A 140,867-nucleotide genomic window follows, 5' to 3' on the forward strand; every position below is an offset into this window, starting at 1 on the left:
CAAGACTTTCACTATGGAAATTTAGCAATAACAAAGAACTTCGGCCTGCTTTGGGTGAATTCGTGGTACAAGTGTCTATGCGCCCTTACCAGGTCCTTGTAGACATTGTCAAGGTCAAGGTCTTCGTTTCTTTGTCCACATGATTTGCGTAAAAGATTATAGAGTTCGAGTTTATCTTTTGGTACGTTTTCAGATCGTAGAATTATTCTGTCTATTTGCTCAGTCGTGAGGTAGCATATAGTGTCGCCCAATGTGTGATTCAGTGTTGTTGCCAGTCTTAGCGCAGTTTGAAAAACTCCTTTCCTTTTCAGTCGACTTAGACGCAAGTTCACTTCGAGGTCATCATAGTCTATTTTGCTTCTTACTTTCTGGTTCTTCACGGTTTTGTAACTGATTAATTGGGTCGTGGTGCGTATCTCTCGGTGTAGTTTCCGCCTGGGGGGAGGGGTGTGTGAATCGAACGTTGTTAATAACATAGCAGGAAAGTTAAAGAGGGGAGGCACTGTCATGAGTGGTAAAATACCAGTGGTTATAGGGTTCAGAAAAGACCCTTTTTTAGGATAGGGAGGACAGAAAGAAACCAAATTTTATTAGAGGTAAGAACTGAGACAAACCTTCAGTTTGAGAAAGAAACCAAAAAACATAATTCAACCTTATTACATCAGCATAAACAGCTATTGGTTAAGATTTTTCTACAGTCAGCAGATATTTTAACTCTACCCAATTTTAACTCAGTCAGTGTGAAATGTCAGCTATCTTAATGACTGGTTCCTAGCCAATACTTTGTCACTAAACTTTGAAAAAACACACTACATGCAGTTCAGAACTTGTAAAGGGTGTCCCACGAGTATATGCCTACCATACACTGACAAACAGATAGAAGAAGTGGACAGTGTTAAATTCTTGGGATTACAGCTTGATAATAAATTCAACTGGGAGGAGCACACCACAGAACTGCTGAAGCGTCTTAACAAATCTCTATTTGCAATTCGAATTGTGTCAGACATAGGAGATATAAAAATGAAAAAGCTGGCATACTATGCTTACTTTCATTCCATAATGTTGTATGGGATTATTTTTTGGGGTAATTCAGCAAACCAAGCTAAAGTTTTCCGGGCAGAAAAACGTGTAGTAAGAGATATATGTGGTGTGAACTGAAGAACATCCTGCAGAAGCCTGTTTACGGAACTAGGGATACTAACTACTGCTAGGGAATGTATTTATTCTTTAATGAAATTTGTCATTAAAATATATCACTTTTTCAAACCAACAGCTCAATTCATGGGATCAATACTAGAAATAAGAATAATCTTCACAAGGATTTAAAGTCACTTAGTCTTGTACAAAAAGGTGTGCATTATTCAGGAACACACATTTTCAATAACTTGCCAGCAGCCATAAAAAGCTTAACAACCAATGAAATTGAGTTTAATAGAACCGTAAAGGATTTATTGCTGGCCAACTCCTTCTACTCCTTTGATGAATTTCTCAGTAAAACCAACTAATTTGTGTATATAAAAGTACAATATAACTTATACACAATTTCAGTGCAGTAATGTGTTTATTGTAAATATGTGTGTGTGCGTGTGTGTGTGTGTGTAAGTACAACCTAACTTCTGCACCATTTCAGTGCAGTAATGTGTTCATTGTAAATAAGTATTACAGTAGTTGTATTACACGTTTATTACCTTATAAATAATTTAAAAAACTTTTTTTATTTTAAATGCAGTTCATTAGTATTCGTAAAATGTGTTCATTAAAAAATGACGATCATTCCACTTGGGACCTGTGGGATGGTACATTAGCTTATTTGTCTTAGTTGTAAATATTTGTCATGTCATATATTGTTGTTTTTCTGACATGTTCTACATCCTGGAGGACCTCCTCACTACGGAACAATTGGAATGAAAGTGAATCTAATCTAATCTAATCCTGTTGCTGATCGCACTGGCAACTGTGTCGGAGTCAATGGCCCAAGAGATGGGGTTGTTTCATTGACGCCGTTTGTCCCCCCCCCCCCCCCTCCACTCAGGAGGTCGATTCTGAAGGGTGATGTGTCTGAAGTGTTTTCCTCGGCCACCCACAGGAAAATCACGTGACTTCTGCGCTGTGCGTCGCGTTTCTCACCACCACCGCAGAAGCGTCATTAGAAGGGTTTAAATGGTAAGAGGGGTGTGACGACATCCCCATCGTAGTACATGTCCACAGTGGCGCAGGGAAGCACTGTGGCGAAATTTGGTGCCGATGTGACAGCATTAACCCACGTCGCGTGAACTTATGAATTCTAGCATTTTTTCACATGTGTCGACACCTCAGTGTTTGAAACTTCGACCACACCAAGGTTGAGGCCGCAGGGGTCCACGCTTTTGTACCACCACGGAGGAGGATTGTACGCACCTTTGAGCCAAATTTCAAGCTTCTGCGTCGCAATGGCAGGCAATTACGGTGTTGCAGGAAGTGTCCCTTCAGTTGAACTGCAAAGGGTAGTTTTCGCGAAGTCGTCTTCTCAAACCCCGAAGGTAATTACGAATTGCCTCGTATTTTAAATAAATTTGATCATCTGTAAGATTCTATTCTTCTCTGAGTGGCCAAACAATTTTGTGGCTAAATACACTACTGGCCATTAAAATTGCTACACCAAGAAGAAATGCAGATGATAAACGGGTTGGACAAATATATTATACTAGAACCGACATGTGGTTACATTTTCACGCAATTTGGGTGCATAGATCCTGAGAAATCAGTACCCAGAACAACCACCTCTGGCCGTAATTACGGCCTTGATACGCCTGGGCATTGAGTCAAACAGAGCTTGGATGGAGTGTACAGATACAGCTGCCCATGCAGCTTCAACACGATACCACAGTTAATCAAGAGTAGTGACTGACGTACTGAGACGAGCCAGTTGCTCGCCCACCATTGACCAGACGTTCTCAATTGGTGAGAGATCTGGAGAATGTACTGGCCAGGGCAGCAGTCGATCATTTTCTGTATCCAGGAAGGCCCGTACGGGACCTGCAACACGCGGTAGTGCATTATCCTGCTGAAATGTACGGTTTCGCAGGTACCGAATGAAGGGTAGAGCAACGGGTCGTAACACATCTAAAATGTCCACTGTTCAAAGTGCCGTCAATGCGAACAAGAGACGTGTAACCAATGGCACCCCATACCATGACGCCAGGTGATACGCCAGTATGGCGATGACGAATACAAGCTTCCAATGTGCGTTCACCGCGATGTCGCCAAACACGGATGTGATCATCATGATGCAGTAAACAGGACCTGGATTCCTCCGAAAAAATGACGTTTTGCCAATCGTGCACCCAGGTTCGTCGTTGTGTACACCATCGCAGGCGCTCCTGTCTGTGATGCAGCGTCAAGGGTAACCGCAGCCATGGTCTCCGAGCTGATAGTCCATGCTGCTGCAAATGTCGAACTGTTCGTGGACGTGGTTATTGTCTTGCAAAGGTCCCCATCTGTTGATTCAGGGATCGAGACGTGGCTGCACGATCCGCTACAGCCATGAGGATAAGATGCCTGTCATCTCGACTGCTAGTGATACGAGGCCGTTGGGATCCAGGACGGTGTTTCGTATTACCCTCCCGAACCCACCGATTCCATATTCTGCTAACAGTTATTGGATCTCGAGCAACGCGAGGAGCAATGTCGCGATACGATGGACCGCAATCGCGATAGGCTACAGTCCGACCTTTATCAAAGTCGGAAACGTGATGGTACGCATTTCTTCTCCTTACACGAGGCATCACAACAACATTTCACCAGGCAACGCCGGTCAACTGCTGTTTGTGTATGAGAAATCGGTTGGAAATTTTCCTGATGTCAGCACGTTGTAGGTGTCGCCACCGGCGCCAACCTTGTGTGAATGCTCCGAAAAGCTAATCATTTGCACATCACAGCATTTTCTTCCTGTCGGTTAAATTTCGCGTCTGTAGCACGTCATCTTCGTGGTGTAGCAATTTTAATGGCCAGTAGTGTAACTTAGCCCTTACTGCGTCACACCGAAGCTAAATGATGCATAGTTTAAGTCAATTTGCTTACTAGTGTATCAGACAAAAGTTTAGTCATCACCAGAAGACTTCACGCTTACACACCGTCGCTAGGCTCGTTAATGTCCTGAACTCGTCGAGGAAGAGAGCTCACTACTTTCTTCAGGCGTACCACTGTCAGCTGAATCCATTCAATGATGGTAATATTCCGTAGAGCTACGAAATTGCGGGGACGTCGATTGCTGCATTGCTGTTAAGTTGGCAGTGTCCACAGCATATTCTCCGTGAAAGTGCGGAAGACAGAGCAACAGCTGGTCATCGAAGATGGAATCGACAACTTGGTTCATGTTCACAGCAACCTCGACGAGTACGTCACCACAGAAAAAAAACACCACGAAAACAGATTCGTACCATTAACGTTCAGTGGGTTGAACGCTTTTCTGGACCGTCGGTGAGCTCGACACGTCATTTGAACAGAGGGAAAATAGCGACGCATCGGACCGAGGTAGACGCCTGTATTCAGCTCCATCCAATTTAAAATTGAAACAATTACAGCCCTCGCTCCCGAAAATGAAGTGTTTTTGACCTAGTTTTCTGCCACTTCTAAGAAACCTAGATCAAAAAGACTTCATTTTCACGACCGAGGGCTATAATTGTTTCAATTTTACCTTTTAATGGTCGCTGACAAAGCAGCCATGTTTAAAGTTTCATCGAATTTGTTGTTTCTGCTCTCACGACGACGTGCAGTTCGAAGTGCCGCTGTGAATAATGGCCTTTTGCGCGGTACCGTTCTGAAAATGTCCACAGCACGCAGTTTCCTTCACATTGTTCCCACTTAAATTGGGAGGTAGACCTGCATTCACTGACAGCGGCAATTCGTGTACGGTCTGAAACCGATTACCGATGACAGGGCGAGAGCGCCGCTGTCCGTCTCCTTCGGTTAGTGTCTTTTTTTTTTACTGAACTGATTGCACTCAACCGACTGGCAGACACTCAGCACTACACTGTCGTGACCTAGGACTTTGACTTTGTATGCTGAATCTCATAATCGAGAGCGTCAAAAGTTACGTAAAATTATAAATAAATAAATCTTCTGCTGCCAGTCACGATTTTTCTTTATTTTACTATTCGCACGACGCGTTTCTAGGAATAATTCCCAATTTCAAGTGCGTTTTTTTGGTGTGTATTAAGCCATTTCTTTTGATGTTGTCAGTGTGTGTGAGTCTGCTTCATTTTGTTGACTTTAACTGTAATACATAAGAAACGCGATTATTAGTTGGATATCAATCCTTTTTGTGAGGTTAGTAGCTAAAATTTAGAACAATTTGTACTTACACTTTTCTAATGGTCCATTTGTGTAGAGTCTCACATACACTTAACATCACACACAACTTGTTGTACACTTTACGCATCGAAAATATCTTATTTAAACAAAACAGTTACAAAGATCTACTTACAGGTAGTTCACAGAGATAACATTACAGACTCAAAAACCAATTATAATGGATCAAATAAAATTATTTACTCGAATTCTGCTCTTACCCTGTAACGCTATAAGGAAATTGGGACCAAATTATATCTTTGGTTTAGTCTCATTTACTTTCGTAAAAGTCAAGGATGATAATAATGCTATTAACTTTCATTTACTTTAAAACTGCAAAATATGTATGGTCACAGTTATCTGAAACAATTCGTTTGCTAATTTACTGGCCGTCAAATTAAGTGAAGTTTCCTTTCGGAATATCGCACTCAGAAAAGTTATCGGACTTGGAGAAAAATAAGTGATTGCAGCTTCTAATGAATATGATGTGCAAATAGTAACTACGCAGAAACTGGCTTTTGGCATAATCGTGAACTAAATGAAAAATTTCATTATTTAATTATCTCACTTGAATCGAATAAAATTTATCTTTTCTTTTTATCTAAAATGAAAGAGGCTCTTCAGTTTCAGCATTTTGTTGATAGGGAACTAGCAACTTTATTAAATTGTTAACGCATTTACTAACGATTCTGTCAATTGCAGCTTGTATGTTACGTGACTGGTTTCGAACCTTAGAGGTTCATTTTCAATCTAGCCTACTGACAGTGCCTAGTGGCAGTGCCTTATCTTAATAATAAACGTCAAAGTGGCAAGTCATGCATTATAAATGTTTACAGAATGAGTACTACAAACCACACATGCCTCTTAACACCTCAAAATCAAGCTGATTGACTTGATTGTTTTTGACTTGGTAAGAGGCACTTGTGGATTTTGGCGTTCATTCTGCAGATATTTATGAGTCATGTGTTGCCACTTTGATGTTTATTATTAGGATCAGGCGCTGTCTGGACGGCCTCAGTAGGCCAGGCTTGAAAATGAACGAAACTATTCGCCTAATGTAAATACTGCAGCTCTTGATAGAATCGGTAATAAACGCTTTAAGGAAACAGGTCCTTCATAAGACGTGATCTTAACACAACAAAATACCTTTAATGTTTTTAATGACGTTCAGTGTACACACACACACATCAGATTCGCATTTAATAATTCAGCTTAGCTACATCGATCAAGAAACACCTTATTCCAAACAAGATCTAATCGCCTACGGGACTTAGTAGCAAGACAGCTTTTTTTACACCGGTCCATTACATTTCATAGCCATTAACATCTTTGTTCTTACAACAGATAATAATAACAAGTTTCACATATCGCTGTCTTTCACAGATGACAGATTTTCAGAAATTTAAATACTATTTTTACTGCGCATACTTGACGCCGCTACTCATTTGGAGAAAAGGGGGGAACCTTTAATTACGGGAGTGACGTCCAGTGGTGGTTCTACGCCGTCTTCCTCTTTTTTTGGTCATCAGTCTACTGACTGGTTTGATGCGGCCGGCCACGAATTCCTTTCCTGTGCTAACCTCTTCATCTCAGAGTAGCACTTGCAACCTACGTCCTCAATTATTTGCTTGACGTATTCCAATCTCTGTCTTCCTCTACAGTTTTTGCTCTCTACAGCTCCCTCTAGTTCCATGGAAGTCATTCCCTCATGTCTTAGCAGATGTCCTATCATCCCGTCCCTTCTCCTTATCAGTGTTTACCACATATTCCTTTCCTCTCCGATTCTGCGTAGAACCTCCTCATTCGTTACCTTATCAGTCCACCTAATTTTCAACATTCGTCTATAGCACCACATCTCAAATGCTTCGATTCTCTTCTGTTCCGGTTTTCCCACAGTCCATGTTTCACTACCATACAATGCTGTACTCCAGACGTACATCCTCAGAAATTTCTTCCTCAAATTAAGACCGGTATTTGATATTAGTAGACTTCTCTTGGCCAGAAATGCATTTTTTTCCATAGCGAGTCTGGTTTTGAATTCCTCCTTGCTGCGTCCGTCATTGATTATTTTACTGCCTAGGTAGCAGAATACCTTAACTTCATTGACTTCGTGACCATCAATCCTGATGTTAAGTTTCTCGCTGTTCTCATTTCTACTACTTCTCATTACCTTCGTCTTTCTCCGATTTACTCTCAAACCATATTGTGTACTCATTACACTGTTCATTCCGTTCAGCAGATCATTTAATTCTTCTTCACTTTCACTGAGGATAGCAATGTCATCAGCGAATCGTATCATTGATATCCTTTCACCTTGTATTTTAATTCCACTCCTGAACCTTTCTTTTATTTCCATCACTGCTTCCTCGATGTACAGAGTAGGGGCGAAAGGCTACAGCCTTGTCTTACACCCTTCTTAATACGAGCACTTCGTTCTTGATCGTCCACTCTTATTATTCCCTCTTGGTTGTTGTACATATTGTATATGAGCCGTCTCTCCCTATAGCTTACCCCTACTTTTTTCAGAATCTCGAACAGCTTGCACCATTTTATATTGTCGAACGCTTTTTCCAGGTCGACAAATCCTATAAAAAAGTGTCTTGGTTTTTCTTTAGCCTTGCTTCCATTATTAGCCGTAACGTCAGAATAGCCTCTCTCGTCCCTTTACTTTTCCTAAAACTGATCGTCACCTAGTGCATTCTCAATTTTCTTTTCCATTCTTCTGTATATTATTCTTGTAAGCAGCTTCGATGCATGAGCTGTTAAGTTGATTGTGAGATAATTCTCGCACTTGTCAGCTCTTTCCGTCTTCGGAATTGTGTGGATGATTCTTTTCCGAAAGTCAGATGACATATCGCCAGACTCATATATTCTACACACCAACGTGAATAGTCGTTTTGTTGCCACTTCCCCCAATGATTTTAGAAATTCTGATGGAATGTTATCTATCCCTTCTGCCTTATTTGACCGTCAGTCCTCCAAAGCTGTTTTAAATTCCGATTCTAATACTGGATCCCCTATCTCTTCTAAATCGACTCCTGTTTCTTCTTCTATCACATCAGACAAATCTTCACCCTCATAGAGGTTTTCAATGTATACTTTCCACCTATCTGCTCTCTCCTCTGCATTTAACAGTGGAATTCCCGTTGCACTCTTAATGTTACCACCGTTGCTTTTAATGTCACCAAAGGTTGTTTTGACTTTCCTGTGTGCTGAGTCTGTCCTTCCAACAATCATATCTTTTTCGATGTCTTCGCATTTTTCCCTGCAGCCATTTCGTCTTAGCTTCCCTGCACTTCCTATTTATTTCATTCCTCAGCGACTTGTATTTCTGTATTCCTGATTTTCCCGGGACATGTTTGTACTTCCTCCTTTCATCAATCAACTGAAGTATTTCTTCTGTTACCCATGGTTTCTTCGCAGCTACCTTCTTTGTACCTATGTTTTCCTTCCCAACTTCTGTGATGGCCCTTTTTAGAGTTGTCCATTCCTTTTCAACTGTACTGCGTACTGCGCTATTCCTTATTGCTGTATCTATAGCGTTAGAGAAAATCAAACGTATCTCGTCATTCCTTAGTACTTCCGTATCCCACTTCTTTGCGTATTGATTCTTCCTGACTAACGTCTTGAACTTCAGCCTACTCTTCATCACTAATATATTGTGATCTGAGTCTATATCTGCTCCTGGCTACGCCTTACAATCCAGTATCTGATTTCGGAATCGCTGTCTGACCATGATGTAATCTAATTGAAATCTTCCCGTATATGCCAGCCTTTTCCAAGTATACTTCCTCCTCTTGTGATTCTTGAACAGGGTATTCGCTATTACTAGCTGAAACTTGTTACAGAACTCAGTTAGCCTTTCTCCTCTTTCATTCCTTGTCCCAAGCCCATATTCTCCTGTAACCTTTTCTTCTACTCCTTCCTCTACAACTGCATTCCAGTCGCCCATGACTATTAGATTTTCGTCTCCCTTTACATACTGCATTACCCTTTCAATATCCTCATACACTTTCTCTATCGGTTCATCTTCAGCTTGCGACGTCGGTATGTATACCTGAACTATCGTTGTCGGTGTTGGTCTGCTGTCGATTCTGATTAGAACAACCTGGTCACTGAACTGTTCACAGTAACACGCCCTCTGCCCTACCTTCCTATTCATAACGAATCCTACACCTGTTATACCATTTTCTGCTGCTGTTGATATTACCCGATACTCATCTGACCAGAAATCCTTGTCTTCCTTGCACTTCACTTCCCTGACCCCTACTATATCTAGATTGAGCCTTTGCATTTCCGTTTTCAGAATTTCTAGTTTCCCTACCACGTTCAAGCTTTTGACATTCCACGCCCCGACTCGTAGAACGTTATCCTTTCGTTGATTTTTCAATCTTTTTCTCATGGTAACCTCCCCATTGGCAGTCCCCTCCCGGAGATCCGAATGGGGGACTATTCCGGAATCTTTTGCCAATGGAGAGATCATCATGACACTTCTTCAATTACAGGCCACATGTCCTGTGGATACACGTTACCTGTCTTTAATGCAGTGGTTTCCATTGCCTTCTGCATCTTCATGTCGTTGATCATTGCTGATTCTCCCGCCTTTAGGGGCAATTTCCCACCCCTAGGACAAGAGAGTGCCCTGAACCTCTATCTGCTCCTCCGCCCTCTTTGACAAGGCCGTTGGCAGAATGAGGCTGACTTCTTATGCCGGAAGTCTTCGGCTGCCAATGCTGATTATTTATCAAAATTTAGGCAGTGGTGTGGATCAAAACCGGGACCGAAGACGTTTTGATAATGAATCAAAGACGCTACCCCTAGACCACGCCGTCTGTAATGCTCCTGAATTCCTAGTGCGCTCTCTTAAATGCGTGAATAATATTTTGAGTGGTGCGCTTATTTGAACATTGCCTTCGTTTTCTAAGTGACACTGATATGGCAGCAAAAGCGTACTGTGAGGCTGCTGTGAGCACACCCAAATACTTAGTGGACACCACACATTATCCTACTTACACCCTTCTCTGCAACAAATAGTTTATTCGTAACTGAAGGCTTTCCTCCGAATATGGCGTCACAAGTCGTTAGTGATAGAAAATAAAAAAATCAAGTTAACTTTTGATATTTTTGTCTACATCTACATTAACATTTATGCACATACTCCGCAAGCCAGCTTATGGTGCATGACGGGAGGTACCCTGAACCGCTTATTGCGATGATTACCTTTACTGTTGCCGTCGTAAATGGAACGACGGAGTAACGACTGTCTATATGCCTCCGTACTAGTCCTTTTTTCTCTTTTTCCTCACGGACGTTACCTGAAATGTACGCTGGCAGTAGTACAATCGTCCAGCATTCAACCAAATGGTTCAAATGGCTTTGAGCACTATGGGACTTAACTGCTGAGGTCATCAGTCCCCTAGAACTTAGAACTACTTAAACCTAACTAACCTAAGGACATCACAAACATCCATGCCCGAGGCAGGATTGGAACCTGTGACCGTACGGTCGCGCGGTTCCAGACTGTAGCGCTTAGAACCTCTCGGCCACTCCAGCCGGCAGCATTCTACCCCCAGTTTCAAAAACTTTCTCAATAGCGTTTCGCGAGAAAGACGGCATCATTCCTCCAGGTATTCCTATTTTATTTCACGAAGCAAGTTCGAACCTACCGGTAATAAATCTATCGGGAGACCTCTGAACTGATTCAGTGTCTTCCTTCAATCTGAGCTGGTGGGGGTCACAAACACTTGAGCAGTACTGAAGAACGGGTCGCACCAGTGGTGGCGTTTTAGACGAGCTACACTTTCCTGAAAGTCTCCCAATAAACCCAAGTCATACATTCGCTTTCTCTGCTGCCAATATGACGTGCATCTCCCGTTTCATATCTCTTTGCAAAGTTAATCATGACATTTCAGCACAACACTAATACTGTATTCGAACGCTAAAGGATTATTTTTTCTTACTCAACTGCATTAAGACCCGAGAGCGCCTCCGGAAGCCGCGCCGGCCCCAGATTGAATCCGCACAGCGCATTAACGAAGTGGGTCGGTGTGCCGGCCATCCTAGATCTGGTTTTCAGGCGGTTTTCCACAGCCCACTATGTGAATACCGGGCTGGTCCCCACATCCCGCCTCAGTTACACGACTCGCAGATGTCTGCAATGCGTTCACACTATTTCATGGTTTACAGTAGATGCAGACAGCTGGGGTACACAGATTCCGCCCTGGGGTGGTATGGGGTGACGGCAGGAAGGGCATTCGGCCACCCCATGCCAAAAACCGATTGTAACAATGCCGGCCCAGAGAAAACTGCGGGATAAAGGCACCAGTGAGAGAAAGAACTCAACTGATTTAAGTTACAGTTTTCTACAGTTAGAGCAAGATGTCATTAATCTCAACAAACATAAATTGTGTCTGACAATCAGACCCCACTGCGGTCGGATTTTTGTAATTTTTCCTGTTTATGGTACTTCAAGTTCAGGCCTCAAATTTCAATTTCCCTAAGCAGTTTGATACATCTCTCAAAAATTATCGAGAAAATCGACTTTAAAGTTTTGCAAGCGTCTTTAATACCATGAATGAAGCAGAGATTTTCGGCGGGTTCCGTGGATCTGCCGAAGAACGCTCGGCCGTCTTATAAGCGATCTGGGTTCGATACCTTCCCAGTGAATATTTTTAAACAAAGGTGTATGTTCTACGACCACTCTCGGTGAAGCGTAAAATACATAAAGGTAAAAAAAAAAAAAAAAAAAAAAAAAATCGGTAGCACTCGAGACTGGTAAGCACTTAGTCACTGGTTCGAGCCTCGTTTTGTTCATTATTTTTCTCATCTTTTTCCTTTTCAGATTGAATTCGTATACCTACATCACTTAAAGACAAAATTCATCTATTGTATGCTAATGAAGTCATATGTAATTGTAACTTTATTGCAAAATCCACGTCGTCTTATTTACAGTTATTTATCACACACTAAAATACCGTTGTCATTGGAAATATAAATTCTTAATTACCGATCAGTTATAAGATATTGTTAATGTAGGTTTATTTAGATTAAAATAATTACAAATTACATTCTTTGATATTCGTGTATGTTCGCTTTACGGAAATGATAGAACATGTACAATTTCAAGAATGAGATTTTCACTCTGCAGGGGAGTGTGCGCTGATATGAAACTTCCTGGCAGATTAAAACTGTCTGCCGGACTGAGACTCTAACTCGGGACCCTTGCCTTTCGCAGTCAAGTGCTTCTTCTGTGAAGTTTGGAAGGTAGGAGACGAGGTATTGGCAGAATTGAAGCTGTGAGGACGGGTCGTGAGTCGTGCTTGGGTAGCTCAGTCGGTAGAGCACTTGCCCGCGAAAGGCAAAGGTCCCGAGTTAGAGTCTCGGTCCGGCACACAGTTTTAACCTGCCAGGAAGTTTCAACATGTACCATTGTTTGAAGATAAGCATCGACCGGGAAACAAACCAAGCCCGCCCACGGGGCAGGAATGCATTCTACCGCAGAGCCACCTTTCGATAAGTTGAGCTTGATTTAGGGTGTCTACGACGTTCGCAAAACCTCAAAGGCGATTTTCTCGAGAATATTTGAGAGCTGCATCGATCTGGTTTGGGTAATTGATGTCTGAGCTATGAATTTCACGTACCATAAGTACTATTACAAAAATCTAAGTGTCATGTGATCTGCTTGTACGACACCTTCCCGCGTACCACAGAGTCACCAGCAGACAGCCGCAGACTGCCATTCACTCGGCGTGTCACAGTTTCCGGTGGCTCTGCTGACGACCACTCGCCGTTCAGAACGACGTACTGGGTTCTGTTATTACAAGATCTTCAGCCACTCACATATATGGAAGCCTCTTCCTTATGCTCGGACCTTCGTTAACAATTTGCAGTCTGACACCTGTCAGTTGCTTCAAATGGTTCAGATGGCTCTGAGCACTATGGGACTTAACATCTGTGGTCATCAGTCCCCTAGAACTTAGAACTAGTTAAACCCAACTAACCTAAGGACATCACACACATCCATGCCCGAGGCACGATTCGAACCAGCGACCGTAGTGTCAGTTGCTCTCCATCCATAGTTCGCAGTATGCCCTTTGAGAAAAGGGCAAGCTGAGTTTCACACGAGCGACGCTTTCTAAATCCATGCTGATTTCCGGATGAAGAAAATTTCTGTGTGAAGAAAATTTGTTACATCCGAACTTAAGAATATGCTCATTAGCTTTGTTGTTGTTGTTGTGGTCATCAGTCCAGAGATTGGTTTGATGCAGCTCTCCATGCTACTCTATCCTGGGCAAGCTTCTTCATCTCCCAGTAACTACTGCAACTGACATCCTTCTGAATTTGCTTAGTGTATTCATCTCTTTGTCTCTGTCTACGATTATTACCCTTAATGCTGCCCTCCAGTACTAAATTGGTGATCCCTTGATGCCTCAGAACATGTGCTACCAACCGATCCCTTCTTCTAGTCAATTTCTGCAACAAATTTCTCTTCTCTCCAACTCTGTTCACTACTTCCTCATCAGTTACGTGATTTACCCACCTAATCCTCAACATTCTTCTGTAGCATCACATTTCGAAATCTTCTACTATCTTCTTGTCTAGACTGTTTTTGTCCATGTTTCACATCCATACATGACCACGCTCGATACAAATACTTTCAAGAAAGGCTTAGAGAAAGCTTTCGACAATGTTGACTGGAATACTCTCTTTGAATTTCTGAAGGGGAGCAGTGGTTGAGAAAGGAGTGACACCTCCATCTATACTTGATGTTAACAAAATTTTCTTCTTCAAAAATGCTTTCCTTGCCATAGACAGTCTACATTTTGTCTCCTCTCTACTTCGACCATCAGAAGTTATTTTGCTGCCCCAATAGCAAAACATTCTCATTTCCTAATTCCCTCAGCATCACGCGACTTAATTCGACTACATTCCATTATTCTCTCGGTTAAAGGCGCTGCAGTCTGGAACTGCAAGACCGCTACGGTCGCAGGTTCGAATTCTGCCTCGGGCATGGATGTTTGTGATGTCCTTAGGTTAGTTAGGTTTAACTAGTTCTAAGTTCTAGGGGACTAATGACCTCAGCAGTTGAGTCCCATACTGCTCAGAGCCATTTGAGCCATTATTCTCTTTTTGTTGTTGTTGACGTTCATCTTATATCCTACTTTCAAGACAGTGTCTATTCCGTTCAACTGCTCTTGCAAGTCCTTTGCTGTCTCTGACAGAATTACAATGTCATCGGCAAACCTCAATGTTTTTATTTCTTTTCCCTGGATTTTAATTCCAACTCCAAATTTTTCTTTTGTTTCCTTCACTGCTTGCTCAATATACAGATTGAATAACATCGGGGATAGGCTACAACCCTGTCTCACTCCCTTCTCAACCACTGTTCCCCTTCAGAATTCCAAAGATTCCAAAGAGAGTATTACAGTCAACATTGTCAAAAGCTTTCTCTAAACCTACAAATGCTAGAAACGTAGTTTCGCCATTCGTTAATCTGTCTTCTAAGATAACTCATAGGGTCAGTATTGCATCGCGTGTTCCAACATTTCTATGGAATCTAAACTGATCTTCCCCGACGTCGGCTTCTACCAGTCTTTCCATTCTTTTGTAAGGAATTCGTGTTAGTATTTTGCAATCAGACTTGTTAAAGTGATAGTTCGATAATTTTCACACCTGTAAACACCTATTTCTTTGCGATTGGAATTATTATATGTAACCTTACAATAAAGCTGCATGCCCTCGGGAAAAATTACGGCTTCCTCTTGCTTTCAGCCGTTCACAGTACCAGCGCAGCAAGACCGTTTTGGTTAGTGTTACAAGGCCAGATCAGTCAATCATCCAGACTGTTGCCGCTGCAAGTACTGAAAAGGCTGCTGCCCCTCTTCAGGAACCACACGTTTGTCTGGCCTCTCAACAGTTACCCCTCCGTTGTGGTTGCACCTACGGTACGGCTATCTGTATCGCTGAGGTACGCAAGCCTCCCCACCAACGGCAAGGTCCATGGTTCATAGGGAGGTCTTGAACTTTATGTATTATGATCTCATATCAGTAGTCAATTTCTATCAGCTTCTTTTGAGAGAGTTCAGCACAGACCTGAATACCAAAGTAACTGACTGCTGACACTTACATCTACATACGCCACAAGTCAGCGTACGGTGTGTGGCAGAGTGTTCCCTATACCACTACTACTCGATTCCGTTCCTGTTTTCCTACTCGGAGAGACAGTGAGGGAAGACCGGCTGTCTGTATCCTCCGTATGATGCCTAATTTCTGATATCTCATCTTCGTGTTCCCGACGCGACATGTATGATAGCACCAGTAGGATCGCAGCGCAGTCAGCACCAAAAGCCGGTTCCCTAAATTTCTCAATAGTGTTCCTCTGAAAGGACGTCGTGTGTCCTCCAGGGATTCCCATCTGAGTTCCCGAAACATCTTCATAACACCTGAGTGTTGTTCGACCCTACAAATCTGGTAGTCCGCCTCTGAATTGCTTGCATGTCTTCTTCTAATCCGACCTGGTGCTTGTCCCAAACACTGGAGCAGTGCCCAAGAATAGGTCGCACTAGCGTCTTGTATGCGGCCTCCTTTAAAGCTGAACCACTCCTGCCTAAAATTATCCCAATAAATCGAGTTGGACCATTCGCCTTCTGCAGTGCAATCCTCACATGCGTGTTGCATTTGAAATCGCTTTGCAATTTTATGCCCAGATATTTAAACGACGTGGCTGTGTCAAGCGGAACATTACTAATGCATTATCCGGTCATTTCCCGTTAGTTTTTTCCTGCTCATCAGCATCAACTTACAGATTTCTACATTTAGAGCTTCCTGCCATTCATCACACCAACTATACATTTTGTGTAAGTCGTCTCGTATCCTTCTCCAGTCACCGCACACCACAGCAGCATCAGCAAACAAGCGCAGATCGCTGCCCACCCTCTCCGCCATGTGTGTAGAAAATGAACAGCAGTCCTGTCGCACTTCCTTTGGACACCCCTGACGACACCCTCGTCGCTGAAAGCACTGGCCATCGATGACAGCATACTGCGTTCTGTTACTTAAGAAGTCTTCCAGACACTCACATGTCTGGCAACCTATTCTGTATCCTCGTACCTACGTTAACAGTCTGTAGTGGAGTACCGTACCAAATGCTTTTCGGAAATCTAGAAATATGGAATGTGCTTATTTCCCTTCATCCATTGTTCGCAGCATATCATGTGAGAAAAGGACAAGATGTTCACGCAAGCGATGCTTTCTAAATCTTTGGTGATTCGTGAACATGAGCTTTTCCGTCTCTAGGAAATTTATCATATTCTAAATCAGAATATTTTTTCTGGTCTGTTCTTTTACGGCTGGCCTTTGTGCCCGTGCGGTTCTAGGCACTTCAGTCAGGAACCGCGCAACCACTACGGTCGCAGGTTCGAATCCTGCCTCGGGCATGGATGTGTGTGATGTCCTTAGGTTAGTTCCAGGGGAGTGATGACATCAGATGTCAAGTCCCATAGTCCTCAGAGCCATTTGAACCATTGTTCTTTTACGCTTCGTATACACAGCAGAGTCACCTGCAATTTTTTTTTTCATTCGCTCGGGACATCGCGCTCGGTGAGAGATTTGCGATAAGTGCAAGCTAAGTAAGCGGCCAGGGCAACAGAGTTCTCTTCGTAAAATCGAACTGGGAATCCGTCTTGACATGACGGCTTATTTGTTTTCAACTCTTTCAGTTATCAGTTGTATCTCTGCGCCAGGGATGCTTACTACTATGTTGTCCAGACGGGAGTCTTTGCGATGGTCAAACGATGATATGTACGTTTGTACGATTCTCCTGCGCGTACGATCTCTTAAATGGGGTACGTTAAACTTCGACTTTGGTTTTGCTGTCTTCAACTGCCACTCCAGACTGGTCAACGAATGACTGTAAGCACAATAGCTACTTGGTGAGAAAATAATGCAGTGCGTCTAGACCCGCCAGGGGTAAAATGTTAGTAAGTGACCTTGACGTGGCTATTTTTGTGTGGAAAGGAGTCAGTATTACTTCAATGTGCACGTGCCTCGGTTACCGGCTAAACACAGCGGACTTTTCCTGAAGAGGCAATACTGCGGCCTAACAGAAAGCTATAAAACCGTCCTGCGGATGCGGTTGGAGTGATAAACTAAGAGCGGCCCCTCCTCCGCTTGTCCAGAGGTGGGTGGAGGAGGGCACTCACGGCCCGGCCAGCGCTACACCGGACCCCTCTCTGTTGACACAGCAGCGCGGCGTCTGGCACCAGGCAGGGACGGGATGTCGGCCTGCAGCGCCCAATCAGACAGATGGACCGCGCGTGCCGCGGCCGTTTACTTTGCCGTAATAGCGCCAACCGCTCGCGGGAGGGTATATAGGCCGCTGTGTGCGCCAGATGCCGCGTAGTCTGCCCGCAGCCATGGCACCCTCGACTGCATCACTGGCCGTGGTCGCGCTCCTAGCTCTCTCCGCCTCTGCGAGCGACTCTCACTCGTCCCACAGGTACAATCTCTCTCGATCCTGATTACAGCGCAAGGCTTGAAACTCTAAGTCCAGCTTAGCGAAAGGTGGTGGACATCTAAACTTCTACTAAACTCCTCCCGGATGGGCCATGAAGGCCGAAAGGCACCGACCGACCACCGTGTCATCCTCAGCCCACATATGATGCGGATATGGAGGGGCATGTGTGGAGCACACCGCTCTCCCGGAGTCGCTAATTCTCCATCAGGTAGCTCCTCAGTTTGCCTCACAAGGGCTGAGTGCACCCGACTTGCAAACAGCGCTCGGCAGAAAAAAATGGCTCTGAGCGCTATGGGACTTAACATCTGACGTGATCCGTCCCCTAGAACTTAGAACTAGTTAAACCTAACTAACCTAAGGACATCACAAACATCCATGCCCGAGGCAGGATTCGAACCTGCGACGGTAGTGGTCTCGCGGTTCCAGACTGTAGCGCCTAGAACCGCTCGGCCATCCTGGCCGGCGCTCGGCAGACCGGACGGTCACCCACCCAACTGATAACCCAGACCGACAGCGCTTAACTTGGGCTGATCTGACTAGAACCGGTGTTACAACTGTGGCAAGGTCGTTGACATCTAAACTTCTACTTATTTTTAATATTTTTTGTGCCTGTCAATTACAAGACCTGTCCCCTGCGTACGTGTACCTCATCCTTTTACACTTACACCTCCTGCAGTGACACTGCATATTTCCTTATGTTGATCTATTTTGGAGTCAGAAAATGACTGGCTCAAATGATGAAATATGATTTTAACTAAAAAAATACACTGAGTCGACAAAAGCCATGTGTTGTTGTTGTTGTGGTCTTCAGTCCTGGGACTGGTGTGATGCAGCTTTCCATGCTACTCTATCCTGTGATAGCTTCTTCATCTTCCAGTATCTACTGCAGCCTACATCCTTCTGAATCTGCTTAGTGTATTCATCTCTTGGTCTCCCTCTACGATTTTTACCTTCCACGCTGCCCTCCATTACTAAATTGGTGATCCCTTGATGCCTCAGAACATGTCCTACCAACCGATCCCTTCTTCTAGTCAAGTTGTGCCACAAATATCTCTTCTCCCCAATTCTATTCAATACCTCCTCATTAGTTATGTAGTCTACCCATCTAATCTTTAGCATTCTTCTGTAGCACCACATTCCGAAAGCTTCTATTCTCTTCTTGTCTAAACTATTTATCGTCCATGTTTCACTTCCATACATGGGCACACTCCATACAGATACTTTCAGAAACGACTTCCTCACATTTAATTCAATACTCGATGTTAACAAATCTCTCTTCTTCAGAAACGCTTTCCTTGCCATTGCCAGTCTACATTTTATATCCTCTCTACTTCGACCATCATAAGTTATTTTGCTCCCCAAATTGCAAAACTCCTTTACTACTTTGTCTCATTTCCTAATCTAATTCCTCAGCATCACCCGGCTTAATTCGACTACATTCCATTATCCTCGTTTTGCTTTTGTTGATGTTCATCTTATACCGTCCTTTCAAGACACTGTCCATTCCGTTCAACTGCTCTTCCAAGTCCTTTGCTGTCTCTGACAGAATTACAATGTCATCGGCGAACCTCGAAGTTTTTATTTCTTCTCCATGGATTTTAATGCCTACTCCGAACTTTTCTTTTGTTTCCTTTACTGCTTGCTCAATATACAGATTGAATGGCATCGAGGAGAGGTTACAGTCTCACTCCCTTCCCAACGACTGCTTCCCTTTCATGTCCCTCGACTCTGATAACTGCCATCTGGTTTCTGTACAAATTGTAAACAGCCTTTCGCTCCCTGTATTTTACCCCTGCCACCTTCAGAATTTGAAAGAGAGTATTCCAGTCAACATTGTCATATGATTTCTCTAAGTCTAAAAATGCTAGAAACGTTGGTTTGCCTTTCCTTAATCTTTCTTCTAAGATAAGTCGTATGGTCAGTATTGCCTCACGTGTTCCAACATTTCTACGGATTCCAAACTGATCTTCCCCGAGGTTGGCTTCTACCAGTTTTTCCATTCGTCTGTAAAGAATTCAAGTTAGTGTTTTGCAGCTGTGACTTATTAATATGGTAGTTCGGTAATTTTCTCATCTGTCAACACCTGCTTTCTTTGAGATTGGAATTATTATCTTCTTCTTGAAGTCTGAGGGAATTTCGCCTGTCTCATACATCTTGCTCACTGAATTTTCCTTCCTTTTCCCACCTTTTTGCAGCCATTAGATCCTCCTAATATGGTGTCGGAGCTCCTCTTGCACGACGTAGTGCAGGGGCTCAACAAGTCGTTGAAAGTCCCCTGCAGAAGTACTGAACCATGTTGCCACTACAGCCGTCAATCATTACGAAAGTGTAGCAGGTGCAGGATTTTGTGCACAAACTGACCTTTCGATTATGTCTCATAAATGTTTCATGGGGTTCATGTCGAACGATCAGGGTGGCCAAGTCACTCGCTCGAATTTTCCAGAATGTTCTTCAAACCACTCGGAACCAGTTGTTGCCTGGTGACATGGCGCATTGCCAGCCATAAAAAATCCATCGTTATTTGGAAACATGAAGTCCATGAAAGGCTGCTAGGGGCCTCCAATTAGCCGAACATAACCATTTCCAGTCAATAATCGGTTCACCCCACAGGACACAATTATCCAGCCATAAACAGCTTGCACAGTGCCTTGTTGTGTATGGCTTCGTGGGACCTCCACTACACTCGAACTCTACCATCAGCTCTTACTAAGTGAAATCGGCGCTTATCTGACCAAGCCTCTATGTTCCAGTCGTCTACGGCTCCAAGAAAGGGGCTGCAGGCGATGTTAGCAAAGGAATTCGCGCCATAAGCCAATAACACCAAATTTCACCATACCTTTCATATTGATTTGTGCGGTTATTTCACGCAGTGTTGCTTGTCTGTTAGCACTGACAAGTCTACGCAAACGCCTCTGCTCTTGGTCGTTTAGTGAAGGCCAACGGACTCTATGTCGTGAGACCTAGCGCCTGAAATTTGGTTTTCTCGGCACACTCTTCGACACTGTGCATCTCGGAATATTGACTTCCCTAACGATATCAGAAATGGAATGTCCGATGCATCTAGCTCCAACTACCATTTAGCGCACATGGTCTGTTCATTCCTCTCATGCGGGCATGACTACATGAGTACAAATGGCAGGTCTGCCAATAGACAGCCGTTTTTACCTTGTGTGTGCGATGCTACTGCCATCTTTTTTGTGACGCCTCCCTAACCCGATGTCCTCGGCGGTACTTTTGGGGCAGCCACCATAAATTGTATAAAGCGTGGGTAGTGACCAGGATGTAGCTATGTCTGTTGGCTGAAAAATAATTAACGACAAGAATTGCGCCAGCTAGAATGAAGAGATAACTTATCCTTATTTCTGACGAAACGTGCACCAGCAATACAAGTCCAAGTAATATCCAGGAGTAATCCGTGTAATGAGTCTAGTCGAATACAATAGCAAATACCACACTGCAATGGCTCCGCTATAAACTCCACGGAAGGTTGACTATAGACTATAAGCAATAGACTGTCCGCCTCGGGGCCAGCGCTCCTCCTTATACGCAAAAGGCAGAGGGCGCTGCGGACCCGAGCTCAGCCATGGCGCGACCTCTTCCGTCGGCGGTAACGCCCTGAGACGCCGACGGCCGCGACAGGAACTGTGGCCAGCGATGTCACGGTCTGGGCGCGCGTGCGCGAGTTGGTTGGTTGGTTGGTTGGGTCCGTGGATACAGGTCCTTTATATGTACATATTGCTATTTCATGACTTTTGTCATCTCAGTGAAGAATGCAACAAGCATTATGAAACAAAACTCAAATTTCTTCCAAATAGGCCTTGACGACCCAACGCTATTGACCGATCGCCGGTTTATCCACTGGATGCGCATGTGGTCAGTGCCTCTCTCTCCCGGAGCCGTTGTCAGCTTCTGTGAGCAGTCGCTAATTCTCAGTCAGGTAGCTCCTCAATTGACCTCGCAAGGTCTGAGTACACCCCACTTGCGAACAGCACCTGGCAGACACAGTCAGATGCTAGCCAAACCCGACAACGCTTAACTTTGATGGGAATCATTGTGACCACTGCGGCAAGGCGTATAAAAGTACATCCAGACTATTGCTGCGAGTTGCTACCACGAAATTATTACAGCAGAGAGAAGCTACATTTATCTCCTGACAGGGGTGTCGCTCACAAGGAGGCGGCGCATTTGTCCTCTTTAACTGCTGTGCTTCCTGACAGGCATTGTTGGCGTCAGGGATAAACTTTGTGTTCTAGGGTATAATGCACACTGTCAGAGACAGCAAAGGACCTAGAAGAGCAGCTGAACGGAATGGACAGTGTCTTGAAAGGGGGATACAGGATAGACACCAACAAAAGCAAAACAAAGATAATGGAACGTACTCGAATTAAAAGGGGTGATGCTCCGGGAATTAGATTAGGAAATGAGACGCTTAAAGTAGTAAATGAGTTTTGCTATTTGGGGAGCAAAATAACTGATGATGGTCGAAGTAGGGAGGATATAAAATGTAGACTGGCAATGGGAAGGAAAGCGTTTCTGAAGAAGAGAAATTTGTTAACATCGAGTATAGATTTAAGTGTCAGGAAGTCGTTTCAGAAAGTATTTGTATGGAGTGTAGCCATGTATGGAAGTGAAACGTGGACGATAAATAGTTTGGACAAGAAGAGAATAGAAGCTTTCGAAATGTGATGCTACAGAAGAATGCTGAAGATTAGATGGGTAGATCACATAACTAATGAGGAGGTATTGAGTAGAATTGGGGAGAAGAGGAGTTTGTGGCACAACTTGACTAGAAGAAGGCATCGGCTGGTGGGGCATGTTCTGAGACATCAAGGGATCACCAATTTAGCATTGGAGGGCAGCGTGGATGGTACAAATCGTGGAGGGAGACCAAGAGATGAATACACTAAGCAGATTCAGAAGGATGTAGGCTACAGTAGGTACTGGGAGATGAAGAAGCTTGCACAGGATGCAGTAGCATGGAGAGCTGCATCAAAGCAGTCTCTGTACTGAAATCACAACAACTACTATGCACTCGCATCCTGTACAATCATAATGTGTGAGGGTACTGTACCCTCACGTCTAGCTGCCAACAGGTCATACCTCATCACTCTTTTTGAAGATTCCTACTTGGAGTAATAAAAAATAGAGAAAAGTTAAAATGGTTGTTTTTGAGTACAGTGCAAGGAACGTTCGTTTATACATATGAACAGTCCGGTTCCAGATGTTGTTCAACTTACGCATGAATATCGACCTTGGTTCGGTCCTGGCGAACCACCAGAGACGTTTTCTGCAGTTTCTCGTTTCGTGGTAGATTCGTAGTTATACCACCAAGTCCTGCCTTCGGCGATGATATTTTCCGGGAAAGATTTTCCGCATCTTTCATTTCAGGCGTCCACGTCTCGTCGTTTCTGTTGAGGAATCACCGTGTACGGGACGCACTTGGCGCAAACACAAATTTTCTCTTCTTGAAAATGTTCTTAGCAATATCTTCAACGGATAATTTATAAACGTTCAGATCGTTGCTACACTGCGATTTGTGACACAACAACGTCAACATACTTCGGCCGCCCGTTCACTACTGAACGCTGCCTGATAGTAGCTGAGTGGTCGAATGGGTATGGGTATCCGTTGTTTACTGTTGTCAGTTCAAGCTGCCATCGTTGTTACTGTGCTGACTACACTTACGTCTCTGCACAGCGCGATCCTCGCGTGTTTCGCTTTGCGGGGCGCGTGAGGTTGCCAGCACGTTCAAATCTCGCCTGCTCGTGTTCCGTGGACCCGCAGTAGTAGGTTGGAGATAGTAGTGTTACGCGGTCACTGCTGCTGTTAGTCGTGTTATTGTCTACTTCTTGTATGACCTGAGTCTAGTCCGAATGCCTTCTGTTGCAGAGAGAGCGGTTTTAATGGAAGGGGTTTTCCGTACAGGAGGTATATTTACGGTGCGGCGGCAATTTAGATTGCGTTTTCCTGCTTCGAGACGTTCACATCGTGACACTATATGTGATTTAATTTGCAAATTTCAGACAAAAGGTTCAGTTCATGATGCACCACGAACTGGTAGGTTCATAAGTTCAACAGAACGGAGGTTTTACGATATTTCGAACGTAACGTTGCAGAGTCCATCAAAATTCGTGAGAAGATTATCGCAAAAGCCTAAAGGCTGCCGTACGGTAGCTCTGAATGCCGTAATCAAAGAGCTAGGGCTGTGTCCGTATAAAATTACTGCTGTGCAAAAGTCACGCTGTATGGACCATGCGAAGCGAATAGGGTGTCGTTCATGGTTTCAGGGACTTATAAACCGACATGGTGTTTTAGATCGAACCTTTTTGACTTATGAGGCTTGGTTTCACCTATCTGGCTACATTAATTCCCAAAATCCACAAATATTGTCATCAGAAAATCCACATGCCTTAAGATAAACGCCATTGCATGGAATGTCGCAGAGAAATGTAGCCGCGTCGGGTTGGCGGCAACCCGCCGGGCAGTGCTGCCTCGCGTGTTGCAGAGTCATCAGGCGCTCACCATACACTGTGTACGCAGGGTGGTGGGAAACTATCTAAAAAGCTGAGTGCTGAGTAATAATAAGAAAAAAATCGATAAGTCACACCGTTATCGAGTTATTTAGCATCGAAGTCAGCGAATCAGGTCGCCGTACGTGCAAGTTGCTGCAGCCTGCCGGAAACAGTGTCGTTCGCTTTCCGCAAATCGAACAAACGTATCTTTCGCTCAACTAGCTTAAATTTATCATTTTCAAAAAAAGGCATATTTTAGCTGGTAATGTGAATTGTGGTAACTCACAGACCACTAGATGTGTTACGCGCACGTGCGAGTGTATGAATTTGTGCACGCAACGACCTTATTGCCTAATTTCAATGCTAAATAAGTCGGAAACGGCGCATAAAAGAAACCTGTTTGCACGATATCACAGGTCTGGCAGCGCCTTCAGTTTTGTATTTACTGCAGGCAGGGAATCAGTCTGCGACATGTCGGTTAGAACAGGGTCTTCTACAATGGAGACCAGAGCTTTCAATGTGAATAACTACACACAGCATAATAGTAGACGCAGAAACGTATCTAGCAAAGCATATCTGAAAAAGTACGGGTACACTTCGAAGCAGGTGGTTACACATCGAAGTGGTGTTATAGCCTTTCACGCCTTTTACAGCTCAATAAAACACTGAAAGACAAGAGATGAAAGTAAAAACATCTGGCAATGCCATACGTGGATCCGTCTTAACTTACTTGAGAGTGCACAGCCAACGAAAAGTGATCACGATATCGGCACAGAAAAGAAGTATCTACATCTATATTTATACTCAGCAAGCCACCCAACGGTGTGTGGCGGAGGGCACTTTACGTGCCACTGTCATTACCTCCCTTTTCTGTTGCAGTCGCGTATGGTTCGCGGGAAGAACGACTGTCTGAAAGCCTCCGTGCGCGCTCTAATCTCTCTAATTTTACATTCGTGATCTCCTCTGGAGGTATAAGTAGGGGTAAGCAATATATTCGATACCTCATCCAGAAACGCATCCTCTCGAAACCTGGCCATCAAGCTACACCGCGATGCAGAGCGCCTCTCTTGCAGAGTCTGCCAATTGAGTTTGCTAAACATCTCCGTTACGCTATCACTGTTACCAAATAACCCTGTGACGAAACGCGCCGCTCTTCTTTGGATCTTCTCTGTTTCCTCCGTCAACCCGATCTGGTACGGATCCCACACTGATGAGCAATACTCAAGTATAGGTCGAACGAGTGTTTTGTAAGCCACCTCCTTTGTTGATGGACTACATTTTCTAAGAACTCTCCCAATGAATCTCAACGTGGTACCCGCCTTACCAACAATTAATTTTATATGATCATTCCACTTCAAATCGTTCCGCACGCATACTCCCAGATATTTTACAGAAGTAACTACTACCAGTGTTTGTTCCGCTATCATATAATCATACAATAAAGGATCCTTCTTTCTATGTATTCGCAATACATTACATTTGCAGCTAACTTTGAAAGTTGAATACAGGAAGTTCACTTTAATTGAAGACACAGAAATATCTCAAAAGCCACACAGCGGATTAAAAGAAGTTATAATTCCAATATGTTTAAACTCGGAGGCGGACAGCCAATGATACCACTCTCGACCCCCGCCGCCCTCATCCCATCCCGTGTATCCGAGGCTCGGGGAAACTTTGAAATATACAATGGGACCCTCGTTTTTTATTGCAGATTACGATTCTACTGCAGAATCTACATACGTTTTGTCTCAAGCATTTTCTTCGTTTCGTCACAGATGGCACTGTAATCGGAGGAACAGAAATGGGCACTCAATCGTAATTTACAACATGCTACTCAATGGCCCTTGAATATCCAATGGGACATGAGACTTTATCTCCATCCTACGAAGGTAGAAAAGGCCATTATTTCTTAACCGGAAAGCCCATTCGCAACGCTGTATTCCTCAGACATATCGAACAGGGGACTACTCGACGTAGCACTGTGGTCATGGCTCGGGGCGAAAGCTACTCTGCTTTTCCAATTACAGTAATTGTTCAAACATAGCGCCGCCAACTTCAGTGTACTTAGTGATCCGCTTTTCAAATGACCATCACAGGAGAGAAGCATATCTACGGAAATGTCAGCACACGTGTTTCTGATGTCCTGCAGTGGTACCGGTGGTTCCATTCCAAAAAGTCGATATCTGCGTCTATTCAACGTGCCGTCTATAAAAGACGGACCATTAAGTTTGTTCCGCATGATGACATACCATACATTAACCCACCGAAGACGTTGATGGTCAACTTGCCGTAAGCAGTGGGGATTGTCCACACTCCAGTAATGCACCTTATGCTGGTTAACGCTACCATGGTTTGTGAATGTAGACTCATTGGAAAATAGTACCTCAGCAAAGAAAGTGGGGCTCGTTTGCACTTGTAGACGTGCTCATTCACGAAACACTACCCAGTTATGGAAATCGGCGTCATGTATTTCTTTATGCAGTAACACGTGGGTTGGATGATACTTATGACGAAGCAGTATTGTGACAACACTACCTACGAACATACCGGAATCACGGTGTAGTAGCCGGGCGTTTATCCGTGGGTTCTGCTACACTGCCGCTAGTACAGCTATTTCATTAGCTTCTCCTGTAGACCGTTTGCTTCGTTTCCTTTTGCAGGTGTGTACGCTGCCATCAGTCATAAAGGCGTTCACTTAAAAAAACCAACGAGAGAGAGCTTTCTCTGGAAAGCACTCGGCATACGAGGCAACAACAGTCTCAACATTTCTCCTACATCCTCCATAAATCAGCATTATTTCAATTTTTTCTTCTGTGATTGTAACATTTAACATCCACTTGCACGTCTGTTCTCAAAATGATAAGTAGGTGTGGAGGCAATAAAAACTGGGCAAGTACTGTAATGTTTAGAGTCGCTACGTCTGCATGATACGTGAGCTCCGGCCGCAGTGTACTGCTTGTTATGATACTCGTAGTTGTCTACACGGCCACCGTGGCGTGACGAGTGGTCCCCTGTTCGATATATTGGAGTAATACAGAATTGCGAATGGGGTTTGCAGTTGCAAGATATGAAAAACTGGTCTGTCCTACCCTCGCAGCATAGAGGTGGTGTCCCACGTGCCACTGGATATTCAGTGGTCATTGAGTAGCATGTCGGAAATTACGATTGTGTACCCATTTCTACTCCTCCGATTACAGCGCCAACTGCGGCGAAACGAAGGAAATGCTTCAGACAAAACGGATGCAGATTTTCATGTAGAATCGTAATAATAAACGGGGGTTTCCAGTGAAGATTTCAAAGTAGGGCACCATCACCCACGCACAGGTCGAGTGTGGTATCGTTGCATATCGCATCCGAGACCAACAAATTGGAATTATAACTTTTTTAATCCGATGTGTAGTTTTCGATATATTTCAAAGTATTCAGTTTGTTAGGTATGTTTGCCACTGTTAGCATCTTTGCACACCCGAATTCATGAGTGATGCGTATTCTTTCGCTGTCATAGTTGTTTAACAGTATCTACTACTTGGTATCCAGGGTGAATTATCAGTCATGTGTTCAGCATTCAAATTACCTTTCTACTTCCACTGTTAGTCAAAAATATTTCCATTAGGAAAGCAAAGAGTAAATCTTGCGTTATTTAATATCGTGCTTAAAAATAATTTTTGTGGCGTATAGCAGTGTTGAGAAAAGATTATAGGGCATGTTTGTACAAGTTACTTGTGCGGCATTAAAAGGATTACGCACTTAATACTTTTGCAATACGCAAATAGAGTAGAGCCCAACTATCCGTTGCGAGGTAGCAAACAGCTGTAGGGTCTAAACGAATATTTGGGAGAAAATTAGAAACAGTTTCCATCTACAAAAGTTTCATATAAATTCAGTAGAGCCGTTTTCTAACGTCGTTTAGTTTTCGATATGCAACAGTTAGCCAATGTGTGATTATGACAAAGCCAGTCTGAGTATTATTGACAATTATTCTCTACATTTAATTTAATTTGCAGATAGCCAGATTAACTTTAGATTAAATTGGGAAGCGTGATAGCTAAGACTATTCTAGATAAAAATACATTGATCAGCCAGAACATTATGGCCTCCGACATACTATTGACATAAAACCGTCCAGACATTAGCAGCTTCACCTGTCGAGCAATGACTGCTAGTCAGACACACCTACGATATATGCAGTGTCAGTGGGCGTGCTGTCCGTGTGTACAGGATGAAAAGTATTTAAACCGACAAACTCTGGGAGATTGTAGGGGACATCAAAACAAATATTTTTCCCTGATGTCATTTTTTCCTATGAGGATTATTTAAACCGGTGGAGGTCGTGTTACGCTCTTCAGTTGTTAGAGTTCGTATTACGATCTTCAGTTGTTAGAGGGCGTATTAGGCTCTTCAGTTGTAGGCAACTGCTGTCCACCAGTATAGTAGTGCATTCTCTCTGTTTACTAATGGAGCGATACACCTGGTTCGTGCGTACTACGTAGCGCACCACAACGGACGAGCTGCACAGCGGGTTTGTCAACAATAATATCCTAATCGCCGTATCCCGCATCATACGACATTTGCTGCTATGTACCAACGTCTGAGTGAGACCGGGTCATTTAGCAGATTACCTGGACAGGGACGCCGTCGCTCGGTAAGAACGCTGCTTGCAGCATGTGGAGCGGGATCCTTCAATCAGCACTCGTGCAATTGCACGTAACATGGGGACGAATCAGACGAATGTAAGAACAGTCCTTCGAGAGCAATTGTTACGTCCACTTCACTTACAGTGTGTCCACAACCTGAAACCAGTTGATTATCCACCCAGAGCACAGTTTTCGCAATGGTACCTGGAGCAGTGTGAAATGCATCCTACATTTACATCCTCTGCGTTGTTTGCCGATGAAGCAACGTTCGGGCGTGATGGAGCCTTCAACATGCACAATTCGCATGTTTGGAGTGAGGATAACCCACATGCCACAATTACTAGCCCTCAAGTGCGGTTCTTCGTTAATGTGTGGATCGGTGTTGTTGGGGACTGTTTAATTGGGCCGTATCTGCTACCTAGACCATTAAATGGCGGACACTATTACAATTGCATTGCCAGAGTTGCTGGAAGACGTCCCGCTCTTTACAAGACAACGCATGTGGTTCCAACATGACATTCCTGGACCGACGGTTCCCAGAAACATGGATTGGCAGAGGTGGTCCTGTACCATGGACTGCTCGATCCCCATATATGTCCCCTCTGGACTTTTTTGTGTGGGGAGAGATGCACAACCTTGTTTACGCAACTCCTGTTGCATCAGAAGATGATCTTGTTGCCCGGATAGTAGCAGCAGCAGGAACAATTCAGTATTACTCCTGGGGTTTTTGCCCGTGTCAGACACAACATGATCCGACGGTGTAACCTTTGTTTACGTGTCAACGGAGATATTTTTGAAAATCTACTGTAATTGAAATTGGGTTGTGTTAATGTGTTGTCTCTTGGTGATAAAAAAATGGAAAAGTGTTTGTTGGTTTAATTAATTTGCCGCCAGAGAAATCTTCCTCTACCGGTTTAAATACACCTCATAGGAAAAAATGACATCAGGGAAAAGTATTTGTTTTGATGTCCCCTACAACCTCCCAGTCGGTTTAAATACTTTTCACCCTGTAGAATGTGGAAGGAGCGTGATCCGTCTGAATTCAACCGAGGGCAGATGGGCCGGAGGCTCGGCACGAGCATTTGGGAAACTGCACGTGTTGTCGGGTGTTCGAGGAGTGCTGTGGTCAGTGTCTTCAACACGTGGCGAAACCAGGGTGAAACCCCGTACAGATGTCGTGGGCTGGACGGCCACCCCTCATTACAGATGTCGGACGTCGGAGGCTGGGCAGACTGGTTAAATAGGGCAGGCGGCGAGCTGTACGCAGCTAATAATAGAGTTTAATGGTGCACAGAGTACAAATGTGTCTGAACACAAAGTGTACCGAAGGCTACGAATGATGGGCCTCCGCAGCCGATGACCCATTCACGTGCCAATGTTAATACTACGACATCGGCAGTTACGACTGCCACGGGCACGTGACCATCGGCAGTATAAGTTGGCGCAGCGGCAGAGCGTTGGATGGTCTGATGAATCTAGATACCTTCTTCATCATGCCGACGGGAGACCGCGATCCCGTCATCTTCCAGGGGAACAGCTCCTTGATACCTGTACTACAGGACGGAGACAAGCTGGCGGCGACTCCATTATGATCTGAGAAAAATTCACGTGGGCATCCATGTCTGCAGTGGAGCTCGTGCAAGACACCATGACGGCCAAGGGGTATCGTACACTGGTTGAAGAGTGTGATGGTGTGGTCCGAGAAACACAGTGCGAGTTGTTCCAGTTGATATGGTACCTCCCCCCCCCCCCCTCCCCCGAGAAGGTGCTCACCGTTCCCCTCCCAGAAATTCATGAGAATTAGCAGACTTGTGTTTGTGTAGATGGAGCGCCAACTCCCTCCACAGACCTACCAAGGCCTCACTGCTTCCAAGCCACGACGTTCAAATGGTTCAAATGGCTCTGAGCACTATGCGACTTAACTTCTGAGGTCATCAGTCCCCTAGAACTTAGAACTACTTAAACCTAAATAACCTAAGGACATCACACACATCCATGTCCGAGGCAGGATTCGAACCTGCGACCGTAGTGGTCGCTCGGTTCCAGACTGTAGCGCCTAGAACCTCACGGCCACTCCGGCCGGCAAGCCACGATGTGTCGCGGCTTGAATCCGAGTCAAAGGTGGAGATATGGGCTATTAGGTAGGAGGTGCTCATAATGTTCTGGCTGATTAGTGTACACTAACGACATTGTAGTCGGAATTTAAAAGTACTTGCTTTGCCATTGCCAGCGAGAGACTTTGTCACACGAAGTTTTAAGTTAACAAGTAAAATCATGTAAGTTTCAACCTTTATGTGCAAATCATACGTAACATGTTTATGAAAAAAGAAGATGACTTCGTTAACAAAACTCTAGAAAACGGGAAGAAACTTTCTTATAAATATTTATGACTCTTTGCAATGTAAACTACGTCCTTGCTTTTGATAAATCTGTGAAGGATGCCTGTGTAACATGCGAGGAACTGAATTTAAAAAGTGGAAGTCTCTTTCCGGATGAGAATGTGAAAAGAGTGGCGTCGCCGAACTTCTGGTGCATAAGCGCAGAGCCAAAAAGTTTTAGACTTCCATTAACGATATCATTGCCAAACCTGTGTTGGAGCCTAAACAAAATGTTGGAAGTCTAAAACTTTTTGGCGCTGCGCTTATGCACTAGAAGTTCGGCGACGATCACTCTTTTCACATTCTCATCCGGAAAGAGACTTCCACTTTTTAAATTGATGGCATGGTTAACATCTCTTTACCTCACATTCCTGTTGAAGACACCTACTATTTCAGACAATTTACGTGGAAGTTTCTGCTGTGCTTAACCACACATCAGGGGATGGCGGGATGACGGTAAGAGAGGAAAGAGTTCAAACAATGTGTGTGCGATTTTGAACTGGTGCATCAAAAATATGATAGGCAAGAATGTAAAAATATTATACAGAACAAAAATTAATACTCTGGTTAGGATGATGACGGCACTGTGTGAGATCATATGATTCAATGAAATTAAAGTCTTTTCCAATTACTCGTTGATGCCGAATGACAGGAATCTCGGGATTGTTAGAAGGAAGCTAAAGAAGGAGCAAAGATAGTATACAGTGGCAGACGTAGCTGAACTGGTGAAGCATTCCTAAAAAAATGATAAGTTTTCTTCAAATGCAAGTGGATTAATTTACCGACTACGGTTCCTGATGGCCCACATTGCGTTGATTTGTACGGTAAAATCGTTCATAGACACCTGAAAAGGGTTCTAAAATACCATGAGCTGTACAAACTTTGGAACTCCCTTCAGAGAAAGTCAACATATCTTTACTGCCTACATATAACAACAAAAGGGATGACATTGCGAAATATTTAGACTGTATCCCTCAAGACTAGATATAGTTTTAGAGTTCAGTCGCATCATGGCGAACAACAACGGCATCTCGTGATGTAGATGAAAATGATTGAGTAATGCAACCTTGTAAAACGTCTAGTATTATTCAGAAAAAAAACTCCGTCCGAACAGGCCTTCGAAGGCCCAACGGTACCGACCGGCCGCCGAGGCTTCTCCAGACTACAGGCGGATATGGAGAGGCAAGTGGTCAGCACACCGCTCTCCTGGCCATATGTCAGTTTACGAGACCGGAGCCGCTACTTGTCAAGTATAAGGCTGACCCTGGCTGTTGAGACACCAGTCCCACTGTGACACAGCCGGCCGGAGTGGCCGAGCGGTTCTGGGCGCTACACTCTGGAACCGCGCCACCGCTACGGTCGTAGGTTCGAATCCCGCCTCGGGCATGGATGTGTGTGATGTCCTTAGGTTAGTTAGGTTTAAGTAGTTCTAAGTTCTACAGGACTGATGACCTCAGCAGTGAAGCCCCATAGTGCTCAGAGCCATTTGAACCCACTGTGACACAAGGCGGTGAATGGCTGTCTCATAAAATTTCCGGGGCTGCGATGTTAACCAGCTCCGCATGCGAAGCTGGACATCGTCGTCCAAGGAGAATCGTTTGCCCCTCAGAGCCTTTTTAAGGAGACCAAAAATGTCGTAATCACAGACAGAGAGGTCCGAACTAAACGGAGGGTGCCCGTCAACATCCCTTTCGAATTTCTGCAGGAGTGCCGCGGCTGTGTTGGCCGCATCAGCCTTTGCACTGTCGTGGAGCAGAATGACCCCACGGGTGAGTTTGCGTGGTCGTTTTGATTTAATAGCTTGGCGAAGGGTGGTCAAGGATTGCGAGTGACGCTGGACGTTCACTGTTGTCCCATGCTGCAGGAAGTGAATGAGAAGGGGGCCATTTTAGGTCCCCTTAAAAAGGCTCTGAGGGGCCAACGATTCACCTCAGACGACGACGTCCAGCTGTACTTGCGGAACTAGTTAACATCACATTTTATGAGGCAGCCATTCACCGCCTTGTGTCAAATTAGGATAGCGTCTCAACAGCCAGGGTCAATACAGGTAGTGATTTCTGTAACTACACCTCCGGCTCGTTTCTTTTTGAACGCCCCTTATAGCTCTCAGTTTGCCTCACAGGGGCTGAGTGGATCCCGCTTGCCAACAGCACACGGCAAACAGGATGGGCACCCAACCAAGTGCTAGCCCAGCCCGACAACGTTTAACTTCGGTGATCTGACGGGAACAGGTGTTACCACTGCGGCAAGGCCGTATTATTCAGAAATTAGTGCCAAAAATCTGTCTTACAGTAAAAGATGATTATATTAACGATTCTACTGTAAAACAATTAACTCAGTCTTAAAATTAATTTGAACACCCAGTGTACTGCAGAAAGGAAACATGTCCAATCAACAGATTCGTCTCTCTCTTTCGCCTTATGCCACTGATGACATTTACATGTATATACACTACTGGCCATTATAATTTCTACACTACGAAGATGACGTGCTACAGACGCAAAATTTCACGGACAGGAAGAAGATGATGTGATATGCAAATGATCAGTTTTTCATAGCATTCACACAAGGTTGGCGCCGGTGCCGACACCTACAACGTGCTGACACGAGGAAAGTTTTCAACCGATTACTCATATACAAACAGCAGTTGACAGGCGTTGCCTGGTGAAACGTTGTTGTGATGCCTCGTGTAAGGAGGAGAAATGCGTACCATCACGTTTCCGACTATGATAAATGTCCGATTGTAGCCTATCGCGATTGCGGTTTATCGCATCTCGACATTGCTGCTCACGTTGGTCGAGATCCAATGACTGTTAGCAGAATATGGAATCGGTGGGTTCAAGAGGGTAATACGGAACGCCGTGCTGAATCTCAAGGCGCTCATATCACTGGCAGTCGAGATGATAGGCGTCTTACCCGTATGGCTGTAACGGATCGTGCAGCCACGTCTAGATCCCTGAGTCAATAGAACGAGACGTTTGCAGGAAATCAACCATCTGTACAGTTCGACGACGTTTGCAGCAGCATGGACTATCAGCTTGTAGACCATGACTGCCGTTACCCTTGACGCTGCATCAGGAGCGCCTGCGATGGTGTACTGAACGATGAACCTGGGTGCACGAATGGCAAAACGTCATTTGTTCGGATAATCCATGTTCTGTTTACAGTGTCATGATTGTCGCATCCGTGTTTGGCGACATCGCGATGAATGCACATTCGTCATCGCCGCACTGGCGTATCATCCGGCGTGATGGTATGGGATGCCATTGGTTACACGTCTCAGTCTACTCTTGTTCGCATTGACGGCACTTTGAACAGTGGACGTTACATTTCAGATGTGTTACGACCCGTGGCTCTACCCTTCATCCGAATCCCTGCGAAACCCTACATTTCGGCAGGATAATGCACGACCGCATGTTGCAGGTCCTGTACGGGTCTTCCTGGATACAGAAAATGTTCGATTGCTGTCCTGGCCAGCACAATCTCCAGATCTCTCACCAATTGAAAATGTCTGGTCAATGGTGGCTGAGCAACTGGCTCGTCACAATACGCCAGTCACTACTCTTGATGAACTGTGGTATCGTGTTGAAGCTGCATGGGCAGCTGTACCTGCAGACGCCATCCAAGCTCTGTTTGACTCAATGCCCAGGCCGTTATTACGGCCAGAGGTGGTTGTTCTGAGTACTGATTTCTCAGGATCCATGCACCCAAATTGCGTAAAAATGTAATCACATGTCAGTTCTAGTATAATATATTTGTCCAATGAATATCCGTTTATCATCTGCATTTCTTCTTGGTGTAGCCTTTTTAATGGCCAGTAGTGTATATAATAAGGAAAATTACCTACATAAAGAAATCAGAAAAGCATGTCAGGATATAAATTACATTAAATGGGTTTTATTTAGTTTTTTTTGTCTGTAATTGATAGTAGGATATGTGGACACGTTGCCCTTCTGCAGTAAGCGGTCGCTACAGGCGGGCAGCTAGCTATGTAACGCTGGCGTCTGTTTGTGTGCTCAGGTGGAAGCGGCTGTCGGACCAGCGGCTGGCGGAGCTGGAGACTCTGGTGGCGCTGGAGGCGATGGGCCACACCGTGCCCGTGGGCGCGGGCGTCGTGGACCCCAGGGCCGTGTGAGTGACGCGCCGATATTTTCAACGTTTCACGAGGAATAGTAAGCATCTTAGGAGGTTGTAGTACAGACTAATAAAAGAAAACATTCCATATAACATGTGTTCGACTGTTACTGGTTACAGAGGTATAGCCGTCAGAATATAGCCCAAAGGAATACTCACAGTCTGCGCTGATATGAAACTTCCTGGCAGATTACAACTGTGGGCCGGACTGGGACTCGAACTCGGGACCTTTGCTTTTCGCGGGCAAGTGCTCTACCAACTGAGCTACCCGAGCACGACTCACGCCCCCTCCTCACACCTTTAGTTCCACCAGTACCTCGTCTCCTACTTTCCAAACTTCACAGAAGCTCTCCTGTGAACCTTGCAGAACTAGCACTCCTGTGAAGTTTGGAGGACGGGGCGTGAGTCGTGCTTGGGTAGCTCAGATGGTAGAGCACTTGCCCGCGAAAGGCAAAGGTTCCAAGTTCGAATCTCGGTCCGGCCCACAGTTTTGATCTGCCAGGAACTTTCGAATACTCATAGTGTCGTAGAGTTGTGTACGACTTCCTACACAACGGTAAGCATTGGTGGCCTACAAAGTTGTGTGGCAACCGTCGTAGTACAAAAGCTGGACAGGAGCAGAATAATTGTAACACACCACCCGTTGGTTGTCCGACTTTTACGTGTGTTCGCCCCTGACAAACAACTTACAGAGAAATTGGGAGTGGAACTATACGCAAAAATGGATATCGCTGGATTTAAATGTGGCCCTGTCACCCCTAATTAATCTGCGGTGGTAGTGTCGACGATAAATCACACCTATTTTTACTTCCGAACATGAACGATGACGAACACTTAGGGTGTTCAATGACATCAAACACATACACAAAATAAAATAAAGCAAAAGGGTGAATTCAGGATCAACTACTGAAAGTAAAGGCTCTACTGAATTTATTATAACCTTAAGATCAATGCTGAATAAAACATAATGAACAATTTACAAATTATCCTCCTAACTGGCATTGGCACTAACTGTGTTAAAATCTGTCTAAAACGCGATCTCTTATAACACTCCAAAGTACTGTGAAACCTCTGTGGAAACAGCAACAATGTTTCCGCCAATGCGACAATGTTTCCGCCAGCAACGAGCTGGCGCGGCTAACGTCCTTTCAGAACGAAAGACCAAGAGGGGAGACGACTTGGCTAACGTCCTTTCAGTAGGAGAGCCCAGAACGCAAGATCTCTACCGAGAGTTCAGCAAGATCGCTCTTCATCCTTATTTTCCCACCTCAACTTTTACTGAGCGAATCACATCACTAGAAGCTTTCAAAATACCCAGTTTGCCAGTGCCGACCAATGTACGGTCTGGGAATATAACTCTTTGCCACAATTCTTTTATTTCTACAAAATTTTACAAGTAAACTCCGCCCTCGTCGGCTGGGAAGAACCAAAGCTGTGGGTAATAACACGTTTACTGGAAGTTTCCTCCCAAGAGACCACTCGAGATTCCCCATCGTAGCGAACACAGATTCTTGCATTGAAAGTTTGTTATTCGCAACTCCTGGCCTGCTCCACTTGAGTCACTCGAAGGTGTAAAATTAGTGGGACATAGGCGAGAGCACGCACAGGAGAGCCCTTCCAGCTATCCACCGCTCTGTTTTGGTAACCACTTGAAGACCTGCCGCCGCACGTCCCTCAGAGGCCGACCGCTGTGGCCTCTGTAACGGATTACAGAAATCCCCCAGTTCACCATTCATACCGCCAGGCTGTGGACTTCGGCGGTTAGGCGGGGATGTAGCCGAGCTCTGTCTCGCGTACTGCCTTTCCGCAAAATCTTATAATTACAAAATCGCGGAATTCTTGCGTGCCGATGTCTTTCCACATAGATTTCCTACACCGTAGTTTAAAGTATTACTCCAACAAAACCTAGCGTCACGGTAAATGGACTCATGTAAGGTGCAAGGCCGTTGCCATCTTAGATAATCATTAAACGAGCTAACACAGTAAATATGAGATTTACTTAACTTGTCTATCTCCGAGTGTGCAAAGACTCAATACAAATAATGCAGCACAAAATAGAGTCCAGCTCTCAATGTCAACAAGTAAGAGGTACTACCAACCAAAGCACAAAAGGTGGGGCCGGCCGGGGTGGCCGAGCGGTTCTAGGCGCTATTGTCTGGAACCACGCGACCGCTACGGTCGCAGGTTCGAATCCTGACTCGGACATGGATGTGTGTATGTCCTTAGGTTAGTTAGGTTTAAGTGGTTCTAAGTTCTAGGGGACTGATGACCTCAGCAGTTAAGTCCCAAAGTGCTCAGGACATTTTTGAACAAAAGGTGGTGTCGGAGTCGCGACTAGGCCGCGTCTGTCTAGCGTCAAGTAGCAAAGTGGCTCCGAGTGTGAGTGGGCTGTGTGGCTGCTGCTGGCCATTTTATATTTGGGGGCGCGTATCGTACGGAGCCATTGGAGGAGTGGTTCAGTGTGCGTGCACCATTGGGTCCACCAGTTACTGCATGATCCCTAGCGGCATCTGACGTAAACTTGCGTTGCCCTTGCCAACTTTGAGACTCCAGTAGGATGGTATCAACACGTAATATCACATACAGAAGGTGTTATGCAAATGATTAAGCTGCAAGTTGACTTTTGTAAATTCAATCTTCCAACTTCAATGAACTACTGCATTCTCTTGTCAATGTGTAGCTCTTCTGGCGTCGCCTGACGTCTTTTATCAGGGAGCAGTATTCATAATCCGAATCATAAGTTCGTTTGTCGCCTTTAAATTTTCTTCGCAAACTTCCCCTTTCAATCATCCTAACAGACACTGATATGAAAGGGTAAGGTCCGAGGACCTTGGCATTAAGAAACGTTACCATTTTTTCAAATACATCTTATGAGGAATGTTGGATTTATTCATTACCTGACAACAAAAACGTGTAGAGGCCTGTTAGGCTGCAAGAACATGCCGATTCTTGTAGCCAGAAACGCCTGCCCCGATAAACATGAGAACTGGTTTTTGAGGACTTCCGGATTACGGCGCCCTGTAAGACGACACGGTAACACAGCAGGCCGAATTAACCGATTGCCTGTCATATCACACAACAAACTTAAAGCAAAGTGTTCTCTATAGTACACTGGTGTCCAAAATTAAAGTAACAAACCGAAATTTAGCTAGGTTGCCACAAACAGTAAATCAGGTGAAATTAAAGCAGAAAGAATATAAAAAATGCATAACGGACAACTGGTTAATGCGCTCAGTATGGTGTGGGACCGCTTCCGGCAGCAGTGCAGACAGGGCATTCTGTGACTGATGTGATGTCTCTTGTTGAGACAATAATTCGGCTTCTTTTTGTGTAGCTGCTCGCAAGTCTTGGAGAGTGGTTGGTGGATGCTGACGTGCTGCAACCCGTGCTCTGTGGGATTCAAATCATGGGAGCGTGCAGGCTAAGCCCCGTGTGCAATATCTTCCGTTTTCAAGAAAACATCGATCACCCGTGCTCTATGAGGTTCAACATTATCCTTGATCAATACGAAGTCTGGGTCTACAGCACCCCACAATAACAGTACATGAGGTCCCAAATCTCGTCACGATATCTGACAGCAGTTAAACCTTGTCGATTTAAACATAGAGTTTCATGAAGAGGAGGGTAAGTGGTCAACATAATCCCTGGCCACACAATTAAGGATCATCCTCGATATCGGTCTCTTTCCATAATGATTGATTCCAGAAATCCTGCTCCACGTTCCCTCCACCGTCGAGAATCACTGTCCAGACGAATTCGGCATTCATTTGTGAGAAGAACGTTGGCCCCTGTCCGACAGTCCAGGTGGCGTAGTGACGGCTCCACTCTAGACGTTCCCTTCTGTGAAGACGCGTCAGAGGTACACATACAGCAGGTCTCTGAGAATAAAGGCCACTGCCGAAGCCTTCTGTACACCGTTTGCTTCGCTTCAGCATGTCCAGTCGATGCTGTGAGCTCAGATGCCTGTTGCCGTGCAGTACTAAGGCAGTACTGTCGTACCTTTACAACCAAATAACGGTTCTTTCTCTCTGATGTTACTCGTGGTCGGCCCCGCTCGGTCTTCGGGATACAGTTTCGATCTCTAAAAACTGTCGCCACATCCGGGGTCTTCGTCACCCTTGAACCCAGCCGTCATCTCTCACCAGCTGAAATCGCGACTCAATAGACCAGGCCACGATTTTCCAGTCGTCTCGGGTCCAACTGTGTAGTCACCAGCCCAGGAGAAGCGCTACAGGCGATGTCGTTCTGTTAGCATAGGCACTCCTAACGCACACGTATGTCGTACGTTGCACACTGACTTCTGCGGTTACCCCAGGCCGCGTTGCTCGTCTGTTAGCACTGACAACTCTATGCAAACGCCGCCGCTCCGGATCGTTAAGGCCGTCGGCCATTGTGCTGGGAGTGGTGTGGGACAGTGCTTGAAATTTGGTATTCTCAGTATACACTTGACGCTGTGGATCTCGGAATATTTAATTCCTAACGATTCCCGAAATGCAATGTCCCATGCGTCTAGCTGCAACTACCACTCAGCGTTCAAAGTCTATTAATACCCGTCGTGCGACCACAATCGCGCCGGAAATCTTTCCCCATGAATCACCTGAGTTCAAATGACAGCTCCGCCAATGCACTGCCCTTTCGTACCTTGTATATGCTGTACTACCAGCTTCTATAAATGAGTATATCACTATCCTGTGACTTTTGCCATCTCAGTGTACATCAAACTATCTAAGTGAGTTACGGGTGTTATTGATAGAGTCAGGAGTGAAACTAGCTGTTGTGTACATAGTTCCGCATAGTCAGCACATACACAACTTTCCCACTAGAGCGCGCCCCGCTAAGCACAACAGCGCAGGCGCAGCGCTCGTCCGTCTCCGCACTACGAGATGGCGGTGCCATAAAGACGGACCAAATTCTGCTTCCGCCGATCTGCGTATTAATACGTAACGCAGCCAGTGAGATTGCTGCTAACATAGAATGTTTTTTCCTCGCGGATCACACTCACGCAGTAATACATGAACGCACGAGGTATTATAACGAGTGTACAGACCTCTGATTGGCCAGTCTGCATTTGTCTGCACCAACCTGTACGAGTCTGCATTAGTCTGTACCAGTCTATAGTAAAGTTTTAGTCTGCGCCTAGTAAGATTATCATATTCCTGTACATCGCCATGAAGATAAATGTATCGACACTTTGTCAAGTTCAAAAAATGGTTCAAATGGCTCTGAGCACTATGGGACTTAACACCTATGGTCATCAGTCTCCTAGAACTATTTAAATTTAACTAACCTAAGGACATCACGCAACACCCAGTCATCACGAGGCAGACACTTTATCAAGTATCAGAGATATGTGAGAATAAGATTAGCGTACCAAGACCAAAGGAACTTCAGATTGTCAATTGTAAACAGCATCCAGAATCAAGTTACGTAATGTCTATGCTTTTTATTATTTTAATAAATGTGTGTGAAAATTAATCAAGTTTAAAGTTGGTCACCGTCAATCTGCTACTCTAAGCGTGCAAGTGGCATTTCTATCGTCTGACCTAAAGGCAGAAGATAAACACGCCACGATAGGACCACGATACATGTTGCTGACACTCGCCTACTTCGTTAGAGCGACAAGTCAAATAATCTGATGGTGTGTGTACCGAAGGTTTTACAGTATACACACCACACTAGCCTCATTAGTTAGCAGTATTCATGAGACTCCTCAATGATTTACAACTAGGCACTGACAGAATCCTAATCGTCTACCTTTTAAGTTCCTCTCTAAAGATGTATGCGGAACACTGGTATGTCAAGCAGTACTGTGTGTGCTTGTTGAAGGACTACGAGTACGTTCACCCAGTTGAATAACGTCGTCTACTTCACGCACACCACGTTCAGGTGAGATACGACTGTAGGGCAGTGCACCAACCTCACTCTAATTATCAAACTACGAGAAATCTGGTAGTCTGCCGTAAGGAAATCATCTGTTGTATTCTCTAAAAGCAGCGTTTTCACTGGCAAACTCGCACACGTGTAACAGGTATTGTGTTACATCAGCGAACAAGTAATTCTAAAGACGCGTGATATGCTTAAATGATACAGCAGAAGTGGCCAACAGGTCACAGTCGCACATGAAAAATCCTCTACTTGAAACTTCGAAACAAAATCGCCATTCCATAAATAAACCCATAACAACAAACTTTCCTGTGTAACCAGCTGTAAACTCTGTAACCAATAACAAATGCATCACATGTTACATGTAATCTTTCATTTTTATTAGTGTATAGTACCATTTCCTAAAATATTTACTCGTGAAACGCTCTGTATAGGCATCATTGTTCTAAGAGTTAAGGAACATTAAAAGAAATAATTCTTCCACTTTGTTTCATACTGTCCTGAATCTTTTCTTTATCTTGCTAAGCTTTTAGTCCGTATTTAACTACTACTCCCAATATCTTCTAACAGTAATACGTTTTGAACGTTTTACTCTCTACTCTACTTTTGTTATGTTGTGCTAATCTTTCCTCTCTACTTTTTTACTACCCGTCCCTGAAGCAGTGACTCATGAAACCATTACCCAAGAAGAAATCTGCCAAACAACTTTCCGACTCCAGACCCATTTACATTCTACCTGCATTATCCAAGGTTTTAGAATATACAGTCTACCAACAGGTTTAACATCAAATAACCTTGTAAGGCGTATACCAGTCGAGTTTCCGGAAAAATCGCAACATTACGACCACTCCTATAATAGTGACTGACGGACTGAAACAAGCAATGAACGAACAACAGCTACAATTATGCACTTTTTTGGATTTCAGCGATGCTTCCACCACTGTCGATTTTGACGCTCATATTGCTCAGTTCAGTATTTTTATTCTAGTGCTGTGCAATGGTTCCACTCGCACCTTACATATATACAGTATATAATGATTGGAATTAAAAGGTTGCAATATAGGGATGTCATATCAGAGGTTCCACAAGGATCAGTATTGGGACCATAACTTTTCTCATTATATGTTAATGACGTGTCAACCATTCTCTCCTACTGCAGAATCACCTACACTCTCACGACCTACATTTATATCTAAATGGGTCCAACAAGTTCAATACAGCCATCCATCTTGTAAACGCTGATTTACTTGCCTTACCTACATGAGCGCGGAAAAAGCAAACTTAGTCGCATACAAAAGACTTATTACCAGTTCAGAATGTTCTCCACCCTCACTTCTGAACAGCACAGAAATAACCTTTTGCTCTTCTGCAAAGAACTTCAGGTTAATCCTGGACAATCACTTAGACTGCATTGATAACACAACTTTAATTTGTATGAAGACTCAAAATCACTTCGTTCACTACAGAAATATAAAAAAGTATTTTCTTTAGAAGTTAAAAAGAAGATGGGTGAGTCGCTAATACCCGTCAGACTATGACGACGCTATTGTGCAAGGAGTTCCGTACGAAAGCTGACGCAGCCTAGAATGGCGATTAATGCTTGTGTACAATATAGTTGTGATGTACGCTATTTCGACCTTATCACCCCTGCCTATGAACCGTTACCATGGTTTCATGCCGATAAGCGTAGAGACTATCATACGGTACGTTTGCTCTATCGTCTTCTCAACCACTGCCCTCGCTCATATTTAGCTTCAGCTCCTCTCTGTACCACCACATAACACTGCCATGATTTTCTGTGTCAGGAACCCGACTTCGGAACAATATTCCTCAAAAAATAGGAGAAATTAAATTCCTTCAAAAATTCAAAACACAGTTAATGACAACCTTCTGCTACAATAGCTATCTCTCAAATATACTGGTCTGCTGCTTAGACTTGTCAGTCCCCCCTCCCCTACAGATCTTCCCTCACACATGTTGACATAGTTCTTTATATAAATTCTGTTCTCTCCTAATAGCCGCTGTCACTGTCATTCGAATCTTCTTCTCTTTCTTTCTCCCTTTTTCTTCTATAATACTAAGCATTCAGAGGTGTTAAACCAATCTGTATCATTCTTAATGCCTACTGCTGTTGTTATCATGGTTACTATTAGTGTTATCTATTATTTTTATTATCGTTATTATTGTCACTTATTATTTTTATTACTACTACTACTACTACTAGTACTACTATTATTATTTCTGTGAATGTGCAATATCTTTTGTATATGTTGTTCCTGGCCAGATGTAATGTAGCTGGGCCAAATAAGCCATAAATAAATCACTAAATAATACTTTGATACCAACAAAAGCCATAGGTCAGGGCGGCCAAAATTTCAACTCGCAGCCAGCCAGTGCCTTGGCACTTATACCCGCTGCACATTTCCACCACTATCATGCCACGTTGCCTGAGCGATTGTAGGGCGGAGAAGGGAAAACTGCGAACGTGACGAATGTAAATGGCAGTGCAGTCTCACTACATAAGACTTGGTTTCACATTTCACATTTCGGAACGACATAGAAGACAGTGAAAGAAATTTTCAATGTTATTTAATTATTTTTGGCGCGTAGAAGACATAATATAATTTTTATCTGGTTCAAACCGTCGGCATAGGACAGATGCAGACAATTCCGCAGACTATGGCACTTTAGTTGCCACGTAGTCATCACTTATTTAATTTCATAGTTGATAAAAGATCTTTCTCATATATATGTCGATCGAAATAGTGCAGCACGTTTGCAGCCTCATTATGGAGACGTGGAAACTCTAAAAGGTATGCAGAAGTCCTGGCAATTTTTAATGTAAAAGAGTTTGACATTAAAACGGGAATTACCTTCCAGGTCAATCAGTTCCATCTGCACATGCGTGGCGCTCTTTCACGTGAAACGGCGAACGGTTTCGAAAATAGACTGAAAACAGATGTAAGACTGATAATATCTTCGTAACGTTTAGGGAACCACCGTTGTAATTAGGACAGGGTCACAAGGAATTCTTTAAACGTAGTGTTTTGTTTTAACTGTAGTGAGATTAGGGAACTGGATTTGTTCATCAGAATGCGTCGCTTCTATAATGCGATTTCTCAAGACGAAGACATGTACAAGGTGCTGTTTGTGTAGAAAGGATTGTTGGATTTCCTTCTTCAGCAGGATGTTGTTTTCAAAGGTTGAACGATACCTCCGAAATCCACACTGGGAGCGACTAAGTAGGTTCAGCGTTTCTAGGACCCAAATCAGTTGACCGTGTGTTCTCGTGCCTTTCCTATACAACTAGTAGGGGCCAACATGTGGCCTTTCCCTAGTTTTAGAAGGGACACTATCCTCCACGAGTCATGAAAGTCCCTGGTTAACCGAGTCGCATTAAAAAGGGACAAGAGTATTCCGTTTGTGTCCTGGTGCTGTAACATGCTGTATGGGATTCGATCCTTACCTGGGGCAGTATCCTTGACCCGAGACAGGGTACACTAAATCTGTCACAAGGAGAAAGGGCAATTGTAATCTTCAGTGTCGGTAGAATTAAAATTTCAACCAGCTCTTTCCACCAATGCTCGATGGCAGCGGAAATCTGAATGTCGATTTCCATTGGCAGTGACTGACCCACAATTATCCGCTATGGCATTCGCTGTTTCCACGTGTAGATTGTAGATACCCTTGCCGAAATACAGCAGTTACAGGTCGTCTGGAACATTTGCCAGATATCCTCTGTATGGCTTCCCATACCTTTGAAGAGTTAGCGGAACGATTGATCGAGCCCAGAAACACTTGCCTTGTTCTCGCTGATTTCACTGTTCGACATGGGTTCTATTTCTGATATTAAAGTATGTGGTTCTAGACCATTTTACCGTGGGAAATTCAAATATGTAAACAAAATACCGTTGTCAGGGATACGTTTTATGTAATATGTATATATATGTATATTCACAATTCATGGCAAACACAGAGACGTTATAGAGAAATACGGGTATGTTGCCGCATCCAGTAGTGATAGAACGCGACAATTTCTTGTGCAACAGCAGGTGGGAAGAATCAGACATCATTAGGTTATCCCCCGCAACACCTCTGTCATTAAGACCACCTGAAACATCTCATTAACTCGATCGGCGACAGCCAGTCGCTGCCTCGGCAGTAAAGCTTCACGCCTCCTAGGGGCAGGTGCATCGAGTTTTCAACAGTTGTGTTAGCCGCAATTTGTGTCAGTCTTAACGAATGGGTGTTTTGGCTGACAAGTAACTGTCTGTCATATTTCCGAGCACGGTTGAATTTTTTAGTTCCTGTGTGTAAACTGATTGAGCCTGGTGCTGAAGGTAAAACGACTGCTTGTTTTTACACATCAGTGTTCCTCTTGTTCCCTACTATTAATTTAATACAGGTGTATTACCAAAGTGGTATTTTTAAATTTGCAGAAATGCCACGTCGTCGTGGATGTCAACATAAGCCGGACAACTTCTGCTACATCTGTCGGAAGTTCACTTTTACCAGAAATAGGAAGCAAATTTCTTCAGTCATAAAGGAAGCATACAAACATTACTTTGGAGTAGAGGTAGGAGACCAAGATAAAGAATGGGCACCACATTTCTGTTGTGCTACATGTTACTGCAAACACACGAGAGTCGTGTGCCCGAATTTCTGGCACATGAAACACTTCATAGGGTTGGGGAAGTATGGTATGGCTTTATTAAAAAACTCGCCTTAATATGATCCAGCAAAGTCGGCGAACTGAACGCCAGTGTAAATGAGTCTGATTTTCCCAGTTTTTCATCCACACGAGCATTAATTGCTTCACGTCAGTAACCCCTTCGTCAGCTCATTCCTCCTGTAGTTCTGCAGTGTCCATGTGCATGATGTCACTGCATGTGACCACTGCTTGACTGTAGTTAAGGGCGCGGTGCTGTCCAGCTGCAGTAGGACACCCAAAACTTCAAGAGGTTGTTAACTCACTGTGATGCAGCTGTTTCCAACAGCAGTGTGCCGTTACGCAAATGTTCAACAGATTTGAGACTGCAGCCGATACATCAAGGTCTTTCTGGGTATAGAAGGGCGATACCTTCTCTTGTCCCCTGATCACAACAGACGTTTTAACACTGTGGGTGCGCCGAGTTACGACACAGTGTTTGAACGTTTGAGGGAGATTTCTCACGAGGTCTATCTCCTGTCTCGCTTTGAAGGATGATTGTGAGTACTACCCAACAGACAACCAAAATTTTCGGGAGGAAGTTCATAGAAAGTCGTGGATGCTATAGTGATCCCACCAGCAGTTGAGAAACGAACAGTTCGCCCAGACAAAGCATGACTGAGTAAACCTTATATAACTAAGGCGCGCCAGGTGCACCAGAGGTTGCCCGCTAATGACTGTTCCACCACAACAAGTATGTATCACACTGGCACGCAGGACATCGTAAGACTGAGAGTTTTTGTAATCCTCGCGACCTCGGCGGTCAAGCCAAGATCCCCATTCCCTGTGGTACACGACGTTCCACCGTCTCACCGGACAGTGATCGCTGAAACATGCCCAGAGCTCCGCGGTTTGGGAGTCCCCACCTCAGGAACCCTGGGGTCGCCAGAGCCCTTAACCAGTAAGCAAATGCTGAGCTACTGAGGGTGATTTTAATTGTGTTGCACGTCCAAGCAATCAGACCCCACATTATAATTTTTGTCCCGATTTAAGTGAATTGGTTCAAAATGGCTCTGAGCACTATGGGACTTAACTGCTGCGGTCATCAGTCCCCTATAACTTAGAACTACTTGAACCTAACTAACATAAGGACATCACACACATCCATGCCCGAGGCAGGATTCGAACCTGCGACCGTAACGGTCGCGCGGTTCCAGACTGTAGATCCTAGAATCGCTCGGCCACTCCGGACGGCTACGTGAATTGGTTCAATACGTTTGCGTGACCTGTGGGACCAGAAATATCGCACATTGATTAGATACACGTTTCTTACCGCCACTTATTGTTGTGTCGACAAGTTTTATTTGATTATTTATGTTATAGGATTTCTATGGTTGACGTTATCACCATTTCATTTTCTGCCTACTGTGCTGTGGCTGCTATTGTAAACCTTGAACGGGAACCTGCGAAAATGTTTAGAGCACAATGAATGCTGATCTTCCCCCATCTCACGGATAGCGCGCTGGATGATGGGGTCTGGCGCCGTGTGTGAACGTTGCCCTTTCCGCTGGGCGTTATTCTTCACTGTTGGATTGGTGCACAGATCTAGCGAAACCGTAGCTCCTTCAGTCCTTAGTATCATACTGTGCTGTTCGAGAAAGGGACTTTAGGAAAACTTACGACGTTTGTTACTTTCTTTCGCATCAATTACATAAAGAGGAGGGTTACACTCCCCTCCCAAGACGTCCAGCGAATTAAAGCTGCTGCAGGTCAAGAGGTATTAGATGGAGGGCTTACAGCTCAGGTCTAAGCCTCGGTCGCTGGTTGAATGGGCACTGACATCACTGTATCACCTGCTTCGCTACCAGTCGCGACGTCGTCAATCCTTCGTTACGCCCCTCACAGTTGCTGCAGGCCATCAACTGACTGAACGAGGTGATGACGTTAGCTCTCTCCACCAATAGCACTCAGAATTATGTGCAATTAATAACGATTCGAGGCCCTTTCCCCATGATGCTAATGGAGCCCTGTGTGGGAGGATCAGGAGTGATAAGAATGTTGACTTTCTGGCTGTCCTTCAGGCAGATGAGGTGTTTACTAAAAAGAGCTGCTTCTTCCTGTCTCAAATCACCTGGTCCGAAAGGTGTGTCTGCCTCAAATGGTTCAAATGGCTCTGAGCACTATGGGACTTAACTTCTGAGGACATCAGTCCCCTGGAACTAAGAACTACTTAAACCTAACTAACCTAGAGAAAACATCACACACATCCATTCCCGAGGCAGGATTCGAACCTGCGACCGTAGCGGTTGCGCGGTTCCAGACTGTAGCGCCTAGAACCACTCGGCCACCCTGGCCGGCCCGGATGGTCTCTCTAAGCAGTTTTATGCGCACTTTTGGGCCCTCTTGGGTGCTACGTTTACGACGATGTTAAACGAGGTTACGCAGGGGAGAACTGTGCCTGTAGACTTTAATATTAATACCGAAAAAACACGGCCGTGACTCTGTGAATTCTTTTCGTCCTCTCACTTTGCTTAATTTTAACTATAAATCTGTAGCGACGGCAATAAATAGCAGGTTATCTTCTGCGTTGGCGAATTTGACTGACAGTCGTCTTTCTGGTCGCTCAATTTTGACTCCAGTATCGGAGAAGTGATTTCAGCTTCTGCAGCCATTTCTGCCCACTGTGCCCCACTTTTCTACATGTTAACATGGCATCTCATCATGTTTCTCATAGTTATTTTGCCTGTGTGTTGCAGGCAATCGGTTTCACCCTCAGGCTCGTGTAGTTCTCTCCCACATAAGGCATCGTTGCAAAGACACTTGCCGATGGTCAGCTGACGCCGCCGATCGCGATCAACCGGTGTGTGCCCCAAGGCAGCCCGCTTTCCGTTTCCTTACTTGTCCTGGCTCTGGAACTACTGCTTCGCCGTCTTCCATTGCAGTTACGTAGAATGAGTGTTTCTGGTGCAACCCTTACTGTTCAGGCGTATCCGGACGTGGTGGTCCTTCTCCGTCGTAGTGAGTTTCCAATGTAAAATTATTTTTGAGTTCCTGACGGGGGCAAAAGTAAAATTCTCAAACTAGCGAGCTTCGATGATGTTGCTGGGCCGTGAGCTACTGCTGTAGGCTGGCGTACGCCATTGGGTGCCATCGTTGATTGTTACCCTCTTAAAATGGCGACACCTAACTGGAAAATTGACAAAGTCTAGGGGGGCACACTGGAGCACGACTGTCCCCATGTCACAGTTCTCCAAAACGTTCGCATCTTGGATGCATATGTCTTGTGTAAGTTATTTTACATTGCCCAGTTGGTCCTGATTCCTGCATTGATGGCAAAAAAAATTCCGCTCTTGTCTGGCCGGTTTTTATGGAGACGTTACACATTTACGTTGCGTTATGCGATCACGACACGAAAAGCACTTACGTATCTTATGGGGGTTCCCTCTAGTTTGTACATTCAGCACACGGTTTTGATTATTATCCAGGAATCATATAATTTCGAGACTTGCTGTTCAGACATGTGCGTCCACCTAGTCTTGCTCTACCTGCTTATATTGGACGCCTTGATTTTAAACGACGACACGCTGGAGAATGTTACCTTGCCGTGGGCTGCTCGGGTTCCGATGTACTGCAGCGGCCGGTACCTGCGAGCCGGTCTCTGCTCGCTCTATCGGAAAGGATTGTCTGTCCCAATCCCATAGAACTGCTGTCGCCGCGGATCCTCTGGAAGACAGTGTGGAACAGTATTAGCTTCCCGTTTCTTTCCATGACAGTGGTCTCTTCTCTGTACAGAGCGGTAAATAATTTGATCCCCAATGATGACCGTTTGCATCGGACTGAATCGGTAACACAGACAAATGTAGGAAACGTGCTCTTATAGACAGCATCCAGCATCGACTTACCTGCATTTGGCAAACTCGTACTGGCTCCGGAACACTTGGCTTTCCATACCAGGTCTGTTGCCTCCCTCTACACCACTGATATCATTCGGAGACTTTCAACTTTATTTTTTCAGAAAACGGAAAACAATGCAGTAATCTGGCTGCTCGGTTATTTTGTACATTCCGTGGTCTCTGGTGATGGGGGAACCATCAATTTGCGGTTCACCAGTACATGTATTCCGCCTACTGGAGCAGCCAGACGCTTTCAGGACTCTTTTGACATGCTCACCTCTACGTTTCATCGGCAGGGCATAGGCTGAGGCCAGGTGCGAATGCTACAGGCTTGTAATGCCATGCTCTGTAGTACAACTGCCTACGAACACTCATGTGAGAGATGAGTTGACTTACAGTGCTGTCTGATGGGTAGTGGATACGTAACAGGACAGATGTTCAGCATTAAACAGTAAAATAAAATGAAAATAAATAATTGAAGTGCAGTGAGTAGAGTTTTGCGTTGGAGGGCTCGAGTTGGATAGTTGACTTACAGGTCTGGGTATAATGTTTTTTATAATTTAACTCTGCATAATAAACAAGGCTGCTTTGGCTCGAATAATAATAATATAATAATAATAATGAAAAGGACGGAAAAACGTCTGGTCAGAAGCCAGTAAGTTGTAGGATCGAATATGGACTATGTCACTTTTTTTCTCTCTGCTTATTAACCTAGCATAGAAAAACGGTAAAATGTCTGGCTAGCAAACGAAGGGTTGTTGGATCGAACGCTACCTGGGTCAATTTTTTTACACTCTAGCTTTTAACAAAAGAAAAGGCGATAAAGGGCGTGCCTGGAAACTGAGATGTAGTTAGATCGAATTTTTCAGTCTTCGTTTTAACCTAGCCTTCACCTCTCAACAATGTGAGACGTCGCCAGGAACGACACGTGGTTCGGATTCCACGTTACTCTGTTAACTTTCATCACGTGGGCAACTGGCGTAGATTAAGGACTCGCCGATGTCGTCTCCAACAGGAAAGCTTGCATACTGGTCCACACGAAATAATAATAATAATAACAAAAATTATTATTATTATCCATATACATAAAATTAAGTTTGCACAGAACCCTCAGAGCAGGAATCCTACTTGCAGATGTCTGTTTTTAATTAGTATTATCAGAAGCAATGAATTTACAATTCGTTTCCTTACCTAACTTTGCTAAAAACATTATTCCTGTCTTTATCTACTACTATTTACCCTAAAACCAGTAGCCGTAGATCAAGTGTTTGATTCTGGGGAGGGGAAGGAGCGTTCATACTTTGTTATTGTTTCTTTCCCCCTTTACCCCCTCCCCCATTTCGACATTTATCTTGCTGTCATCCCCACATTTAATATGCCACATGCATACTATTTTAATAACAATAACAGTGCAGTATATAAGGGGCAGTCGAATGAAAAGGAGAAACATTGAAAAAAACTAAGTAAACTGTGGTGTTCAGTGCCTTCATGGAAAAAGTTTGCACTTGTCTACGGAATCATGATAGTCCCCAAGAGCGCACTTTTTCGTCTGAAGCAAATCTATAGCCTCAAATGTTCATCTTGACAACTCCAAAAATAAGGAAATCGAATATTGAGGTATGTCCGCCTCTTTTTTCCTCTTTGTTGCATTTCAGCTCCCCATCTGCGGCGGGGGGGGGGGGGGGGGGCTGGCAACAGCATAGGCGCTGCTCTTCAGCCGAGAGACAGTAAGTACAGAACATGGAAACATAAAGAGGAAATATGGTGAGACAGAGATATAAAAAGGGGGTAACATAATGGAATATAAAATACAAAGGGGATGACTGTAAAAATGGAGATAAAAATATAAAATAACCACTCACTGTGACGATTAAGAAACCCAAGGTGAAGCACAGTTGGAGCATAAAAGTGGCGACGGGTGGAATATCACAAAACAATCACAGACAGCAACACTATGTTCAAGTCCAGCACATGATTAAAGTCACAGCACAGCAATCATACAAACTGTCAACAGGTGTCCATACGATCGTGTCCTGCACGAAAGATAGCATTCTGGTCTACATACAACCACCCCAGGGATGACGTCAGGCCAGCAATCAAACGCGATGGTGTTTTCCGAGAAGTCCCACATCCACAATCGCTGTGTACAGTCACTGACGGTGCAGTATGGCGCAGAGAAGATCCCTACCAGACTTTCTACGGTGTAGAGCCCTAGAACGCAGGGAAGCAGGACACTCGCAAACTGATGAGGCCTGATCTACATCTACATCTACATTGTTACTCTGCAATCCACACTTAAGTGCCTGGCAGAGGGTTCAGAGAACCATTTTCATACTACTTCTCTACCATTACACTCTCGAATGGCGCGTGGGGAAAAAGGAACACCCAAATCTTTACGTTCGAGCTCTGATTTCTCTTATTTTATTATGATGATCATTTATCCCTACGTAGGTGGGTGTCGACGCAATATTTTTGCATTCGGAAGAGAATGATTCTGATTGAAATTTCGTAAGTAGATTTCGCCACAAAGCAAACCGCCTTTGTTTCAGTGACTGTCACACCTACAGCACGATAACACGAAATGGGCTGCCCTTCTTTGTAATATTTCGATGTCCTACCTGGTAAGGATCCCATACCACACAGCAATATTCCAGCAGAGGACGGACAAGTGTAATGTAGGCTGTCTCTTTAGTGTGTTTATCGCATCTTCTAAGAGTTCTGCCAAAAAAGCGCAGTTTTTATTTCGTCTTCCCCACAATATTATCTATGTGGTCTTTCCAATTTAAGTTGCTCGTAATTGTAATTCCTATGTATTTAGTCGAATTGACAGCCCTTAGATTTGTGCGATTTATCGTATACCCAAAATTTATCGGATTTCTTTTAGTACCCATGTGGATGACCTCGCACTTTCCTTTGTTTAGTGCTAATTGCCACTTTTCGCACCGTACAGAAATTCTCTCTAGATCAGTTTGTAATTGGAATTGGTCATCTGATGATTTTACTAGACGGTAAATTACAGCGTCATCTGCAAACAGTCTAAGGGGGCTGCTCAGATTATCACCTAGATCATTTATGTAAATCAGGAACAGCAGAGGGCCTATGACACTATTTTGCGGAACGCCACATATCACTTCTGTTCTACTCGATGATTTACCGTCTATCACTACGAACTGTGACCTCTCCGAGAGGAAATCACGAATCCAAACAACTGAGACGATACTCCATATGCACGCAATTTGATTAACAGTCGCTTGTGAGGAACGGTATCAAAAGCCTTCTAGAAATCTAGGAATATGGAATCGATCTGATATCCTTGTTGATAGCACTCATTACTTCATGGGAATAAAGAGCTAGCTGTGTTGCACAAGAACGATATTTTCTGAATCCGTGTTGGTTGTGTATCAATAAGTCATTTTCTTCAAGGTGACTCATAATGTTCGGGTACAGTATATGCTCCAAAATCCTACTGCAAATTTAGGTCAGTGATATGGGTCTGTAATTGAATGGGTTACTCCTACTTCCTTTCTTGAATATTGGTATGACCTGTGCTACTGTCCAGTCTTTAGGAATAGACATTTCGTTAAGTGAGCGGTTGTATATGATTGCTAAGAAAGGCGCTATTGTGTCTGCATACTCTGAAAGGAACCTGATTGGTATACCCATCTGGACCGGAAGACTTGCCTTTCTTAAGTGATTTGAGTTGTTCCGCAACACGTAAGGTATCTACTTTTATGCCTCTCATGCTGTTCTGGTTTCGAATTCTGGAATATTTACTTCGTCTTCTTTCATGAAGGAATTACGGAAAACTGTATTTAGTAACTCAGCTTTAGTGACACCATCATCGGTAACATTTCAATCGCTATCGCGCAGTGACGGTACCGACTGTTTTTGCCACTGGTGTACTTTACACACGACCAGAATCTCTTTGGGTGTTCTACCACATTTTGCGACAATATTTCATTGTGGAAACTATTAAAAGCATCTCGCATTGACGTCCGCACTAAATTTCGACCTTCCGTGAAACTTAGCGAGTCTTGGGGATTTTGCGTTCTTCTGAATTTGGCATGTTTTTTTCTTCGCTTCTGCAACAGTGTTCCGACATGTTTTGTGTAGCAAGGTGGATCAGTCCCGTCTCTTATTAACTTATGCGGTATGAATCCATCTATTGCTGTCGATACTGTATCTTTGAATTAGCGCCATATCTGGTCTACACTAACATAATTAGCTTGGAAGGAATGGAGACTCTCTCTTAGGAAGGCATCAAGCGAACTTTTATCTGCTGTTTTAAATAGATATATTTTGCGTTTATTTTTAGTGGTTTTTGTTGACATGGTTCTGGGCCTCGCTACAATGACCTTTTGTTCACTAATCCCTGTATCCGTCGTGACGCTCTCTATTAGATCACGATTATTTGTGGCTAGGAGGTCAAGTCTGTTTTCGCAAACATTTACAAATCGTGTGGGCTCATGAGCTAATTGTTCAAAGTAATTCTCAGAGAAAGCATTTAGTACAATTTCGGAAGATGGCTCCTGCCTACCACCGTCTTTGAACATGTATTTTCGCCAACAAATCGTGGGTAGATTGAAGTCTCCACCAATTATAACTGTATGAGTGGGGTAGTAATTTGTAATGAGATTCAAGTTTCCTTTGAAGCGTTCAGCTATTATATCATCTGAGTCGGGGGGTCGGTAGATTATTATTTAGCTATGGCTGTTGTGTATAACCTCTACCCATAGTAATTCGAAGGAACTATCTATTTCAACCTTACTACAAGATAAACTACTACCAACAGACACAAACACAACACCACCTAATTTATTTACTCTATACTTTCAGAACACGGTTTGCACCTCTGTAAAAATTTTGGCAGAATTTATCACCGGCTTTAGCCAGCTTTCTGTTCCTATAACGATTTCGGCTTCAATGCTTTCTATCAGCACTTGAAGCTCTGGTACTTTCCCAACACAGCAACGACAATTTACAACTACAATACGGACAGCTGCTTGGTCGATTCTCGTCGTTTCTTTGCCCTGTACCCTTTGAGACTGGGGCCCTTTTTAATCTTTCCCAAGACTTTCTAACCTAAAAAACCGCCCAGTGCACGCCACACAGCCCCTGCTGCACGTTTAGCCGCCTCCTGTGTGTAGTGGACACCTGACCCATTTACTGGAACCCGAAACCCCACCACCCTATGGCTTAATGGGAGCCGTCCTGTTATTTTTTCGGATGTGGCGACAGTTTATAGAGATCGAAACTACCCCGAAGACCTTGGTCGTGGCCGACCACGTGCAACATCTGAAAGACAAAATCGTTATTTGGCTGTACGGACACGACGGTACTGCCTTAGTACTGCAGGGCAACTGGCATCTGACCTCCCAGCATCCACTGGACGAGTTGTAGCGAGGAAGACGGTGTACAGAAGGCTCCGGCAGAGTGCACTTTACTGTATGTGTGCCTCTGACGCGTCTTCACTGAAGGGAACGTCTAGAAGGAGCTGGCAACATGCCACCTGGACGTTCGAAGAGTGGGCCGATATTCTTTTCATGTCTAGTTGCTGCACTATTTCGGGCAAAAGGAGGTCCGACATGGCATTAGGGGGTGTCCCATGTCTTTACTCAGCGCAGTGTAAATGTGCATTATAATTTTCAATACACGATACTAATTCTGGTACCTTTCCCTGGATGCAACTGCAGTTTAGTAATATAATATCAGTCCGCTCTACATTGGATCTGCAATGACAAGAATTCTCTGAGGACATTGTTGCGGATGTATTTTCGAATTAGGTAGGCAATTCGGCTCTAATCCGAAAAGGGGAAGGGGGACTTCTGTAACCCAAGAAACCTCCATGTGCACGCCACACGTAATCCACTACCCCAGTAGGCACTTTCTGCGTGTAGTGCACGCCCGACCTATTATGGTGAACCCTAAAATTCTTTGCCTGATAGTGGAGATCGACAAATTCGCATCTGATACCTTAGTAGAATTGTCTCAGTCTCTGGCTTAGACCTGCTTAGATCTGCTCCAAGGTCCAAACCAGACGGTCAGGTGAGTCTTTTACACGTTTAATTCTCTGCATCAAAGAGCAGAGTGAACTGTTCGAGTCCCAGTCCCAAGCATTTACAGCCACGTGGCTGACGAGTCGACAGTAAGTTAGGAAGTAGGTGGGGGGAGAGTCTCGATTGGAAATGTTTCGAAGGGCTTCCCTTTTCTGGCATTCACCTGTGCAGTCAGCAGAAACCTCCCAATTACGTGTTTGGAACTGCAGTGCTGAATGTTTCTTAGGTTTCAGGGACGATGCCTCTAGCTCCAAGTAGCATTCCATGTTCAAAGTCTGCTAATTCCCATCGTGTGGGCATAATCACGTCAGAATCCTTTCCACACTAATCACTTGAGCACAGATGACAGCTCCGTTTTTTTTTTTTTTTTTTCATTTATTGAATTTCAATTCCCCCCGAAGGGGGCGGGCTGGCAGCAGCTTAGTACGCCGCTCTTCAGCCGACAGAGTTTGTGACAAAGATCAAGAGAACAAATAATAAAAAACAGGCGATAAAATCGGAGACTTAGAGAGTAACAAGGCGAAAAGAAATCGTGGAACTTAAAACAACAACAGAGGGATGATGATGCTAAGAAAAAATACATACGAAGCAGACAGGGAAAACAACAGACAATTAAAAAAAAAAAAAAAACACGGCGACAGTCTGGATTCTGTTCACAAAGGACATAAAATTCACACCTAGCGACAGCATGGTTTCTGTTCGCAACACGAGAAAGACAAACAACACTGAATAGTCACTGGAACACTGCACTAAAAAGTGGGCAAATGTGACACCACAGTCGAGAGCAGGTGGGGGGAAACTGGACAGAAGAGGGGAAAACAAAAAAGGGGGGGAAAGGAGAGGAAAAGAGAAGGGGGGAGCCGGGAAAGGAGCTGAAGGAGGATGAGGACCCATAAGAGGGGTGGGGGGCAGACGCGACAGGGAGTGGGGTAGGCAGAGGAGGGGAATACAAAAGGACTGGGGGGGGAGAAGGGAGGTAGGGAGAGGTTGAGTGGGGAGAAAACAGGACGGAAGGGAGGGGGGAAGAGGGAGCCCAGGGAAAGGACAGAGGAAAGGAGGGGGATTGCGGATCAGAGTTGATAGGAAGGATAAATGGAGGGAGAGAGGGCATCATCCGGGAGGGGGAGTTGACGGAAGCCACCTTGGGAAAGGAGATGGAGGGTGGAGAGATGGAGGGTAGGGGGGACACAACAGTGAAGACGTGGCAGGGGGCGGGGATGGGAGAGGAGAGGAGCAACCAGGGGGTGAGGGGGTTCGAGACGGCGGGAGGTGTAGAGGATGCGGATATGTTCGAAGAATAGGAGCAGATGGGGGAAAGACAGCTCCGTCAAAGCCCAGCCCTTTTATACCATGTCGTAGCCAAAGATATAAATGCTATTGTGTGTCTGCGAACGTTGTTTGTATCTTATACATGTGCGTAGGGCCGATTACTGGCTTAGGATGTGTAGTGTGCTTGCTATTTCTGGATGTTGCAGTTTTTACAAAGGAAGTGTAGGCAAGTTTTGTGTGTGTGCGTACACGTTTGGGAGCCTATGTGTGTGTGTGTGTGTGTGCGTGTGTGTGTGTGTGTGTGTGTGTGTGTGAGTGAGTGCGTCGAGGACTAAAGTTTATGGCTTTCTTGACTCTCACTAGAGTGCTCAAACTTTCCGTTAGCTCTGCGTGCCACTTTATAAGTGTGTTCATATTTTTCGGCCGTCGCGCGATGTGTTTCAGTGGTCGCAAACGTTCTGATTGGGATGACACCTGGAGACCGCAAGGCGAGGCAGACGTGCCGCTGGCTCTGTACGGTGGAACCCAAGGAGTGTGGCCGGCGCAGCAGTAACTGCAAGAGCAGCCGAGACACTGGCCGCACAAAACGGTAACTCACTCACTTCTTGTTACATGTCAATTGTAAGCTTAACATATCTATCACAATCGGTTTATCAGGCATTCGAGAAGAAAAATGAATGATTAAAATGTAGCGAGGGAGGAGAGAGAGAGAGAGAGAGAGAGAGAGGTGGGAAGTCTACTGAGAAGCAACGATCATAATACGATGGGCGTTAAATAAGTAATGCAACACTTTTTTTTCTGAAAGCAGGATCGCAATACTCCAGATTATTATATTAGAACAAATAAGCCCTCGGTCACAAAAATTAAGTCAAAATTGACCAGGTTTCGACGCTACTATGAGCGTCGTCTTCAGAATTAAACTAACTGTTCTAAAACGTAATAGGTATATAAGACGTTAATAAACTAAAGTGTGTACTGACAAGAAATAACCAGGAATATTTAATGATGCCGTTTGGAATCGCAGACGCAGAAAGGGTTAAGTATGGATTCCTCAACAGGACGTAAATTCCCACTTACACAAAAGTGCGAAACGGATAGTAACGAAAGTTTAAAAATTATTTCGTTCTTGCATAAACTGCACTCAATTATTGAGCCACGGCTGGCTCGCGTCATGCCGTGTTTTTTATCATTGGTTGCCCGTATTTCTTCTTCGGCTACTGCCATAACGTTGGTGTCTTCTCAGTCGGGGACGGAGCGCCAGTGAGGTGCGGACAGCCAGTACTTGCCTGCCGCTGGCCACACACATGCGCTGTCCGACGGAAGGAGACTCTAGCGGGAACGACAGTTGGTTGGTCGCTCGGTCGGTTGTCTCATCGGGGGACATATATTTGGTCTTTTGACCATTTCTGGGCCTCGTCAGCTGGTCATCTTGCCAGATGTGGGTCGGTTGCTCCCTTGTGCAGAGATGTCGGGTGGCCAATGGGCCAGTGTTCCCTCTGCATGGTGGGTCCGAGCCAGTGTGCCCGGGTCGCCGTGTCTCCGAGTTCCGAACGGACATCGAGCTGAGTCGGGGCGCAGCATCAGTGAGGCCCGGATAGCCATGATTCGCCCGACCGTTGCCGACACACATAACCTGAGTGGCGATGGCCTTGCTTGGCCGTTCGGTCGGTCGTCTGGTCAGACGACATGTATTTGGTCGCCGACCGACTATCGGCTCTGTGTGTGAGTCGACTTGTGATTAGTCTTTGTTGTTGTTCAGTGAAATCACTGGGCTAGCAGGACAGAGCGGATGCGGTTATATTTGTGGAAAGTGGCCAAAATAAGTTACTGTCAGTTGCACTCGACATGTAAACTTTATTTCTTAAAACACACAATCACACAAGCAAGAATCAAAACTGGAAAGAGATTTTCACTCTGCAGCGGAGTGTGCGCTGATATGAAACTTCCTGGCAGATTAAAACTGTGTGCCCGACCGAGACTCGAACTCGGGACCTTTGCTTTTCGCGGGCAAGTGCTCTACCATCTGAGCTACCGAAGAACCACTCACGCCCGGTACTCGAAGTTTTAACGAAAGACCTCCTTCGATTAAATTCAGATCAGCTGAAGGCCACATCGAAAATGTAAGGCACAAGGCCTAAGCAAGGAACTGAGATACAGGAATTCTTCTGGAGGTTTCACTTCTTTAGAAATTTTTTTTTATCTTCAATGTAAATAGGCAGAAAGCCTTAGCTTAAATTTTTTCCGTAGAATTCGGCTGAAGGCCTCACATTAATCAAGAAATGTGTTACAGCTTAAGGCTGAGACAAAGATTTTCAAATTTTAAATTTGAAGGGCTCATATCAACAAAAGAATTTAATGGCTAGGAAGAAGAGCTTTCAATTTGAAAAGGCTGAAAGCCTTATCTTGAAATATTTCGTGTGAAATTCGGCTGACGGCCTCATACTAAGGAATAAGAATCTTATGACTTAACGGCAATTAATTTAAGAGAGTTAAAACTCGGATGAAGGCCACACACCATGCTGAAAACAATTTTATGGCTAAAGGCCTAATGGGAAGAGCTTCTAAATTTCAACTAAAATATGCTAAAGGCCTTATCCTAAAATGCTTCACATAACTCTCAGCTGAAGGCCACATACGAAACCCAAACATGCTCATGGCTTAAAGGCCAGACAAAGAAATTTCCAATTTTCAATTTAAGCTGGAAAACTCGGCTGAAGGCCACATAAAAACTAGGAAATATTTCTTACGGCTTAAGGCCTAGACAAAATTTTTCAACTCTAGAGTTGAAAAGGCTGAAAACACGGCTGAAGCCCGCATACCAAGTTGAAACCAATTTACAGCTTAAAGCCTAGGCACAAGGAATTTTCAGTTTTAATTTTGAAAGGCTGAAACTCGGCTGAAGGCCACATATCGAACAAGAAACAATTTTTTTTACAGCTTAAGGCCTAAGAAGAAAAACCTTGCAATTTTAATAAGCTAAATCTCGGATGAAGGCCACACAGAGTACTATAAAGGAAATCACTATGTGAAACACAAGGAGCTGCGCTCAGAAAGTTCCAAGGGTCGGCATGGGAAAGTAACACTAACGCACGTTTAGGTGAGACAGGCAGCCAGACCGACAACCTCTTAATCGAAAGGCAACCCAACCAAAAGCCAGTGGACGAACCAACTAACAAGATCAGTTCTGATCTACCAGACCAGCAAAACGACAACAAGATGTCAATAGCTCAACGTTCTGGATACTGGTGCTCAATCCAGCCAAGTCAGAATAAACGCCCAAAACTACCAACAACACCTCAGCTGTCGAACTACACGCCGTGCTCGACAGCATCAATACGACGAGGAAAATACACTGTCAAAAACTACATCAACGACCAGGGCAGGTCACCGGAACGTCAACGGCCACAAGTCAGAAGATACCGCTTGTAACTTCGTTAATGAAGGAATGAATTAAATTAAGTTAAAAACCACACAGGAAGACGGCTGCAATTCTAGCCAACTTCAATGCAAACACGTTGTTGATCGCGGGAATCTCACAGATAGCGACAACCAGGCTCAAACGAAGAGATGTGATAGCAGCTGAGGCTTGATAGTAGGATGAGTGAGCGCTCAACCCTAGTGTCCAGGATCGCTGGGCGATGATTTGTGTAACCCTCGTAAGAAGCGCCTCACAACTCCAAACGCGCGAGCACGCCGCCAGCGGCTCCGGCCTGACAACGCGCCACGGAGACTTCCTCGCTGCTCTGCCCCAACAGACCGACTGCCACACACCGCGCAGCCGGAAAATACACTGCTGGCCACCGTAAATGCAACACCCTGAAGGAAGCATCCGAATCAAGTGAAATTTGCACCATGGGCTTGCAGCGATGAGATATGCAACTGATTAGAATTTCAGCGCAGACGCATATCGCGCGCGCCTGTGGCGCCACCTCATAGCGCCATTTAAGGCTTGGCGATTTCGACGAGTGTACGTTCGGCACGTGTGTTTACCTTGTGGTTGTTTCACAAGACGATCAGTTACGCCTCGTAGACAAAAGCGAACATCGTTTGATCAAGTATCCGAGTTCGACAGAGGAAGGATAGTGGCTTACCGAGGTTATCGATTATCAAACAGAGAAATCGCTAGTCGTGTTGGACGAAACCAAACAACTGTAATGCGGATATGTGACCGTTGGATGCAGGAGGGTACGACGGACCGACGTTGTCGATCGCATTCACCTCGGTGCACCACGGCACGTGCTGATAGGCACATTGTGCGCATGGCAGTGACGGATCGCTCAGTGACATCCCGAACCATAGCACAGCACATTGCGTCTGTAACACATCATCCAGTGTCTGCGCGCACCATTCGACGCCGTTTACAGCAGAGTGGTCTGTCCGCAAGACGTCCATTGCTTCGTCTACCATTGACGCAGAACCAGAGACGTCTCCGTCGCCAATGGTGTGATGACAGACGGATGTGGACGGCAGAATGGAATGACGTTGACTTTACCGACGAGGTACGCTTCTGTCTGCAGCACCACGATGGTCGGATTCGAGTGTGGAGACACCGTGGAGAGAGGATGCTGGACAGCTGCATTATGCACCGCCACACTGGTCTTGCACCGGGTATTATGGTATGGGGCTGTATTGGATATTACTCTCGCACGCCTCTAGTACGCATTGCCGGTACTTTAAATAGCCGGCGCTACATATCCGAGGTGCTGGAGCCAGTTGTCCTTCCTTACCTTCAGGGCTCGGCCACACCCATATTTCAACAGGATAATGCGCGACCACACGTGGCACGCATTGTCCAAAGGTTCTTCGTCAATAACCAGATTGAATTGCTTCCCTGGCCGGTTCGCTCTCCGGATCTTTCGCCGATAGAAAACATGTGGTCCATGGTTGACACAGATTACATCCCCAGCTGCCACACTAGATGATCTTTGGCAACGTGTGGAAGCTGCTTGGGCTGCTGTACCCCAGGAACACATCCAACGTCTCTTTGACTCAATGCCGAGACGTGTGGCAGCGGTGATCTCCAACAATGGCGGCTACTCTGGCTACTGATTCTGGCAGGAACCACATGTCACAGACGTCTGTAAACGTAATCATTTGATACTTGGTCAACATGTTATCCACAAAATAAATTTTGTTGTGCTACCTCTTGTCTTTCTTGGTGTTGCATTTACGGTGGCCAGCAGTGTATATCCGCCACACCAAAGACAGTACGGCAGTACTAGTATCGATACACTCTGCTGCTGGCATTCACGGAGAGACGACAGCAACGTGATGGCGGTAACCGAAGAAGAAATAAGGCACCACTGGAGTGCAACCAAAGATAAAAAACAAGTCACGACGCGAGCCAGCCACGGCTCAATTATGTTCAAAACAACAGAATTCTACAAAACAATTCATCCTTTTTTCAGACAAATTATAGACATTATTAATGTTATTATTATAATTATATTATTATTATTATTATTATTGACAGCAGTTGAAGCTGTGCAAATATGTTGATAAGCATAACTATTATACAGCACATGACAGGCCGCTGTTACCGAGCGTTCCTAGGCGCCTCAGTCCGGAAACGCGCTGCTGCTATGGTCGCAGGTTCGAATCCTGCCTCAGGCATGGATGTGTGTGATGTCCTTAGGTTGGTTAGGTTCAAGTAGTTGTATGTCTAGGAGACTGATGACCACAGATGTTAAGTCCCATAGTGCTTAGAGTCATATGAACCATGTAGAGCACACGCTAATTCAGAGTATACAACTATGAGCCGCCACTGTGGACGAATGTGTCAGCACTGCCAACAGAGACATCCAGTAGATCAGCGAGGTGTTTGGCTCTGAGCACTATGGGACTTAACTGCTGTGGTCGTCAGTCCCCTAGAACTTAGAAGTATTTAAACCTGACCTAAGGACATCACACACATCCATGCCTGAGGCAGGATTCGAACCTGCGAACGTAGCGGTCGTACGTTTCCAGACTGTAGCGCCTAGAACCGTTCGGCCACTTCGGCCGGCAGCGAGGTGTTTGATCGTGATTAGACGATCACCTCGAAGGGGAATTGTCGCATATTTAAAAAAATGCAACACCTGGAAGGCTACCGAACAGGAGCGACAACGAATAACTTACCTTGAAAGTTCTGAGAGTTCAAAGGAGACGCCACAGGAAGGGCGTGGGTTTGGGCATTGGCCATAAATGTTATGTACACTCACGAGGTATCACGTGAGCTGACTTGTTGAGCCGCGAGGGGCGCAGTGCGCTGGTTGTGACCATGATGTGGTCGTACCTGAGGCCGCACAGGACAGTGTCCAGAGGCGCCAGCAGTGTGGTCTGCCCGCACAGTACAACGGCGGAGGTGGCGTAGCTCGTGGGACAGTTCAGAACAGACAGCGGTCCAAGAGGGACCTGTATAGCTCTGGCCTGGGAGCTGGACGTTTAGTATTTGCCCTGGCTCTCCTCACGCTCATACGTAGCCGTGTACCTCTCTCCATGGGACTTTGCAATCAGGACTAGCGTAATTTCATTCAAGTCATTATCCAAAGTGACTCAGATGAGCAATTAAAGACTGCAGTTATTCAAGTCTTACCTTTGCTCGATTATTACCCGTCAGCGTTCTATAACTCTTTCACACTTTCCGTTAGCCATCTCCACGTTAGCTGACTGGACGGACCTTCTCCAGTCTCCAGTGCACTGAGTGTCTGTACCGCTCCCTGGACGCGACACACTGCCGCACGTTCCAGCACTGCTGGAGGCACAGCTGTGTGCAGCCGGCGGGCGCACGGCAGATGGACTGGTTTGCGCGACCTTTTTTGCGATGACGACATACGCCTCACCCAGCGGTTCACTCTGCAAGCGTCTGTGAATATCTGAGTGCTCTTGTTTTCCGCTGAAAGAAATACAATGACACGTCTCTGCTTGGAACGCACATCCGCTACAGACGCCATTTTGAAAGCCATATACAGGGTGGTCCATTGATAGTGACCGGGCCAAATATCTCACGAAATAAGCATCAAACGAATAAACTGCAACGAACGAAACTCGTCTAGCTTGAAGGGGGAAACGAGATGGCGCTATGGTTGACCCGCTAGATGGCGCTACCATATATCAAACGGACATTAAATGCGTTTTTTTTAAATAGGAACCTCCATTTTTTATTACATATCGTTTAGTACGTAAAGAAATACGAATGTTTTAGTTGGACCACTTTTCTCGCTTTGTGATAGATGTCACTGTAATACTCACAAACGTATAATTACGTGGTATCACGTAAAATTCCGCCAGTGGGGACGGTATTTGCTTCGTTATACATTACGCGTGTTAAAATGGACCGTTTACCAATTGCGGAAAAGGTCGTGTGCTATGTATGCTGCTCGGTATCCTGGACGACATCATCCAACTGTTCGTACCGTTCGCCGGATAGTTACGTGATTTAAGGAAACAAGAAGACTTCATCCACATGGGAAACGTCAACCACGACCTGCAACAAATGATGATGCTCAAGTAGGTGTTTTAGCTGCTGTCGCGGCTAATGCGCAAATCAGTAGCAGACAAATTGCGCGAGAATCGGGAATCTCAAAAACGTCGGTGATGAGAATACTACATCAACAACGACTGCAACCGTACCATATTTCTATGCACCAGGAATTGCATGGCAGCGACATTCAACGTCGTGTACAGTTCTGCCACTGGGCACAAGAGAAATTACGGGACGATGACAAATTTTTTGCACGCGTGCTATTTAGCGACGAAGCGTCATTCAACAACAGCGGTAACGTAAACCGGTATAATATGCACTGTTGGGCAACGGAAAATCAACGATGGCTGCGACAAGTGGAACATCAGCGATCTTGGTGGCTTAATGTATGGTGCGACATTATGGGAGGAAGCATAATTAGCCCCCATTTTATCGACGGCAATCTAAATGGTGCAATGTATGCTGATTTCCTACGTAATGATCTACCAATGTTACTACAAGATGTTTCACTGCATGACAGAGTGGCGATGTACTTCCAACATGATGAATGTCCGGCACATAGCTCGCGTGCGGTTGAAGCGGTATTGAATAGCATATTTCATGACAGGTGGATTGGTCGTCGAAGCACCATACCATGGCCCACACGTTCACCGGATCTGAGGTCCCTGGATTTCTTTCTGTGGGGAAAGTTGAAGGATATTTGCTATCGTGATCCACCGACAACGCCTGCCAACATGCGTCAGCGAATTGTCAATGCATGTGCGAGGATTACGGAAGGCGAACTACCCGCTGTTGAGAGGAATGTCGTTATACGTATTTCCAAATGCACTGAGGTTGTCGGACATCATTTTGAGCATTTATTGCATTAATGTGGTATTTATAGGAAATCACGCTGTAACGGTACGCGCTCTCAGAAATGATAAGTTCACAAAGGTACATGTATCACATTGTAACAACCGAAAAAAATGTTCAAATGCACCTATGTTCTGTATTTTAATTTAAAAAACCTACCTGTTACCGACTGTTCGTCTAAAATTGTGAGCCATATGTTTGTGACTATTACAACGCCATCTATCACAAAGCGAAAAAAGTGGTCCAACTAAAACATTCATATTTCCTTACGTACTACACGAATACGTAATAAAAAATGTGGGTTCCTATTTAAAAAAAAAAACGCTGTTGATATCCGCTTGACCTATGGCAGCGCCTCTAGCGGGCCAACCATAGCGCCATCTGGTTTCCCCCTTCGAGCTAGACAAGTTTCGCTCTTTGTAGTTTTTTCGTTTGACGCTTACATCGTGAAATATTTGGCCCGGTCACGATCTATGGACCACACTGTATAGAACCGCCATCTCTCGGAACTCCGTGAAACTACAGGGTTGGAGGGTGGAATATTCCATGACGTCCCACAACAAATTCCGCATATTTCTTATTGAATGCCAAACGTATGCAATATACTTTCAGCAAAGGCAACCCAAGACTACAAGATCTAACCTGGGACTTATTACAATACCAAATTGTGCATCATAGTTGGAGGGGGACATTACGCTTCGGGCGAAGTGAATATTAAAGCAGTTATTAATTAATATATATGTGCCTAAATAAACTCTGACATGTTTCATTATTAACTTCTTTACAATAGTAATCTGTCCAAGGAAAATTGAAAATATGTAGGAAAAATAGAAAACACATTTTAACTCATCTTGATAATTTAATAATATTTTTATGCCGCCCCACCATGAAGCACACATCTCATTGAGAGGAGTTTGTAACGCTCATCAATACAGACAGATGTACCGTGGGTGTAACCACAGTTGGCAGGAGACGCAAAGAAACAGTCTTCATGAGTGACGCATGTGGCCTTGCAGCATTAACCAAAATCGCATTCAGGGGCGAACCTGCTGTATTTTGGCACCTGATGTTGAGTTTAAAGTCGCCACCCCACTATCCTGCCGGCAACAATTGTACGTAAACATCGTATGATAATTTTTTGGTTGGGTGCAAGCAATTTTCTGATGCAAATGATTAAGTAAGTGAAGTATAAGGTTACATATTTTTAAAATAGTTTTTGTCAATAGAAAAAAAATAATTAAAACACATTTTTGTAAACAAATCACTTTACTTGATGGTTAATGGAGCAGTACAAAAACCAAACCTTTCTTACTAACAAGCGAATTCAACATGTAGCTTAGAAGTCCCTCTTATGTTTACTGGTTATAGGTTCCACCTGTTATACAAAAACACTATTTTTTCTTGTTATCGAAACGTGTTTTGGCACCTCTGTGCCATCACCAGTGAGTTTTGCTTATAGAAAACTGTAAAAAGTGAACATATTTTGGGTTGTAACTGGTCTAAAAAAGTGAGACCTAAAGAAAGGTTCTGTTCGCTTTTCTTCTTACCGCGATTCTACATTATATGGTTTTGCAGGACCATCTGTATGGTGTCCTGCACTGATACCTTGTCGTCTGTAAACTCAAGCGATGTAAATGTGAATTTCACTGGCAAGTTAACACATCCCTTCTTTTTTTGAGAAACATGATTTTGGCATGGCAAAATGTTTTGCGTATATATTCGTTTTGTTGTGCCTGATCCTTGTTCCTACGCGCTCTGAGGGCACTGCACATACATATTAATGTACGCTGCGTAATTTCGGTTTTACAAATGCCTTTTCACTTCACAAAACGCGGTAAGCACTATGTTGTTGTGTTTCCTAACTCCGTCGGCGTTCATTAGTTCCCGAGAGATTTTGGCGTCGAATTTGAATTTTGTTTACTTTGTCTCTCTCTTTTCTCCATTTCTGTCTGTGTGTGTGTGTGTGTGTGTGTGTGTGTGTGTGTGTGTGTGTGTCTGTGTGTGTGAGTGTTTTAATTTCCTTTAGCTGTTGGTGTTGCCTTTTCTCTAAAGTCCCTTCAATGTGTTAAATAATGTGCCTTTACATAGTGTAGTGTTTTCATTCAAAACTCGTTTACCTTCTGCTGTTGCCTCTTATATATAAAATTTCTTTTCTACTGTTTGTGGTGTAGACTGTGACCGGATGTAAGTATTTTAAAATCTGTTGCTATTGTAATTGTGTGTTGGTTACGGACTGTTAGGTGGTCAGCAAATGTGCTCTAGGTACTGTTACTTTTTAGGGCTCTGAGGTGCTCTGAGTGTCTTGTTTAAAAAATTTGCATGTTTTTTCTATCTAATTGGCAAGTGTTGCTTGTGAGTTAATATTTCCTGATCTGTTGAATTTATCTGCGTGTGTCTTCTGTTTTATGAGTTTTTCTCTGTTGTGTTGTCTGTCCTGTATTCTATCCGAAGTCCATGTGTCTTCAATATGTTGACTATTCTGTGGACAGCTCTGTTATTGTAGGCAAGAATGTGCCATTTTATTTTTTGTGTGTATTGTTGCAGTCTTGTATCTTGCATGTGGTCATTGTTTGTATGTTGTTTTGATATGGGTTGCGTAAGATTTTGTGTCTCTCCTTTTCTGTTACAAATATGTTGATTTAATTTCTCTATCGTATGGGGCTTGTAACCAATTTCCTCTGCTACACATCAAGCACCAGTTCATTTGATGCCACATCATTGTAGCTTGTATTCTTATAAATGATACTCTGTTCAGTCCGTGGAGCATGAATCTGAGGCTTCTTGCTTGTGTGCTACTGGGTGGTTCGACAGATTGTGAATGGTGATGCTTATCGTTATCGAAGTCATGGCTGTTGTTCGTTATTCGTATGGTGATATCTATAAAATTTTGTGTGTTGCCTGTTTCTTTTTCTAACGTGAAGTGAATTTTTGGGTTTATGTTGCTTATTTCATTGTATAGCTGTTCTATATGTGTGTATGGTTCATTAGTCAGGCATCTTAACTCATCGACATACCAGTATATACTTTAGACTTTTTTGGTCTTATTATGTGTCTGGAGATCCTGTTTTGTAAATTGTTCATGAATATGTTGGCCAGCAGGTCACTAATTGGTGATCCCATTGGCAGGCCTTTATGTTGGGAATAAAATTCTTTGTTGAACCTAAGGTAATTTTGTGCTGTTACACTCTTAAATGTGGTTGCTGTTTCATTAACGTGTGAGACTGGTGGGTTTCCTTGTTGTTTGAGTCTGTGTATGGCGAGGTTGATTGTTTCATTTATTGGAATACAAGTTACACTGTTGTGGCATCAAATGATATGATGCTCAGTGTGTAGAAGAGGAAAACGGTTACAAGCCCCATATGGTAGAGAAATTAAGCCAACAAAGTTGTAAACAGAAAAGGACACAAAATCTTACACAACCCATATCAACACAACATACAATGACCACATGAAGTATACAAAAGTGCAACGACACACACACAAAACTAAATGCGACATTCTCACCTGCAACAACAGAACTGTCCACAGAATAGGCAACATGTTGAATTAACACGGACTTCAAATAGAATACAGGACAGTCAACACAACTCAGAAAAAGCTCAGAACACAGCATATACCCACAGACAAATTCAACACATCAGGAATGTAAGAACTCAACTGCAACGCTTGCCAATAAGTATACATAGGACAAACATTCAGGATCTTTTAAACAAGATACTCAGAACACATCACAGCCATAAAAAGTAACTGCACCCATAGCTCGTTCCGTCACCACCTAACAGCCCCCGACCAAAACCCAACTACAACAGCGACAAATTTAAAAAAACTTAAATCTAGCCACAATCTATACCACAAACTGACAGTAGAAAAGAGCTTCCACATACAGAAGGCAAACAAGTTTTAAATGAAAACACTACACTATGTAAAGGCACATTTTTTAACACATTGAAGGGACTTTCCGGAAATGGCAACACCAACAGATAAAGGAAATTAAAATACGCACACACACACACACACACACACACACACACACATACACACACACACACACACTGAAAGAGTGAAAAGAGAGAGACAAAGTAAACAAAATTCAAATTCGGCGCCAAACTCTCTCGGGAACTAATGAACGCCGATGGAATTGGGAAACACTACAACATAGTGCTCACTGCGGTGTGTGAAGTGAAATGTCATTTGTAAAACCGAAATTACGCAGAGTACATTGATATGTGTGTGCAGTGCTCTCAGAATGCGAAAGAAGAAGGATCAGGCACAACAAAACGTGAGTAATAACGAATATGTACGCAAAGCATTTTGCCATTCCATAATAACGTTTCTTAAGAAACAAGGGATGTGTGAAGTTGCCAATGAAACTCACGTTTGCATCGCTTGGTTTGCAGATGACATGGTATCAGTGCAGGACACCATGCAGATGGTCCTGTAAAACCATATAATGTAAAATCACGATAAGAAGAAAAATGAACAAAAATCTTCGTTAGACCTCACTTTGTTAGATCAGTTACAGCCTAATGTATATACACTTTTTACAGTTTTCAATAAACGATACCCATGATTATGGCATAGAGGTGCCGAAACATCTTTGGGTAACGAAAAAATAACGTTTTTTTCATAAAAGGAACCTTCACCCAATAATTTAACTGCAAACACGATAAGAAATACAAGAGCTACAGATCCAAAAGATGAATCTACCTTCCAACTTTGAAGCAAATTTTGAAACAGTGGGTAAAAATCGTCACCTGTAGCTGGATTTCTTTCGATTGTCAAAACTAACAAACTAGAGAGCAGAGCCGGCCGAAGTGGCCGTGCGGTTCTAGGCGCTTCAGTCTGGAACAGCGTGACCGCTACGGTCGCAGGTTCGAATCCTGCCTCGGGCATGGATGTGTGTGATGTCCTTAGGTTAGTTAGGTTTAAGTAGTTTTAAGTTCTACGGGACTGATGACCACAGATGTTAAGTCCCATAGTGCTCAGAGCCATTTAGAGAGCAGAGCTTGACTCATACTGGACCTAAGATGATTCTTAAATGGTTCGAGTTTTTAAAAACTCATCTCTCATGATCCTACTAAACCACACAAAGTTAAGAGAAATCTCTATGTCAAAATGAAATTCTAAACAGTTTCGGAAAAATATTCAGTAACGAACAGTAAGACCCTTAAATATGTCCAACCATCAGGCTCTGTTTCTTAGAACTTTGGTAGCTAACAAGATACCTTGTTAGGCGTGGAATTTATGCGATGATACCATCTACAGAAATCTCATTATAATTGTAAACTATACTTTTTTCCAGTAGTGGGAAATTTCCGCTTCACAGATTTGATCAGATAGCTGTGCTTTAAAAGAGCAGAACGTTCTGATATACGTTTCACGGTTTTGTAAGGTGTACCGGTTTCTCGCAGAAACCTGTCGATGCACTCTGACGTTGACCTTCTCCGTTCCTGTTGCAAAGGCACTGTAGCCTTCTCTCCAGGCACAATTTTTTTTTCTTGTTGATAGTTCTACTTTTTTGCCACAGTATTACCCACCTAATCATACGTACCCTTCGCAAAACGAAGCTTTTAAGTTTCTTCGCGTATGTCCTGTCTCTCTGGTTCTTCACTTTCGTGTGTTTTTACGTTATGTACGTATCCACTCCAGAATTGAAGTCATTTTATACCTTCCGCATGTCGTTTTGGTCTGATGCTTTTTGAAAACTTGATGCTGAAGGGATGAAGGGTGTAGAAGGTTTAACAACATTCAGCACTCAGGTTACCTGCGACTGGTCTCTCACAACTTTGCCGCTCTCTTTTTTGACAACTGTGCTCCACTTGGGAGATGTTTTATGTTTATGTATATATTTGAAATTATATTTATGTAATTTTATTTAAAACTATATTTTTAGTCAATAAGAACAATTGTTCGTTGATAAAAAGGAAATAATTAAAAAAACTGAGTTGTTTAAACACAGGCAGCATTTACTCATTGGAACTTAATGACACGTTACGTGCAAAATAAAGGAAATACTAGTACTGTACGTAAACAGTGTTTACGAATTATAGCCCAAAAGTTTTGTAGCATTAAAATACCTCAGTTTGATAAACATTTTTGGGAAGCGTTTCGCACACACTTCCCCTACAAGTAGCACACTATGTTAAGGGCAGTGTGACGTCACTTTATTTTCTGTAATATTGCCCCAGTTCGTATCTCCTCGTGTTTTTGATGCTCCTCCTGCTATTGCTGATTTGGTGATTTTGTTGCTGTATCTATCAGACACAACTTCGTCCTCCCTAATAATGTGGGATATTGAGCTATTGCTAATTTCCTGAGAATTTTTCCATTATATATTAGTATTAAACTCCTTAAGAAATATCCTTGCATTTTATCTTTTTATTGGGACCATTTTGTGAAGGAGATAAGACTTTAATGAGCAGACGTTAAAAAATTAGAACATAGCGAGGGGCCATGTACTTATTTTATGCGTTGCACAGATGTTCGCACACGTCTAGCTTTCACTTAGTGCAGTTATAGAGTCACATTTTTTTGGACACACCTGTATCTTCACATATGTCAACATTGCTTATATTAGAACTACACAGTGAGACTTCAGGGGAACGTAAACACATACACATTGTCTTGTTAAACAAAGCAAACTTGAATTCAACGTTTCTGTATTTATTGGGCAGGAGCTCAGGAGGAATTACGCGTTTATTCTTGTGCAGTCTACCTTTAGTCAGTTTCAAGTTGATCAAGGTCCTGACATGCTGGACACCACTACGTCAGCTATCAATGGTTGTATTTCTTCCTGAGTCTTTTATGTGAGTAACAAGATGTTTAAGAACATTTGAAAGCCATATACCGTTACCTGAAATGTTCGCGACAAGAAATTTCCGTTTCTACTACCGCAACCACCTTTAGTTCCAACTTTCTTTGTATTTTCAGGCAAATACTGCTTAAATGAGCAACGCCCTCGAAATGGAGTGAGTTGCTTAGCAGTCATCAGATACTCTTTAGGACTTGTAAGGTCCTGGGCCGAGACCTTTAGGGTTGCAGGATTTCAAAGCGAGGAGTTTGGTGGTAAAGGCCTGTTGGCGCTCTGCTCACTAATGAAATGGCATGAGTGAGACATACATTTATTCCACTTAAGTGTTACCATAAAATCATCTCCGTGACCGTGAGGGCAGTGGACGCAGCATGCAGCCTTGGAACACACTGACTTATCTACCCCAGCAAATTCTCAAGGTGCATTCTGGACTATTCAAACCCATGTCTGGCCATACTGATTCAGGTTTACCATGATTTCCCTAAATCGCTTGAGGAAAATGCCGGAATGGTTCCTTTGAAAGGACATGGCAGATTTCCATCCCCAGCCTTCCCTAATATGCTTGTGCTCTGTCTCTAATGGCTTTGTTGTCAATGGTAGGTTAAACACTAATCTCTTCTCCTACTCTTCCTATTCTCAACGCTCTTGTCTCTGTTGTGGCTGCTCACGTTACACTGTGGTACCATGCAGGGTTGCTCACATTACACTGTGGCACCATGCAGGGCTGTTCATGTTACACCATGGCGCCATGCAGGGCTGCTCACATTACACCGTGGCACCGTGCAGGGTGCCTCACGTTACGCCGTACCACCATGCAAGGCTGCTCTTGTTACACCATAGCACCATGGAGGGCTGCTCACATTACACCGTGACACCGTGCAGGGTTGCTCACGTTACACCGTAGCACCATGCAGGGTTGCTCACGTTACACTGTGGCACCATGCAGGGTTGCTCATGTTACACTGTGGCACCATGCAGGGTTGCTCACATTACACTGTGGCACCATGCAGGGTTGCTCACGTTACACTGTGGCACCATGCAGGGCTGCTCGTGTTACACTGTGGTGCCATGCAGGGCTGATCACGTTACACTGTGGCACCAAGCAGGGCTGCTCACGTTACACTGTGGCACCATGCAGGGCTGCTCACGTTACACTGTGGCACCATGCAGGGTTGCTCACGTTACACTGTCGCACCATGCAGGGCTGCTCGTGTTACACTGTGGTGCCATGCAGGGTTGCTCACGTTACACCGTAGCACCATGCAGGGCTGCTCACGTTACACTGTGGCACCATGCAGGGCTGCTCACGTTACACTGTGGCACCATGCAGGGTTGCTCACGTTACACTGTCGCACCATGCAGGGTTGCTCACGTTACACTGTGGCACCATGCAGGGTTGCTCACGTTACACTGTGGCACCATGCAGGGTTGCTCACGTTACACTGTGGCACCATGCAGGGCTGCTCATGTTACACCATGGTGCCATGCAGGGCTGCTCACATTACACTGTGGCACCGTGCAGGGTTGCTCACGTTACACTGTAGCACCATGCAGGGCTGCTCTTGTTATACCATGGCGCCATGGAGGGCTGCTCACATTACACTATGGTATGATGCAGGGCTGCTCACGTTCCACTGTGGCACCATGTAGGGATGCTCACTTTACACCGTGGCACCGTGCAGGGTTGCTCACGTTACATTGTGGCACCATGCAGGGCTGCTCGTGTTACACTGTGGTGCCATGCAGGGTTGCTCACGTTATACCGTAGCACCATGCAGGGCTGCTCACGTTACACTGTGGCACCATGCAGGGCTGCTCACGATACACTGTGGCGCCATGCAGGGTTGCTCACGTTACACTGTCGCACCATGCAGGGTTGCTCGTGTTACACTGTGGCACCATGCAGGGTTGCTCACGTTACACTGTGGCACCATGCAGGGTTGCTCACGTTACACTGTGGCACCATGCAGGGCTGCTCATGTTACACCTTGGCGCCATGCAGGGCTGCTCACATTACACCGTGGCACCGTGCAGGGTTGCTCACGTTACACCGTAGCACCATGCAGGGTTGCTCACGTTACACTGTGGCACCATGCAGGGTTGCTCATGTTACACTGTGGCACCATGCAGGGTTGCTCACATTACACTGTGGCACCATGCAGGGTTGCTCACGTTACACTGTGGCACCATGCAGGGCTGCTCGTGTTACACTGTGGTGCCATGCAGGGCTGCTCACGTTACACTGTGGCACCATGCAGGGCTGCTCACGTTACACTGTGGCACCATGCAGGGCTGCTCACGTTACACTGTGGCACCATGCAGGGTTGCTCACGTTACACTGTCACACCATGCAGGGCTGCTCGTGTTACACTGTGGTGCCATGCAGGGTTGCTCACGTTACACCGTAGCACCATGCAGGGCTGCTCACGTTACACTGTGGCACCATGCAGGGCTGCTCACGTTACACTGTGGCGCCATGCAGGGTTGCTCACGTTACACTGTCGCACCATGCAGGGTTGCTCGTGTTACACTGTGGCACCATGCAGTGTTGCTCACGTTACACTGTGGCACCATGCAGGGTTGCTCACGTTACACCGTAGCACCATGCAGGGCTGCTCTTGTTACACCATGGCGCCATGGAGGGCTGCTCACATTACACTATGGTACGATGCAGGGCTGCTCACTTTACACTGTGGCACCATGTAGGGCTGCTCACGTTACACCGTAGCACCATGCAGGGCTGCTCTTGTTACACCATGGCGCCATGGAGGGCTGCTCACATTACACTATGGTACGATGCAGGGCTGCTCACTTTACACTGTGGCACCATGTAGGGCTGCTCACGTTACACCGTAGCACCATGCAGGGCTGCTCTTGTTACACCATGGCGCCATGGAGGGCTGCTCACATTACACTATGGTACGATGCAGGGCTGCTCACGTTACACTGTGGCACCATGTAGGGCTGGTCACATTACACCATGGCACTCTGCCGAATCATTAGTTTAATTTGTCATGGGTGTAAAACGCTGAGACTAATTAATTATTTGTAGAAGAATGGGAAACCTGGCAGAGGCCGATTGTGGGCAACTTAGTTTGGGTTCTGGAGAAATGTAGGAACACATGAGGCAATACTAACCCTACATATTACTGTAGAAGATCAGATGAAGAAAGGAAAACCTACGTCTACAGCGTTTGTAGATTTAGAGAAAGCTTTTGACTTTGTTGACTAGAATGCACTCATTGAAATTCTAAATGTAGCAGGGGAAAAAATACAGGTTATTTACAGCTTCTACAGGAACCAGATTACAGTTATAACAATCGAAGTACTTGAAGGGGAAGCAGCGATTCAGAAAGCAGTAGCACTGAAATAAAGATGTAGCCTATGCAAGATGTTTTGAGTCTGTACAACGAACAAACAGTACAGTAACACAAGGAGAAATTTGGAAAGGAAATTAAAGTTCAGGGAAAAGAAATAAAAACCTCAAGGTTTGTCGATGGCACTGTAATTGTGTCAGAGACAGCAAAGGACTTGCAGCAGCAGTTGAACGGAATGGTCAGTGTCCTGGAAAGAGGTTATAAGATGAACACCAGGCAGTTTAAAAGAATGTAAAAGAATGTAGTCCATATAAATCAGACGGTGACGAAGGAATTAGCTAGAGAATGAAATACTAGTTGATGAGTTTAGCTGTTTGGACGGCAAAAACTGATGATACTCGAAAAGAGAGGATATAAAAATATGTAAACTAACTATCGCAAGAAACGAATTTATGAAAAAGAGGAATTTCTTGACATCGCTATGTGTATGTAAACTGAACTTGCTTCCTCGTCCGTAAGTATCTGTAGAAACAAATATGGGGATTGTGATCCGGTTTTGATTAATAGATACCCTGATTCACGAGCATTGGTTTTGTATATTATTTATAAATATTTAGTTCAAGTTGAATGAATTATGACGCATTAAAGTTGAATTGTGAAAGTGATACCACTGGGGCCCAGCGAACTGCCGCCATTACTCGAGACAGTAGCAGTGTCTTGTGGCAGTACAAAGCGTTACCAAATTCGCATCTCGTGTGATGGTCTGATGGTAGAAGCTGAAAGGTTGTAGATTCGAATCCTGGCACGGTCATTTGTTTTTCACATTCCCTTTTAACCTAGTATTCACCTCTTAGCGATGTGGAGGTTCGCCAGAAGCGAAACGTGGCTCGCATTCGAGCTCCCCTTCGCCGGCTGGATAAGTGGTTAGGGACATGCAGGTCGACTGAGTAACATCCAGTTGATTAAAATCGTTTCAGAACAACTGCAAAGCGAAAAAAAAATATGAATCCGAAATCTGTGCTTTTCAATTATTTATGTGTAATGTTAAACGCAGCATGGTATGCAGTTTTATTTCGTACGTACAAAGAAAGTTTTCCAGCGGCGCAGCAGACGACTCAACTCCCAGGTTTCTTTTTCCCTTGAGTCAATATCAAACATGCATGGGAACTCGATTCTTTGCGTGGTAGGGCGAAAGATGTTATTTTTTTGGATACTTCGATATAATTCAGAAGAGTGGTAAACGAGTCTTCACTAGCGGGAAAGAGATATAGGTCTTTTGAAGATCATATAGACATGGACACGATCTCCTTGAGCCGTCCGCGACTCGTGTTCGTGCCGTTTATTACTTGACATCTTGTCTTTGCGGTATTGTCGTCTCGTTCCTTATTCGATTTACTGGCGTCACTGAGTTGCTGGCTTGCCTGCCCGTGAGTGGCAACAGCAGCGATTGTCGATAAGAGCGCTGTCGTACTATCTTTGATGCCACCGCTAGTATTTCCGGGCCGTCGTGTGCAGTGAGTTCAGTCGGGGTTGAGTACCAGTGAGGTCTGGACAGCGAGTACTCGCCCGACCGTTTCCGGTCCCCTTCAGTTGGTCATCCTGTGGGACGTGGGTCGGTTCCTTGCTTGTGCGGAGATGTCACGTGGCCAATGGCCAAGTGTTCCCTCTGCATGGTTGGGTCCTAGCCAGTGTCTCTGGGTCGGTGTGCGTCCGAAGGGAGACGGGAAGCAGCAAGAGTGAGGTCCGGACAGCCATGACTCGCCCGACCCTTGCCGACACGCATCACTTGAGTGGGACGACCTTGGTGGGTCGTTCGGTCGGTCGTCTTATCGCTCGACGTGTATTTGGTAGCCGACCGTTTCTGGGTTCTCCGTGTGCGTCGACTTGTGATTCGTCCTTGTTGTTCCTCAGTGACTGCTTTTAGTATCGTTCGAGTTGTTTGTGGAAGTGTTCCCACGGAACCGTGTGCAGCTTGTGGTTTCGACCGACAAGTTATTGTAACGATGTCTGCGTGTTGGATGCAGTGAGTCGGTTGGGACGGATCAGCAAGCAAGTCTCTGTGGCGCGGGGCCAAGTGAGGGCCGCTGGCGGTGTGCACACGCTGTCGGATCGTGAGGCGCTAGCTGCGAGAGCGACTAGTTCGATGCCCACGGAACCTGGACGCTGAAGTTGAGTGATCAGTTAATCTGTTATGAAACCTCAACTATTGTGACACCTCTCCGTTCATTTGCGGGTTGTTGTCTCCTTGGCCATTCGGGCTAGCAGCGTCGTATGATGTGTTGGAGTCAGCGAAATCTTGCAGACATCTTCCTATGTCGTGACTTATTACTAAATTGACTGTTACTTATCAGTGAAGTGAACTAGCAGTATTTTATGCCCCGTGGCCGTTAACGCCCCACTTTCCTGCCATGGTCGTTAGCGTAGTTTGTAGGCAGTGTCCCTTTTCCTCGTCGCGTTGTTGCAGTCCAGCACGGCTTGTAGTTCGACAGCCCTTTAAGTTGTTTGGTTCGTATTCGCTTAGGGTGATTATTGTTCCCCTGGCTGTTTTTTGACGCCAATTTCTAGAGGCGTAGTGCTGTTCGTATTCTCGTCCTCGGCCGACATTCTCCATCATCGTGCCGTTGGTCGGACAGAAGGAAATTGGTTAAATTGTTGGTCGGTCCTTGGGCGGTCCCTAGTTTGGGTTGCCATCAGATTACCTAACTTCAACTCTTGATTGCCTGTCTCACCTCACGTTTGAGCTACCTTCCCAGGCCGACCCTTGGAACACTTCTGAGCACCATTTGTTCTGTTTGTTTTAAATTTTGATTTTCATTTTCGTTTAACTATTGTACAAGGCTTTTGGCCGCGTATTAATTCCGTTTTTTTAAATTTTACGTGAAGGCCTTCATCCGTGTTAAATTAAGATTTTGAGCAATGACTGTTCTAGAGAAAAAAATTTTTTCTTAGAAATTGTTCTATCTGAAATTGTTTGTAATCCAGGCCCTAAGCCGTTAGTTCTTCCATGTGTTATGTGTGGCTTTCAGCCGAGGATTGGCGTGAACCCGTTAATAAGGCCTTCAGTCACGTGTATTCTCTAAGGGAATTTTTTTTAATAAGAAGCAAGGGGTTTATTCTAGATTATTTATCTGACTTGTTGTTCAGGCCTTTAGCCGTTGTTTCAAATTTGTTTGTGGCCTTCATCCGTGCAATAAGTTAATCAGGTTTCGGCCGTTTTAAAAGAAATTTTCTTGCTTAAAAAGATTGTTTATTAATGTGCCTTAATTATAGTTGTCCTTCAGACGTGTAGTGTAGGCCTTCAGCCATTAATTGTTTTCATTGCATGTTTTTACAACTTTTTTTACCTTCTATTTTTAATTGTTTTCGATTTCTAAGCCAGGCCTTCAGCCGTTCTTCGTTTGCTGTATGGTTTTGGGCCTTCAGCCCAGAAAGCATCTCAAGTTTTTTTAAAGTAGGCCTTCAGCCGTATTGTTTAATTGTCATCTTTAAGCCAATGTGTAAATCAGTGGTTCTCAGAAAAATAAAGTTATATGTTTGATTGTGCAACTCACAGTAACTGTTTGCGGCCCCATCCACAACCTTAACCTTATCCTGTGCGCTCTCTGACCACCTACCCACCAGGTACCACTCCTTGAATGGCATACAGAAATTTCTTGAGGAGTAATATACAAAATTTTAAAACACTTGTACAGATCGTTGAGAGACGCATTTAGAAATATGACGACAATTTCAGACTGCCAATTTCTGCTTCCCTCAGATTAGCTGTCGTAATTCAGATTCTTAATTGACTGCAAATTATTCGAACAACGGGCAGTGAGTTACTCAGTTTTGAAGTATCGTAATAAAGATGAAGAATAACGAAAAGATAACCACCTCGTCGTCATGCTGCGATATGAGACTTACAATTTGAAATAATCAAACTTTTTAACCAATAGTTTCCCTGCAATCGTAAGTTATACAAGATGACATTCACTTACTTAATGTTATTCTCTGAATTTTATTCGCGGCAACCAAACAAAATACGCTGCTCCAGTGAAGTAGTTGAGGGTATTTGTAGTGTAGCTTTGTACGGAAGTGAAACGTGAATGGTAATCAGTTTAGACAAGACGAGAATAGGTTTTAAACTGTAGCGTTACAGAAGACTGCTGAATATTGGATGGGCAGAGGGTATCACTTACTAAGGGGTACTGAATCGAACAGAGAAAAAAAAATCAATTTGTCGTACAACTTGAATAAAAGAAGGGGTTGGTTGACAGGATCAGATGGATGTAGGCTGCAGTTTTCAGAGATGAAGAGGCTTGCACAGGATAGACTTGTGTAGAGAGATGCATCAAATCAGTCCTTGTATTGAAGAGCACAACAACAACTACTACAACAGCAATGTCGATACTTCAGAGACCCTTAACTTCAGTGAACATTGTACGTTTTGGTCCCACAAATGATACATTCATTTCTGTATACTTATAAGGCAGATTTTGTCTAGTTATGACACCAGCTTTTCTTTTTGAGATATAGAAAAAATATATTCGCATTTTAAATCCTATGAGCCACTTTTTACAAATATTTATATATTTTCATTTGGTTTTTAGTAGGGGTAAGTGAAAACAGTCTCTTCATTTTTTCAGGTATACTACGACAAAGAATGCCCAGAAAGTTCCCAGCGAAATGATCAGCCGACCAAAGAGATTCCAGCTCAACCACTTCCGTAATGAAGATGGCTTCGCACACTGCGATTACTGCAAGACTCAGCCTCAAACATCGATACTAATATTCGGAGCTTCTATGCTTCACGTAGCCCTCATAACTTCGTATTAAGTAGACTTTCTTCCAAAAATAAAGTTTAATCGTAATTACTGTTTCTGTGTGATTACTGTTTTCCTGCTGCTACCCAGCCAGTTCACTTATGCTGTCTGATAAAGCCTCAAGTGTCATCCAGACTGTATGTTTTCTCCTATTCTTCGGTAAAGCGGTCAGGCAAAAGTTTCATTTGTCGTGACATAACAAAATATTTGCAGAATTACTAAAATATAAGGCAGATTAGAGAAGACCGACTTGATAAAATCCTTTTTCGGATGTACCAGTTTTATTTCTTGCTGATTACAATTTTGGTACGTTTCTGAGATCAGTCCACGTTCAGAAGATTTCTGGGTCTGACAATGAGATTTGTTTGGTTTAAAGTTCGCCCTCTTAGTAGCAGATCGATTTATATGATGGCTAGTTTAGATCAGTATTCAATAATCGATAGATCTGCTCAGCTGCATAAGCAACCAATCATATCCATATGGAACCACATATCAAAATATCACACATAAAATATCCCAGCGAAAAAACTGTATTCTGGATGCAAAAGGACAACAGAAATGCGAAATTTTTTTGTATTATATTGTAATTGTAACGCGGAATCTCTAATGACGAATATGTCGGCAATGATGATTTGATTGTTTATCTGATTTCAAAGAAAGAATAAAAACGTTGGTAAGTGTGTAGCAAGAAGACAGCCTATTGTGTTGGAAGTACCAGTTCAGAGATCTTTCGTACTGTTGTTGCAGTGGAAAGGTGTGCACAGCGTTAGCTTAATGGAGAAAAGTCCAAAGTTGGAAATATAAATAACATCACCATTTAAATAAGTAACTATTCTCTGCAGACGGACCGTCTAACCATCATCTCATGCATTTATGTTGAATAAAAGAATGGCTGTAGTAAGAAAATAAACTATCCTTTGCGCGATCTTTCACTCGTTGCCAAGGAATACTGTTCTGATCGCTTGGCATTGACATATAACGTGTCGATCTCCTCAGAAGGGACTGAATTTGAGTTATTGCAGAAAATCAGTAACAGGAAGCAGCAGACTGGGGGAAAAATGTTGTCACTTAATGTAACAAATCGTGGATCGTAATGTATTTCTCACTGCCTGTTCTAGAAGCATCGAAGTAATCAAGTCTGGAGATGGTTGCTCCAACAACAAACACTTGACCACTCATGTGAGTTATCAGAAAGTTACCTCACAGTAATCCGCTGTGGCTTTCTTTGCAGTAGATTTTCTCACAGTCTGAAATGAAGTAAGAGAAAAACTTACATTATCTCTATATTAAAATCGACATTATAATAAAATGAACATTGTTCACGTATGTCGTATTGACAGTCCATCAGTGGCCATTCTAGTTCTTGTTACAGGCGTCTACTTGTTCATTCCTGCTTGGATAGAGGAATCCAGCTTTCCGACTAAACTTATGTACAGTGCTAACTGAATGTTTCACATTTTATTCAGTCTTTTGTACTGTCTCACATTATTACAACGCATCATTAACACATACAAGTCTTAACCCACAACTCCTTTACAATGAGTCGTCATTTTACTTAGCTGAAACACGATAGTGCAAATCCGCATCGCCCAAGGCTTGCGAGTAACGTTACAAATAATGCACGACGGAAAAAAAGCAATTGAAATAGAATATTCTAAATTCTTTGGTGCTTATATTGGTGAGACTTTGAACTGGAAGTCACATGCCACATATCTTAAATGACTTAGTTCTGCAACTTTCGAATTTCGGATTACAGCAGATTTTGGAGATAAGTGTCAAAATACTGACTTTCATTTCCTGTCCTCATTCAGTAATGTTTTATGGCACCATATTCTATAACAACTCTTAGTCAAGAAGGAAGGTTTTTGTTGCACACAAGCCCTTTAAACAGTTGTGCATACTGACCAACTGTTCCGCAGTACATTTACTATTTTACGATTTTTGTTATCAGCGATCTATCGGTTTGAAAGCTACAGTAACAATCATAAATCCGATACTTGAAGTAGAAGTAACTGACACTGCCCGTCACCGGACCTTAGTGTACACAGAGAGGAGTGACGTATTCAGCCATAAAAAAATCTTTGACCGGCTGCCAAGTTAGGTGAAGCATTTAATGGAAAATAAAATTAACTTCAAAAGCAAACTGAACTGTTCGGGAACTTCTTCAACTCCTTCCTAAACAGAAAGTTTTTCTTACTTAATATCAACAGGTTCAACCAACATAGACGACGTTTATAAACAAGATCAGATCTTGAAAGTTCCCGTCGTATTACAACTTAGTGTCGGACCGGGACTCGAACTCGAGGCCTTTGTCACGGGGGAAGTGTTTTACCTACGGAGCTACCCAAGAACAATTCACGAGACGTCCTTAGAGCTTTATTTCCTCCAGAATCTCATATGCTACCGGGTCGAGAATCGCGGTTGGGTAGCTCATATGGTGAGGCACTTGCCCGCGAACGACATAAATTCCGATTACGAGTCTCGGTCCGCCACATAATTTTAAACGGCTAGGAGATTTCGTTTCAGCGCACAGTCAGTGACGAGAGTTTAGCCGGCAGCAGATAGATGACATACGCACTGTTTTATGTCTGGCCCCTGAAGTGCATCTTCGTACCGTATCTTTCACGGGAATGGCCGAAGATCCACGAGACTTCCGACGAAAACACGCACTGTTCTGTTGCTTGATATCTGACGCCTTGTATTGTAACTGATCTCTTCTATACGCACCGACTGAGCAGTTTTCGTTGATGTCTTGTGATTTTGTTGCGAAGCAAGGTTCTTCTCCTTACTCAACCCGAACTAGATCACATTATCACAAACATGATGAGTGAAGGTAAAAAAAAAAAAAAATACATGTTCACAATGCGGAGAAAGCTACGATTAAAACAAGAATTAAAAGATAAACGGACAGTAGGCATATCAATTTAAGTGTATCGCCCGACAGTTAAAGGGGCAAATATTTGTGTAGTTTATGAGGAAAACAGTTTAACCGACATCGTAATTTAATGTTCCACGGAAGAACGCACACGCATGACAGAATGCTTGTAGTAAGAAAATAAAATACCTATTGCGCGATCTTTCACTCACTGCCAAGAAATACTGTTCTGATCGCTTGGCATTGAGATATAACGTGTCGATCTCCTCAGTAGGGACTGAATTTGAATTATTGCAGAAAATCAGTGACCGGAAGCAACAGACTGGAAGAAAAATATCGTCACTTAACGTAAAAAAGCGTGGATCGTAGTGTACTTCCCAGATAATATCACATGATACCTATACCGTGTGAAAACTCAAGGGAGCAACAAAATACAAAGTGCCTGTCCTACAAGCACCGAAGTAACCAAGTCTGGAGATGGTAGCTGCAACAACAAAAACGTGACTACTCATGTGAGTTATCAGAATGTTATAAGTGATTTAGGCGTGACAGAAACTGGAAGAAACTTGCTAGCTATTGACATAGCAAACGGAACTCGGTTCGATGAAATACATAACACAATAAGAGACACACTATCTGATTCCAAAATCTAGCAAATTCATGTGGCGACAAGATACATTTGTAACACACTGAGCAATATAATAAATTACATCGAGATGTCATGAGACGGAAAGACGATGGTACCAGTGTAGAAGCGTGGATTAACGAGAGCAACACTAACGATAACCTGTGTGTGTCAAGCCACAAGACGTAAGCAGCTCAACACGTTCACTCCTAAAGAGAGAAGACTTTGTTCTCATTATTACGGATAGTGTTCGACGTGAAATGTTGATAAAGTATCGCAATAACTGCATTTGCATCGATAGAACGAACTTCTATGGTTTTGAATGAATTACGCCTCGTAGGCTTGACGACGTGGGAGAATGTTTTCCTTGTGTTTTCTTTATTTGAAACAGATCAGCAGCTCAAGAGGGGCCACGATTGTTTTTTAATGAAATAACAGCAGAAAGTAAAACAGAGGGTCACATGTGTAAATCAGATTTAGCTGAATCATTTTACAATGCTTGACTTCCAGTGAGAAGACCGTGTGAAAAGACAATTTTTTGGGTACAGTGGCAAGGTATGGATAAAAAATATTTGCAAGGAAATTAAATCGGAAAAGGAGAAGCCGACGTGCACAATCTCAGGGGACGCCTGATTCAGTAAGGACAAGTTATTTTTTGTGAAGAGCTTCTACTTATGCTTTGCTCTCTGCAGCTCAGTACTGTACTTTTTTATATTTTCTGCTGATCTCAAAATTCAAGCAGTAAAAAAATGATTTCCATAAAGAAGCGACTGTGTGTTGCATGAGTTTGGAATCAGCTCCTGCCATCAGCACAGAGCGAGTGCGTAACATAATAATACCTCTCTTTTGCAGATGAACTTAGTTTCAGAGAGTTTACTTATTCTTTCAAAGATATTACAGTGAAATTTTCTGCTACCAAGATCAAGTTGATGCTAAAATCACCGAACGTCGTACAGTACTGGCCATTGAAATTGCTAAAACACGAAGATGACGTGCCACAGACGTGAAATTTAACCGACAGGAAGATGCTGTGATATGCAAATGATTAGCTTTTCAGAGCATTCACACAAGTTTGGCGCCGGTGGCGACGCCTACGACGTGCTGACATGAACAAAGATACCAAACGGCAGTTGACCGGCGTTGTCTGGTGAAACGTTGTTGTGGTGCCTCGTGTAAGGAGCAGAAATGCCTACCATCACGTTCCGACTTTGATAAAGTCCTGATTGTAGCCTATCGCGATTGCGGTTTATCGTATCGCGACATTGCTGCTCGCGTTGGTCGAGATCCATTGACTGTTAGCAGAATATGGAATCGGTGGGTTCAGGAGGGTAATACGGAACGCCGTGCTGGATCCCAACGGCCTGGTATCACTAGCAGTCGAGATGACAGTCGTCGTATCCGCATGGCTGCAACGGATCGTGCAGCCACGTCTCGGTCCCTGAGTCAACAGATGGGGACGTTCACAAGACAACAACCATCTGCACGAACAGTTCGACGACGTTTGCAGCAGCATGGACTATCAGCTCGGAGACCATGGCTGCGGTTACCCCTTATGCTGCATTACAGACAGGAGCGCCTGCGATGGTGTACTCAACGAAGAAGGTGGGTGCGCGAATGGCAAAACGTCATTTTTTCGGATGAATCCAGGTTCTGTTTACAGCATCATGATGGTCGCATCCATGATTGGCGACTTCGCGGTAAACGCACATTGGAAGCGTGTACTCGTCATCGCCATACTGGCGTATCACCCAGCGTGATGATATGGGGTGCCTTTGGGTACACGTCTCGGTCATCTTTTGTTCTCATTGATGGCACTTTGAATAGTGGACGTTACATTTCAGATGTGTTACGACCTGTGGCTCTACCCTTCATTCGATCCCTGCGAAACCCTACATTTCAGCAGTATAATGCACGACCGCATGTTGCAGGTCCTGTACGGGCCTTACTGGATACAGAAAATGGTCGACTGCTGCCCTGGCCAGCACATTCTCCAGATCTCTCACCAATTGAAAACGTCTGGTCAATGGTGGCCGAGCAACTGGCTCGTCACAATACGCCAGTCACTACTCTTGATGAACTGTGGTATCGTGTTGACGCTGCATGGGCAGCTGTACCTGTAAACTGTTGACTCAATGCCCAGGCGTATCAAGGCCGTTATTACGGCCAAAGGTGGATGTTCTAGGTACTGATTTCTCAGGATCTATGAACCCAAATTGCGTGAAAATGTAATCACATGTCAGTTCTAGTATAATATATGTGTCCAATGAATACTCGTTTATCATCTGCATTTCTTCTTGGTGTAGCAATTTTAATGGCCAGTAGGGTAAGTCTAAAGATCGGATGACTTTCAACAGTACCATTTCACGGTGTGGTACATAATGGTGGAGCTGCTCAATGTGTGTATCGAGAATGGTTTTTCGGATCGCCTCAGTCCATCACATGGCATTTTCTTGTAACCACAACGACGGCTGCGACGAACTAGTACGTTCAGAATAAGGAAGGCTGACTAGAGAGCTGCCTGGATGCTCACCGAGTGTTGTGCGCCGAGTGCACGACAGCTTGCGTCACTGATACACAAGGCCGGCATCAAGCTCAAACTGCGCAAGCAGCTACTGGGGGAGTCAAGCTATGAGCAGTGCCAGAGGTGTCCTAGTGCAAAAACTGTACATGAAATGGATGATGATTAGTAACGAAACCAACTCAATACCACACCCAATAGATCTTGCTTTATTTTTAAATGCCTTAACAAAAGCGCAAAGAACGACAGCGAATGTATGAAGCAGGGTACAAGGGTCGGCCCCAAATGATTTGCTGCTTGTGTGGAAAAATGTTCTCGAAACTTTCCTGCAGATAATGTTGTGGAACGAATAGCAGGTAGAAGAAATAAAAAAGTGATTCAGCGCCAGATCCACTCGACTAGCATGAGGCATGTAGGCTGCCTACATGTCAGGGGCAATGACGTCGTCAGTTACCTTGGATGCCTGATGCCAGCAAGATGTTGGAGGCGGGAAATTTAAAAATTCAAGATGGAGCATCTAACACGGTATTTCTAATGAGAAATTGGGAAAAAATAACAAACTGAAAAAATATAAGGTTGCTGAACTAGCTCACATGTGCTAACATCCTTTATGACACCTTGGTCGAAATTATACCATCTGTCTGTAGTTCAGGTTATGTTAAAAATAAAGAAAGATGTTGATAACACTGCGGTATTTCCAGGTCAAAAACATGTAAGCTTTACCTGAATTTTGCTTAAATTGGCGCCATGTTTGAAAGAGTCCTATTATTTATGAAATACGTAAAGATACTGATAATACCAATGTAACTTGAGACAGGGGTATCGTTAGGAGTGTCCCAGGGAAGTGTCCCATCAAATGGATGGGGTGAGTAGCAATCCAAAACACTTGGTAGATGACGCCATGGTATGTGCAATAGTATCGCTATCGAGTGACAATTGAAGGATACAGAATTTATATTTCGTGTAATGAATGAGAGCTTTCTTCAAATGTAGATAAATGTAAGATAATGCAGATGAGTAGGAAAAACAATCCTGTAATATTCGAGTACAGCATTAGTAGTGTGCTATTTGGCGTAGTTACGTCGATTAAATATCTAGTTGTAACGCTGCAAAGCAATATGAAATGGTATGAGCACGTAAGGACGGTAGCAGGGAAGCGAACTGTCAGCTCCAGTTTATTAGGAGAATTTTAGAGACGTGTAGCTCATCTATCCCATTGCTCGAGGTATCTCCACCATGTCGGATTAAAGGAAGACATCGAGGCAATTCAGAGGCGTGCTGCTAGATTTGTTACCGGTAGCCGGCCGCGGTGGTCTAGCGGTTCTAGGCTCGCAGTCCGGAACCGTGCAACTGCTACGGTCGCAGGTTCGAATCCTGCCTCGGGCATGGATGTGTGTGATGTCCTTACGTTAGTTAGGTTTAAGTAGTTCTAAGTTCTAGGGGGCTGATGACCACAGATGTTAAGTCCCATAGTGCTCAGAACCATTTTTTTTGTTACCGGTAGGTTCGATCAACATGTGAGTACTACAGAGATGCTTTATGAACTCCAATAAGGTTCACAGATGCTGAAGACAATGTTATTTTCGTGATACAAAGTAAGAAAATTTAGCGAACAAACTTTTGAAGCGGACTGCACAACATGTCTATTGCCACTGACGCGTATTTCGTGCAAGGATTAGAAAATCAAGATAAGGCCAATTAGAACCCGTATGGAGGTATATAGGCAGTCGTTTTTCCCTTCCTTTATTTGCGAGGGAAACAAGGAAGGAAATGAGTAGTAATAATACGTAGTACCCCAGCCGTACACCATATCGTGGCTTGTGGAGTATGTGTGAAGATATAGATGTATGGTACAATTAAATATTGTTCCATAAAACATATGATGCTTGTCGAGAGTTACAATGCTAATTCAACGTCTAACATATCTGCAAGAAGACTTAAACTTCAACATCAATACAATGTTTATGACAACGTTATTTTCGCATCTTATAAAAAATATATCATCAATTCACACACACACACACACACACACACACACACACACACACACATTTAAGGGTTACAATGATATCTCCACATCTAAAGTGTATGTCAGACTACGTAAAGGAAATTGGCATTCCTGTCAAAGGCTAGGTTAGTGTTGGTACGAAGAACGAAGTATCAGCGCCTGTATCGTCTTCTCGTGTTCTATGCTGCAAAAATGCAATCGATGATATTGTCTGACTGTTATTACTTTTTATGGCATTTATTCTAACCCCACGAGAGATAAAGTACAAAACGAAGTTTTGCTGAAGGCTGCGACATTTACCAATCGGCCCAATGGTATCAAGGCTTTCTAAAACATCTATAAAATGTATTTCCGCAACCAGCTATTAACTAATAACAAAACATAATTGTAATGCTCCCAAAAAAGAGATGTACACACACAACATAACCAAAGATAAACGACCTGACCAAGAAACGTATGGGTAGAAGGCATTTTGATGAAATCTCTATTCCGTTGTTAACACTTTTGTATTGTATAGACTACAGAATGGCCAAAGACAATAGTGGAACAAGTTTTCACACTTGATATTCCTTTGCACCTCAGATCTCTGGTTGCAAACAAAAATTTGATCGTTACACCAAAATAAAATTATTTATCAAAATAAGGAAAGATATCGAGTAGAAAAACTTACACACAGGTGCCTTGCCATAATACGTAATTAAATATCTCTAATATCAAATGATAATGTGTTCTTTGCACCAAAATAACATTGTTTCTCAAAATAGTGAGATTTCGAGCACAAAACGTGCATGGTACTACTGTCATAACTTCGTTGTTCTGTAACATATAAAACACATATGGCTTGCATATTGGCTGATTACACTTACACCTTAAGGTACACTGGCGCAGCCGAAGTTCGATTATTGTACATAGCTTTGCAAGGCGCAATAGACCCTCGAATTAAATATTAACACTTCTAAATTGTCTGTATTACTTATCAACATAGTAGTGCTTATTCGCACTACTGAAAGAATTATCGGTTTGTTGTCGGCTTGTCGACGACCTTTGTTCGATCTTTGTGCCATGCATTAAATTTATCAAATAACACAAAAATTTGATCTCCAATATTACTAAACACACATGAGCACTGCTTCTGTTCTAACTTTCAGCTGAAAATGGACATATTGATGTGAACAGTTTGATCTTTTTAGGAAAGTAAACAGTGGCATTCCTTTGCCTAAAATTGACAAAAACTTACTTCAGATAAAACCGTTATCAAAGTCAGCCAAACGTTATAGTGACTCCCATGGTAGGGTATTTAGTTCACCCACCAGTACAAAATGTTTTTCATCTTTCGCTTATACTGCTGGCTTACACTATCATACAATAAAGACTACACAACTCTTTAGCCTCCATACATCAGCACATTAATGAAAATTGTAGCAAACAGCCCAATATACACTCCTGGAAATGGAAAAAAGAACACATTGACACCGGTGTGTCAGACCCACCATACTTGCTCCGGACACTGCGAGAGGGCTGTACAAGCAATGATCACACGCACGGCACAGCGGACACACCAGGAACCGCGGTGTTGGCCGTCGAATGGCGCTAGCTGCGCAGCGTTTGTGCACCGCCGCCGTCAGTGTCAGCCAGTTTGCCGTGGCATACGGAGCTCGATCGCAGTCTTTAACACTGGTAGCACGCCGCGACAGCGTGGACGTGAACCGTATGTGCAGTTGACGGACTTTGAGCGAGGGCGTATAGTGGGCATGCGGGAGGCCGGGTGGACGTACCGCCGAATTGCTCAACACGTGGGGCGTGAGGTCTCCACAGTACATCGATGTTGTCGCCAGTGGTCGGCGGAAGGTGCACGTGCCCGTCGACCTGGGACCGGACCGCAGCGACGCACGCATGCACACCAAGACCGTAGGATCCTACGCAGTGCCGTAGGGGACCGCACCGCCACTTCCCAGCAAATTAGGGACACTGTTGCTCCTGGGGTATCGGCGAGGACCATTCGCAACCGTCTCCATGAAGCTGGGCAACGGTCCCGCACACCGTTAGGCCGTCTTCCACTCACGCCCCAACATCGTGCAGCCCGCCTCCAGTGGTGTCGCGACAGGCGTGAATGGAGGGACGAATGGAAACGTGTCGTCTTCAGCGATGAGAGTCGCTTCTGCCTTGGTGCCAATGATGGTCGTATGCGTGTTTGGCGCCGTGCAGGTGAGCGCCACAATCAGGACTGCATACGACCGAGGCACACAGGGCCAACACCCGGCATCATGGTGTGGGGAGCGATCTCCTACACTGGCCGTACACCACTGGTGATCGTCGAGGGGACACTGAATAGTGCACGGTACATCCAAACCGTCATCGAACCCATCGTTCTACCATTCCTAGACCGGCAAGGGAACTTGCTGTTCCAACAGGACAATGCACGTCCGCATGTATCCCGTGCCACCCAACGTGCTCTAGAAGGTGTAAGTCAACTACCCTGGCCAGCAAGATCTTCGGATCTGTCCCCCATTGAGCATGTTTGGGACTGGATGAAGCGTCGTCACACGCGGTCTGCACGTCCAGCACGAACGCTGGTCCACCTGAGGCGCCAGGTGGAAATGGCATGTCAAGCCGTTCCACAGGACTACATCCAGCATCTCTACGATCGTCTCCATGGGAGAATAGCAGCCTGCATTGCTGCGAAAGGTGGATATACACTGTACTAGTTCCGACATTGTGCATGCTCTGTTGCCTGTGTCTATGTGCCTGTGGTTCTGTCAGTGTGATCATGTGATTTATCTGACCCCAGGAATGTGTCAATAAAGTTTCCCCTTCCTGGGACAATGAATTCACGGTGTTCTTATTTCAATTTCCAGGAGTGTATAACAACATTACACCAGAAATGCAACAAATTCACATTATAACAGCAAAATTATAACAAATTCTCCACAAACGACATCACAGCAAAACTGTAACAAATATCACCATGCAATGACATCTTCTAGCAAAATCTGCCCCATTAGTTTAGTGATCTTGAATGGTAATGGGCGATCTATAATAATTTCTTGAGAGACGCCGAACTTCTTAACTAATATCGCCTGTAAACGACCTTTATTGTCGATTACCAGTTTCAGTAAGCATGGATACAATATCAAATTATACAGAGATAAAATTAAGTATAATAGCAGGTGCACTGTAATAACAAAACTGTGGTACAAGATACCTTGATGAAAGGTTATTACATGTCTCCTATACCAGCTGTCCAAGCACGCTTTTTTTAAAAAAGTTCCGGGTATATGACGGACGAGGTGAATATCGCACAAGTGCGCCTATGTAGAAGCTACTTTACAATTTGGTGCAATTTCCACAAACTGATAAGCAATAAATTGCTGTATGACGATATTTTGTAATTTATGGAAAGCTGCAGACATAATTGTAAACTTTTTACAATTTTAAAGGTTATAAAAATATACAGAAGTAATGTTACAAGTTGCGCTGCATATGACAACCTAAGTAGTTACCACATATGCAGGTAAAAAATAATTGCAGTGATAGTGGATAACACACTTAAATCACATAGCAACAACGGTTAAACAATGTGACTGCTAATGTCAGCGTCACAGAATCTGGAGTCTAGTACTTAAAAAATATCGACTCACCACGGTGACATTAACGGAAAGGCTAAAGTCGATGAGTTAACAACACATTAAATAAACGTAAAAACTCTAGGTAATGGACAACACAAATTCACGTGTAAGACACTTGACACAGCCACAAAATTCTCGTTTACTATGTTTCGTTAAGGGTATCTCACCATGAGCTGTATTTATCTTCACAGACGGCAGTTCCTATCGTCATTTGTTGGTACAGGTGAATGCGCATTGTCTGGAGAATGTTAGGCGTAGAATAATGTCTGCAAGGGTATCGCCACACTTTCTTAGGTCACGTTATCTTCATAAGCCAACAAATGACCTGAAATCAGTAGCGCCCGGGAAAATATCACAAGCTGCAATGGTCGTAGTATGCAGAGATCAGGTTGGAAGAAGTTGTCACACTGTGAGTTAAACAGCTCGGAGCACAAAATTTAACGTCCTGTTTTATCTGGTTAGCAGATACTTAAAGGTGTCTCTTGTATCAATCTCCTGAGCAAGCCAGCGACACTATAAAGAACACACTGGGTCACGTATACAATGAGATAAGTAATTCACCAACTGATAAAAAGCAACATCACTAGACACGACACAGATGGTCCCCTGATTTCAAAAAACGTGCAGTGTATAGAGGGGGCTGACAGTTACACGTAACTCGTTTCAAAGGATCCAGACGACCCTGATGCAGTGATTGCTGTGCAGCTCGGCCTCAGTATATGGCAGTCGAGGTTGCACGCCGAACCAGCTGACCGCCAAACCGTCACATCTGCCATGAGGGTGTCTGTATACCCGTACGCGTCCATCCGCTCGATACGATTAGAAACGAGACTCGTCCGACGAGGCAACATGTTTCCAGTCATCAACAGTCCAATATCGGCGTTGACGGGCCCAGGCGCGGCGTAAAGCTTTGTGTCGTGCAGTCATCAAGGTACACGAGTGGGCATTCGGCTCCGAAAGCCTGTATCGGTGATGTTTCGTTGAATTTTTCGCACGCTGACGCTTACTGATGGCCCAGCATTAAAATCTGCAGCAGTTTGCGGAAAGATTGCACTTCTGTCACGTTGAACGATGCTCTTCTATAGTCGTTGGTCCCGTTCTTGCAGGATCTTGTTCCGGGCGCACCGATGTCGATGTTTTACCGGATTCCTGATATATTTGTGAAATACGTCGGAGATGCTGTGTCGCATCGCTCATCCGCCGACTATAACACCACATTCAAACTCACTAAAATCTTGTAGCAGCAGTAATCGATCTAACAACTGTGACAAACAATTGTTGTCTTATATAGGCGCTGCCGACCGCAGCTCCGTATTCTGCCTAGTTACATACCTCTGTATTTGAATTCGCATGCCTATGCCAGTTTTTTTTTTTTTTTGGCGCTTTAGTGTATTTCAATGCCTTCTCTACATAAGCGTGGAATATAGTTCGTCGTCGTAGATAAAATTTTTGTTTCAAAAACATAACATTGTGACGTTCTGGCTGAAGAGCATGCTCAGCTACAGCCGATTTGTCTATTTTCCTCGGCAAAGAATTTTCTGTTCTTTTACTCGTGTAATCATGCTTATTTTGGTTGTTCTAATATAAAATTTACGACACGTGTGCGCTGATAGAAAAGGGGTTTATCCTCTACAAGTCGAAGTGCTTGATCTATTTTCTTTGTTAGTCTAGAAATCGGTCTAATGCCAAGTTGCTGTAAAATCTTTCCGATCTGATCTGTTGATTTTTTAATAAAAGGGAGATAAACTGTATTCTTGGATCGATGAAGTCATTGAAGCCATTGAAAGATGTAAACGTAGGCATAATTTTAATAGGGAAGAAGACACCATTAAACTTAGCGACATATGGACAGTAGCTCTACAGAATCGCTAAAGAGTTTTTTTTCTTTGACGAAACGACAATCGATACTTGAAATCGTTGACAAGGATAATCTCTGCTTATCACGTGTATGTCCTGCCACACCCCTTGATCTACGGTACGTATGTCGCTCTCAGACTTCCGACTCGTCAGTCGGTAAGACTCAGCAGAGGAGCAACGCCTCTGAAGATTTCCAGCGCAGCTCTGGACGAAACGTTAGGAACAATAGTTTCGTGGACCACGCCCTTGTACGTCAAAAAAATTACAAGCAGTAGTGGTCATAATGTTTTAGGTCATCTGTGTATCAAAACGTGAGTCTGCTTTGTTTCTTCCAAACAGACTGAAATATCGCCATTTAGATTCCCACAGGACTTGCTGCCGCGACAGTGAAGCAGGTGAGGTGCCCGCATGCGGAAAAAAATGTCTTACTCAGTGTTGAATGGTTTCTGTGCCACTCGGTTTATCCACAGCATGGGACGATGTGAGCTTGACCGCATGGCATAAACGAGACATATAACTTCGTCCATGGTGCTGACTGGTTCGTTAAAACGTTTGTCGAACTGCCTACGTCGCCAGCTGGATATCACCTGCTGCGGGGTGCGCTGTTGCGGCGTGCATCATAGCGTCGGATTCACTGTGCCAGGTAGCACAGTAGGCTGCGAGGGCCTCGTGAATGTCGATGCTGTAGTGATGAGCGCTGAAACACAGCAATGCGGGACCAGTACGCTTCAAGCAGGGCTTCTCTGCTGATCGCATACACAATAAACGTTGATCGCTGTAGCTGGCAGATGGCGAATATGACGGTTTGGCGATCAGCTGGTTCGGCATGCAACCTCGACTTCCATATACTGAGGACGAACTGTACAGCAAGCACTGCATCAGGATCGTCTGGGGTCTAAGGTCCAATAGGATCTGTCTTTAACGCTACTTGTAACACCTCACTCCAAGACCAGTCAAATAGCAATAACAGTGTGTTCGATAACCTAAGAGTACGGCAAAACGCAAACGGTCCAAATTACAACTGAAGCAGGACTCGGGAAACTACCAATAGTTGCCGAATCCCCTCCTTTTCAAAAACAAAGCGCCAAAGAAACTGCTATAGACATGCGTATTCAAATACAGGGACATATAAACAGGCAGAATACGGCGCTGCGGTCGGCAACGCCTATATAAAGCAGCAAGAGTCTAGCGCAGTTGTTAGATCGGTTACTGCTATTACACTAGAAGGTTATTAAAATTTAAGTGAGTTTGAACGTGGTGTTATAGTCGGCGCACGAGGGGATACAGCATCTCCGAGGCAGCGATGAAGTGGCGATTTTCCCGCACGACCATTTCACGAGTCTACTGTTAACATCAGGAATGCGGTAAAACATCAAATCTCCGGCATCGCTGCGGCCGGGAAAAGATCCTGCAAGAATGGGACCGACGACGACAATGAAGACAATCGTTCAAGGTGACACAAGTGCAGCCAGTCCGCAAATTGCTGGAGATTTCAATGCTGGGGCATCAACAAGTGTCAACGTGCGAACCATTCAACGAAACATCATCAATACGGCCTTTCGGAGTCGAAGACCCACTCGTGTACCTTGATGACTGCACGACACAAAGCTTTACGCCTCGCCTGGGCCCGTCAACACCGATATAGGACAGTTGATGACTGGAAACATGTTGTCTGGTCGGACGAGTCTCGTTTCAAATCGTATCGAGCGGATGGACGTGTACGGGTATGAAGATAATGTCATGAATCCATGGACACTGCATGACAGGAAGGGACTGTTCAAGATAGCGAAGCGTCTGTAATGGTGTGGGGCGTGTGCAGTTAAAGTGATATGGGACTCCTGGTACGTCTAGATACGATTATGACAGGTGACACGAATGTAAGCATCCTGTCTGATGACCTGCATCCATTCATGTCCATTGTGCATTCCGACGGACTTTAGCAATGCCAGCAGTACAATGTGACCAACCTACACTTCCAGAATTGCTACAGAGTGGCTCCAGGAACACTCTTCTGACTTTACACATTTCTGTTGTCCACCAAACTCACCAGGCTTGAATATTATTGAGCATACCTGGGATGTCTTGCAACGTGCTGTTCAGAAGAGATGTAAACCCACCGTACTCTTACGGATTTATGGACAGTCCTGCAAGGTTCATTGTGTCTGATCCCACGAGCACCCCTTTAGGCATTAGTTGAGTCCATACCACGTAGTGCTGCGGCACTTCTAGCGTACTCGCGAGGGTCCTACACGATATTAGGCAGGTGTACCAGTTTCTTTGGCTCTTCGGTGTAATATCTGAGTCTTTTTGGACAATGTTGTTAGGCGCTCGCCAGTGGACGCAACCGGAGCTGGCGCACTGAGTCAGTTTCCCACTGGCGCCACGGGCGGCGCTTTTGAGTTCGCCACCAACCGCAAGCACAGATCAATCAGCAAGTGGATGACTGGGCCGCACTTAGGTGGGCGGCGAACTTCAAAGAGCTGCCTGTGGCACCAGTCGGATAATTCCACTGAATATCTAATTAGGCATCCCTACAGTGATACTGGTAATAAATTGTCAGTGCTGTCACGACTGCGTATATGCCCATGTGTACGAGACGAGCGTTTCCTTGTGGAAATATGCAGTGCTTTGATCAAAAGAATCATAGTTACTGCCAATTACAAAATTATCTGCCACAGCGTGATTATATATTGTCCAGGATTGAATGCAAACCCCAGCCTCATACGAGATTGATCTCATAAACCACGCATTTAACATCTAAGGACCACATCAAGTAACTCAACATCAACTAAGGGAGTTGACATATGGTGTTACACAAGGTGTAATAGAGTGACGTTTTAAAAATCTGGAAGATTGTAGGCGATGAAATTTTGAGGAACCTATAGCCGCAAATGTAAAATAAATGTTTACAGAACTACGCAGTTTCCATGCATTCGGTAGGCTAAACGAAATACTAGAGTATTGTAATTTCGAAAAGGTTTTTCGACAGTAAAGTACGATCCAACACTATAAACCGAATCTGTGACTTCATTACTTCAGTATGGCGACCATCAACTTCGTTACACGATGTGGGACGACGCATTTTGTTTTCTCTGATTGTAGGATCTCGTGCTCCCCTCTGATGGTATCAAATGCTGTAAAGATGTGCTCAGTAGGCACAGGTATTGCTCCTTACTGGAGTTTACAACGCTATGCCTAGGCCTGACGATCATAATGCGCTTGAGCACCATCGTTCTGAAACCACAAACAACAGCAGGAAGGGAATGTCTGTAAAGTTCAGGGAATGTATTGCTCAGAAAGTACAAATACCATTCGTCGTTCAAACGATCTGGTAAAGTGCGTGGTCCAATAAAGTAATCCCCAAGAATTATAGCCCAAATGTTCACTCAGAATCACACATGGTAACCTCTCGGAGAGGTTGTGTAGAAGCTTTATTTCAAGCTTCCATCTATATGTTTGATATATGGAAATGTTCAAAATTTCATCCTCTACAATGACCCAAATTTTTAAAACATGATTCTGTTGCAGCCTATATACTGATGAGTAAAAACATTATGACCACTGCATATGCTGAGGCAGGGGAAGTATGAGGGGTGTTCACTGAATAACGCAACACAGTGTTTTCTGTCGACCAGTTTCGGTCGAAAAGTGCAGAATTTGTTGTGGGACATCGTGGAACACTCCCACTTCAGCCTCTATAGTTTAAGTAGTATCGATAGGTGGCCGCGCTTACGTAGCCTTCAAAATGGCGTCTGTACCGGAGGTGTGATCCGAACAGAGAGCTGTCATTGAGTTTCTTTTGACGCAAAACCAGACAGCAGATATCCATAGGCGCTTGAAGAATGTCTAAAGAGACCTGAGAGTGAACAAAAGCACGGTGAGTCGTTGGGCGAGGTGTCTATCATCACCACAACAACTTCGCGCAGACCTTTCCGATATCCCGCGTGCCGGCCGGCCGCATTCGGCTGTTCTACCTTCAGGTAACTGAAGAAACTACTTCTGCGTGTTTGGCCCCACAAAAATGGAAACGAAATTCTCCATGACAAAGCAAGGCCTCATACAAGTGTATGCACCAGAGAGGAGCTCACATAATTTCGTCGGAATGTTGTTCCTCATCCACCCTACAGCCCGGATCTCGCACCTCCAGATTTCCATGTGTTTGGCCTAGTGGGTGATGCACTCCGTGGGCAGCAGTACGTGGATGATGGGGAGGTTATTGTTGCAGCAAATCATTGGCTCCGACGTCGACCGGTGGAGTGGTACAATACCGACACACAAGCCCTCTAATTAAGGTGGCGTATGGTTGTCGGACTGAACTTAGACTGTATTGAAAAATAGGGTTTTGATGCCACAAGAGTGGGAAATGATATGTTGTATTGGAATTATTCATAAAACCAGCCTGCTTTTAGAAAAAAATGTGTTACATTACTTACTGAATTCTCCACGTATACAGGGTGGTCCATTGATCGTGACCGGGCCAAATATCTCACGAAATAAGCGTCAACCTAAAATACTACAAAGGACGATACTTGTCTAGCTTGAAGGTGGAAACCAGATGGCGCTATGGTTGGCCCTCTAGATGGCGTTGCCATACGTAAAACGGATATCAACTGCGTTTTTTAAAAATAAGAACCTCATTTTTTTACTACATATTCGTGTAGTATGTAAAAAAATACGAATGTTTTAGCTGAACCACCTTTTTCGCTTTGTGATAGATGGCGCTGCGATAGTCACAAACACATGGATCACAATTTAGTTGGTAACAGGTAGGTTTTTTAAATTAAAATACAGAACGTAGGTACGTTTCAACATTTTATTTCGGTTGTTCCAATGTGATACATGTACCTTTGTGAACTTTCTGAGAACGCATGCTGCTACAGCGTGATTACCTGTAAATACCACATTAATGCAATAAATGCTCAAAATAATGTCCGTCAACCTCAATGCGTTTGGCAATACGTATAACGACATTCCTCTCAACAGCGAGTAGTTCGCCTTCCGTAATGTTCGCACATGCATTTAGAATGCGCTGACGTTGTCAGGCGTTGTCGGTGGATCACGATAGCAAATATCCTTCAACTTTCCCAACAGAAAGAAATCCGGGAACGTCAGATCCGGTGAACGTACGGGCCAATCCACCAATCCACCTGACATGAAATATGCTATTCAACACCGCTTCAACCGCACGCGAGCTATGTGTCGGACATCATCACGTTGGAAGTACACCACCATTCTGTCAGGCAGTGAAACATCTTGTAGTTACATCGGTAGAACATTACATAGGAAATCAGCATACATTGCACCATTTAGATTGCCATCGATAAAATGGGGGACAATTATCCTTCCTCCCATAATGCCGCACCATGCATTAACCCGCCGAGGTCGTGATGTTCCACTTGTCGCAGCCATCGTGGATTTTCCGTTGCCCAATAGTGCATATTATGCCGGTTTACGTTACCGCTGTTGGTGAATGACGCTTCGTCGCTAAATAGAACACGTGCCATCGTCCCGTAATTTCTCTTGTGCCCAGTGGCAGTACTGTACACGACGTACAATGTCGTTGCCATGCAATTGTTGGTGCATAGAAATATGATACGGTTGCAATCGATGTTGATGTAGAATTCTCAACACCGACGTTTTTGAGATTCCCGATTCTCGCGCTATGTGTCTGCTACAGATGTGCGGATTAACCGCGACAGCACCTAAAACACCTACTTGGGCATCATAATTTGTTGCAAGTCGTGGTTGACGTTTCACTTGTGGCTGAACACTTCCTGTTTCCTTAAATAACGTAGCTATCCGGTGAACGGTCCGGACACTTGGATGATGTCGTCCAGGATACCGAGCAGCATATATAGTACACGCCCGTTGGGCATTTTGATCACAATAGCCATACATGAACACGATATCGACCTTTTCCGCAATTGGTAAACGGTACATTCTAACACGGTTAATGTATCACCAAGCAAATACCGTCACCACTGGCGGAGTGTTACGTGATACCACGTACTTAGACGGTTGTGACTATTACAGCGCCATCTATCACAAAGCGAAAAAAGTCCAACGAAAATATTCATATTTATTTACGTACTACACGAATATGTAATAAAAAATTTGGGTTCCTATTTAAAAAAAAAAAAAAAAAAAACGCAGTTGATATCCGTTTGACCTATGGCAGCCCCGTCTAGCGAGCCAACCATAGCGCCATCTGGTTTTCTCCCTTCAAACTAGACGAGTTTCGTTCTTTGTAGTTTTTTCGTTTGACGCTTAGTTCGTGAGATATTTGGCCCGGTCACGATCAATGGCCCACCCTGTATAAGCGAAGCACAAAGGAAGGCGAAATTGTTGTAACGACGATACGGATTCCATATGCGAATATGTACAGAGATAGGTGGCTTTGGGAGAGGGATGTTGATAAGTGTCAGCTTATGGGACAAGCATATTAAACTTATCCTCCGGTCCAAACGCAATACGGCCCCTGGTCACGACTGTGTCACCTACCGCCACCATCGAGAAAGCCCCTATTCCTTCCTGACTGTCCTCGCCCATCTCTATAATGTCATCCTCTCTACTGGCTTCTACCCTGACCTGTGGAAGATCTCCTGTGTCCTCTTATTCCTCAAACCCAACAAGCCTCCTTCTGCCGCCGCTTCCTATCATCCCATATGCCTCACCTCCATCTTCAGTAAGGTCTTCGAATCCATCCTCTCCTGCCGTATCCGTCAGCACCTTACTCAACTCCACCTCCTCCCCCTTACCCAGTGTTGCTTCTGACCCTCCTTCTCCGATGAAGACCAACTCCTTAACCTTGTACACCTTCTGTCCCTCCAGATCAACTCCTGTTGCTCCACCATTTCTGTTTCCTTTGACCTCCAAAATGCCTATGACCATGTATGGCATCCCGGTCTCCACTTTAAACTCCAAACCTACGCCCTACCTATCAATTTTGTCCGTCTGGTCGCCTCCTTCCTCTAGCACCGTCCTTCCTATGTCACCCTCCACAACACCAACTCCCGTATCTTTTATCCCACTGCCGGTGTCCGCCAGGGCTCTGTCCTCTCCCTTCTCTTTCATCTCCTGTACACGGCTGATATGCCCAAGCCACCCCCCGTCGTCCTGGCTCTCTGTCCTACCCTTCAACGGTCCCAACGTACGCTCCAAACCTACCTTAACCAGTTCACCACTTAGTGTAACCAGTGGTTCCTCCATATCAACTCCTCCAAAACCCAGGCAATCATCATAGGCCGCACCACCTGCTCCTTTTGTCTCCATGATTTCTACCCTTTATTGTCGTCCAATACAGCTGACCGCCACCCTGAGATACCTTTGCCTCACCCTCGGCTGACGCCTCACCTGGACCCCTCACCTCCAGACCATCCAGCAGAAAGCCCATTCCCGCCTCCACCGTCTGAAAGTTCTGTGTGGCCGGACATGGGGATTGCATCCTTCTACCATCCTCTACACCGACAAATCCCTCATCCGTCCTATCCTCTGTTATGCCAGTGTTGCCTGGATCTCCGCACCCACCCGATTTTACAAGGCCCTCCAAATTCTTGAATGCCATGCGCTTCGCCTTGCCTTCCATAGCTGCCCTCCTTCCCCACACAGCTCCTGTATGAACTCATCCCCTTCCCCCACCTCCTCCTGTTCCTCCAACATCTCCACATCCTTTACATTGTCCGCAGGCTTGATCCCCCCCACCCTCTGGTTTCCTCCTTCCTCTCCACCTCCACACCCTCCATCTCCTTCATCAGGGCAATTTCCAGCGCCTCCCCATCCTGGATGATGATCTTCACCGTGACATCTACCCTTCCTTCCAACTATAACCCGGCCTTGTTCCCCCCCTATCCAGGCCCCCATATTTCCTCTCTCCTCCTTCTCCCAGAGCGGATTTTCCTCCTTCCCCCCCTGAGACCCTGCACCCCATCCTTGCCTCTTTCCGTCCTACATACCTCCCTACCTGGCCCTCTTCAGTATGCCTCCCACCCATCTCCTCCCTTTCTTCCCTTCCCTCCCTTCCTACCTCCCTCCCTTCTTCCGGTCTCCCTCACCTCCTTGCGCCTGGCAGATCCTCCGTTTTGATCATCATCAGTGTGCCATGTCAGTGTTGTGTTTAGTGCTGTTTCTCCTGTGTGTCAAGGGGTGTGATTTTAATTGTGTGCTGCCTTGAGGCTCGCTGTCAGTGTTTGTTATATGCTACGCCATCCGTCAATACTTTTATGCTCTGGTCATACTGTGCCTAGTGTTCTTTTAATTGTGCCAGTGTGTGGTCTTTTGTGTGCGCTACTTTTTTACGGCTTTTATCTCCATTTTACAGTCACCCTTTTTTTGACTATTGCCTTCCATGATGTTCCCCCTTTTTTATATCTATGTTCATCAAATTCTCTCCTTTGTATAATTTTAACTTCTATTGTTTGTTCTATGTCTTTCGGCTGAAGAGCAGCGCATATGCTGGTGTCAGCCTGCCCCGATGGGGAATTGAAATACAATAAAGAAAAAAAAAGAAGGAGGACAAGCATCTCGGGAGAAGAGGAACCGGTTGGGTGCTTGCATGCGACTGCCAGGAACATCTGTGGGAAATGGCTGAAGGACGGTGAGACGACGCCTCATCACAGGGATCGGAGGCTTGTCCGCCTCGTAAAGCAGGACGGAGGGCGATCTATGGCAGAGCACAGTGCTGGTGCAGGCACGAGTGTTTCGTAGCACACCATGCAGCCCGCACCGTTGAACATGGAGTTCAACAGCAGATGACCCCCTCCACGCGGACATGTGCTAAATACGTGTATCGCGCCACTGGCAGAGGCCGGCTGTGGCAGTGGGGGACATTCACTTGAGCTTCCGTGGGACTTGTGGTAGTAATCGAAGGCGCCGTGATAGCTACAGGCTGCGTTAATGCAATATTTTATGAAATTTTATCATCTGACTATGTACGGAACGTAGCTCTCCTGCAATGCTGCTGTATTATTACAGTGGAAAGAGGCAGTTCCGACGAAGATATGTATACATGTCCGAGGTTTTAAAAGACTGACATTTATTGAAGCAAAATGTACTACTGTATATATGGTATGTGCGTGCAGTTCTATTTGCACACTCTTCCTTCATTTTTTAATTATTAGGTTTTGCAGTACCACTTGATAATGACCTTAAAGCCGAGATTGTAATTGTGAAATAAATCATCTTTACACTCAACGGCGAATGATATCTCCTTTAAAATGTTCTATGCGACTGTTAAGCGCAACAATGAGAAGTTGTATCGACTCGGTTTTAGGAGCAAGAAATTGTGTTCTTTAACGATCAGAGAGAAAATTGTTGATTGCCTTGAAGCGTTATATCCCCACAGCGAAAAAGTACAAACGAGGCGCTTGGTAGAGAGTTGCAAGTTAAGGTTTATCCAGCTGGACTTCACACGGTGACAAGCACACCAGCAAGGGGCGCCGACTGCAGTTCACAGCGAACGCTTAGGAAGACAGGCTGTGCTCAGCTCGACGGCAACATTGTTATCTCACTCGCGATGCTCCCGGAATTTTCCGTTCTCGTATTGTGTTGGAGGATTTACGATTATTATGGAAGCTGAGGAGTACAGCATAAAAAAACAGCGTCACGGTTTATGGGCTTTTAATCGTCTCTCTAATAAACTTATGTATTCAGCAGCACTCAAAAAGGTTTCTTGTAACTACTGCCTGCAATTACCACATCCGGTACACTCTCAATTAGTATAGCGGCGGTAACGACTTCCGCGTGAAATCCGAGTTTCCAGGAGGGTTTCAAGGTTCTGATGTCGATGACACAGCAGCCAAAAAGAACAAAAAACCAGTGGCCTTGACTCTTGTTGGAGAGGGAACAAAATTCAGGCTACTCGGAAACGTATGTGTAGTCACCATCAAAAGTATTTCTTTCACAGGTGGCTGGAACTGCAACTGTGGACTACCTTCTTGCTTTCTTTTGTCAGGACTCGAGCTTCCCTCAAACATCAACAGCTCTAGTAAGACGAGGAACAAAAACCGAGAAGGAGCCCCGTTCGTGTGAGGTAACTACTGTCCCGCACGGTCGCTGAGTGTGGACGTGGTCGCCTGTCCGCTGCCATTGGAGAAGCAATAGTCGTCTCAGAGGAAACACTGAACATGCACTGATGGGACAAAACATAATGATCACTCAAATGAAATGATTCGAGAGCCGGCCGGAGTGGCCGTGCGGTTCTAGGCACTACAGTCTGGAACCGCGCGACCGCTATGGTCGCAGGTTCGAATCCTGCCAAATGATAAGGGATCTTTCTTTCTATGTATTCGCAGCACATTACACTTTTCTACATTGAGATTCAATTGCCATTCCCTGCACCATGCGTCAATTCGCTGCAGATCCTCCTGCATTTCAGTACAATTTTCCATTGTTACAACCTCTCGATATACTACAGCATCATCCGCAAAAAGCCTCAGTGAACTTCCGATGTCATCCACAAGGTCATTTATGTATATTGTGAATAGCAACGGTCCTACGACACTCCCCTGTGCCACACCTGAAATCATTCTTACTTCGGAAGACTTCTCTCCATTGACAATGACATGCTGCGTTCTGTTATCTAGGAACTCTTCAATCCAATCACACAATTGGTCTGATAGTTCATTCGCTCTTACTTTGTTCATTAAACGACTGTGGGGAACTGTATCAAACGCCTTGTGGAAGTCAAGAAACACGGCATCTACCTGGGAACCCGTGTCTATGGCTCTCTGAGTCTCGTGGACGAATAGTGCGAGCTGGGTTTCACACGATCGTCTTTTTCGAAACCCATGCTGATTCCTACAGAGTAGATTTCTAGTCTCCAGAAAAGTCATTATACTCGAACATAATACGTGTTTCAAAATTCTACAACTGATCGACGTTAGAGATATAGGTCTACAGTTCTGCACATCTGTTTGACGTCCCTTCTTGAAAACGGGGATGACCTGTGCTCTTTTCCAATCCTTTCGAACGCTACGCTCTTCTAGAGACCTACGGTACACCGCTGCAAGAAGGGGGGCAAGTTCCTTCGCGTACTCTGTGTAAAATCGACCTGGTATCCCATCAGGTCCAGCGGCCTTCCCTCCTTTGAGCGATTTTAATTGTTTCTCTATCCCTCTGCCGTCTATTTCGATATCTACCATTTTGTCATCTGTGTGACAATCTAGAGAAGGAACTACAGTGCAGTCTTCCACTATCTGTACTTGAGACAAAACATTTGTGTTGAGCCATCAGGTACTCTGAAATCTGCTTTTTGTTACTTTTGCTAAACAGAAAAATCTTCCTACCTTTTTTAATATTTCTGTTTACGGTTGAAATCATCGTTGAAGTAACCGCTTTATGATAGCTAATTCCCTGTTCTGCTTTAACTGTTTCAAATAGTTCGGGTCTGTTTGTCACCAGAAGGTCTAATATGTTATCGCCACAAGTCGGTTCTCTGTTTAACTGCTCAAGGTAGTTTTCAGATAAAGCACTTAAAAAAATTTCACTGGATTCTTTGTCCCTGCCACCCGTTATGAACGTTTGAGTCTCCCAGTCCATATCCAGCAAATTAAAATCTCCACCCAGAACTATAACATGGTGAGGAAATCTACTCGAAATATTTTCCAAATTATCCTTCATGCGCTCAGCCACAACAGCTGCTGAGCCAGGGGGCCTATAGAGACATCCAATTACCATGTCTGGGCCTGCTTTAACCGTGACCTTCACCCATATTATTTCACATTTCGGATCTCCGTCAATTTCCTTCGATACTATAGCACTTCTTATCGCTATAAACACGCCTCCCCCTTCACTGTCCAGCCTGTCTCTGCGGTATGCATTCCAATCTGAGTTTAGAATTTCATTACTGTTTACATCTGGTATCAACCAACATTTTGTCCCTAGTACTATGTGGGCATTGTGACCGTTTATTAATGAGAGAAGTTCTGGGACCTTTCTATAGACGCTCCTGCAGTTTACTGTTAGCAGATTAATATTGTTATTCCCTGTTGCATTTTGCCTACTCCTACTTTGCCGCGTCTCAGGAGGCGTCTTGTCGGGCCTATGGAGAGAATCTTCAAACCTAAAAAACCCACATGTGCACTCCACACGTACTCCGCTACCATTGTAGACACTTCCTGCGTGTAGTGCACGCCTGACCTATTCAGGGGGACCCTACATTTCTCCAACCGATAGCGGAGGTCGAGAAATTTGCACCCCAGATCTCCGCAGAATCGTTTGGTTTAAGCCTTCCACTCAGCTCCAAACCAGAGGACCGGGATCGGTTCTGGGAATAATACAACAAATAGGTAGTCGGGAGTTTACTATCCAGCTGCTGCACCACGATTCTGACCTCGTGACACAGACAGTTAGCCTGATGGACGAGACTATCGCTGTCAGAGACGCATCAATCACGAAGATGGTTCAAATGGCTCTGAGCACTATGGGACTTAACATCTGTGGTCATCGGTCCCCTAGAACTTAGAACTACTTAAACAAAATTAACCTAAGGATATCACACACATCCATGCCCGAGGCAGGATTCGAACCTGCGACCGTATCGGTCGCGCGGTTCCAGACTGAAGCCCCTAGAACCGCTCGGTCACAACGGCCGGCCAATCACGAAGAGATGCAGGTGGTCCGCATTGGTGTGTACGTAGCCCACAGCTGTCTTTATGACCTCGAACTTCCAGAATTCCAAAGGGAGCCAACGGAAAGAAATAGGTGTTCATTCTTTCCAGGCGCTATACGAGATTGGAATAATTGTGAAGGTGGTTCGATGAACTCTCTGCCAGGCACTTAAATGTGATTTGCAGAGTATCCATGTATATGTAGACGTAGACGTAGATGAATGTCCCTCTTTCTCCCTCTCTCCACAGCATAATACTGCCAAAACCGACCTGGTCTATAGAGCGGTCCACATTTTGACGTGAACCAGCCGAGTGCGTTTCCATTGATCCACGGCCCACTTTAGATGATCCTCTGCCCAATGAAATCGTAAATGATGGTGTTGGTGGGTCAACAGCCAACATACTGGGGTCCTGTGCTGCGGAGACACTTCTTCCAAAAAGTTGCGTTGAACAGTGTGTCCCGAAACACTTGCTCCTGCGGTAGCAACATACTCTGCCATCGTTCACCGACTAGCCTACTTTACAGAGCAGGCTAGTCTTCGATCTCGAGGTTCTGTGATGAGGTGTAGATGTCGAAAACCGTGTCGCCTATAGGTGGATTCACAGTCCTTGAACTACTTTGCACAGATGCTCACGACAGCAGTATGCCAACACCTGGCCAACATAGTTTTTGGTTTTTGTATGTTTTAAATATCTAAACTACCAGTCAAAAGTTTTCGATCACTCGTGATAAAAAGTATATGCTTTATTTCAGTTCACATACATATCGCACGAACTAAATAGACAAACAAGTGTATTTTCTCTCTCTGTCATGAAGTATAACACAGTATGATTTATATGTTAGCTTCTTCGAAGTACTTGGTTGGTTGTTGTGGAGGAGGAGACCAGACAGCACGGTCATCGGTCTCATCGGATTAGGGAAGGACGGGGAAAGAAGTCGGCCATCCTGGCATAGGACGGGGAAATAAGACGGCCATCCCGGCATTTGCCTGGAGCGATGTAGGGAAATCACGGAAAACCTAAACCAGGATGGCCGGAAGCGGAATTGAACCGTCTTCCTCCCGAATGCGAGTCCAGTGTGCTAACCACTGCGCCACCTATCTCGGTCTTAGAAGTAGTCATCCTTTGCCCTCAGAGCAACGGCACAAACTCTTGGAGTTCTGGAGATAAGATTTTGTAGTCTTCTTGCAGATGCTGCAGTCCAAGAGTTTAGTGGGATTTAAGACAGGTGACTGACTTGGCCAAATAATATTCTTCAGTTTTCGACATTTCTTTTCCTATTGACGTACCCTTTGTGCAGCTTAGAAGCGTTTTTGGGATCACTGCTCTGCAGCTGAAGAAACTCACTACCAGTAAGCCTCTTGCCAGGTGCTACTGCGTTGTTCAGCAGTATCAAAATGGTTCAAATGGCTCTGAGCACTTTGCGACTTAACTTCTAAGGCCACCAGTCGCCTAGAACTTAGAACTAATTCAACGTAACTAACCTAAGGACATCACACACATCCATGCCCGAGGCAGGATTCGAATCTGCGACCTTGGCGGTCACGCGGTTCCAGACTGAAGCGCCTAGAACCGCACGGCCACAGCGGCCGGCTCACCAGTATCCTCTGATAGTCTTACTTGTTAAATATTCCATAAATCATCGATTATATTACCGGCAAATCATCCCCACACCATGACCAACCCTCCGCCATGCTTTACCGTTTGCGTCACACCCTGACCACGCATATGTTATCCACGAAGTCGCCGAACGAACATTCGATGATGCCTTTCAGATACTTCAGGCTTAGATTCGTCCGTGAACGACAACTTGGACCATTGCTGCACTCTCCAGTTTTTATGTTGCTCTGCCCATTGCGATCTTTTCACCTTATTTTGTTAGCGTGTTAACGTTTTTGACCTCCATGCACCCATTTCAACCAGGTTCAGGTAGACGGCATTGCAGTGTTGATTGGAACTGCTCACATACTCATACTTCGTCGTGAATTTTAGGTGCAGTACGAGTCCTCTCACGTTTATTCTGAACTGACCTTTCCTGTGTGATGTTATTCGTGGTGTTCCAGATGGTGAAACGTTTGTGTTGGCACCAGTTTGCATGAAGTGCTGGAATGTGTACACCACTGTAGATTGTGCTGTGGTCCTACTAGAAAAGCCTTTCTGATGCAGAGCTACAATTACAGGACGTTTTTCAATTCCAATGTCCCACTTCCGGCCCAGTAGGAGGTATGAAACTGATCAGCTATACAGACTCAATGCTAGATGGACACTATGTACTGTAAACGAATGTGAACTGGCTGCTAGGCAGACAGCTGAAGGAATGAGGCCTGTTCAAAAGGAACTGTGTTATGTAAAGGGGATTCATTGCTGTTGTGGACAATTATCAGCGCCGCTCCATGTGAACAATCAGTCAAATACACAAAAGAGGTGCTTGGTCTTTACATGTTATAATCAGAACGACAATACGATGTAATATTCAAATCCCTAACCCTGTTGTATCCACAAATTCTTACTTGTTATAAGTCATCAAAGATATTTTGACCTGTAGTGCTCTTTTCATATACCACATTTGTTGTTGTTGTGGCCTTCAGAGACTGGTTTGATGGAGCTCTCCATGCTACTCTATCCTGTGCAAGCTCCTTCATCTCCCAGTACCTACTGCAGCCTACATCCTTCTGAATCTGCACTCTCCCTCTACGATTTTTACCCTCCACGCTGCCCTCCAATACTAAATTGGTGATCCCTTGATGCCTCAGAACATGTCCTACCAACCGATCCCTTCTTCTAGTCAAGTTGTGCCACAAATGTCTCTTCTCCCCAATTCTATTCAGTACCTACGCATTAGTTATGTGGTCTACCCATCTCATCTTCAGCATTATTCGGTACCACCACATTTCGAAAGCTTCTATTCTCTTTTTGTCCACACTATTTATCGTCCATGTTCCACTTCAATACATGGCTACACTCCATACAAATACTTTCAGAAACGATTTCCTGACACTTAAATCTATACTCGATGTTAACAAATTTCTCTTCTTCAGAAACGCTTTCCTTGCCATTGCCAGTCTACATTTTATATCCTCTGTACTTCGACAATCATCAGTTATTTTGCTCCCCAAATAACAAAACTCCTTTACTACTTTAAGTGTCTTATTTCGTAATCTAATTACCTCAGCATCGCCCAACTTAATTCGACTACAATCCATTATCCTCGTGTTGCTTTTGTTGATGTCAAGACGCTGTCCATTCCGTTCAACTGCTCTTCCAAGTCCTTTTGCTGTCGCTGACTGAATTACACTGTCATATTGATATAATCTTATTTTTTAGATTATACTACATAAAAATCAAACTGTGTACGTGGGACGTAATAAGTGGGTCGTAGCGCTAGGTCTAGATGGGTATGATGCTTTCCTTCAAAATGGATTGCATATTTTATTACATTAAAACCTTCCCTTAAAAAAAAAAAACAATACCCATGGAGTCCCATAGTGTCACAATAAACAACTTTAAGCAGTTAAATGGATATACCTCCACAACTTTCTGTGCAAATACAAATTTCAGAAAAAGCACCATAATAAAACAATATACTTAAAACTCTTATTCTACTAATCCTTGATTTTCCACACACAGAAAATACTTCCACGAAATGAAATGCGCTAAACCTCTATAAAACTAATTTTTACATAGACAAACAACCACCCACATTTCTCGACATAGTTAATGAATGTCATACGATATTGATCATGACTTATCCCACAACCACAGGAAACCAGAAAGACGATATGGATCTGCACTCACGAACTCATAAATGAATGAATTTGCCTTAGGCTAGTGACACCAACGTTACCTGAATCATGATCAGAATCTTCCTGGATAATAATCGAGGCCGCCCAACACATCCTCCACATGCAGCGAGGTAGATCAAGGTCCAGAACCACAACATGTTGTCAGTTCGAGTATAATAGATGTTATTGAAACCGAGAATCTTATGTCCACGAATCAGCATGGTTTTAGAAAGCATCGGCTATGCGAAACTCAGTCTTTACTCACATGATATACTGCGAACTGTGGATGAAGGGCAACAGACAGATGTGTTTGACATAGTACGTCACTGCAGGCTGTTAACGAAGATACGAGCATATGAAAAAAGTTTACAGATATATGAGTAGTTCAAACATTTCTTAAACAATAGAACCCAGTATGTTATCCTCGACGGCTAGTGTTCATCAGCGACAAAGGTATCGTCAGGAGTGCCCTAGGGAAGTGTGATAGCACCGCTGCTGTTCTCTCTATACATAAATGATTTGGCGGGCAGAGTGGGCAGCAATCTGAGGTTGTTTGCTGATGATGCTGTGGTGCGCGGTAAGGTGTCCCACCGTGTAGGACGAACAGAATATGCCACCACATGTTCTGATTGACCGACGCATCATCACGTTATAGGCTGCCACTAGCTTTTTTTCATCATCCGGCAGACTTTTAGACTATTTGATGTCATGGCATACTCCAGATCTACTTATAACCAAAGAATCAACTTGATATGTACCATATTTTTAAAAATTATGCATTTGATACATGTCACTATAAAGTCGAAAGTCTGTCGGATAATGCTGTAAATTTAATTAAAGTAGTTGCGGAATAATAGATATTCCAACAGCATTGTGGTCGTGTTCATGAAAATGTGTATTAATATATTGTGGAATAGATTATTATGTATGTACCATTTTGAACGTTTACAATCATAATTACGGATTTATTTGTTTACACATCTAGTTCCGAAGGACCAAATACAGGAGCAAATCTCCAAAATCATGGAATGTGTCAGAACATGAAATTACATCATAAAAGTAATAACAGATAAAAATAAATATTTATGAACCCGAAAAAAGTGAGTCCATAAGATTAAGTAAATGCAATCATGAATACAATAAGAACCAGCTTGATTTTTCAAGGAACTCCTCGACAGAATAAAAGGAATGACCCATGAGGAAACTCTTCAGTTTCGATTTGAAAGCGCTTGGATTCCTCCTTAAATTTTTGAATTAGGCCAATGTCAAAATGCCCAGACTCGTAAACGGGGGTCGACAAGAGGTTCGTGAACTTGCACCACTTATTGCCCGAACCGTCCGTTTCTGAGGCAAAAATATCATTTTAGAATGGGACGATTACCCCAAAATATAATACCATACGACATAAGCGAATGAAAATAAGTAGACTAATTTTCGTGTCGAACGGTCACTCACTTCAGATATCATTCGAACAGTAAAAATCCCGAACGTGGGCTTTCCACGAAAGCTTACTATCTATCTGAACACCTAGATATTTGAACTGTTCAGGTTCACTAATCATATGCTCGTTCTGTGAAATTAAATCGTCAGGTTTTGCTGAATTGTTTGTTAGAAACTGTAAAAACTGAGTCTTACTGTGATTTAGCGTTTATTTTCTACAGGCCACGAACTTAGGTCGTGTACTCCACTATTTGAAGCCGAGCCAATGTTGCACACAACATCCTTTGCTACCAAGCTAGTGTCGTCAGCAAACAGAAACATTTGAGAGTTACCTTTAATACTAGAGGGCAAATCGTTTATATTATGCTGATTCTTATTGAATTGTTGACTGCATTTACTTAATCTTATTGACTGACCTTTTTTGGGGTTCATAAACATTTATTTTTATCTGTTATTACTTTTATGTTGTAATTTCATGTACTGACACGTTCCATGACCTTGGAGATTTGCTCCTCAATTTGGTCCTACGGAACTTGACGTATAAATAATTATAAATCGTAGTCCATACTATACCAGATCCAGTTGAGTCCTCCAACATGTATGAGCTTCCACGCCAGTGGTGAGCTGAGGTGTGTTCCAGCAGCTTCAGACTGAGTCCGCTCTTCCCACTTTCTCTCAGAGACGCTCAGGAAGTACCCTCCGCTGCCTTTCCTGAACCGCGACTGCGTGGAGCCCTACAAGATCCCGGACAGCGACGTCGTCGTGGACAAAGGAACGGCAGTCGTCGTCAGCCTGTTCGGCCTTCACTACGACCCGGAGCACTTTCCTGATCCAGAGCGCTACGACCCCAAGAGGTTCTCCGAGGAGCAGAAGGCCGAGAGGCACCCCTACGTGTACCTGCCGTTCGGCGACGGGCCTCACATCTGCATAGATTTGTATTGGATACTGCTGTTCGTGATACACATTAATATAGGCATACAACTATAGTCAGAAGCCGGAGTAGAGTAGGCAACGAAACGTGGACGAAAAAGTATACTTTACAATTAAGTTTAGTTTGTTAGGTTGTAAGGTGTCAAGCGAATCCCACACCTTCCATGAAAACCCTGACATGATAGGCAAATCCGGCACTATGTGACATAGCTCCGAATAAATCCTGACATTAAATTAACCAAAGTCATACGATCAACGAGTGAGCAAATGGAATACCACTAACACAAGAACGCCTAAATGCATGTCATACCTTCCCAGCGTGAAACAGACGCAGTTCCGAGGGGAGAAACGAGAACAGAAGCTGAGAGCAGAGTCGTGTAAGCTAGAAGGCCTTACGATAAGGGACACTCACATCACCCGCCGACCGCCAAGACCACCCCCCAGCCCATGTTAAAAGATAGAGCCCTCCAGAAGAACAGCATAGATCTTACGATAACACTAAAAGGGCCAAACCAGCTGCAAGTTTTAGCGTGAGAATATACGCGTCTCTGTTACGTAGCAAACTGTTGTGTACGTAGTTCTGTGTAGTCAGCGTGTACACAGCTTTCCCACTAGAGCGCGGCCCGCTAAGCACAACAGCGCAGGCACAGCGCTCGTCCGTGTCCGCACTACGAGATGGCGCTGCCTTAGAGACGGACCAAATTCTGCTTCCGCCGATCCGCATATTAATATGTAATGCAGCCAATGAGATTGCTGCTAACGTAGAACCTTTTCTCCTTGCGGATCACACTCGCGCAGTGATACCTGAACCTGCAAGGTATCATAACGAGTGTACAGACCTCAGATTAGCCAGACTGCATTAGTCTGTACCAGTCTATAGTCAAGTTTCAGTCTGCGCCTAATAAGATTATCATATTCCTGTACATAGCCATGAGGATAAATGAATAGACACTTTGTCAAGTATCAGAGATATGTGAGAATAAGACTAACATGCCAAGGCCAAAGGAACTTCCGATTGTCAATTGAAAATAGCATCCAGAACCAAGTTAAGTAGTTTTTAGGCTTGTTATTATTTTAATAAATGTGTGTGAAAATTAATCAAGTTCTGTTTAAAGTTGGTCACCGTCAATCTGCTACTCTAAGCGTGCAAGTGGCATTTCTATCGTCTGACCTAACAGTGGAAGATAAACACGCCACGATAAGACCATGAGACATATTGCTGACACTCGCATAGAGCGACAAGTCAAATAATCTGATGGTGTGTGTATCGAAGGTCTTACAGTACGCACACTACACAAACATTAAAAACATTGCCCCACCATGAAAAGCATAACGTTTCTCATTGGATAGACAGAATTTTTGTAGGCGGAGCTTAAGGTTAACATTGAGACCCTGATTGGTCAGTTGAAAACACAGCCAGATAGCTTTTCTTAAACCAACTTCAGTAAATTGTAGTAAAGAGAAGTTAGAAAGAGTTGCTTCCGAGACGGCGATGTGTGTGGAGCTGCGCCGCCCGCCGCCCCCTGACGCTGACTAACCACCGACAAGGTAATGAACACACGCGACGCCGCATAAGAGTCATAAGGCTTCAATCAGAACTGCAGAAGTCTCATCTGTTACATCCCCTTTTTGCGTAATACTAGTGTCGATCGTCAATTACAGCTATTCACATTTGCTACTAGAAGTTAAAATCTGAAACGCGATGATTTTTCTGTTATATAATTATTGAGAAGCCACATCAGCCACCGTAATTTACGACAAGTTAAATAAGTAATTGAAGATAATTGAGGGTCACTGTAGACTGTTTTGATAGTTTCCTCTTTTATGAAACTTAAACCTAGATTATAGATGTGATATGGCACAGGTTATCCTTCGATCCATTATAGAACTTGGAAACCCATTCAGACAATATTCGTTCACATTTTTGTTGAATGCAGTTGGTTTTTATCATCCTGTATTAAAATATTTCCTTTTATCAATAGTGCAATTTATAAACAATGTTTTGTGAGTAGAATAAAAATTCCAATGGTGAACTTAACTACTTTCTCGACGTTATTTTACCAGCTAACTAAAAGTAGGAAAGCCTTGAACCCCTTCCACTAAATTTAGTTAGTATTAAGATTCTTTTACAGGGAGTGCAGTGGAGCTGACGCTGAAATCATTAAGTATTTGATTATATCATCGCTAGTCTCACTGAACTCTTCTGAACTCTACATATCATGTATGGTCTGGCGTCTCCTTACCAGCAACAGGTCCCAGGTTCAAACTAGTCAATTCCCTAAAAAACAGGCTCAGAGCGTCGTTGCGCGAAAGTGGTAGGGAGACACGACTTAGAACAAACAGACACCACGCAGAATGTTAGAAGGTGTTTCCCTGGATAAAATACACTTTACAATGCGTTACTTTCATTAGCCTACTTGATTGCTACTTACACGGCTGTATTCAGGCCCACTTATCATTGTTTGTGATGAGAAGTAAACCACTTCCAACGTTACGACAGAGGATATAATACCGTAATTTTTAAAAGAGATCATACAGGGTGGCGCACAAATGTGTTACCATTTTGTTTCTGAATATAAACTCTGTTGTCAATACAATCTGAAAGGAATATATACTGCAATGATGAGCCGTCCATGGAGATTTGTTCTAACTCAGCACATGCTCAATATGTCCACCATTTCGTTTCCTAACTTCCTTCAAACGAACACGGAAGTTAGTGATTACCCTATGGCACATGACTTCCGTAATTTCACTGCAAGCTTGAAGAATAAGTCTTATGAGCTCCATTAAATCACGTGGACGTTTCGGGAAATTTTTTTCCTTTAGGTACCCCCAAAGAAAAAAAGTCACATTGATTGAAGTCTGGACCATTGGGGGGCGAATTTTGTCCGTCGTTGAAGCGACCTGGAAACCTGAGTGAAATGATCCGCATGTCGAAATGTTCGTGTAAAAACTCCAACACAGTGTTTGCAGTATGTGTCCTTGCTCCATCTTGCATGAACCACTGCGTGCTGAAGGGCAAGGCAGTAGCAAGAAGCTGTGGAATGAAGCTATTGCGAAGCATGCTCAAATAACGCTCGCTGTTCACAGTTTCTTCAAAGAAAAAGGGTCCAATAAGTCCGTGACTGGAAATTGCTGCCCACGCTGTAATCCACGGAGTATAATGTTGTCGTTCATGAAGCACTTGTGGGTTTTCAGAGGCCCAAAAGCGTACATTTTGTTTGTTAACCACACCGTCTAAATGAAAATGCGCCTCATCTGAAAACCAAACGTTGAGAGTTTCGTCCCTATACTCCGCCCACTGAGCAAACAGTAGTCTCTGCTGCTTGTGTTCTTCAGTGAGCTTCTGTGCACACGTCATCTTGTATGGGTACACATGAAGGTCACTTTCAAGAATGCGTTGAACGGAGCGTCTGGATATTCCCAGTTGCACTGGCTGCCTTTCTACACGATTTCCCGGGACTTCTCTGTACAGCAACTCGTACCGCTTCAATATTCTTCGGCGGCGAACAAACGGTCTTAGGCCGAGGTCGCTTCGCTTCCAATACTGTTCCTTCCTGTACAAATTTGTCGCACAATCTGTGGATGGTCTTCTTGCAAATGACCCATCGTGTTGTCGAAAACAGTCACAACAAGGCTTTTCGTTTCATGAAAAAGTAACACAATTACCGATCGTTGCTGTGTCGTCAGTCTTCGATTGTCAGCCATTGCTGCTTACTAGTCTCCTAGCGGCAGTGTCGTGAATTACGTTTCGTAACTCATTTGTTTTACTAAGCTCTACTGGTACTGCTGTAGAGCTCCAAGAGGGATATCTGATGTGTGTCGTAAATTGTGAAAGAAACAATTGGTAACACATTTCGTGCGCCGCTCTGCGAATTTACGTGAGTGTGAATTCCAACGGTGAGAACTGGCACAGTAATAATATCATTTGTTAGAAATATTTTATGCAACAAGGACGCTGGGCAAAAGATCAGTCACCCCCTCAGAGACGTCGCGCTGTAATACCGTGTAACACCGGACTACCCCTGATGATGACGTGTTGTCCGTTCGTAAGCTGTTTGAGATGGAAACGTTACAGTTCTGCGACCGATTGTCATTGACAAGGCGTGACATTCACCTCCTGTCTCTATCTGTTAGGATGTTCTCACGACCACTATTCTGACGCCGTCTGCATATTCTGTGTCTGGTACATCATTCATTGTAGACAGGTTCCACCGTCCGCGCTGAGCTACCAACAAATCGGGCAACCGTATACACGGTGTGGTCGCGATCACGTCAAAGCACGATAGCTCTTCTCTGTCACTGTGTATCTCTCTGTGTCGATTTACAAGGAACTTCTTGGCTGTGAGGTCGTAAAAGGCCAACAATATTTACGGCATGCGACGCCCCACGTATTGACTACTACGCGATCACAATATTGACAGCTAATGGCAAAAGGGGCGGTACTGAAGGAATCCAATAGTGAGCGCAGCATGAGGCGAGTACCTCACAGTGCTAGTGCTGTTCGTACAAAGCAGAGCAATGGAAACGATAAACAAAGCAAACATTGCATTTTATCTGTAATAACAGTTGCCGAAATTGACATTTCGTCACAAAGGAACCCGAGGAAACGCAGAGTGAGAAAGGAGTAGCAGATGAAAGATTAGCGTATATGTAAATGAATCAGTGAAATGTGTGGTATCGTATATAATCGACTGTGGGGACAATGTACATGAGGAGTACAATGATGACGGTACGTGCTTAAGTGAGAGTGGTGTTGAAACAGGTAGTTCATCAAATGGTTCAAATGGCTCTGAGCACTAAGGGACTTAACATCTGAGGTCACCAATCCCCTAGAACTTAGAACGACTTAAACCTAACTAACCTAAGGACATCACACACATCCATGCCTGAGGCAGGATTCGAACCTGCGAGCGTAGCGGTCGCGCGGTTCCAGACTGTAGCGCCTAGAACCGCTCGGCCTCTCCGGCCGGCATCAGTGTCCAAGCAGCGAATACTAAATGTAATCACGTACATGGAAGATCATCCGCTGCATAGAAAAAAAAGGAGTAGTTTTCGAGTAAGTCAGCAGCAGTATCATCGTGTAGTATGAAAGAAAAACTACCGATATTCAAGCGAGGACAAGATGCACGTCTTACGAAACCCAGTGTTTCCGCTTTTCAGGGATGCTTGATACAGCTTACAGGATGTGTGTGTTAGTAATCTACAACTTTATGGACATCAGACTGCGCGCGTCACTGAGTGTAATGATTTCAAAGGAAGCAGTGAATGGTTGCATAACTTCAAACAGAGCTACAGAATGGAAAGACGTAACATCAAGAAACTTCAAAAAAAGCGTCAATTTGACGATGCACAACAAACTGCGGAATCACCCCAAAAATTTGTTGAAGAGATAAACAAATTTATCCCATTGATCATAAGGAAAGAGTTTTCAACTCTGACGAATTGGGATTTGAAGAGGAAATGCATATGAAAGGAGCCCTGGAAATAAGAGGTACAAGAGAGTTGTATGAAGATCGTTTAACATCAATGCCACAAAGCACTCGCATACAATTATGCTGACTGTTAATCTGGGTGGTAAATTGACTGCAAAGTTATTTATTGTGTTGAGAGAGGTTGGTGGTGCTCTGCCCCTACGATTCATTCTCGTGTACGTGAGCTTGCAAGGGCATTAGGGAATATTTACGTCACAGCAAGCAAGAGTGGGAAAATGGGCGTAAGAGAACTACAACTATGGTATGACCACTGTCTCTGACCAGTAATTGGTCAAAATAACTTGCTTCTGCTTGAATCCTGGTCTGCATATAAAAATCATACTCCTTAAGAGCAAACTATCCTTCCTGAAAAGTGTGTGACATTGCAATTCATACACCTGGCACCACTTGATAAATTCAGCCTCTGGATGTCTGTTTTTTCCGCACCTATAAAGCACATTATCGCATTGTCTGCAGCTGCGCCTTAAAAGATAGCCAGTTTCATGATACACTACAAGCCGTTTCGTATTCCGTTGCATGTCATCACATTCCATCAGTTCTCGTCACCCTGTTACACCAGTATGATTCTATATGCATTCTTTAAGAGTGGACACCTGGCTGAAAGTCCTCCTCGGTTTGTAACTCCCAAGGAGATCGCCTTCGAATCTGATGGTGCGAACCTTTGTGATCACTGTAGCATGTGACTTCATTCCGCGTTCATGGTGCAAGCTAATGATTTGTTTCGAAGATTTCTTAAGTGTCAACTATGTCCATGTTGTGAAGTGTGGTACATATATCCCGTAGAAGGTTGATCTCTGCACCTCCTGGACACTCATTTTCTGTCGCCCTCACGATGCACATGGTGAGTCATTGTCAGCTAATATTTTTCCTGTCATAACTGTTAACACAACAATTTCAAATGACACTTACCGAAGATTGAGCTTGCTACTTCGCACTCAAGAGGTTCCTTGTTTGTGCTCTAATCCAGAAAAGCGGCTCTAACGTACACATCACACCACTACCATTACTTATGTCGTGGGTCGAGGGTCACATGACTGCCAGGTATCCGGCCTACAGCACTCCAAAACGGGCAGTGCGCTGTTTTGTGTGGGCGCCAAACATCTAGTCTGGTGGGATTACATTATAAAACAGTAACGACCCTTAACACTTGCTAGATGTACTCCCAAATTTACAGTCACATTTGTACATTTTGTTCCGTTAAGAACGACATGTAGTGATCTCTTTGCAACGAATCTCCGAATCTAGCCACTAATATGGTCTGAGTGTTGGTAGGCTCGTGTTATGATCGCTAAACGACACTGCAGAACTGTGACGAATGCCTCTCGGAAGGCAAGGAAAAGGAGATGGTGTGACAAGTAGTCTAACTATATTTCACAAGAAGCATTGGACCAAAGATATTTGGGGAGACCTTGGAAGACATAAATCTGGATGTGCACATCTGTATTTGAACTACCGTCCTCCCATATGTGAGTACAGTGTCTTACCGCTATGCCACTTCGCACAGTGGCGGGGTAGGAGGACGCCGAAACCCCATCCCGCTTGCCCTCGGGGCGCTGCCCAGCAGATTGTGGAGACAATCTGTTGTGGGAAACGACAGGTGTTGTCAGTGGGATCATGACGATCCTACCCTTGCTTCTCACCGGCGAATGATCATCTCACTATAATTTTTGTCGACTACTCAATTTCTGAAGATTAAATTTAGTATTTTAACATTCTCTCCGTCGACCTTCATTTTAGTGTATCTTCACTGAACTACTGTATTCCATCAAAAGTTTTATCCTCCAGTAACAGCGCTAGAAAGTTCCTGAACTTGCACACAAACCAGACGGCGAAAAAAATCACCGGGAATGTCATCAGAACCTCTTGACGTGCACTGTGGTTAAGAAGTTTAGTACAGCGAGAGTTCTTCGTACGGTAATGAATTCCCAAACTAACGGATCATGAACAGTTGTGTAACTCTAATAACTAGTTTTTCCCTGTACCTACTTCCTGATGTCAAGTGTACTTCACTCACATTTAGTCTTCTTAGTTCCGCAATTTTCAGAAACATTAATGTTCTTAAATATTTTACACTTTTCAGAATGTTAAACAAAGGCGAAATGTGCAATCTGAAGTGCTTCACTGTGAAACCCCATGGAATCTTGATCTGCTGTAATAAAGTTTTTGATAATCAGGGTGACACCCTCTTTTCGATTTGCAGGTATGAGACTCGGCTTGCTGCAGACCAAAGTGGGTCTTGCGAACATCCTGTCCAAGTGTTGCGTGCGACCATGAAGAACACAACCAGGCATGTCACCTACAACACCAGAAATGTACTGCTGCTGCCCACAAAGGAAATCGAGCTGCAATTTGTGGAACGATGCTAGGAGATTCACTAGCGCGCTAACATGACATAAAGAGGATCTTTAAAGTCTGTACATGGCTTAATCGCCTGCCTATTGTGCAGTAGTAACATATGATTGTTTCATTTTGTAATAATAAAGTTATAATACTTAGGAATCTATTTTTCACACATTTACTTCCTTCCTCGCACTATGGACAGAGTATTGCCAAAATTCACAGTGATACCTACACAGCTCTCATCACAGGAAAGCCCCTCGTTTTATGAACACTGAACTTTCCGGCTGCTTCCATCATGTCACTCTGGAAACAAAAACCCTGCCGCTCTTACAATTTGCATACCATGTTTTCAACCCATTTATGCGTCTACTGGCAGTTATTTATGGTATGTTATCTATTGGTGTAATTATCTACATAACATTACACTTTGTGGTCATTATTCAATTTAGCATCTGAAGCCATCTGATTTTTATAAATACCTGCTATTCAGTAAAATATGTGTAACATTTACAATAATATTGGTTATAATTAAAGTAATAACCATAAAAGGCATAGTAATAATAATAATAATAATAATAATAATAAACCCTGTGGAGGCCCGGGAAAAGAATAGGCCTCCGGTATGTTGTGCCAGTCGTAAAAGGCGACGAAAAGAACAAACCACTAATAGGGCTAACCCCCCTTTTAGTGTGATTAGTTGGTTCAGGACAGAACTAATGAAGCCTCGGACAAGCACTGTCATGGTCGGGGACAACACTTGAACCCTATGCGCATCCACAATGGTAACAACACGGAAAATGATTTAAATCCAAACAGAGATGTTTTGTAGGATATCCTTCCTGCAACCACTCTAGAAGGAAAACAAAGACAGAAGATGAGATGGTCAGATGAAGTTAACCGACACATCATGTTCTGTTATTACCAAGCAACCAACTTAGGAACCAACACAACTGGATACAGATCACAAGTATACACAACATTTATTACCAGATACCCAGAATTAACATTTTTAACAGAACAATGACTAGTTGATCAGACCCGTGTAATAATCAAAAATAACAGGATACCCCAGAATTAGAAAACATCAAACAACAAGTACAACAAATACTGGAACAAAATAATGTGCAATCAGAAGAAGAAGAAAATACAGTAATGGACTCAAACATCCCAGAACAAACAGACAAAGAACAACACACATCAATTAAACAATTAGAGGAAAACGAAATCTTAAGACAGCCACCAGAACAAGCACAAATACACTCCTGGAAATGGAAAAAAGAACACATTGACACCAGTGTGTCAGACCCACCATACTTGCTCCGGACACTGCGAGGGGGCTGTACAAGCAATGATCACACGCACGGCACAGCGGACACACCAGGAACCGCGGTGTTGGCCGTCGAATGGCGCTAGCTGCGCAGCATTTGTGCACCGCCGCCGTCAGTGTCAGCCAGTTTGCCGTGGCATACGGAGCTCCATCGCAGTCTTTAACACTGGTAGCATGCCGCGACAGCGTGGACGTGAACCGTATGTGCAGTTGACGGACTTTGAGCGAGGGCGTATAGTGGGCATGCGGGAGGCCGGGTGGACGTACCGCCGAATTGCTCAACACGTGGGGCGTGAGGTCTCCACAGTACATCGATGTTGTCGCCAGTGGTCGACGGAAGGTGCACGTGCCCGTCGACCTGGGACCGGACCGCAGCGACGCACGCATGCACACCAAGACCGTAGGATCCTACGCAGTGCCATAGGGGACCGCACCGCCACTTCCCAGCAAATTAGGGACACTGTTGCTCCTGGGGTATCGGCGAGGACCATTCGCAACCGTCTCCATGAAGCTGGGCTACGGTCCCGCACACCGTTAGGCCGTCTTCCGCTCACGCCCCAACATTGTGCAGCCCGCCTCCAGTGGTGTCGCGACAGGCGTGAATGGAGGGACGAATGGAGACGTGTCGTCTTCAGCGATGAGAGTCGCTTCTGCCTTGGTGCCAATGATGGTCGTATGCGTGTTTGGCGCCGTGCAGGTGAGCGCCACAATCAGGACTGCATACGACCGAGGCACACAGGGCCAACACCCGGCATCATGGTGTGGGGAGCGATCTCCTACACTGGCCGTACACCACTGGTGATCGTCGAGGGGACACTGAATAGTGCACGGTACATCCAAACCGTCATCGAACCCATCGATCTACCATTCCTAGACCGGCAAGGGAACCTGCTGTTCCAACAGGACAATGCACGTCCGCATGTATCCCGTGCCACCCAACGTGCTCTAGAAGGTGTAAGTCAACTACCCTGGCCAGCAAGATCTCCGGATCTGTCCCCCATTGAGCATGTTTGGGACTGGATGAAGCGTCGTCTCACGCGGTCTGCACATCCAGCACGAACGCTGGTCCAACTGAGGCGCCAGGTGGAAATGGCATGGCAAGCCGTTCCACAGGACTACATCCAGCATCTCTACGATCGTCTCCATGGGAGAATAGCAGCCTGCATTGCTGCGAAAGGTGGATATACACTGTACTAGTACCGACATTGTGCATGCTCTGTTGCCTGCGTCTATGTGCCTGTGGTTCTGTCAGTGTGATCATGTGATGTATCTGACCCCAGGAATGTGTCAATAAAGTTTCCCCTTCCTGGGACAATGAATTCATGGTGTTCTTATTTCAATTTCCAGGAGTGTAGAACACAAAGTGACACGCATGTTAGATATAGAAGAAAAATTATGGCTGACATATATAGAATACAAAGACACAAATACAGACATTAGATCATTCTTGCATAGACCACCAAATAACCCACAAGTCTAAACAACAATAATAACTATCAACACAATCATACACAACAAAATAATTGAAAATACAACTATGGAAGAGTTGCAACTAGTGGTTTATATAGGAGCACTCACAACACTAAATATACACAATAGGCAGAGATCAGAACCAACCAACACACAGAAGAAACTCACAAAACTAGCATGGTAACACAGACTACAGATCAGAATAGAGAAACTGAGAAAAGACATCGGACAGCTAACACAATTTATAAGAAATGAAATATCAGACAAAAAACGAAAAAGGCTAGGTAAAATTTCACAACAAGAAGCAATAGAGTTATTAGATGAAAAGAAGCAGAAATTACAAGCATTGGCCAAACGACTTAGAAGATACAAAACAAGTGAAAATAGAAGGAAACAAAACCAAACATTCAACACAAACCAAAAGATGTTTTACCAGAGAATAGATAACAAACACATTAAAATAGACAATCCACCAAACATTACACACATAGAAAACTTCTGGAGCAACATATGGTCAAACCCAGTGCAACATAACACACATGCACGGTAGATACAAGCAGAAACAGACACATACGAGATGATACCACAAATGCCTGAAGTGATAATTTTGCAACATGAAGTCACCCGACCAATTAATTCTACACACAATTGGAATGCCTCTAGAAAAGATAAAATAGCAAATTTCTGGCTAAAGAAGTTCACCTCAACACATTCACATCTAACTAAATTATTTAACAGTTACATTACAGACCCATACACATTCTCTGATACACTTACACAAGGAATAACTTATCTGAAACCTAAAGATCAAACAGACACAGCAAACCCAGCAAAATATCTCCCCATAAAATGACTTCCAACAATATACAAAATATTAACTGCAGTCATTACACAGAAATTAATGACACATACAATACAGAACAAAATTATAAATGAAGAACAAAAAGGCTGCTGCAAAGCAGCACGAGGATGTAAAGAGCAACTGATAATAGATGCAGAGGTCACATATCAATCTAAAACTAAAGAAAGGTCGCTACACTACGCATACATTGAATACCAAAACGCTTTTGATAGTGTACCCCACTCATGGTTACTTCAAATATTGGAAATATACAAAGTAGATCCTAAATTGATACAGTTCCTAAAAGTAGTAATGAAAAATTGGAAAACCACACTTAATATCCCAACAAATTCAAATATCATCACATCACAGCCAATACAGATTAAGTGTGGAATATATCAAGGAGACTCATTAAGTCCATTCTGGTTCTGCCTTGCCCTGAACCCACTATCCAACATGCTAAATAATACAAATAATGGATATAATATTACTGGAACATACCAACACAAAATCACATATTTTCTATACATGGATGATCTAAAACTACTGGCAGCAACAAATCAACAACTCAACCAATTACTAAAGATAACAGAAGGATTCAGTAATGATATAAGTATGGCTTTTGGAACAGACAAATGTAAGAAAAATAGCATAGTCAAGGGAAAACACACTAAACAAGAAGGTTACAAATTGGATAACCACAGCGACTGCATAGAAGCGATGGAAAAACAGATGCCTATAAATATCTAGGATATAAACAAAAATATTAATAGATAATACAAATATTAAAGAAGAACTAAAAAAAATATAGGCAAAGACTAACAAAAAAATTGAAAACAGAATTGACAGCAAGAAACAAGACAAAAGCTACAAATACTTATGCTATACCAATATTGACCTACTCATTTGGAGTAGTGAAATGGAGTATCACAGACCTAGAAGCACTCAATACACTTACACGATCACAATGCCACAAATATAGAATACATCACATACATTCAGCAACAGAAAGAGTCACATTAAGCAGAAAGGAAGGAGGAAGGGGATTTATCGACATAAAAACCCTACATTATGGACAGGTAGACAATTTAAGAAAATTCTTTATAGAACGAGCAGAAACTAGCAAAATACACAAAGCAATCACTTATATAAATTCATCGGCTACACCACTGCAATTTCATAACCACTTCTACAACCCTATGGATCATATAACATCAACAGATACGAAGAAAGTAAATTGGAAAAAGAAAACACTACATGGCAAGCGCCCGTATGATCTAACACAGCCACACATCTATCAAGACGCATCCAACACAGGGCCAAGAAAAGGCAATATATACAGTGAGATGGAAGGATTCATGATTGCAATACAGGATGAAACAATAAACACCAGATATTACAGCAAGCATATTATTAAAGATCCCAATACCACGACAGATAAATGCAGACTTTACAAACAACAAATAGAAAGAGTAGATTTCATCACAAGCGGATGTACAATACTAGCAAAGACAGAATACACCAGAAGGCATGACAATGGAGCAAAAATAATACATCAACAACTTGCCATAGAACATAAACTAATAAAACAACACGTTCCCACATACAAGTATGCGCCACAAAATGTACTGGAGAATGATGAATACAAATTATACTGGAACAGAACCATTATAACAGATAAAACAACACCACATAACAAACCTGACATCATACTCACCAATAAAAAGAAGAAATTAACACAACTAATCGAAATATCCATACCCAATACAACAAATATACAGAAGAAAACAGGAGAAAAAATTGAAAAATATATCCAACTGGCTGAGGAAGTCAAGGACATGTGGCATCAGGATAAAGTTGACATTATACCAATTATACTATCAACTACAGGAGTCATACCACACAATATCCACCAGTACATCAACGCAATACAGCTACATCCAAACGTATATATACAATTACAGATGTCTGTAATTATTGATACATGTTCAGTTACCCGAAAGTTCTTAAATGCAATGTAACATATAAGATACAGTTAAGAGGAAGTCACGCTTGATGAAGGTCTGCATCACTTTCCATTTTTAACCAGACATAACGTCTGAGAAAGGAAAGATAATAATAATAACAATAATAATAATAATAATAATAATAATAATATTGAGGGTTTTGCCATGCCAGTGCAAGACAGTGTGGTAAGTATACATAACAATTGTAAACATATTATTCAAGTGTAAATGGATGAAATATGTAGTAAAATTGAGTAATCGGGCTCATAGAAGTATATGCAGTGGCAGGCTGACCTGCTTAACAACTTACCACGTTTGGATGATAAACTGCCGGCCACTGAAACTGTAAAGTCAGTTTTGACGGGAAATACCTAAATTTTAATTTTATGCATGTACACTTTAGTAGGAAGAGTATATGATTATATTTGTAGGGTATATACAGCGCAAAACGTGGCACCGACTTTACATAGCTGTTTATGACCAAACAATCTGCAACAAACTGTATGACGTAACACGTGCACTCCAATAGTCAGAGTAGTCAGTCCTTTAACACTGCATCATAACTGCAGCCAATATTTAATATGGCCAGTGATTGCATATCTAATTACTTTTTATCTTCCCTCATCTTTTATGACAGTGAGAGGAACCTGTTATTTTCTGCAGCCTTGGAGCTCTTTCTAGCAGGCCCATGCAACACGATATGTTACTTAAAAGGACTAGGAGATGTCATAAACGTGCTCATGGCTGAAAGCTGTCTTCCTGAGCAGGAGAAGATGCAGAATTCACTACGACCCATCTCAGCAGAGCAGCCAATGTAGGGCAGCCTGTCTGTAACAAAACTCTATTGTGTGAGACACTACGAATCCTTTTGGAAAGGACAACATATGAATCTACCTGTAGGCACCAGAGCGGGGGAAACGTAAGACTGGCCATTGACCACTGATCGTGCCATGAAAGAATGTTCGCTTAAAATCTTAGTAAAGAGCACTCTGTTTGGCTCACAATAGTTTTTTCTGTAGAAGGCACGCTTTCCCGCACGTGTCTACATATAAGTTCCTCAAATGGCCATGGTTCGAAAGCTATCGTGGAGTGGTAGAGATTTTATGGCTTCCTACTCACGTCAGACCACTACTGGTTAACCATGAGAAAGGGTCCGTGAGAGTAGGAGTTCAGCTTATTTAGATAATTATTATTGTTCTGAATTCGCAAGGTCTATTCCAATTGGCCAGTGAGATTCCTACGCTGGCAGAAACAGCGCAATTTCAGAGAGTTGTCAGAAGCCACTCGATGCCAGACCATTGATGGGTAAATCCTTGCTACCAGATGGTCGAAGAGAGTGCACTATTGCTGCTTAGGGATCTCGCAGATGGATGTCTCCATATTAGAACTGAGCACAGAAGTCGACCAGCGCTCATAATTTCCAGCCAATACCACCTCCGTCTTTCACATTAATACCGTATAGGAGTGGTAAGAGAAGGTAATGAGATCACAGAATCGAGGGGCAACCAAGACTTGTCAACAGGTTTTGTTGCACAGTTTTACCATTAACAGCCAACTAGTTACTTCCATTACGCTTCTTTGTAATTCTTCTGGGGTCTGTACTTAATTTTTTTGGTTCGTTCTTTAACCTCCAATCATTCCCTCAGTCATTGGCCGTATCCGCAATAGAGTTTCATGTTATATTTTCGCCGGCCGCGGTGGTCTAGCGGTTCAGGCGCTCAGTCCGGAACCGCCGGACTGCTACGGTCGCAGGTTCGAATCCTGCCTCGGGCATGGATGTGTGTGATGTCCTTAGGTTAGTTAGGTTTAAGTAGTTCTAAGTTCTAGGGGACTGATGACCACGGATGTAAAGGCCCATAGTGCTCAGAGCCATTTTTGTTATATTTTCACATGTCCATCCACCTGTGTCAAGGCTATACTCCATAATTGCATTCCTTTGTCCACCTATTAAATGGTTACGTTCTGTTAAAATGGCTCTGAGCACTATGGGACTTAACTTCTATGGTCATCAGTCCCCTAGAACTTAGAACTACTCAAACCTAACTAACCTAAGGACATCACACAACACCCAGTGTTATGTTCTTACCTCAGTGGCTGATTCGTTTGTTCGTTGCTTTATGGTAATAGTTTCTTTCGTAGTTTATATGAACCTGTAGTACATATATCCATGTGTGATGCAGTACCCATATTTTCGTCCTTACTGGTCCACCCTGAGTAATCTTTCTGCAATACGATGTTTCTGCTACGTGATACAGTTTTTCTTAAATTTTCATAATCTTATGGGGAACTCCCCTTCCCTGTAAGTCATCAGGAATCAGATTTAGGGGAGAATCGTGCAGTATCAGCCGGCTTAAATTTTTTGACTTTACTGTGCTACTGTGGTAGTTAATCGAAATACTGAAGACATGTTCTATGAATTAAACAATGTATTTATTTATATTTTTTATTTATGTCACTTAACTAAACTGAAAGTAAAAGAGCTAAATTACTAGGCTTGTAGAAAGGTTGTTGCAGTGTCAATATCGGTTGTTAATGATAGATTGCACTGATAATTTTTGAATAATAGTAGAACCCGTAAGCATGGGAACTTATTGTTACTATGTCAACTCAATTCACCAATGTTTAGCTCTCTTGTGAACCTACAGCTCTTTGGAAGCTTGTAGATTCTGGCTTCCCGGGAGAGAGACAGGATGTGTCGAAATGAGATGATACTGAAATTGGTTTATAGCAACCTTGTTCTGTCTGCTATCTTGTAAGATAACTCATAGGGTCAGTATTGCATCGCGTGTTCCAACATTTCTATGGAACCTAAACCGATCTTCCCCGAGGTCGGCTTCTACCGGTTTTTCCATTCGTTTGTAAGGAATTCGTGTTAGTATTTTGCAACCAGACTTGTTAAACTGATAGTTCGGTAATTTTCACACCCGTCAACACCTGCTTTCTTTGGGATTGGAATTATTATATCTAACCATACAGTAGAGCTGGATGCCCTCGGGAAAAATTACGGCTGTAGTTTCCCCTTGCTTTCAGCCGTTCGCAGTACCACAAAAGCAAGGCCGTTTTGGTTAGTGTTACAAGGCCAGATCAGTCAATCATCCAGACTGTTGCCCCTGCAACTACTGAAAAGGCTGCTGCCCCTCTTCAGGAACCACACGTTTGTCTGGCCTCTCAACAGATACCCCTCCGTTGTGGTTGCACCTACGGTACGGCTATCTGTATCGCTGAGGCACGAAAGCCGCCCCACCAACGGCAATGTAAATGGTTCAGAGGGTGGTATCAAGTAGATAAGATTTCAGTTTTGCCGCACCTCCACGTTTTTCACAAGACCTCTGCCCAAAAACTGCAAGACAAGCAGAAAATAGACACATGTCTGTGGATACAGTTTTTAAGTTACAGGCGTTCAAGGACACCTTTTGTGACAATACAGATGTCAATGCGATAGTCAAATTTTTGACACGGTCGACATTAGAGACTGCTCCACTATCCTTCCTTGCGACTCTTTCTTATTAAGTTGCAGTGGAGGCAGAAATGCACTATCTCAGACATAAGCTCATGTGCACATACGTCAGGTTGTAGTGGGACGAAATTAAGCGTCACCCATCCACCAATGGCAGCCCAGTTTGCAGGTGACTATTAGTTTAATTTAGTTTTGTTTATGTATTTTTCTTAATATTTGTAATAGCTGTGAATTATCTAAAAGTTTTTTTTTATGTGTTTCATGTACGGAGAGGGCGGCGCAACGAACGGAGACAGCATCTTCGTTGCCGCGACCAGAGAGGAAATTGCTGGCCGCTATACGTCGCGGGTCGACAGCCAAGGAGCAACAAAAGATTCTGGAACCGAGTTGTTGCGTCGTGCTTCTAAAAATTAAAAATGAATTTTTTATATTCTTTTTGTACAACAATGACGTCATATAGAGCTTAATCTTATTGAAAAGTCAGTCTCTGTCTGTCAACGGTTAAGTTCACATCTGTATGTGTAGGAAGCTAATAAAATAGTGTATGCTACTAAAGTTAAAACACGTGTTCTGAGGATTTATTTATGAAGAATTATGTGAACGGATTAATAATATATTTGACAAGATTATTGATTCTGACAGCGTTCATCGAAACTTTGAATCTCAAAAGTTTATTTAATGTGTGATTCTGATATCGATTAGATCAAGATAACGTGTGTCAATATAATTTCTGAGGAGAAAAAAAACGAAATTTAAATCGAAAAAGTTTACGAAAACCAATTGGCCCAAGTGATGTAATTCTTTGCATACGACTCAACTGATGTTTTACAGTTTCGTTCAAGAACCATTCTATGACAATTTAAAAAGCATATGAATCATTTTGAAGTGGGTTGTAACTGACGTAGGTGACGAAGTCTGCACATGGTCATATGTCCAAAGAAAATCAGTTATAATAAAAAAACTTACGTCGTTACACTACACCGTGGCGACCTTAGAAACAGGACTTGTGTGCAACTAAGGCACACAGGTACGAAACAAAACATCAAGAGTCCTTCGAAAGTCAACGCGAGTTTTCGTGGAGCCTTCACCAGCCAGCGGGGACTTCGCGGGTGTGGGCATCTGACGGAGCGCAGCCAAGCAGTACGGTCACGCAGTTGTTCCACGAGAAGGCGCATCTGTTGGGCAGCAGCTGAACGCTGCAAACCCCAACAACCTTTTTTCTCCCTAAACTAATAGGCCCAGTACGTCAGCTGCGGGGTGTTCCTCCGGCTGGTATTAGAGGTGTTGCTGAGGGCTTCGCCTGTCTACGGCGGTGCCGGGCGTGGTTGCAGCCAGTGACGTCTCCGGTGTTCGACTCAGCGTCCTGCCGGTTGCGGAAGCGGGGTCGCAGCATCTCAGCGGCTGCATCGACGGCTGTTACATCTGCAGCCCATAGCAGCACACTGATCATCGAGATCTACAAATTACAATATTAGTGTCCGGTGAGTTTGTTTCAAGTTGGAAGTGGAGTGTTGTACATAGGGAGTGTGCTTTTACAGGATTGTTGATTACAAGTCTGCGTGTGTAAATAGTTAATTTCTTACAATAATGTCGGGAAGTGAAATGTCAGACGAAGAGCACTCTATGTTCAATAGGAGCATGAGATCCCTTTTTAGGGCGATCGCTAAATTAAAACAATCTAACGGGGATTTTCTAGCTGAATTAAAACAGTCTAACGAAGAATATGCTGCTAGATTAAAAGAGGAACTAAAACAGGAATTAAAACAGTCTAACGAAGAATCTACTGCTAGATTAAAACAGTCTAACGAAGAATCTACTGCTAGATTAAAAGAGGAACTAAAACAGGAATTAAAACAGTCTAACGAAGAATCTTCTGCTAGATTGAAAGAGGCACTAAAACAGGAATTAAAACAGTCTAACGAGGAATCTACTGCTAGATTAAAAGGGGAGCTAGAAAAATCTGCAGACAGGTTACAGGAACATCTTAATGAAACCAGTCGAGAATTAAGTGATAAAATAGAGTCTTCTAAAGTTGAAATGCAGGAAAAATTAGTAGGACTTAGTAATAAGATTGCTGATGATTGTAAAAGGTTAGAAGAACGTATCCAGGAATCGCGCGAGGAAAAAGCTCGCATGCGAAACGATATTACTGACTTAACCGAGAGACTAGATAGTGTCACTATCTTAGTTGTAAATGAAATACAGAAAAATAACGATATGTTACGAGATGAATTTTCTATGCAAACAGAAACTGTTCGTAGAGAATTATTGGAATCTATTAAAGAGGTCTCTACCAAACCGGTAGAGATTTCTTCAATAGATAATGTAGAATTAGAGACATTAACTCATCAAGTAGAAAAGGATCATACCGAAATCGAAAACATGAAATTTTTAATTACTGAAATATGCAGTAACCTTGAGACTGCCAAAGATAATAACATTGACGAAGGTACAGAGCGTTCACATCGTGAACACAGTGAAGAATCGATATTAGCTAATCGCGTATCCAATACAGAAATGCGAATACAGGAAATTACTAAACGGTTATCGGAATTAGATAATAATGGAAACATTTCAAGTAGTAGAAGCAATAACGTAATCAGAGACAACAGTCGTATCGAATTTGCTAGCTCAGACGACAACAATATGAATAAAGAAATCACGGCAAGCCAATCCGATGCAACTCCGTCTCTGCAATCTAAACAAAATCCGACTATTTCTCTCGCAGAATGTTTGGATGACATAACGACAAATTCAAATGTAGCAAGTCGATTTCCTGTATTCAAACCAGGAGGCGAACTTCACCCTATAATCTTTATAAAAGCTTTTGAAACATCATTATCTCCTAAATGGAGTAATGAAAAACGCATTCAATTTGTAATAGGACATTTAGAAGCAGAAGCTGCGGAATGGGCAGTACTGCATAGAACTGTATTTAGGGACTGGGATGATTTTGTTAAGCAGTTTAAACAAAATTATTGGTCAAGAGGAAAACAACAACACTTAACTTTAGAATTGTTAGACCCTCCTCCATATTCTAAACGGTGGGGGGGGGGGGGGGTTATAGGAATTATTTCAAATGGAATCTAAACTGTGCTCAATTAATTGAAGAACCAATTATTGAAAGTCATCTAATACGAGTCCTAATTAGTAGGTCACCGTATTACATAAAGGAAAGAAAAATGTTATTCTACGAATTGTCTATCCGAGCAAGAAAAGGAAGATTGGAATCTTTGTTGTTAGAATTTAGAGCCGTCTTCTCAGATGAACCGGGGAGAATTAAAGATTACGTTTGTAAACTTAAGATTAAAGATCAAAAACCATTCTTTAACAAAACCTTAATAATGGGGACGAAACAATTAACACCCGGGGCGTGTGGTTATATTTTAACGACTTGTTGTATTGGAAAGCACAGAGGGAACACCAAAGATGGAAAATCTGCATTCCGAAAACTGTTGTGTACGAGTTAATTACATATATTCATGAAGGTTACGGGCATTTTGGAATTCATAAATGTATTAAACATCTAATGAAGTATTATTATTTCAAAAATTTGTCCCGTACTGTGAGAAGTATTATTAGGGCTTGTGAAACCTGTCAAAAGGTTAAAGTTAATAACAAATCTAAGCGTTATAAATTATATGCTGTAATTCCTCGAGGTTTGTGGGATCTACTGTCATTAGATTTTTTCGGCCCTCTGCCTCGTAGTTCAGGAGGATTAACTTATGTGTTTGTTGTAATGGAATGTTGGTCCAAACATGTGAAGCTATATACTTTGAAACGCGCAAATACAGCAAGCGTTATACGCTGCCTCACCCGAAATTACTTTGTTAACTGGGGCATTCCTAAACGACTTATGTCTGACAACGGTAGTGCCTTTATTAGTCAAAGATTTCAAGATATGATAAAACAATATGGAATCAAACATATCTTAATTTCGAAATATCACCCTCAAAGTAATTTAGTAGAAAGAGTCATGAAAGAATTAGGACGATTATGTGGAACTTATTGTGCACATAAACATACTCGGTGGGCCAAACTAATGCCTGAATTCGAAAAGATATTAAATGAATTGCCTCACCTAACGACGGGATTATCAGCTATAGAAATTTTAGGCAACGAATTATAGGTGAGCCTTTACTAGCTGCTCTACCTCGGCCACCGGTAAATGAGATCCAGCAATGCATTCCAGACGAAAAAGTTTGCGAACAGATTGTAAAAAATGCCGAACGGAGAATTAAAAGTTATAATCAACAGGCTATAGAACCCTCATTTCAGGTAGGAGATCTTGTGTTAGTACGATCTCATCCTAAAAGTTCTAAGATCGATAAGGAATGTAGAAAATTCTTCTTTATCTTCGAAGGTCCATATGTTGTACATAAGATTGTACATCCCAAAGCATTACTTCTTATGGAACATTCATCAGGTGTAATTAAAGGATTATATAGTGTTGATCAAATGAAACCCTTCATTCCTAAATAAGTTAATATTTAGTATATATTACACACGTAAGAGCGTTCATAGTTTATTCATGTGAAGTTTTTCGTGATAGTTATGTATTATTTTAAAGAATGAAACAGAAAGCTTAAACAAGTGTTCTACAATAATCTACTGGTACTTCAAAAGGAGAAAGATAACCAAAAGGGGGATTTATATGGAAGAAATTTTGCTATTAGGTCAAAAGGAATTTTATATATTTTAAATTTACTCGGATAGTAGGAACCAAAGGGGATGGTTAATAACTTTAGGGACCGTGGGCGTCCAGAGCTATATGGCTCACGAGAACATAGCAGAGTGCCTTTAATAGAGGTTTGTAATAGTGTTAATATAGAACACACCAAACGGGGCTCTCTCGCTCGTTTCTCCTAAATAAATTGGCATTACCCAACAAGGTGTCCGAAGGTAAAGAAAGCCGTGCCGAGATTCTAAGAAAGTTTTGCTTGATTTCTTCTTGACCTCAGGCATAAATAAGGGATTAGGGAAAAGAATGACGTAAAGTAAATAGTACCATTAGTTATTGTGAGAAACTTATTAGTAATATACAATTTTGGAAAGAATAACTCTAGTAAGTGAATAAAACTGAAACTAATTTATCGTAATTTGAACGCTCTGTCCTAATGTGACAACGTTAAAGAACGTACTAAGTTAGTATTTATTAGCAACTATTAAATGAAGAGGAGTAATCTCCATATATTCGGTTATGAATTACCATAATAGCACAATTAAGAGTAAATGACAAATAGCCACAACAATATCGTATTAAAAGGATTAAATCTATCCAAGAGCAAGGACTCTAGATTACGTAAAATGTGAGGAAAATGTATTAACATTTAAATATTGTATATTGAAAAGTTTTATTTTCGGTTAAAACCTGACAAACTGAGCTTGTGGGTGGGGTATGTAGTGGGACGAAATTAAGCGTCTCCCATCCACCAATGTCAGCCCAGTTTGCAGGTGACTATTAGTTTAATTTAGTTTTGTTTATGTATTTTTCTTAGTATTTGTAATAGCTGTGAATTATCTAAAAGTTTTGTAATTTTTTTATGTGTTTCATGTACGGAGAGGGCGGCGCAACGAACGGAGACAGCATCTTCGTTGCCGCGACCAGAGAGGAAATTGCTGGCCGCTATACCTCGCGGGTCGACAGCCAAGGAGCAACAGAAGATCCTGGAACCGAGTTGTTGCGTCGTGCTTCTAAAAATTAAAAATGAATTTTTTATATTCTTTTTGTACAACAATGACGTCATATAGAGCTTAATCTTATTGAAAAGTCAGTCTCTGTCTGTCAACGGTCAAGTTCACATCTGTATGTGTAGGAAGCTAATAAAATAGTGTATGCTACTAAAGTTGAAACACGTGTCTTGAAGATTTATTTATGAAGAATTATGTGAACGGATTAATAATATATTTGACAAGATTATTGATTCTGACAGCGTTCATCGAAACTTTGAATCTCAAAAGTTTATTTAATGTGTGATTCTGATTCCGATTAGATCAAGATAACGTGTGTCAATATAATTTCTGAGGAGAAAAAAAACGAAATTTAAATCGAAAAAGTTTACGAAAACCAATTGGCCCAAGTGATGTAATTCTTTGCATACGACTCAACTGATGTTTTACAGTTTCGTTCAAGAACCATTCTATGACAATTTAAAAAGCATATGGGTTGTAACTGACGTAGGTGACGAAGTCTGCACATGGTCATATGTCCAAAGAAAATCAGTTATAATAAAAAAAACTTACGTCGTTACACTACAAGGTGACGGTGGAGGCAACCTGGGAAGAGGAAAGTCACAATAGGAAGTTCGTCCAAACCAACAGTGAGGCAGTTCAGCAATAAGATAATCACTAGCGTCTGTGAGAAACTATGGTGGAGACCCTCTTGTTGTGAAACGAAGTATCCACTACCTTGCTGTATTTCTCGCACTATCCATTGCTGCAGCATGTTCATGTGCACGAAACAGCCAGAAGTATCTCCGCAAAGCAAAAATGGTCCGTAAATGTTTGAAGAGGACAGAGAACGGAAGATGTTAACTTTAGATAAATCACGAATGTGTTATGTGTCTGAAAGAAAGCTCGTCATGGCGATTCACTCTTCCGGACGGATGAAACTTGGCGACGATACCGGAAACCCATTTCTGTGGAAAACCGTCTTCTTCTATTAGCCTATGCAGGCCACACGCAGCACCTTCTCTGCTTGCGATCTGATTTCTTCGCACCACATAAGCGGCCGGTCTCTACCAACCATAGATTGTTTCGTCTGTTGTACCTTTTACGTGACATTGTTTTATGTGATACTTCGTTCGCAATAGTCTCTGAACAGTCACAACTGACTAACATTTAGCGAATTTAAGGACACAAAAGAGACGCATCGCTACATTATACGGAATATGACTGGATTGAGGGTTTTTTGATACAGAGGACCAAGCATATTGTTTCTGGTGGAGCATCACCAGCAGATGTAGAAATAACTTCAGGTGTGCCCCGAGGAAGTGTTTGGGACCACTGCTGTTCAAGTTGTAAATTAATGAACTTGTAGACAATATTGATAATCACCTCTGACTTTTCGCAGATGATGCAGTTATCTACAATGAAGTATTATGTGAAAGAAGCTGCATAAATGTTGAATCTGATCTTGAGTGCAAAGATTGGCAACTTGCTTCAAATGTCCAGAAATATAAAACTGTGTACTTCGTACAACGAAAAAAAAACAAAAACATAGCATCCTATGAGTGTAATATCAATGAGTCACTGTTGAAATTGGGCAACTCATACAAATACCTGAGTGTAACACATTACAGGTATATGAAATGGAATGGCAACATGGGCTTAGGCGTGGGTAAAGAGGGAGGTAGACATCGGTATATTGGTAGAATACTGGGGAAGTGTAATCTGTCTACAGAGGAGATTCCAAATTCCATACAAATCACTAGTGCGACCGCTTCTAGAATATTGCTCAGGCGTGTGGATCTCTTACCAATAGAACTAAAAGGTTATATTGAACGTATACGGAGAAGGGTAGCACGAATGGTCACAGGTTTATTTGATCCATGGAAGAGTGTCACAGAGAAACTGAAGAAACTGAACTGGAAGACTCTTCAAAGTAGACGTAAACTGTCCCGAGAACTCCTGTTAACAAAGTTTCAAGAACCGGCTTAAATGACGATTCTAGGAATATACTACAAGGCTTTTAACAAAGCTTTAAGAACCGGCTTTAAATGATGACTCTAGGAATATACTACATTCTCCTAAGTATCTCATTTAGGGATCGTGAGAAGATGATTACAATAATTAGTGCTCGCATAGAGGAATTCAGACCGTCATTCTTCCCGCGCTCTGTACGTGAATGGAACGGGACGAAACCCTAATAAGTGGTAAAGTGGGACGTACCCTCTGACACGTACCTACGGCTGTTTTTTTAAAAAAAAGCCCGCCACAGCTTAGAAGTTCGTGTGCATCAGATCATGTTCACTGCGTTTGACGCCACATGGTGTCTTTAGAGAAGCGATGAATCGTCTGGGGGGGACGGGGGTTATTTATTTACTATTTATTTATTTATTTCTCAAGTAAAGACATGCTGCTTGTTTTATATAGCAGTTCATACATCGTGTGATTTTACGTGTTATGTCATACAAATTCAGCTTCATTACTAGTACATTTTTTGATGAAAATTTTACAAAAGGACAAATTTAAAAAAAAAACAGAAAAAATATTTATGTAAAATAAGTACAAATGCATATACACAATTCTGTTTAAACTTGTGCTAACTTAGATTATGATAATAAATAAGATACATAATAGGTTGTGGATGTATTTTAAATTTATTAAACGTGTATTTAATGGAAGGAACAGGAGATAGCAGTTTGACTTGGATATGATCCGACAGTTTTTCCCTTTATACCTTCTGCGTGTATGGTTACATCTGTTACACACGTTGTCTTAATAGTGGTAAAGCTCAGTTCACTATATTGATTAGTTAGGTCATAATTTATTCCCGAGCTTGCGGTAACAGTCGGGATTTGGAGTAGATTTAAAACGTCATAGTCAGCTACATCATGTGCGAGGGGTCGGCAAAACGTCGAGCCAGTCACACTTGATGCAGAGAAAGAAGAAGAAATGTCAAATTTTCAGAGAGTATTACATGCTATGAAATTATACAACAAACAGTTACGTAGGGAGTTACATTTTCAGATTGATTCGGTTTAGTGTTGTAGAACCTCCGATTACTTTTGCTATGTTTGTATGCATATGTTGTCTTCACTTCCTGTGTGTGATAGAGCATCCCATCCCGTGTCTGTACTTGTGTCTGTGGAGTTTACCACGTACTGTTGATCTGTCCGATGCGAAGCGTACCTTACTCTAGCGTATGGTCTCTGCTGTTTGTATGACTCATACAGTGCTCGCGATACTTCGTCTGCGATGTTATTTCTAGAGTTCCAGTCACCTTGTCTGCGTATTAACAGTCGTATGTCCTGGTTTCCGAAACACGGTGTTACGTGCACTAGGGCATCACAGATGAGCACTACGTGTCCAGATGTCCTATTCCCACCACAGGCACAAGTGTGAGTCTGTTTTATTTCAAACCTGTGGACATGCACAGAATACGGGCTATGGCCCGTGAGAAAGTGCACCATTCCCCTGTTGGATTCATCCGCTCTCATATAGTAGGGAAGAAAGAGTAGACTCACCCTCCCTTATCAGTTGTGTCCCGTTCTATCTGCCATGTATCAATTCTCCACTTGTTTAATTTTCGCTTGTCGGTTATGTCTTGCCCAGTTATTTCTCGTATTTTGTCGCGTCTTCCCCTCTTCAGCCAGTATACAGCTGCTCCGTGTTGAATTGTAATGTCTATAGGGAAAGCTCCCAGTACCAAGCACAGTGCCTCAATCGAGGTAGTGCCGAAAAATCTCGAGATTCTGAAGTAGAACACTCCTCTGGCTGCGCCTCACAGTGGTTTTATGCGTACCTAAGCACAATCGATGTGCCCATGCACTAGCCGGAAAACAAGTTGCTGTCTCAAAGAGTGCTGTGTAATATGTCATTGTCTGAAGGGGTAGTCTGCATCTTACAGTGTTCAGTCTTGCAATTTTATGCATGAGTTTCGTCTCTCTGTTAATTGTCAGTCTGGCATGTTCGTTAAAGTGCAAATGTTCGCCAAGGTATCTTGTCACGGCTTTTATTTTTATAGATATGTTCTTCAAATTCATAACTGCATTTCCTTTCAGCATACCTCTTAGAAGTAGGTAAAGAGTTTCGTTTGTTGCTATTGTGAGTTTGTGGTTCATGTACCATTCACCGATGCAAGCGAGGAGCTGCGTGGCTTTACATTCTAGTTGGGACCTGGAGTTTGCCGATACTATGACCGTAGGGTTATCAGCGTACGCGGTCAGCCCGCTAGACATGTCGTTGTCTTCCAGTGCATTCAGTAGTGGTTGTGTGGCTATGTCCCAGGAAATCGGTCCGAATGTTGATCCTTGCGGAAAACCTTTTGTTACCTTCTTTATAACCTTTTGACAACCAGTCTTCCAATTACCTATTATGTTTTTACAATAATCTGTGGGGCTATTGTACAGAGTCAGTGGAACACTCATCTCTCTAAGTCTTCCAAAGAGCGCCGTCCACCAAAGGTTGTCGAAAGCACCACTTACACTGTGTGATCAAAGCATCCGGACACCTGGTTGAAAAGACTTACAATATGGGAATTCAATACGGTGCAGGCCCACCCTTAGCCTTGATGGCGGCTTTCACTCTCGCAGGCATACGTTCAATCTGGAGCTGGAGGGTTTCTTGGGGAATGGCAGCCAATTCTTCACGGAGTGCTCCACAGAACTCAGTGCAGGTCAGTGCATTAAAGGGATTTTATTGTTGTGTAACCACTCCACCACAGGCCGTGCATTATGAACAGGTGCTCGATCGTGTTGAAAGATGCAGTCGCCATCCCCGAATTGCTCTACAAAATTGGGAAGGTGTTTAAAAAATCAATATAGGCCTTGCTGTGATAGTGCCACGCAAAACAACAAGAGGAGCAAGCCCCTTCCATGAAGAACACGACAAAATTATAACAACACCGGCTCCAAATTTTACACGTTGGCAGATGACGATCACCGGGCATTCGCCGCCGGCCGCGGTGGCCGAGTGGTTCTAGGCGCTTCAGTCGGGAACCGCGCGACTGCTATGGTCGCAGGTTCGAATCCTGACTGGGTCATGGATGTGTGTTATCTCCTTAGGTTAGTTAGGTTTTAGTAGTTCTAAGTTCTAGGGGATTGATGACCTCCGAAGTTAAGTCCAATAGTGCTCAGAGCCATTTGAACCATTTTTGGGTGAATGCCATACACACACCCTGCCTTCGGATCGCCACATTGTGTACCGTGATTCGTCACTCCACACTGTTCAATCGTCCAATGTTTACGCTCCTTACACAAAGCGAGGCGTCGTTTGGCATTTGCCGGCGTGATATGTGGCGTATGAGCAGCCGCTCGACCATGAAATCCAAGTTTTCTCACCTCCCGCCTACCTGTCATAGTACTTGCAGTGGATCCTGATGCAGTTTGGAATTCTGTATGACGGTCTGGATAGATGTCTGCCTATTACACATTACGACCCTTTCAACTGTCGGCGGTCTCTGTCAGTCAACAGACGAGGTCGGCCTGTACGCTTTTGTGCTGTACGTGT

The 140,867-nt window shown here is 43.7% G+C and overlaps 1 long non-coding RNA gene across 1 annotated transcript; it reads left to right on the forward strand.

The window, feature by feature from the left end:
* Positions 1 to 17,744: 17,744 nt before the first annotated feature.
* On the forward strand, positions 17,745 to 80,479 carry LOC124544616. The gene is made up of 4 exons (XR_006967550.1): positions 17,745 to 17,824; positions 35,387 to 35,497; positions 57,694 to 57,838; positions 80,317 to 80,479. It is a non-coding gene; the product is annotated as an uncharacterized LOC124544616 (long non-coding RNA).
* Positions 80,480 to 140,867: the final 60,388 nt, after the last annotated feature.

The sequence above is a fragment of the Schistocerca americana genome, chromosome 8 (genome assembly GCF_021461395.2).
Source record: "Schistocerca americana isolate TAMUIC-IGC-003095 chromosome 8, iqSchAmer2.1, whole genome shotgun sequence".
Classification (NCBI taxonomy): Eukaryota; Metazoa; Arthropoda; class Insecta; order Orthoptera; family Acrididae; genus Schistocerca; species Schistocerca americana.